General features: G+C 47.7%; 7 protein-coding genes across 12 annotated transcripts; 4 read left to right on the forward strand and 3 right to left on the reverse strand.

Annotated features, from left to right (window-relative positions):
* Positions 1–5,416: 5,416 nt before the first annotated feature.
* On the forward strand, positions 5,417–14,775 carry C1S (complement C1s). Its single transcript, XM_054184569.1, has 12 exons — positions 5,417–5,665; positions 6,121–6,185; positions 6,601–6,805; positions 8,038–8,215; positions 8,479–8,604; positions 9,270–9,469; positions 9,656–9,809; positions 10,044–10,159; positions 10,392–10,470; positions 10,725–10,862; positions 11,377–11,451; positions 13,532–14,775. Exons 2-12 carry the CDS (start codon positions 6,181–6,183, stop codon positions 14,323–14,325), a joined length of 2,070 nt encoding a protein of 689 aa, XP_054040544.1. The 5' UTR covers positions 5,417–5,665; positions 6,121–6,180; the 3' UTR covers positions 14,326–14,775.
* A 2,888-nt stretch (positions 14,776–17,663) lies between these two features.
* On the reverse strand, positions 17,664–25,127 carry C1R (complement C1r). Its single transcript, XM_054184557.1, has 11 exons — positions 24,995–25,127; positions 23,956–24,184; positions 23,536–23,728; positions 23,213–23,356; positions 22,869–23,065; positions 22,222–22,369; positions 22,016–22,137; positions 21,350–21,428; positions 20,783–20,923; positions 19,216–19,290; positions 17,664–18,981 (listed from the first exon to the last, which is right to left on the reverse strand). The coding sequence occupies exons 1-11, from the start codon at positions 25,000–25,002 to the stop codon at positions 18,179–18,181; spliced, it is 2,139 nt and encodes a 712-aa protein (XP_054040532.1). The 5' UTR covers positions 25,003–25,127; the 3' UTR covers positions 17,664–18,178.
* A 4,671-nt stretch (positions 25,128–29,798) lies between these two features.
* Positions 29,799–31,616, reverse strand: RBP5 (retinol binding protein 5). Its single transcript, XM_054218441.1, has 4 exons — positions 31,392–31,616; positions 30,946–31,124; positions 30,367–30,468; positions 29,799–29,978 (listed from the first exon to the last, which is right to left on the reverse strand). Exons 1-4 carry the CDS (start codon positions 31,462–31,464, stop codon positions 29,925–29,927), a joined length of 408 nt encoding a protein of 135 aa, XP_054074416.1. The 5' UTR covers positions 31,465–31,616; the 3' UTR covers positions 29,799–29,924.
* Positions 31,617–32,429: 813 nt separating this feature from the next.
* CLSTN3 (calsyntenin 3) lies at positions 32,430–48,169 on the forward strand. The gene is made up of 18 exons (XM_054183147.1): positions 32,430–32,625; positions 35,338–35,460; positions 36,427–36,622; positions 37,098–37,306; positions 37,605–37,754; positions 38,435–38,620; positions 39,087–39,356; positions 39,916–40,028; positions 40,110–40,272; positions 41,419–41,475; positions 42,266–42,423; positions 42,606–42,754; positions 43,227–43,453; positions 44,560–44,730; positions 45,331–45,476; positions 45,608–45,743; positions 47,252–47,469; positions 47,554–48,169. The coding sequence occupies exons 1-18, from the start codon at positions 32,511–32,513 to the stop codon at positions 47,722–47,724; spliced, it is 2,958 nt and encodes a 985-aa protein (XP_054039122.1). The 5' UTR covers positions 32,430–32,510; the 3' UTR covers positions 47,725–48,169.
* A 181-nt stretch (positions 48,170–48,350) lies between these two features.
* On the reverse strand, positions 48,351–56,320 carry LOC128901274 (solute carrier family 25 member 36-like). Its single transcript, XM_054183157.1, has 7 exons — positions 56,174–56,320; positions 51,993–52,169; positions 51,439–51,516; positions 51,032–51,132; positions 50,352–50,418; positions 49,869–50,152; positions 48,351–49,769 (listed from the first exon to the last, which is right to left on the reverse strand). Exons 1-7 carry the CDS (start codon positions 56,296–56,298, stop codon positions 49,570–49,572), a joined length of 1,032 nt encoding a protein of 343 aa, XP_054039132.1. The 5' UTR covers positions 56,299–56,320; the 3' UTR covers positions 48,351–49,569.
* Positions 56,321–61,525: 5,205 nt separating this feature from the next.
* PEX5 (peroxisomal biogenesis factor 5) lies at positions 61,526–73,123 on the forward strand. Of its 4 annotated transcripts, XM_054217068.1 has the most exons (16): positions 61,526–62,261; positions 62,746–62,781; positions 62,974–63,106; positions 63,770–63,904; positions 65,024–65,129; positions 66,351–66,441; positions 66,775–66,891; positions 67,278–67,370; positions 67,540–67,659; positions 68,005–68,088; positions 68,221–68,364; positions 70,500–70,570; positions 70,736–70,951; positions 71,092–71,257; positions 71,443–71,600; positions 71,969–73,123. In XM_054217068.1, the coding sequence occupies exons 1-16, from the start codon at positions 62,112–62,114 to the stop codon at positions 72,168–72,170; spliced, it is 2,022 nt and encodes a 673-aa protein (XP_054073043.1). In that variant the 5' UTR covers positions 61,526–62,111; the 3' UTR covers positions 72,171–73,123. The 4 variants fall into 4 exon arrangements, with proteins under 4 accessions (XP_054073043.1, XP_054073062.1, XP_054073052.1 ...); XM_054217087.1 differs by lacking the exon at positions 66,775–66,891; XM_054217077.1 differs by lacking the exon at positions 68,005–68,088 and having other exon boundaries at positions 61,528–62,261.
* Positions 71,542–89,914, forward strand: LOC128916009 (epidermal differentiation-specific protein-like). Of its 3 annotated transcripts, none has more exons than XM_054217118.1 (2): positions 71,542–71,610; positions 88,927–89,914. In XM_054217118.1, the coding sequence occupies exon 2, from the start codon at positions 88,980–88,982 to the stop codon at positions 89,514–89,516; it is 537 nt and encodes a 178-aa protein (XP_054073093.1). In that variant the 5' UTR covers positions 71,542–71,610; positions 88,927–88,979; the 3' UTR covers positions 89,517–89,914. The 3 variants fall into 3 exon arrangements, with proteins under 3 accessions (XP_054073093.1, XP_054073084.1, XP_054073103.1); XM_054217109.1 differs by lacking the exon at positions 71,542–71,610 and adding an exon at positions 87,370–87,420; XM_054217128.1 differs by lacking the exon at positions 71,542–71,610 and adding an exon at positions 87,478–87,668.
* The last annotated feature ends 23,713 nt before the right edge of the window (positions 89,915–113,627 follow it).

The following is a 113,627-nucleotide window of genomic DNA, read 5'->3' on the forward strand; positions in this document are numbered from 1 at the left end:
GGCCTATTGGTATTACCGCTGAAGGAATCCACTCCATAATCAAGCTTCCTCCCACGTTTCATAGAATTAAATTATCCGACAAATTTAACACTTCTGGGGCTATAGCATCTTAAAGTCTTTATCCTGCTGAACTATGTTGTTGTCTGACAGGGGATTGTTGTCCATGAAAAAGTTAAAAAGTGATGAGAACATTAATGTAAAAAAGATCCATTGCGGACAGGTAAAGAGTGAGATACAGATACAACTTCTGTCTCAGTAGCTCTCTAGCCAAAAATGGGAGAATATACCAGGGAAAGATCACCACATGCTCACCTCCTTCCTTAAACCTCCTCATCTGGCTTCCCCTCCCCTCATCCCTCCCCTTCCCTTCTCATCCCTGTCGTATAAAAATTGAGATCATCTGGAGGATTACTGAAAAAGCCTTGCTTTGAAGGTCAGAGTGTTATCTGGCACCAACCACACCACTGTTTCTGTGGCCACTGGTACTCTGTCGCGCTTGCCGTGAAGGCTCACAGCACTGGGCTTAGCTTTCCGCATGGGCCAGTGCATCTCCTGCCCAAGCAGACCTCTGTCTCCTGGCAGGCACAGACTCCTCCTGCTTTTGAAAAGGCAAGGTGCTCCGTCTGGTTTTGGAGGCCACATTTGTAGCAGCAAAAGTGGCTTTGGACCACAGTGTCGCTCAAGTGGTGTCCTCCCGTAGACCTCCGGCTGTCCACCCACAACTCTGACCTAAGATTGCAGAAAAAGAGAGAGTTAGAGGCTGTATGCTGGTTTGGATAAACTGCCGGTCTAGGTCCTTTGTCTTCTGGAACAGCTCAGGAAACAAACCTATGAAACACTCCCTTTGGGCACAGAGTAACTTACTTGACATGTCCGCTATTTGTAAACTAAATTAAAAAAAATAATGTAGTATTTAAATACACCTGTGGCCAGTTAGCTATGTGTATAGTAAAAGAGAGTGTATATGAACTTTTAGGCTTATTTAATTCTGTAATCTACCATTGTCCGAGAAGAGTTTCAGAAGCAGCATCTCTTCCTGAGATTGCCTAACAGTTCCCATTGCAAGATGCTTGAATGTTGCTGTATTTGACCTGTTTAGATTAAACGCTAGATGGCCACTTTGAGTCAGAGCATAGTAGCTGTTTTTGAGACTCAGATCCTGATGAGTACCATTATTTTTTGTTATTATTATTATTATTTTTAATAATCAGGGCAGTGCTATGCTTGGGAGGAGGGGGTGTAACCAAAAACCCCTTCTTTACTGTCCTGAAGATATACCGTGGTTTGATGATAGTACATAGGTATTACTGTGAAACTTGACGTTCACACGAGCTCAGCGTGACAATAAGGGAAGGTAGCTGCTGAAGCTTCTGCAAATTCATTTTTATTGACTGTGTTCGAGTGGCTCATGCGGCTTTCCCACAGACCCCAGCTGCACCAGACCCCAGATGGTTCTTCAAGAATTTCTGCTGGACTTTCCTTTCAGGACGATTTCTTCTGCACCAAAGGACTGAAACAGGAATCGTGTGCCCTGCCTTGCCTGTGCCTCTGCTCCCAGGCAGGCACAGGAGCCTGTTCTGATTGAAATGGCTGCAGGAGACAAACGGGCTACTAGGGGGCAAGGTGACTATCTGGAGAGAGGGTGGGACTAGCAGTTTAAGGTTGAACACTGATGAGGAGGAGGAAGATTCTGGAAAAGCAAGAGTTAGAATAAAATTAAGTCTGACTGAAGTCTGCAGCTGTGAATCACTGAGCCGAGGGAAGAGCAGAGAGAGGGCAGGGAGAGAAACACCACTAGCAAGAGATGGAGTACGGAGGGAGAAGGGTGACTGCTTGGAAAAACAGGCAGGGAAGACGTGAAAACAAGTTTTCATGAGAAGGATGAGTAGGGGGCCTCGGTGCCTGGAGGGGAAAAGAAGTCAGGAGTGGGTGAATGACAAACTGGAGAGAGCGGGAGGAAGCTGGGACTCCGTAGACACTTGAGATGGGGAGGGAACAGTATGCTTGAAAACGATTCACCTTTTCGGTGTGGAAATTATTGCAGAAATAAATGTGATGCCGATGCCTGTTTTCCAGACATTGCTGGCTCCGTTCCCTATCCCCCCCCCCCCCCCCCCCCCCGCCTCCCCTCCACGAAATTAGGGAGTTGCTGTTCATGTCCCATCCCCTGTTTACGGTGGGTGATCTCGGACACAGCGTGATGGGACACGCGATGGTGTCGCCTGGAGGCGGGGAGGGGGGGGGTCAGGGAGCGCAGCAGCAGGCACTGCCACCCCGGTGACATCCGTGTTGTCGCCGGGAGGGCCGGGCGAGGCAGGGTCGCCGGGGGAGGACCGGTCGGTCTCTGCTGCCTCCCCCCGGTGCCGCCGGAACCGGCGGGACGGGCTGCGGGGTGCGAACCTCCGCCGTTAGCTTCAGTTTTGGGGAGGGGGGGGAGAACGGGCAGGAGACCCCCCCGCCCGTAGCTGCGTCGCTCATCCCTCGCGGGGTGGCAGCCCCGAGCATCTTGTCACTGTCGCCGGCCCCGGCTAGCCGCCTTCTGGAAGTTACTGGTCCTGCTGCGGAAATGTCACGCTACCTCGCTCCGCCACCACAGTGTACAGCCTTGCGGTTTAAAGTAAGCCCAAACATTTAGGAACATTTCGTCCTAACAGATAAAACTCTAAACTGTTCCTTTTCGGCCTCTAGCTCACCCACCGCTGGAAAAGCCACGCATGCGGTGAGGTTGGAAATCCCTAGGAAGGTCACGGCAGAACCCACGCCAGTTATCCCACGGTGGGACATCTCCAGCTGTGGGTCAGAGCCCCTCACCCATGGGGAAAAAGGCCTTGGATGTGAACAAGACCATGGGGCTTCTGTTTTGTAGGAAAGGTGGTGCATCCCCTGTGCAGGCATCGCCTGGGCTTAAAAGTCAGGGCGATGTAGGGGAAGGGAGTCCAGAAGGCAGCAGGCATCTCAGTATGGTGTGGCGCACGGAACAGACTGGTCCCGAGTCCCAGGTTTTACTGGGAGGCTGTGGGAGCTTTGCACTCAGACTCGGGGCTGGAGGGAGTCAGAGATGGACACACTCGGGTGAAAATCCCCCTGGTACAGTAGGCAGAGGTGGAAATCCGTGGGTTATACCGAGCAGTTCTGAGCCAGCGCACAGGCAAGTTTTCCCAGGGCTCACCCAAGGCTCTGAATTTAACCACCGGTAGCAAAACTGGCCTGGGTCAGTCACAGCAGCGAGGCGGGGAAGTGCAGCGTGCAAGAAACCCACCGAATCCTCTCATGGGCAGAATGGGACACAGGCAAATTACTGCCAAGGTCTTGGTGGATCAAGGATATTTTGCTTGCTACTTACATATCGTTGATTCCCTGCTGATGGATTTCACCTAGTTAATGTTATGTATTCTCTTTGAATATTTACTACCTTTGTTTTATGCACTGACTCACTGTTTCCAGATGGGAAGGTGTGGCTTTTCTTAAGAACTTGGGAAAAGCATTTTTTTTCTCCCAGCTTCCTGGGGGAAGACGAGCCAGTCAAGCCTGTTTTAGATGGTAATTTTATGAAAACCCGAACACTACTGCTCTTCATAATGTCTGGCAGAAAGGTTACAGCTACAGAACTCTGAGTCATCTTAAGAAAAGATTTGTCTTATGCAATTTGGGAAAAGTAGTATGTGGTCATGTAATTTAGGAATTTAAGAGAATGTGTGTGCCTCTGAGCAGAATTATATTGTGTTGGCAACCTTAGTGTTATCATTTATTAACCTTAATGGCATGGGTTTGCCTCTTTTAAATTATTATTTTAATATAATTTCTGACATGGTTTCAGTGAAGTGTAAAATATATTACACAGCTGTTTCATCTTATGATTTGTAAAAAAAATATAGATCTAGGCAAACGCAATCAAATGCTGTATGTGTCTTCAATGTAAATGTATACTTCAATATCAAATGTAAATATGTACATCAATATAAAATGTAAATATGTACATCAATATCACTGGTCTTCTGCATAAACAGTTAGCATTATGCAGATATGTGCCCATATAAAATGCAGCTACCTTTTTGTTTAACTAACTTCATCAACCTTTTGGTTAATTAATAGGCATATGTCTTCTAAAGAATTATTAATATTCACACACATATTAATGTACCACTGCTACAAACAAGTTGAGTCAGGTTTATATGAAAATATACAATTCCCTTGCGATGAAATGACATGCGTAATGTATCAGCCCACACTCATTTTACTTCTGCCATGCCCATTTTAAAATACGATTGTGACTTGAAGAATCACTGGCAGGGTCTTTACTTTGCCCAGTTCAGAGAAGAAAATGTCTCCCCTTGATTTGTTGTCTATCTTTCACCACCACTGTTTTCCTGTTTCTCAAAATTCCAGTTAGAAACATCACGCTGTGCTCCCAAGAGACAGCAGAAGTGAGATGACACGCTGTTTTCTTTCTCTATCCATTCTCAGTTTGACAAAGAAAACAGACTAGGCATGTTCTTCCAGTAAAGCCTTTATCCTGACTACGATGAAGTCAGTTATGATTCATCTGTAGGTGTTTCTCTCCCTTGACAATATAAAGGAATCTTTCAGCTGGGTTTTGCTAACACACTTTGCCTATGGCCTGTTGAAACTTGAATCCTTTTTCTCCTGACCAAAACAAGCTCTGGAGTGTGCTGTGCTGATTGTAAAGGGTAGAGGTTGTAATGGAATTTTAAATTTTCATTTATAGTCCAGTCCCAGTACAGCTGGTTTGTGAGGAGAAGAGGTTTTCTACGGTATTAGTGACAGGTCTTTTGTTTGGTGACATTTTGGTCTTGGTTTGTGGGCACTGGCTGGATTAAGGGTCCTACCTGCCATAAGTCTTGAAATTGCTTTCCATAAGGGTCTTAGATCTAACTTGCTCCAGAACTAAGTCTGATGAACAGTTGCTTTTACATGAAGTTCACTTGGTAAATAAAGAGGTAGTTAGGAGTTCTTGGTCAAGTTCTTACTGACAGAAGTGTTCCCATAACAAATCCCAGCAAAACAATGCGCTCTTACTCCGGCTGGTAGCCTCAGAGAGGCACAACATCGAATAGGCCGCTGTCTTTTCCTTTTTTTCCCCCTAAGAAATGGATCTCTGAAGGAGATGAGGAGCAGTGGCAGCAGCCCTGTGGCCACCAGGTTGCAGTAAGAGAACGGACTCCAATAAATTGCTCTTTGGACAGGATTATCAAACATTTTGTTTCCATGCAAAAGCACTGGACCAGTTCTCATGTTGACTCTCCTTTTTCTGCACCCTTTGGATTTTGTTCCTGACTTTTAAAAGGGAGGCGGAAGAGGAGGAGAGGGGAGGCAGCCGAAAACCCTTTTCCCCTCCCTTTTCCCCGAAGTCATCTGATTTCCCGAAAATGCCGAACGCAGACCAGATCTGTGCTCTCCCCCGCGCAGCCTGAGCCAACGGGATTGTGCAACTTGTTTGGAAATTCCCTTTCCTGCCGAGGGCCGAGCATCCCACCCCAGCGGGGAGGCTGGGAGAGCCGCATCCCGCAGGTAGAGGGTGCTGCGATATTGCGGATTAGAGCCTTGGGCACGTTCGGAGGAAGGTGTGAACAGGAAGGGAAAAAAAAAAAAGAAAAAGAGAAAGAGAGAAGAGAGAAGAGAACAGGACACGAACTAGGGAGAGAAGGTAAATATTGCAAGCATTAGAAATGGGAAAGGAAAAAATATTCCTGAGCGTTGCTATCTGACTGCTAGAAGAGTCAGGACAAGCTGCTCCCCATTACTTAGCGTAGTTTTTAAGGTGCTGGGAAGAATGGATTTTGTACCCCGGGGGGAAGGTGTGCTTTCTGTCTTACTTTGCTGTGCACCAGCATGGTGTCTGGAGGCACTGATGGTCATACGGGGAGAAGGTGAGTACCAGTGAGTACCGAGATCATCTCTCCATTTTGTCAGTACGGGGACTAGCAGCTCTTCTTGGTGCTTGGGGTTGCTGCATGCAGGAAGGAACAGAGTTATAAACTTGCTTTTGAGGCAGATCATTGATGTATTCTCCACAAGCTGGGCTTTTAGGGTCTTTGACCTGCCTAGCAGGCATGCAGGAGCACAGGCAACGTTAATCAATCACACTGTTTTTTGTCCCAGATCATAACTCCAAAGTCCAATTCCTGAAAGTTTTCAGAAAGGAAGATCTGCTTTTTCCAGATGCGGTGAGTTATTTCGTCTCCAAGGGGAACTCAGGTTTATTAATAATTTCATTTTATAAATTAGGTATTGTTTCTGAAATCTGAATGTATCTATAGCCCAAGTAGCCTCCAGAACAAGGCAGTGAAGAAGGGAATAGCACTTGAGACCCTTGTGTTCAACTCCTGCAGTGTTACCAGCTCCTATAGAGCTAGAGAAGAGGAGAGAGCGTGACTGAGGTTGTACTCCTTCTGTGTGAAAGTCTACTGGAGAAAGACAAGCCCCACACAGCCACAGCACTGGTCATTAAAACTCCTCCAAATCCAGGAGCTATGCTGCATGCTATGTGCAGCCAAAGACTAGTTTTTTCACTAGGGACTGTGTGCACATATGCGGACAGAGAAGACTACTGCAATGTCATCTTCCTTCCTCTTTTCTCAGGTACCTTATCTTCTTCTGCCTCCCTGTGTGGGCTGATGCAGCCTCCATGTATGGTGAGATCTTGTCACCCAATTATCCTCAGGTGTATCCCAATGATGTGCAGAAATCTTGGGAAATCCAGGTCCCTTCGGGATATGGCATTCGCCTTTATTTCACACATATGGATCTTGAACCATCGCAGAACTGCGAATATGACTTTGTGAAGGTACTGTCCCCATCCTCAAGTGAGAAAAAGACAAGAAGGTGGGTTAGAGCACAGAACGGCAGAGCCGTGTACAAAGCTCAGGGCTGGAAGAGGAGATAGACACATCCTTCCTGTTCTGAGCTCCAAGAAGCCCAAACTGAGTGTATCCACACTAGCAGTCACTAAATTGATTTGAGTTTGCCTCATAACCGCATGAGCATCTCCTGTATTCATAGAAAAAGCCTTCTTAGCCATCACCGACACCTCTCTATGGCAAGGCACATTCTTACCCAGTGAACCATAGGTATAAAAGGACCATTTTCTTAGGGCATTGATTTTCTGTCCCTGAAATTATTCAGAATTAACCCCTGAGTGGGCATAGATGATTTAATGCAATCATAAATTGATTGGAAATTATGAAGGCTAAAAACAATCAAGAGATTGTGTATGGATAGTGGGCACTCAGATAAAGTGTTGTGGTCCATCGCGCCACAGTTTTCAATGGCTTATGCACTACAGCTTTCTTAAAACTGAGAGACCCACTAGTTGTGCTCCATGTTGTCCCACAAGGCACAAAAGATCAGGCATTTCCACACAAACAGACAGAAAACAAGACCATCCTATCCTACGATAGCTATGTGTGAAAAGGGGCAATAAGGTTGGGTGCAGCACCAGAAGGAGACCTTGGAGAAGGACCAAGGTGGGACAGTAGGATGGATGTGCTCTGCTGGGAGCTGTAATAACATGTGTCGTTTTGCAACAAACCAATGAACCTGTTAGACTGCAGACCGTCAGTGATTGGTTTTGCCATTTTGAACCACGGTGTTGATTTTTTGTACAAGTGGGCCTGAGGAAAGGATGTTGACAGACAACTCTGCATTAATTTGTATCTGAGAAATTAAGCCAGGTATTTCACAGGTGGGACATCAGTAGAATGGAAAAATCCTCAAGCGTCTTGCAAATGTCATGAAACTGGTTGTCTAGGGGCTCCATTCAGCTGTACCTTGGCTGACTGTCTTCCACTCTTGGCCAGCTGTCTTCCACCCTTGGCCAGCTTCGTGGTGACACAGCAGTCTTGGTCCCTACTGCTGTCTATGTGACATGGCTGTGCCCTGGGAGATCAACCTGAATGTTGTGAGAAATGCATGCAATTTAGGAGCCTTTGGTTAGCCACCTATGAGCAGAAAGACTCAAGTGTTGGTAATTGCACATATTCCAGTAATGTGATAAGACCTCTCTGCATTCTTCTGCAGATCGTGTCAGGTGGCCATGTTGAAGGTGTGCTTTGTGGGCGGAAGAAACCTCGTGCCCCTGGCTCCTCGATTGTGGAGGAATTTCATGTCCCTTATGACACCCTCACTATGAGCTTCCAATCAGACTTTTCCAACGAGGAGCATTTCACTGGTTTTGCGGCCTACTATGTTGCAGTGGGTAAGGTTAAACCAGCCTCCTCTGAATCTCTGTATTGTCCAGGCTATGGGGGGAGGAAAGCTGACATAAGGGTTTTCCTTACAAGAATGCCTTATTTAAAAGAGATCCCAGGCGAGGGGACTGCTTTCCAATATGGCCAGTATAAATGCTGTTTTAGAGATACCTTTTCCTTGTTGTCCACCAGTTTGCTTCACTTTCTCATCTTCTTCCTGCCCTTAGGGCCCCCTTTTAATCTTGTCTGATTCATCTTTTCACACTTGCAGACTTGGATGAATGCATGGATTTTGTGGAGGAACCTTGCAGTCATTACTGTAATAATTATATTGGAGGTTACTTCTGTACCTGCCCACCAGATTATTTCCTCTATGACGATAAGAAAACATGTGGAGGTAAGACATATACATGAGCTGTGGTCAACAGCAAGAGTTAATTTAGGCCACGTGAGATATTGTACATGGAAGACCTTCTCTATCAACCTTCTCAACCAGTTGCGACAGGTATATTTTGGGAGAAAAAACATCACAGTGCAAATCTGAACTGGCAGTAGACCGTGATTTTGGGAATTCTGTTAACATATTCGTAACATTCTTCGTGTCAGGAGAATTAAGAAACTACTAAATTATATTCTTTAAAGACTGTGATGGAGACCCTTCTTAGCATCCTGCTATCTGTGAATCTTTTAATCTCTGACAAAACAGGGCAGTCCAATACAGACACAAAAATGGCCAACGGGCTGCTTGGCTTGAATCAAAAAATTGCAAAGTCACAAATAGTGCATATTGAAAGGAGTATAATATGAGGATCTGAGCACGAGGAAAGGAAGCCTAAATTGCAGGTGGAAGGTGAAAAGGCAGGCCACTAGAAATTAAAGTCTCTGGGTAATTAGATAGAGAATGGCCCTGGTTTTAGTTTCTTGGAAAGATGCAATGTTGTCACATGGTTAATGCAGGTGTCTGGGGAGACTGGAGATGTAGTGGAAGAGAGAAGGCTTGTTAGCTCCATACATGGACCAGTTCCTTTCTGAATCCTGCCTGTGTTCCTTCCTTAATCCTAGTGAACTGCAGTGGAAATGTCTTCACGGAGCCATCGGGGGAGATTTCCAGCCCCAACTATCCTAACCAGTACCCAGAGAACTCACGGTGTGACTACCGAGTGGCTCTGGGGCCAGGCTACTTCGTGACATTGACCATACGCAGCGAGGACTTTGACGTGGAACCAGCCAACTCAGAAGGGACTTGCCACGACAGCTTAACAGTAGGTGTGGGACTTGGGGAGGGAGTCAGGATGCTCTGGATCTCCCCTCAATCTCCTGATACTCAGAAGACCTTCTGACTGCTTAACTTTATTTTCAACTATGTTGCCTTTTGAAATTATTGGGAATATCTCTCTCTCTGAATGCATTTGGTATTTCTCATTTCTTCTTGTTTGTTATTTTCTCAGATTGTCTCTGGGAAGCAGCGCTTTGGTCCCTATTGTGGCAGCAAATTCCCAGGTCCTACTGAAATCAAAACTAGGAACAACATTCTTGACATAATCTTCCAGACAAACCACGCAGTACAGCACAAAGGCTGGAAAATACGCTACTATAGGGATCGTGAGTATGCACTTGGGAAAGAATTCTCTCTGCTGCTGAGTTAGGAAGAGAGCTTGTCCCACGTCAGATTCATGGTACAACAGCATGTTAACTTGTTCACAGCTGCTGGTACTAAGTAAACAGAGGATGCCTGTTTGCTAGGCAGAATAATCCCTGGGGGGAATGAAGTTGTGAGCTGGAAGGACAGTAAGTCTTGGACGAGTTAATCACTGATTTCTGCCTATCTCTTCAAAGCTGTAACCTGTCCTCCGAGTGTCATCCCCAACTCTGTTCTTGATCCAAAGAAGGATAGGTATATCTTCAAGGACAATGTGAAGGTGACCTGTGTGGAAGGCTACGAAATTGTGAGGGTAAGTTACATAAAAAAGCATATATCCTCTCTGGCCCTATCAGCAGCTTCCTGATGCCATTTCCCATCAGGTGTCCTGGGCACCTTTGGGGACTCGAAGTTTTCACCACAGCTCTAGGAAGTGGAAACTTCTCCCAGCCACTGCAGCATTTTGAGGACCCTTCAGTGGAGCGCCTGTGTCAGATACATTTCATGACCAGTGATTTACATGGGTCGTGTGTTCTTTTCCCTAGCAACGAGACAGCTTCATGACTTTTCACTCCAGCTGTCAGGACAACGGTGAATGGACCAACTCCCATTTCAGCTGTGTTCGTAAGTGACCCATCTCTATATTGTGGGAAGCAGACCGGAATGGAGCCTTTAGGCTCTAGATCCACTGTATCTCCAGGTTAGGAGGACACTGAAGGACTGGGATGTGCGCATGATGAAGGGACAGAGGAAGGGAGCGCTGATGACTGTACAGGGACCAGAGGAGCTGAGTGGTTCCCCATCATACAGAATAACCATATTGCTGAGTAAGGCTACCCCTTTGATAATATTTGGTCATTTTTGTTTCTTCTCTACAGCTGTGAACTGTGGCGATCCTATTGCCATTGACAATGCCCAAGCCGTATACGTCTCTGAACTTCATGAGCCTCTCTACAAAGCTGCTGTCCGGTATCAATGTGATGCACCTTACTATACCCTGAAAACCGAAGGGGATGGTAAGTATTGCCTCTGCAACACAAACACATTTCTTGGATTGAAGGCCTAAGAAATGGTACTGGGATCGTCACAGGGCTGAGATTATATCCCATCAGGTCAAGACTGGGAAAAGGTTCTTATTGGTGTGGGATTGCAGGCAATGTTTTTGTGTTGCCTTTGTGTTTATACCCTGTAATAATGTCTGAACTTGGGCTCTTGACCTTAAATGCATTAGCAAGTCCTCTCTCCATCTGCTTGGTGTGTGAAGCATGGAGATTTTTGTCACATCTGACACACATTTCTGGTGAAGAAGTAAAGGACTAAAGAAATCTATTAGATGAGGTCCCTCCAAACTAGAGGCAGAAGCACCCTGGTGGGATCGTGTACTTCTAGGGAGATTCAGCAATGTTTACCAAGCAGTGCTCACTTTGGAAATGAGAAGGTTAATACATCATCTTATACAGTAATGCTACTTACCCTCTCTTCATCTTGATTGTGTCTTTATGTCACTCTTTTTTTCTTGTGTTTTCCAAGCGGTGTATCAGTGCTCAGCCAGTGGAGAATGGGTCAACAAAGAGATGGGAACAAAGCTACCAAAATGTGTCCCAGGTACTACCAAAACTGTGTATACATATAGGATGCATATGAAGACCAGTGCTTCTTCCATCTGTCTGTTTTTAAACTGTTAAGCCTGAAAGTACGGTTGATCCTTTCTATGCTGTTTAAATCACATTGGACAGGGTGTTTCCGAAAGCTGTGAGCCCCAAGGAAAGGTCAGATGAGGCAGCAGAAAGAAACTGGAAGCAAAAGTGGGCAACATAATAAGACATCTGGTATAACAGGACCTCTTCAAGTATCAGTGTGTGTTTCTGCACCAGTTTCCCCACCTTCAAGGGTGCACATTCTCAAGTTGTTCAGCGCTTTAGATCTCTGTCTGCATTATAGGTAGCAAAAAGACTGACAGGTCAAAAAACATGTCTGACAATGCTGGACCTTTCTTTCTTCAGTCCCTCCCAACCTACACTGAGAACTGTAGCTTCTCTTCAAACCTCTCCTGGGGGTAGCGTCCAGCTGTCCACTGGGCGCTGCAGATGCAGCACTATAGAGAAAGGTCTTTCGCTACTCTCACTGGAAGTCATAGCCTAAACCCTTAAGGTTTAATGCATCCTTCAGTATTCGGATACACTTTCTGCATCTGAAAGCTCAAGCAATATCCCTGTCAGGGACCTTCTCATCCTCTCTTTGTGTGCTTGGGAGACACTGAAGAGGAAAGTGCATGGGTACCACTGCTGCTCCTGACTGCTGGTTGTTACGGCTGCGTCTTAACTTCCAGCTGGTAGAGTGAATTTTAAATCCTACGTATTCTGCACGCTGTTCAGCTTACCCTCTTACAGGAGGCAGCATGCCTTGGGCTAGTTGTACATGATGCCTGTTCACTACTCCAAACCCCCAAATACTCCTTGGCAAAGTACAAAATCCAGCTGAAGATGACTCTTAAGGGCCAGCTCAGCCAGTGACTTGGACTATACAAGTGCACAGTGTAAAATGCAAACGGTAAGATAAAGCTCAGGGAATTTACTACCCACAGGGAGGTTACAAAGAATATGAAGAAAGACTCTTCTCAGTGGGACACAGCAATAAAGGACAATGACAGGCAATGGATACAAGTTGCAGCAAAGGAAATTCCGACTGTATTTAAGGAAAAATGAGCACTGGAACTGTTGGCCAGAGAGGCTGGCTAATCATCACCCTTGAAGATGATCAGAAGCCCTCTGGCAAAGCCCCTGAGCAACCTGGCTTTGCTGTTAGGAGGGCAGGAGAAGGGCAGTTAGAGATGAAGAGGTTGAGCTAGAGACATACAGAGGTACCTTCCAGCCTAAATCTTTCTATTATTATGTGAAATTCTGTAACAAACTCTGCTTTATTTAAATTGGAAGCTACCTACTGGCTATAGTTCCTTAATCTCTGACGATATGACTAAGGGTTCAATGTAAATAAGGCAATATGTGATAAGATATCAATTTCCTAGCTATGTCAGAATGACCAGCCTTATTTATGCCTTTAGAGCTCACATTCTGCAAAACCTCGTAGAACATTTTACATAAAGAGCACGGAGCACCTCTGTACCCGTAAGACCGACGGATAAGAGCTCCATTGACCCACTACTTAAGATTTTACATGCTAAAAGAATGGAAAGGAAAAATGGTAAAACATCAGCGACAAACCTGAACACTTAACCTGAGGCTATCTGGAGTTCACAAAAAAGAAAAAATAATTTCAAAGGGCAGTGTCATATTTATAAGAACTTAAGCAAGTATTTTTTCTAAGACAATCCCTTCACCTACAGGGCTTAATACAGCAAAGGAAAGATGCTAACTACAATGCAATTATATTGTGAGCTTTGACATACCCCGCACTGGTGGGGTGACAACTGCTTTCCAGAACAATGAATATTTTCAGCCTAAATTGAATTTTGAGAGTAGTTTTTCTGGATTTTTCTTGAATTTCTCTGTAAATACTAGTTGCAGACTCTATGACATAGAATATAAACATTGGTTACTCATAATCAAAAATGATTTAGAGGACACAGGAAGGAGGGGACTATGGGCTTTTTTGCAGTAGCAAAGAACCCCCTGTTTGTAACTGCTAATTCTCCCATCTGGTTCCTCTTTTTTTCTTTTCTTTCCAGTCTGTGGGGTGCCTAGTAATCCCATCCGAGAGAAAGCAAGGATTTTTGGAGGCACCCGTGCAGAAAAGGGCAACTTCCCCTGGCAGGTGTATTTCGATTACCCAAGAGGCGGTGGCGTACTCATCTCTGAAAGATGGGTGATGACTGCCGCTCATGTGCTGGAGGGGTACGACAAGCCCAACATGTACGCTGGGGTAATCAATGTTGGTAAAGAATCTCTGTACTGGGAGGCCAAGCAGCTGGTCGCAGAGGCTTCATTCATCCACCCCAACTGGAAGAAGCAGCCCATAGAAACCAGGACTGATTTTGATAACGATATTGCACTACTGAAGCTGAGGGAACCCGTGAAGATGGGCCCAAACATCTCACCCCTCTGCCTTCCTGGTAAATCACCTGAGTATGAGCTACAGGAAGGGACTCTGGGCTACATTGCTGGCTGGGGCCAGAGAGAGAGAGGAAGACTGCCTATTTATCTCTGGAAGGCCCAGATTCCTGTGGTGAACATGGATAAGTGCCGATCTGTGAAACCAGAGGGCTCTGCTGATTCCAGTGCTTACCGATTCACCGACAATATGATCTGTGCTGGTGGTGACAAGGACAGCTGTAAGGGGGATAGTGGTGGAGCCTACGCTATCCAAGATCCTCTTGATGACAAACGGTACTATGTAGCTGGGCTGATCTCCTGGGGACCAAGATGTGGTACCTTTGGTCTTTACACCAAGGTAGTGCGTTATTTGGACTGGATTACAGAGACCATGAGCAAGCATGAGGATGCAGAAGCTTGGGAGGATTAGCTCTTTCTCCTTTCAGCACAGTCACCCTTTCTAAATGTGATCACGGATGGCTACGTGTTCAGGCTGGCTGTGATCCTGTTCACTCTGTGTATATAACGGGCCTAGTCATCGTGTCACTGCTGAGTCAGGAATACTTATAGGTTTCTCCCGCTGTCGTCATGTCTGGGAAGGGAATTTCTCATTCTTCTTCCACTCGTAGTAACGTAAGAGGAAGACGCTACTGGATAAAGAGGCCCCTTCTGCTTCCTCTCTTTTTTTTCTATCCCATTTTTTCCCACTTGGAGACGATCTACCCATGCTCCTCCTGACAGGGACATTTCAGTGAAGATGAGAGAGAATAATGGTTGGTTCCCAGGGTAGGTTCAGAGCCTGGTTTTTGATTTATGTACTTCCTGTATTGTTCAGAATATTTAACAGCATTAAAGGATGTCCAAATTGCCTGTTGTGCAATGTGCTATTGTGTGTGTATTGCCTTTCTTCTTCTCGGTCTAGACCTAGTTCTCCTTGAAACTCCCTAAATCAAGTGTCTGTTCACATTTTGAGCCACTACGCTGCCAGCTTTTGTCAAGCTGTAACTTGTGCTACCTCACCTCTCTACCTAAGAGTCTTTATGAAGTTCTTTGAAGATGCTTGCATCTCTTTGACCAACCATTACCAGCAATGAGGACTTTAGACTTCTGAATCAAGCTGAGCAGAAGAGACATCTTCGAAGTCCTTTTGTTTACCTGTCCTCGGGGCTTTATTTTTCAAACTTTATTGTGTTAGATAAGAAATAAAGGTTGCTTGATTTAGGGAAAGTAGTGTTGTGGGAGAAGATAACCTGGCATTTGTTAGGGGTATCTTCTGCTCCAGAAAGTCCTACATCACTCACAGTTATCTATCTGCTAAGATGGTCAGAGAACTGGTGCAGATGGCATATGATGAAAGACAGAGGAAGCTGGGTTCGTTCAGCTTGAAAAGAAGGAAGCTGAGAGGGGGATCTAACTGCTGTACTCAAGATACCTAAAGGAGGACTAGAGAGTGCACAGAGCAAGATTCTTCAAAAATGTGAACAGTGACGGAACAAGAGACAATAGACACAAACTACATTAAGGGCATTTCCAGTTGGGCTTTTTCCCAGGGTGTGGGTCAGCCTTGGAACAAGTGTGATAAAAGACTGGGGAATCTTTGTCCCTGGACATCTTCATAACTTGCCCAGGCACAGCCCTGAGGCTCTGACGTTAGTCCTGCTGTCAGCAGTGGGTTGGACTAGAGACCTCCTCTTCCAGCCTAAGTTTTTCTGAGAGTCTAGGAAACGGTGAGGAGGACGGGTGCAGCTCTTGGGAGTTTTCATATAGATTCCTGCACCTTCAATTTTGTGTAGCAAGCAAGAGGTTTTTTTGTTGTTGGGGCTAGTAACCAAGGATCTCATACTACATTCCTGAGGAACTGTGACCTGCAGGTCACAGATGAATGCTTTTTACTTTTATATCTGTATGTGCCAACTTTGAACTAATATGAAGTTTTATAGTCACTCCTTCTTGTTGCTACATAGGTGGGCTCATCTCAGCTTTCATCTTTTGGAGCACAAAAGAGAAATGTCCATGCCTGGTAACGAGTCCCAGCTGCAATCTCAGTTCCTCTTGTGCAAAGAGGGGACTGCGTACTGGCAAAGGAACAAGAATGATGCAGTGGTGCCATTGTAACAATATTTTATAAGTTATTATATATAATACATAACTTTACAGTATGTATTAGAATTTCATAAATCATGCAGGCATGCCCAAACATCTCGGGTAATCATGAGCAAAAGCCACTGGAAATCTTACAGACTGCTATGTCTGGATATTAGGAAGCTTCTGCTTTGGTATGTATCCTGGTTTGAGGTAAAACAGAACCAATTTTCAGATTCGTAATTTTACTTTTTAGCTGGGCCTCTTCTAACTGACTAAAGTCTGAAATTAACAGCATATCGTTCAGAAATGATGGAGATACTTACTTCATCAGTAGAAATAGCTCAACAAAGTACAAGTTGGGAAAAATCAATCCATTTTAAGTTCTGAAAAGGTGACCTTCAAACTAAGGTAAGACATTTCCGTAGCCTCTATGACCACAAAGTCGCTCAGGGAAGCAATGTCACATCATTACTCACTAGCTCACTGATTAACTTCAGTCTTTTTGGAAAAGAGGAAGAGAAAGTGCTGAAAACAATTCAGGAGAGCAGAGGAGAAGAGAAACAGAAGTGTGGATGAATGGGCAAGGAGCAGGAAAGATACTTATTTAGCTGGGATTCTCTTCCTAGGAGGATCACAGATTCCTATAGGGATTTTAGGCACACCTCAGCTTCCCAACGTTTCCTAGTTTCCTGCAGAGTAGGAGATTCTTTAACATGGCTTCTCAGTCATTTTCCTCAATTTTCACAAGGACTGAAGAGTTGGGTATTTTGTTGTTCTTGTGTGGCGGTGTGCTCTCCCCTTTTCTCCCCCTTGTCACCTGTACTCACTGAGCATCCCAAAAATTCCCTGTTCTTCACCTGGAATACCCCCCAGGTTGCATATGCCTCATTCTCCATTCCCTCCCCCAGACCAGGGTTTATCCATGTGCAACTGGACAACTTGTTTTTCCATGCTCTCGTTGCCTCTCATGCTCCTCTTTTGCCCATAGAAATGGGAGAAACCAACAGAATTCTGACCTCTGGAGATCATGGATGAATTTATATCAGATGTGCAATTTCACGGATCACTCCCCAGGGTATACTATCTGAAAAGCAAATGAGAGATACTGACACCTGAGAAGAACTGGAGCTGGATCTCAACAGAGAACAGCGCGAGAAGGCAACTATGACGCTACCCCCAGAGTTCCCCTGTCATGGTCTTGCAGACTTCATTTCTCTCAGTGACTCGCAAGAAAAAGTTTGGTTTTTCTGCAGTAGCAAAACTAGTTAAGCGACAACTCCAGAGAATATACAGAATATACAAGAGGGGACATCTTCTCTCTGAGTCAGCATCATTTTAGAGCTGCTGTCCTGCAGTCAGAGCTTTATTTCATATAGTATAAAAAAGCCCCATCCTCAAATTCTGATCAGTAAAGGTTCCTGGGCTCTTTTCTCCATGAGATTGGTTGTTGTCTTCCATGCCTTTTGAATGTGGCATCACACAGACAACTTAATTTTGCCTCCTTTGGAAGCCACCTGGAGTTTCAGAGTGGGTAATCTAATGGTAGTTTTGTGACAGGTGAGGAACTGCCACATGCCATTGTGGAACTGGAAACACTTTAGTGGTAGGTAAAGCAATCCCTATATAAAGTCCGTAAGTCGCTTTCAGTGATGGGGAGTATTTAGTAGTTGCTAAAAACAAAGACAGAAAAACATAACACACCTGGTTTCTCCAGCAATGATTTTAATATTCATAGAATCTCACCGATGCCAATGGGCATATGCACACTGTACTCACCACAAAGTACCACATCCTCTGAGAAAATCTGCTGCCCTGCAAGCTTCCCACACAATAGAGTACAAAAGTAGACTGCAGTAGTCTGATGATATAGTCAGCACTTCAAAGAATAACGTGTTTGCGGTCATGAGATTTCCTGATATTATTAAAGCTTTATCCAGTAATAAGATTTTGGAAGAACTAGAACAACCACAAAGGCATTCCACAAGCTGCCAATGGTACAGCAGCTTTGATAAGTTTTGATGGTACCACCAAGAATTCATCAAAGAATATGGTGGCTTTCAAAAGTGCTCATGATGAAGGTTACATGGTCTGCCTGTTTGAAAAGCCTTTGGAACATCATCAAAAGCTTTAGGTATGATTTGCTGTGTCTGGAAATTTATATGCTATCAGTGATTCTTCAGTTAGTAGGAGAGCAGCATTTAGAGCCTATCCTCCCTTATTATCCCTTTGATCCAGTCCAGATAGTTGATGATCTTGGTGTAGAAGCCATAACCTTCGGCACAGCCGATACCCCAAGAAACAATACCGGTAGCCACCCAGCGATTACTTCCTCCGTCTAACACTGTGAAGATGCTCCCACTATCTCCCTGGCAGGTATCCTGCTTGACTGTGAGGAAGCCGGCACAGAACATGTTCTCAGAGAAAACCATAGGTATATCCCGCTTCTTACTGTCCAGCCAACTCTGACACTTCTCTCGAGCAACCGCTGGTAGGCTCACATACTTCAATTCATTTGAAACAAAGTTTTTTTCCACACCGAAGCCGCTCACGTAGCCCACGCGCCCATCCCTGTAGAATGTGGTGTTGGTAGTATCTGGGAGACAGATGGGCAGTACTGTAGGGCCCAGGGTTACTGGGTGTTTCAGCTCCAGCAAGGCTATGTCCCCATTGAAGTTGTGGTCATCTTCAGGGTTGTAATCTGGATGGACAAAGATCCTACGTACAGGGTGGTTACCCATCTTGTGGAGCTCTTCTACCTTGGTGTGCCCGAGGAATATGTTAGCCTCCTCTGCCAGCTGGTCCAGGCTCACATTGTTCCCTCCTGCCCCTTTGGGGAAGATGGTGTGGGCAGCTGTCAGGATCCAGCGATCGCCCAGGAGCGCACCACCTCCTCGGCCATGGATGCCAGTCAGTGCCTGCCAAGGGAAATTGCCTGTCTTGGCTGGCTTGCCGCCCATAATCCGCTGGAATTCAGTAAGGGGTCTGTCCGGCTTCCCACATACTGTGAAGAAATGCAAGGAGACCATCACACCCTCTGTTGCCCTGGCTTGTCTCTCTCTTTCCTGCACCATCACTGTTCAATTTCACCTTATTTTTGCCTTCCTGGATAGATTTCCCTGTCCTCCCTCACTGATACCATTATCCTCACCCCCCTCCCTGCATGTTGTCCCGGCTTTGTTCTGACTGTGAGCGTGAATCGGTAAACACCAGACAAAGTCAAGAGTTTTTTACTGACCTGGCAAGCAGGCGGGAATCCTTGCCTGGCCATCTTGGTCCACCCAGGTTCCCTCAGGAGAGCAGGTGAATCTGTCTGTAGGATGACAGGGAAGTGAATGAGACCCAGGCCTGTAGGCATGAGGTGGGAAGAAAGGATAGGATAGGATAGGATAGGATAGGATAGGATAGGATAGGATAGGATAGAATGGAATGGAATGGAATGGAATGGAATGGAATGGAATGGAATATTTTCAAGGGGTTCCTCTCTCCAAGGTGTCTCACATGCTGCACTCAGCCCTTCCATCCCAAAGGCACCCTTTCCCAGGAAAAGCCACCTGTGGTATAGTCTGGAATGTCTCCATCTGGGATAGCATGTACATCTCAAAGCACCTCAGTTCCAGGGGACCAGTAAAGCTCAGGTATTGCTTCTGTAGGAGAAAAGCCTGAAGAGCCATCTGAGTGAAGTCTTAACTTCATCAAGTCTTAACTTCACTCAGGCCACGTGCTTGTTGAGCACTGTTTGACCTCATTTAGCCCAAAGAAGGGGGAGAAGTAGTAAAGACATGGATTTTAGATTCAAGTTTCTGGTCTCTGTAGTTTGCAGAGAGTAGGACAAGGTGGTTTGTTCCAGAAAAAGGAAAAAGATGAGTCAGTTACTGTATATGCTCAGTATCTATTTCTGAGGCTATATTGCAGGTCAGCTAACTTGCATGTCACCTCTCAACACAAACTCCACCACCTCCAACATTCTTGCTTTTCTTAGAAAGTTTGTGCCGGTGACTAAAAGTAATTTATATACAATTTAACTTACACTGTAGTAAATGCTTCCAAGAAAGTGTTCGCTGTTCTCCTTCAAAATTGACTAAATCACAATGACTCCCCATCAGAATTTGGCTGGTGCTGATATCTAATTGCTCCTGATTTTTTTTCTGATGAGACTGAGCTCTGACTCTTTATGAAGAAGTTAAGCTCAGATGCAAAAACAATCAAATTCAACATGAGTACCAGCTTAAAGCACTCCTTAGCTGCTTGCTCCTGGCCCCAGTGCTAGCGTGTCACCTCCCTCAGGCACGGTCCACAACTGTGCATCCATGCTGGCAACCATATCCAGGAACCGATTCAGCTTAAAAATCTACTTTTTTTTTTTATGGAGGCTAAGTGAGTGAGCAGCCAAGGCAAAGAATCATGAACTTCTTACGCTGTTCTTGCAACCAAAGCTCCTGTGTCATCAAATCGTATCTGAGGTGCAAAAAGAAGGCACGTGAATGGTTTTGAACATTGCCTTAACTTTTCTGACCTGTTGCATAAAAGTAAATTTTTCTGTATGTATGTTAGCCCTTAGGCTACAGATGAGAGAATAAGACCTCCTGCAGAAGTTAAGGAGAACATGGAGGAGGACTCTGGGAATGAAGTCGGGTGGGAATAGGCTGAGACAACCAGCCTCGGGAGCTATGCCGTGGAGCCAGGGAAAGATTGGAGAGCCCTCACAGGCAAAAACCATGAGCCTGGGGAGCATAGACAATTCTAACTGGAAATCTGTGCTTTTCATGCACAGATTCCAATGTATGTGTGGGATTAGGACTCACCACCCCCTTTTCCGGTGACGATGTGATAATATGGTTCATTGCATCGGTATGTGATCACGGACTGGTAGTTGTTGTTTGCAGGTTTGTGGACATAGCTGAATGCCCCATTGGTCAGGTCTGTAGGGTTGCCACAGTTCACAACTACAAAAAAGAGAAAAGAAAGAGGTGAATCAAAGACAGCCTTACTGCCTGCAGGCTTAGGTTCCACTTGGATTGTGACCATGATGTGAAGGATGGAGAGGACCGGTTAGTACAGCGGGCAGAGAGAGGGCGTTCCAAAATGAATCCCAAACTGGGATCTTTCGCTTTTAGATGTTACAGCATTGTGTCAACTTTTTAGTAATATTTTATTCATTTCTGTAAGGGAGGAAAAACATTTAAGTTCTTGCAAGTGGAAAGTGTAATGAAAGTCAGCAGTGGACTAGGTGACCTCCACAGGTCCTTCCAGCCAGGATATCTGCGAGTCTATGGCCACAGGCAAATTGAGTCATAGAGGCTGAACTCCCCACGTTCTCGGAGGGGGAAAACCACGGCAGGGGGCATAATCCCCGTTCTCAGATCACTCACTTTCACAGCGGGGCATGGATTGATGCCATGTCCCATCAGCCTGGCAGACAGCTGTGAAGGACAGCAGCTTTCGGTTGCCCTGCATGGGAGAGAAAAACATCTCTGTTGGTTGTACAGAGCCTTACATTCCCTTCCCCACGTTAAAATACTATTCTATCTGCCCATCTTTTCACTGCTGTCCAATAGTTACCCCTCTGCAGTCTGTTCCAGTTGCTGTCCTCTCCCTTTGCTGCCTTCTCTCTACCCTGTGTTTGCCACAGGCTACAAATTCTTCATAGCAGGCCAAGGTATCAGCAGCCAGCAACCATAAAACCATGACAAGTCTGGGGCGATACCCAGTCCTGGCAACAGGATGGCAAGGGAGGCAGGTAACATCTTCTGCTTCAGATCTAATTTTCATAGCCTTCCAAAGAGGTATTCTTGTTTGCCAATGTTTCCTGGTATCTTTGTCTCTTACCCTCTACCAGGGCTTCATGAAATAGTAATTGCATAAGGAAAGGAGCTAGGAGAAAGGAAGGAGAACACACTGGGAGAAAGCCGACAGAAATTGCAACAGGTTGCAACATCAGCGAAATCTCCAAAGAAAGTTTTACTGAAAGGTGAAAGACTTACACAAACTGAAGAGAAGCCAGACTATGGCTGAAGGGAGGGGAGAAGGGATCTCACCTCCATCAGGTTATACCCAGTCTTGCAGCTGACAACAAAATAGTCCTGAAACTGGTACACAGGCTGCAGGTCTCTGATGATGGTAAACTGATCCCGTGGGACAGGCTGTGGGCACCGTATTTCTGTTAGAGATTGGGACAAAGTAGGATATTATTAATAAATGGTCTAGATAGGCTGTAGCAGCCTCTGGGGAAGAAACATCTTACTCTCGGAGGTGTAGTGGATCTTCCAGCCACGGCTGAACCCTGACTCATCGGTGAGGAAGAGGATGTCCACCTCATTGCTGTTGGTTTCAATGCTGCCAGGTGACTCCTTGCCACAGAATTCACCGATCTGTCTCCCGCGTGCTTGGATCTGGTGAGGAAGACTTGTATCACAGGGACAGAAACACACATGCCTCTCTGCCCCAGCATCCCTATTTCAGTCCAGACCAAGTTTGCCACAGTGCCTATGACAGTGGACAGGGCTGGTTGTGTGGCCCATCTTTGCTGATGTCTGCAGTGACAGATCAGAACAAAGGACTGAGCCACCTACAAGCTCTGCTTGTCTCTTATCACGGGTAGCAGAGCTGTCAACCCCTTCAAGTCCTGAGATTAAATCAAAGGAAGATAAAACTGGAAGAAGGATTATTTTTTTGGCTCCGCTTGCAGGTGCCTGTCACCCAGAGCCTCTGACCTCAGGACACTGGTAATTAAGCACACTGAGGGGAGGGACAAGGGAAGAGCTCAGTCCTTCATGCTGGGGCATCCTCCTTGTACTGATCCCACATTTCTCATCCGAATAGTGGTGTCCCTACAATTCCTGTCCAGGTCTGGCAGCAGGGTTGGAAGTAGAGTTGGCTAATCTCCAGTACCTTGAGCTGGTCGTAAGGACAGTGGACTTGCTGGTGTTCATCAATCTCAAAGGGTTCCAGGAACTTGAGGATGACAGACAGGCCCCTTTGCAGACGGATGCTGTAGTTACACCGGAGGTCTTCAGGATAGGGCTGGGGGTACTCGGGGCTGCTCAGGTACCCAGATGCCTCTGTGAACAACTCACTGCTGCACTCCGCTGGCGTAGAGGAAGAAAACAAAGGTCACATTCTGGAGCTGTGTCTTCTGCAGCCCTGTCAACTGCTCCCTAAGTCACTTCTTCCACCCTTCCTGGCTGAAGGGCTCCTTCCCTGGAACCCTCTGATCCTTCCAAATTTCAATTTACCTTTGCAGGAGCGGTGGTCACTCTGAAGCTGGTAGCCAGTCCGGCAAGAACAGAAGTAGCCACCCACATAGTTGTGGCAGACATGCTGGCACCGAGGCCTTTCATCTTCCTCAGCAGCATTCTTAGGGTCACATTCGTCAAGATCTGAAGACATAGGAAATGCAGGGACAAGGGGAGGAAAGTGTTAAACCTCTCTGCTGTAACCAAAAGTACATAGAGATTCACACCCTTGCTTACAGCGTCTCTTCATTTTCCTGACGAGGAGGAAAACTGGTGGAGCCACAAGGGCTGCTTTCTGCATGCCGAGGGTCTTGCCTACTCACCCACAGCTTGGTAATAGGCCAGGAAGCCCCTGTAGGGAATCACTGTGCCATTGTCTTCATTGGAGAAATCAGAGTGAAATGCCAGGTGCATCCTGTTCCCCTTAGATACAAATTCCTTCCTTCCTGGGTGATTGCCTGTGGTTGACCCAAGCTGGCCGCAGTATCGGCCCAAGTTCTTCTTGTCTGCTTTGATCTGTCAAGGTAAAGGGGAAATCACTGTAGCCTTGTAAGATTCAGCCTGCTTCATGCATCGCCATTACCCAGCCAGGAATCGCCAGTAGCTCCTCCACCCATTTCTATCTTTAACTCCTTCCCTTTCCTTTGTGGGAAGCATGAGAGGAGGCCTGGTGAATGAAGAGCTATTGCATGTGGTGGCCGCTAGATTCCCATCTGCAGCCATCCCTTGGCCCATGCACATACCTTAACATAGTCATAGAAGCAGGACTCCGATGGCTCCAGGTCAAAATATCGGAAGGTCAGCTTCACCGCATAGCCTTTTGGGACGTGGATATCCCAGATGCTGATGTTATTGTTGGGATATGGCTTGGGATAACCGGGGGATCTGATCTCCCCAAAAAGCTTTCTTGGGACTGGACTGGAACTGATCACTCCAAAAAAGAGGAAGGTGCACACAAGGAAAGGAACGTGCCTGTGAACATGGCAAGTAAACTATGAATTGCACAAACTTAGGTCATCCAAAATCAGGGGAGACTTCACAAGTGACTTGTGCATTGTCTAATGGAATCCAACATGGGAGGCCTAGCTGCAGGTCCAACTTCTGGCTTGGATCACTCCGGAACAAGGAGGGCAGCTGAAATGAAGACACCAGCACTACCCAGGTTCCAGCAACGCCTTGTCACCCAGCCAAAGAAGTTCATCAACCAGGAATCAGTTTGAAAGAGCAAAGGTGAATTCCCCGAGAACTGCTCCCAGCTTGCTCCCAGCAGGCATGGGGCTGGGTCCCTTAGAACCAGGGGAAGTTTGGTTCCCTTTGGCTCTAGGCCAGCAGGTCATTTCTGTTTATTGCTAGTTTAGGATCTCTGCCCAGCTCGTTTGGCGAGGGTCTGACGAGCTCGAGCTCAGTTTGCTGAGGAGCAATCCTCCCTCTCACCCGGTCATGCCTCAATTCCTCTCCTCCAAAAGTTGACCCTCGTTATTTTTTTTATTTTTTTTTTCCTCTCATTCTGCGGATCGCTCCTATTCGTCTCTGGGGAACGGAGGGACTCTCAGTGTTCCTCCACAACAAGCTCAGTGCCCAGACTTCACGAAAAACACCAGCCGGGAAGATCCCTCTCCCTCAACCCTAGGTGCTGGCAAAGCTTTAATGGGGGGACGGCGAGATGAGCTCAGCCCAGCCCCTTGGACCTCTCTCTTCTCCTTCCTGGTAGGGTTCTAACCCTCCTCTTCCCCTCCCGGCCAAGATGCCCATGCCCCCCCTCCCCAGGTTGCCCCCACTCACATGTCCATACGCTCGCCCGCCGGGCACGCAACCCCCTGCCCGTCCTCCCCGGGATCTCCGGAGCGGCGGTCAGCGGGAATTCCGCCCGGAGGCCGGTCAGGTAGGTGGGGAGAAGCGGAGGGAGGGAAGAAAAAGCCCGGCTGGCCCCGTACCAGGCTCCCCCCAGCCCGGCGGCTGCTGCCCTCTGCTGCCGAGATGCTGCCGAGATGCTGGTGTGTGTCCCCCCCCTCCCCCGGTGTGTGCGCTTTTGGGGGTCTCTCACGTCCCAGCCAGGCAGGGGCGACCTGAATCTTCCAGGCGAGACCCTTTCCTAAGGTTCGATCTGCAATCCGGCAGCTGCTCCGAGGTTGTCCCCCTCCTGAAGTTGTCCTCTTAGGAAGCCTTCCCCCGACTCCTTCTGGGCCGTTTCCTGGTGTAAGAGGACCAGAAATTTTGGTCTTAACAAATTAATTTAAACTTTTTTTTTTTTTTTTTAAATCAAACCGTCAAAAGAGGCGAGTTTTCTCTGTTCTGGCTTGCTGAAGAGCATTTCAGAGGATTGGGGTTTTTTGGGGGGATGGGATCTAGGAGCTTCTTCAGGGAAAGCAGGAAACATCAGACATTAGAGTTATACAGATATTAAGGAAAATGAACCAACCTACAGAATTAAAAGCATTCTGAGAACAAGTCCCTCTTCAAGGACCCTTCTTGCTGTTTGTTCTGCGAGCGTTTTTAGGAGAAGCGAGATAGATAAGGCCTTCAGTGTTTAATGGGGAAATGAGAAAAGATAGCAGCTTACAAACACATTTCAGGCTTTTATCAACACAGTGCACAAGACATATATTGTGTTCCACCAACTTTGCAAAGTTTAAAATTTCTTGACTTTCAGACTTTGGTGTAAGAGATAAAACACCATTTTAGTGTTTTCCCTTAGAATTATGGGTGGCTTCAGATAAATTAGCAAGTTTCTTGCATTGAAAGCATAGGAAATAATTCACAGCTACAAAACCATGTTGAATTCAGGTGAAAATAGAGTTAAAAAGAAGGAAGAAATTAGTGTCTTTGTGATATTTATGGAAGTGTCCTAGAGAACATGCTCATCAAATGTCTTTGAATTGTTATCCGAAAAAGATCACATAAACAAGTAATTAGTGCCTCTGTAATAACAGCATATGGCCCCACACATCAAAATGAAGATTAAGCGGGGGACATTACCTCAGTACTTCCTGATAGCCAAATATCTCTTCTGCACGATGGACATACTTGGGCAGGGGTCACTGCTGTGCCGTGCCGGAGCAGGTTCTGCTGGCTTACTGTCCCACCAGAAGGGACGCTTTTACTCAGAAACCACATCTGGAAAGTATCTGGCAAGGACTGGAAGCTACTCTCTGAGAGATCTGTTATGGACAGGTTACCGGCGGGAAGAGTGTTCCCAGGCAAAGCAGGGACAGACAGAGGTGACTGAGGATCATTTGTAAGAAGGTTGATCATTTCAGGGTGTTCTTGACAAGGAATCTTCTGCCCAGAGGGCACTACTGGGAGTCCCCCATGGCACTTTCGAAGCACATCTCCCTCGTCTTCATTTCCTCCCCCTGCCTTGATAACACCATCTGGGCTACTAGGAGAGAACTTCATCTGGTAAAGCTGAGGGTGGTTAGCTGGGGATATGCCTACCTGGAGCAGCCCACCTCTAATACATGTCCCAGAGACCCACCTGATTTGGACAAAGCGGCTGTGCCCTCAGCCCTGCTCCAGTGCTCCCACTGGTGGCGTTCCCCTTCAGATGCTCTGTGCAATCCTGTTCTTCATGTTAGGGAGGAGACAGGAAATATCTGCTATCATTTTTTCCTGGGGAGGATGTCTCTACCTTTCTTTGCTTAAGGGCAGAACACATGTAGGACCACAGAATACATGTAGGACCAGAGGATGGCAAAACCAGCACCTGTTTGCTGGCCTGCTTGGCTCAGCGGGGTTACAAGAGGACTGGACAGTAAATCCAGACAATATCAGAGCAAAGAAGCTGTAGATCTTCAGCACAGTCAAAGGTGCCAACAGCCTCTCCTGGAGAGAGACTCCTGCTTTGAATACAGTGTGTTGCAGGAGGTCGTTGGAAAGAAACCTGCTGTGCAGCCTCAGAAGCTGTGAGATCATTCTCTGATGTACCTCTCATCCACTAAACAGATGAGAAGATGAGTTGGATACTTCGGAAACTTGAAGCAAGGAGGACAGAGAAATACCTTTGTTGGGCCTCCTACAGCTACACCACCAACCCTACAGTACGCCAAGGCCACAGAACCAGGCTCACCTGTACACACTGAGCTGCTTTCCCAGGGCACTCTACCTTCAGCCCCTTGGTTTGACTACCCATCACAGCCTTTCGGAGACACTCCGTCACTAGCCGCAGGGCTTGGGCTTCACACAGCCAGGCCTGTGCTATCCAATGGCTTACCACTTTTTCAGACAAATCATGACACTGCTGCAGCTCTGGCTGATATGGTGAAGATGACCTACACCAAAAGAAGTCTCAGGAGTGGGTCTTCCCCCTGGTATGAGATGGTGAGCAGCAGCAGCATCTTGGTAGTCTGTTTCTGCGTCTTCTAAATCAAGGGGCAAAGCCAAGTGTAATACCCCAGAAGGGACATACTTCTGCAGCACTAGCCACTCAGGAAGGGCCAAGAACAAAGACAGTGCCATCCCCATGTTGCACCTTATCCCCTGCCTTATGCCAGCATCCTCACTTCCCGCGGGCTCGCGTCTCAGTGATATAGTACTCTGGTGCAAAGTCACCGTCTGACTTAGGCATCACATCTATAGCACGATTACAAAAGAAGCCCAGTGAATTATTAGCGCTGGTAGTTACTAACTGAAGCCCCAGAATAGGTTGGAATACTAGCCCTTATGGTTATTCTGAGTGTGGACCACATGAAGTGGGTGTGATTCCTACCGATGGTTCTGGCACAACCAGACGCTTCCTGAAGACGAGATGCTGTCATGGATATACGATGGCTGGCAACCAGTCAGAAGCAATCCACTCAGCACATCACCTCACGGGCTTACATGACAATTATGTGGATGGCTGGCATGCCAGTGGAAGAGTCTGAATAACCACCTGAAGGCAAAAGCTGCCTACCATCAAACCAGAACCTAGGCTCAGAAAATGGAAGTTTGTACCAGCTTTTGGTGCAAGGTTTGAAATGAGTTGATTAGTTGTTGATCACACGGTCTGGAAGATATCAGTCTGGACATGGTGGAGTGAGCTTCGTGTTGGGGATCAGAAACATCTCAGAAGGGCTCTCATTGCATGGAGGAGAATGAAGAGGGCAACAGTTGAACCAGCTTCAGCTGCAGTCGGTCAAAGCTCTGCATTTGCAATGTTGTGATACCAAAAAGATAATGTAGAGGCTCCTTATGAGAGAAGGAACAATGGGTTGCGGAGTCTGCATAGAGCAGATAAATGACATGCTGGATGATGCCATGGCTATGATTGCTCGTTGGGTTTGATTGCGTCCCGCCCAGTGGTACACTTGCACTGCGGATATTGACAGGGTGCTGCAGCCTGGGATGTCCTCAGGACAACCTTGAAGAGCCGGAGTTCAACATTATAGGTGCAGCTGCAGCTCCCTGACCCCTTGCTTATCACATGTTCTGAAGTAACGCTTTTCTCATGGCGCTCGTGTTCGCAGTTCTCTGAGAACAAGCTCTTTGGAAAATACTACATTTTAGATGAGCTGCTGGAAGAAAAAAGTGCATCTTCTCAGCTTGAAAAGGGCCTCTATTTTCAAACTCTGCCTACCTCTTGGTTGTCCGTGATGTCAGTAGCTACACATTTCTGTGTACCCTGCCCTTCAACCTTTTGTTGGGGGGCAACCACAAGTGTCCTTCAGAAAGGGGGCTGTGGGCCTGTGCACCTCCCATCAGGTGTCTTCATTAAAGGACACCTCTGTCTTTGGCACTGGTCTGGCTTTTCGGGGGCCTCACCTGCTTTGGTTCTGTCCCTTGGTCGCTGTAGAGAGCAGCTGTGAACCAGGGGAGCTATGATGGCCACGGGGCCACGGGGCGGTGGGGGACACGACACTGCCAGGATGCCAGAAGGAGTGCTGGGGCTAGAAGCGGTGGCAGTGGTTTCCTACACCAGGAGGAGAGCTAAAGCTGCTACCCTGCTCTGGGTTGCTCTGCTCCAGATTAACGTAGAAGTGCAACCAATTTTCACAGAATCACGCAGAATCACAGAATGATTCTGTGGCTCAGAGAGCCTGAGCCTTCCTCACTCACAGGACCTTCTCAAGAGCACAGTGAACGTGCCCTCGGATTTCACGCCATTCCATGAAAATCCTTGACTCTGGAGGGCAAGTTCTGTTTTCTACCCAAACCTGCTTGAGGATCCCGGGATCCTCAGAAGAACGTGGGGTCCCTTGGGGACAGGAGAAGACGGCTGGTGTTGGTGGCTGCGGAAGAAGGGGCAGCCTCAGCCACCCTTGCCCACTCGGCGACCAACTCCCCCTTCCCACGGGGATCGGAGCGGGGGGTTTGTCCGGGGCGGCGGGAGGAGGACGGGAGCTGCGGGGGGGGGTGGGGGCCGGGCCGGTGGTGGGGCAGCCCCGGTCCCGCTCCTCCCCGCACTGCTCTTATTCTGAAAGGAGCCTCCGTGAGGCCGACGGCCCATCGCCCTCCCCTACCCCGGCCCACCCGGGCCGCCTCCTCTCCCCGCCTCCCCGCTCCCCGCCAGCCCGGCCCCGCCGTCACCCCCGGCCGCGGGAGGGACCGGCCCGACCGATGCCCGGCGAGAAGGGGAAACAGAAAAAAAGACGCTGCTACGGTGCGAAGGATGTCGGATCGCTCGGGTCTTGTTTCTTTTTTTTTTTTTTTTTTTTTAATCCGGGGGGCGGTTTGCACTCAGGAGCGAGGGTCCCGTCCGGGCATCCTCCCCCCCCAGCTTCCCCCCGGGGAGCGCTCACTTCACTTTCTGGAAAACCTGGACACAGACCTCGTCTTCAGCCGTCATGCGCTGGGCAAAGGAAGGGGAAAAAAAGAGGAGTTTAGGCCGGATCCCCTACTTCTCTCCCTCCGCCAGCCCTGCCTGCCCTCCCGCTGGAGCCTGGCAGGCCCCATGCTGCTGCACGCCCTTCCCGACCCTCCCAGAGCCCCGGCGGGTCAGGCTGCAGGGCAGGGAAGGGACATTGCCTTTGGCTGAGCTGCGTTAACTTTTAAACCCTGGAGGCGGATGTTGTGCGAAGCGGTGGCTGCCCCCCGAGGAGCCGGGGCTGAAGTCTTGAGAGGAGCTGGAAGGAAGCCCCAGGGCTGGCTCGGAGCCCGCAGCACCCGCGCTGTGTGCGTGTGCATCCCCCCACCCACTGTGATTGGGATTTAGCAAGCTGCGCAGGACCCCGCCTCACCAGATGCAGCTGGTCCCCCTCCAGCCAGTGCCTCCAGCCTCGGTTCCTCTTCTCTCCCAGCTGCTCACACACCAGCTGATCCCCCTCCCAGGAGACAGTTGTCTGAAAAAAAAAGGAGGAGAGGGAAAGACATGGTACCAAGACAAGCGGGTCCTGGCAATACAGGTTTCCAGCAATGGCGCTGACTGTTCCTCTCAGACACGTTTTCAAATGCAGTCCCCGATCTGGTGCCTCTTTGGTGTCTTCTTGGGACTGATGTCCTTTGTGGAAGGTGAATGACCCCCTGGCTTCCAAGTGCAACAGAGGACTGCCAAGTGGGATGATGTTCTGTCTTTCCAGAGCTTTGCTCCAGAGGATAGTACCCTCTGGGTCCCAAAGTACTGGGTTTCTGGCTGTATGGTGCTCATCCCCTTTGCTGTGAGTGATTTACTCATAGAACCACTTATTCCCAGACCTGCAGGGGCATGCCAGCTCTGGGATGGGCTCTCAACTGGTTTGTGAATCAAAAGCTGAGCAAGTCCCTGAACTTGTAGTGCATCCCAGCCCACTTGTCAGACTGCACTGCTTGGGGCTTCTCACCTGGCACTTGCGTCCATCCACGGGTCCCAGGTCTTCCTCAAACTGGACTCCCAGGTCAAAATCCATAACGTAGTCCCGCAGGGAGGTGATCGTGCGGATGACCATGTGATCTCCCGTGTGGATGATCTCTTTGTCAGGTTTCAGGAGGCAAACCACTTTTCGCAGGACCACATTGATATCTGGAGGATGAGAGGGAGGGGAGATCTGTGGACGACGTGGGCCCCTCGTCTAGCAGCATCCCCACAGAACTCCTCCACTCTTTTAGCCAGAAAGCCCCAGCCACGATATGTCCTCCCCCGCTCCCATCACAGTGCAAAAGTGATGGTCGCAGGCAGAAGGACCAGAAGGTTCCCAAACCCCTTCATCCCCTTCCCGTTTTCTGACATTTTTGGAGACAGAAGGGAGCAGAAGGGGAGGAAGGAGCCGGATGAGGGGGATGGAGTTACCTAAAGCGCGCAGGTAATTGTCCATGTTCTCCTGGCAGACGAAGCGGTAATAGCCGGTGAGGTTGGGAGGCATCCCGGGGCGGAGGGAGGGGGCCGACGGCGAGGAGGAGAGAAGGCGAGGAGCGGGACAGGCAGGCAGCTGGAGCCGATCTGGCTGGCCGGGCGGGCCGGTGCCTCTCCCGCGGTGCGGGGAGGTCTGCGGGGCTGCCCGGCTGCCGGGCTCCCCGCTGCAGTAAGAGTCCCCGCGCCGGGGGGCGCGGAAAAGGCCGGGACTGCCCCTGCTTCCAGCATCTCCGCCTCGGATGGGGAGGACGTGGGAGCGGCAGGTCGCCTCCTCACCCTCCGCCCTCCTCGGGGGCTGCCTCTCTTAAACCCTTGGCTGCCGACCAGCGGCAAGAAACACCCCCCGCCACACACCCCGCACCCCCCGCCGGCCCTTTCTCACACCCTGACGCCCGTGGCTGCGAGCTTCCTCAGAGCGGTGCCCCGGCCCACGCTCCCCCCGCCCCGTCGAGGGGACGGGGCGGCAGGCTGGCAGCTCCGCCCTGCCGACCCCGCGGGACGGACTGGGCGGGGGGGCTCCGGCTGCGCTCCGCAGCCCCTCTCCCCGACACCCCCCATCCCGCCGATCTTCCCCCCCCCCAACCCCGCCTCCCCTTCCCGCTCCTCCCGCAGGCTGCCAGGATGCTTCCCGCGGCGAAGCACCGGGGGCCGGCTTTGAAGCCCCCAGCCCTCGCCCCTCTCCGTGCCCTGCCCGGGTTGCAGCGAGAAGGGGAAAAAACAGCGGTTCCCCCGCATCGCGTAGGACCGCGCAGCACCGCACCGCCCGCCCCCCCCCCCCCCCCCCCGCCCCGCAGCACCTGGCGCGGCGGCCCCGCGCATTGGCTGCCGACCCCCCCCCCACTCCTCGTGCCCGTGACGTCATGCTGCAGTGTCGGGGCGGGGCCGGGCGTGGAGCGGAGCGGGGAGCGCGGAGGTACCGCGCCGTCCCTGCGCGCCGCCGACGCTGCCGCGGGAGCGAGGGCGTGGGCCGGGCCGGGCCGGGCCGGGCAGGGCCGAGCTGGGCTGGGCACGGCACGGCACGGCCGCCCCCGCCGCTGTCCGGTAGCCCCGTGCGGGATGGGACCCGCCGCCGCCGTGATGGGCGACCCTCGGCCCCGCATCACCGCCGCCGCCGTCCTCCTCCCTCTCCTCTGCCTCTGCGCCGCGCTGCCCGGCGGCGCCTCCAACAAAGGTGAGCGGCGGAGCGCGGCGGGCACGGTCCCCCGGCGGCGGCGGGGCCGGGGGTGCGGCGGGACGCCCCGCTGGCAGCCTGCGGCCGCCCCCCGCGGCGGGGCTTGATGGGGCGCGTTGGCGGCGGCTCATCCATCCGCTCCCGCCGTGTCCGTGCGGATCCGCGCCGCCCGGCCCCGTCGCCCGGCACGTTTGTGTCGGGGGATCTCCGCCGTCCTCCGGCGGCTCCGGCTTGGTTTGCCCCTTCGGGCGCCTTCATCGCATGCCCTCCTCTCTACTTTCTCCATCTGTCTCCTGCCGCCGCGTTTTTCTCCATTCTTTCCTCTCCTTTTGGCGTTCCCCTCGCGTTTTCCCCTTTTCCACCCACTTGTCTTGCTTTTGTTTCAGTTATTGCTGCGTGGATGTAGCTTTCCTCCCCTTCCTTAGCATGCCGAGGGAGAATGTGTTGCTGCTTCTCCACAGACCCCTGGTGGTCTCCAAAACACATCCCCTGTCTCCGTGTTCCAATTCTAGTTCCTCCATCTACAATCTGTCAATAGGAATTATTGTACATTTATGTTTTAACCTTGCAGGTCGCTTATATACAACAGTATTTTATATGCTAAATATGTAAAAAAAAAAATAATCCCTAAAGCTACAGCTGTAACGTTCTGCATGCAGATGTTCTTTGAACACGTAAGAGCGATGGAGAAAGATGTAGGTTTCTAGATCTGTGGCTGTAGACACAGGCGTGAGAAATTCACCCCAGGGGAGTCAGTGCGTCAATAATCTGACAGGGTGGGAGTATCTGAAAACATGCAAGGGGCTCGGGGGTCATCAGGGAATGTGACACCTTGGGGTGCTTTCTGTGCTTTGAGGACGTCGGGCTACAGGGTGGGTGCAATGCTGACATTGGCGGGGGCATTTATTTGTGCTGCTCCGGTGCCAAGGGGCCCAGTGGCGAGGCAGGGCCCCTTACGCTCTGGCTTTTCTCTCTCCTTTGTGAATTTACACTCTGAAACATCTCCCCACCTTTGGCAAATTATTTTAGATTTGTGGGAGATTTCTTGGAGCCCATATCCTAAAAATATTCCCCAAATGTTTTTCTGAACAGGAACTCATTTCCCAAGAAATCAGATTGGTGATTCCCAAGTTGCAGGTGGATGCAGCAAAGGATTTATCTCTCTACCACCAGCTTGTTACCCCAGCAACAGGGCATATCTGCCGTTTGTAGCTATGGATTCCCACCTCGGTGGTGTGGCACATGGACTAGAGCCGCCACAGGGTAGAACCTGGTGGGGGCAATGGAGGGGTGGGGTGAAACGTGGGCACTTGCACACAAGAGAGGATTCCACCTGCATGCCGAGCAGGATGGATGTTTCTCTGGATTTCCTACGCAATGCTTTATAATCTTAATCAATACGGTGAGGGAGAAATGCCAACCCACGCTCTTCACTGCTACGCCAGGCTGGGTCTGCCCGCTCTGCCCTGCTGGCGCGTCCCCGTTCTGACCAGTCCCCTTGTCTGCTGGCCCACCGCCCGGCTCCGGCGGCATCCCCTAGCCCCGATTTGCACAAGTGCTGGGTTGTAAAGGGGTACCGTCCCTTTTGAGTCCACACGTCACGCCATGCCGGTGATGGTTTTGGAGGATATTGTGCTGCAGAGGATGAATTCACGTCTTGGAAGTAGCGCCCTTGAGGGGAAGGGCTCTGGATGCTGCTCCCCACCAGCTCTGAGCCACGCTGTGCTCAAAGTATTGCTGGGTTGTAATAAATCTTGGTCTCCAGGGGGTGGGAGAGTGGGGGATTATCTGGGAATGGGGGTTGTAACTAGGCCATGTAATATAATCTCTGAGGCCCATTTGGCAGGGAGTGGGCATGGGGGAGGGGGTTTTAATTTGTAACGATTTTTCTTCTCTCTCTCCTCCTCTCCCCTCCCCTTCCCTCCCCCACCGCCACCCCCCCTCACCCCTTTATTTCTCCCTTTTCCCTGCCCCGGAGCCTGTGCGATAAAGATTAATTTGCTATTTCTGGGCCTGTGACATTTTTCAGAGCCTCCTGCTGGCTGCTGCCTCCGTGCCAAGCCTGGCTGGGCTCCAGCCAACGGGATTAGCAAGGAGGGGCCAAGGGAATATGGTGCTCGCCATGGAGCGGGGAAGGAAGGAGCGAGGGACTCTCAGAGTAGGTTGTTGTATGCGCAGGATGGCTGGCCGAACGTGTACCTGGGTACGTGTGTGTAGATCCTGGGCCTTAGTCCAGAGGATGAGAGGCCTAAGTGATAATGGCTGCACGCAAGACTTGTCCCCTGGGGACACCCCAGGGGAAGACGTATCCTGGATCCTTTAATTATGGCTTCAGCGAGCTAGAGGATTTACCATTTGGAATCTGTCTCCAGAATCAGGCTACTTCTACCTCTTAATTTCATTTTTTGTAAGCACTCCGGCTTTCCTGGGCACCCAGATGCCTCTCCACATATTTCTAATAAAATAGGAATGAGGAGGCCAGAAGGAACACGTTGTTTCTGATGAGGTCTCCCAAGAGCTACCTAAAGCAGCACTGAAGAAAGAGAACTTCTTCCTCCCAGCCTATTTTAGACTTCTCTATTTCCAGAGAAGAAGGTGGGGAGGGGTGGTTGTTACCTGCCACTGGATGATATTCTGCGCTTTTCCTCCTGGCTCTGTCACTGGCGGCTAATACATTCCTGTCCTCCATCCCTTACCCCAAATCCTCCTCAGCAAACAAGCACAAACCCTGGATTGAAGCTGAGTATCAGGGCATCGTCATGGAGAACGACAACACGGTCCTGCTCAACCCGCCGCTATTTGCACTGGACAAAGATGCTCCACTGCGCTATGCAGGTAGGTGGGCGACAGCTCTGGGAAGGGTGGGAGGCAGGGAGAGACTTGTGAAGGGGCAGAGACAGGGTGACGTTCCTCCCCGTGCTGGATTCCAGGTCTCTCCAGGAAACGATCACCTCCAGACCTTGTTCTGGAGGAGGTCCCCAGTGAAGTCTGGAGGCAATTTGGGCACGGCTTGATTTAGGATGCCGTGAGCGGTTGCCTTAGGGAGAGAAGCCGAGGGTGGAGCCAGCTACTTTTTGACGCAGTTCTGCTATTTCCAAAGATCACATGCACGGCTCTGTGTCTGTGAGCGCTGGAGAGGGCTGGTAGGGCACACTTCGTTGGCAGCGCTGCAGCCCCTCGCAGTAAGCACAAATCCCTGAAACTACAGAGGAGGCTTTAGGAGGGTTGTATTCCTGGTACTTGCTTAGGCTGCGCCTGGAGCTTCCTCGTGCATCCTCCCTCAGCTTCGGGAGAGGAGGAGTCGCCCCTTGTGAGCTGAACTTTAGGATTTAGGTGACCCTATCTGCGGTTCCCTGTGGTACTGTGCACATCCTGCATATGTGGGTGGATGAGACATCATGGATCTTCATGCTCTGCCTATCTGCGGTATATGCCCTGTTTTGCCTCCCTGAGGGATGCAGAGGAGAAAGCAGGTGCTCCCTCAGTCCGGTGGCTGTGTAGCACTAGTAAATCCAGCTCGAGCCTTGTAACCTCTAATCTTTCTTGACGTTGGTCAAGACTCCTTCTTGCCGTGGGAGTAGTCTCCAGTAGAGGGCAATCTGCACCGTTAATGGCTGTAAGAGAAGGCTGGAGGAACTCCTAGGGAACCAAAAATTGCTTGAAATGAGAGGTGATAATGAGGGAGAAAGGAGAGTGTAAGTTAGAAAGGAAGAAGATATGGGAGAGGGAGGCAAAGGGGCGTAATGTGCTCTCCTCAGTCCTTCTCTTTCTCCCCTTCCTCTCTGCCTTTGTGGGTACCAGGTGAAATCTGTGGCTTCAGGATCCATGGGGCAGGGGTGCCTTTTGAAGCTGTGATCCTGGACAAAGCCACAGGTGAGGGGCTGATCCGGGCCAAGGAGCCAGTGGATTGTGAAGCACATAAGGAGCACACATTCACCATCCAGGCTTATGACTGTGGAGAGGGACCTGATGGAGCAAATACCAAGAAATCACACAAGTAAGTCCATGCAGTCATTGCTGCATATTGCAATATGCGATCTGTCACAGAAACACAAATGAAAATTGCTGTGGGAATGCTTCCTTTAGCCAGGAGTGTTTTTCTCAAGCCTTGATACTATAACTCAACACGTTAATAAAATCCAAAGAGAAATGTTCACTGACTGAGTCACATGAGTGAATACAGTAGAAATGAGGGCTGCTTGACAGTTGTGTCTAAGAGTGGTGGTTTATGTTCCTGCACATAGGCAGGAGGTCCAGATTACATTATCATTCCTTTTGCTCTTTCCCTGGGGTGGGAAATACATTGTCCACGCCCCTGTGTGCCAGCATTGCAGGTCTCTTTCCTTGTCCTTGTTTTTTGACGGCTGGAAATCAGACCGGTGCACTTTACGGGGGGTGACTTACACTGAAATGTAGGTGGTGTGTGGCTCCAAATCAGCCGATCTGTTCTTATTGATGTCTCTCCGCATCAGGGCCACGGTGCACGTTCGAGTAAACGACGTGAATGAGTTTGCTCCTGTCTTTGTGGAAAAGTTGTATCGTGTGGCAGTGACTGAGGGAAAGCTGTACGACCGCATCTTGCGTGTGGAGGCCATTGATGGAGACTGCTCGCCACAGTACAGCCAGATCTGTTACTACGAGATCCTGACCCCCAACATTCCCTTTCTCATTGACAATGATGGTAAGAATCTGCACCTAACCGTGAGCACGTCACTCCCCCTTTCCTGCTTTTCTCCCTCTCTGCCCAGTCCCATTTGCTACATGAACTTTCTAGCACTGCTGATCTATCTCTCCTGCTGCTGAGACGCAGCAGCCATTTTGTGGGATGCCGTAGCTTGTTACAGAGTTGTACTGGAAGGGGGACTCAGCCCCTTTTTGGATGTTTTTGTAGTTGATCAAAAACGAGAGTGATTTCTAGAAGGGACATCTTTGAGGAGACCGTCCTTCCTCTCCCTTGATCCCATTGTTTTGCTAACCAGGGAACATTGAGAACACGGAGAAGCTGCAGTACAGTGGAGATCGTCTCTACAAATTCACGGTGACAGCCTATGACTGTGGAAAGAAGCGGGCTTCTGATGATGCTGAAGTGGAAATCCAGGTGAAACCCACCTGCAAGCCCAGCTGGCAGGGTATGAAACCTCCAAACACAGTTACGTCTTCTCTTTGCTTTTGCGGAGCTACTACTCATTGCAAATGTTTGTATTCACGCATATAAATTTGTGTATACACTGAACCATGGTTCAGTTCTGGCACCAACCCATCAGTCCCATCTAAGGGGGTGCAGCAGACACCAAAGTCTGTTGCAAAGCCACAGAAAGGCAATTCTAATTTCTATTCAATTCAATTCTAAATTCTAACTTTGAAGAATCATTCCTTGGATTACTGTGAGCTACTCTGTATTCGATTCGGCTCATAGACTGTATTCAATGCAGATTGTTTTCAGGGCTGCTCATCTTGAGGGTATTTGGCTTTCCTAGAGGTGGTGTATGTCTATGGGTTCACCTTAGTCAATAGAATTAGGGGATCAACACAGCTAAATATCTGCTTTGCCCAATGAGAGAGGTTGACAATCCAAGGAGTGATGCTACACTGGTACTAGCTGTACAAGATGAGAATATGGACCCTGTGCTTCTAGGAAATCTTCCCTTGCACTGATGCCAGCTGCATAAAGCTGTCTTTTCCACATGGAAAGGGCCAAAAAATCTCTGTTTCTGGGCTAGTCTATAGATGCCGCTTGCGTGTGTGCCAAATGGTCTGGCCTTGGGTCCTTGGCAGGACCTAACCCATGTCTTGCACTCTTCTTCATTAGGCTGGAACAAGAGGATTGAGTACACCCCGGGAGCAGGCAGCCTCGCGCTCTTCCCCAGCATTCACCTGGAGACCTGTGATGAGCCCCTGTGGAACATCCAGGCCACGGTGGAGCTGCAGACAAACCACGTGGCCAAGGGCTGTGACCGGGATAACTACTCCGAGAAGTCACTACGCAAACTCTGTGGTGAATCGCTTCTTTCCTGGGCTGGGGGCAGCTGTGGCACAGCACCCTGCCCCTTCCCTTGGAGGGCTTCGCAGTGGTAGCTCTGTGCCTCACACAGCGGAGGCGCTGGGGGACACGTTCCTCACATCTGCTGTGGTCAGCAGGGCTGGGAGGACACCTAACTCACATGCTGCGTTGAGGGGCAGCGGGCACCATATTTACACAGGGCTCCCCGTGCTTTCCTTGCTGGGAAGCCAGAGGTTTCTGTGCATTGCCCCAGTACGCAGAGTCCGTGGGACTTCCCTCAGCACAGATGGAAAAGTCACCATCTTTCCCCAGATAGGAGAAGGCCTATAGGCAACTCCTCCTCTCCCTCTGCTCTTGGACTTTACAACGAGCCCTCTAGCATCCTCTTCATCTGTTCCCTGGTTCTCAGGCTCCTTATTCTCCCATGCTGACATTCCTGAACTCCTTCTCTTCTTGGTAGGTGCTGCCTCAGGAGAGATTGACCTGCTGCCGGTGCCTGGCCCCACGGCGAACTGGACCGCGCGGCTCTCGGTGCACTACAGCCAGGACAGCAGCCTCATCTACTGGTTCAATGGCAGCCAGGCTGCCCAGGTGCCTGTGATGAATGGGCCAAACGCCCATGAGGGGCTGAGCGACCACTTCACCCTGTCTGTATGGATGAAGCATGCCGTGGTGCCTGGCAAAGGCAGGCGGGAAGAGGAGACGGTGATCTGCAGTACGGTGCAGAGCGGTGAGACGCTTTTCCTGGGGTGGCGACACTTGTACTCACTGCCTCTAAGTTGTTAGAAGGGAGCATAGAATCATGGAACGGTTAGAGTTGGAAGGGACCTTAAAGATCATCCAGTTCCAACCCCCCTGCCCTGGGCAGGGACACCTCCCACTAGACCAGGCTGCTCAAAGCCCCATCCAGCCTGGCCTTGAACACTTCCAGGGATGGGGCATCCACAGCTTCCCTGGGCAACCTGTTCCAGTGCCTCACCACCCTCACAGTAAAGAATTTCTTCCTAATATCCAATCTAAATCTTCCCTCTTTCAGTTTAAAACCGTTACCCCTCGTGATTGTCCCTGCAGGGGGAAATCCCTTGTGTTCCAGAGTGGGACCTGGGCAGGGGTCCATCCTTAGGAACACAGCTTCTTCAGGTGTTGCTTTTTCTGGGAGCAGCAGTCAAGCCCACGGGGAGCCCGCGGTGCTGAGTGCCATTAGTGCAGGCTAGTGCATGCCTCTGGGCTGTGGCTAGTGAGACTGCTGTGAGGTGTGAGATGTAACTCCCTGCACTTGCCCCTGGCAGAGGATGGCTACTCGCATTACTCCCTGGCTGTGCACGGCTGCCGGATTGCTTTCCTCTACTGGCCGTTGCTGGAAAGTGCAAGGCCTGTGAAATTCCTCTGGAAGCTTGAGCAGGTGAGGAAGCAGTTTTGCCTCTTCCCCATGTCCCTTCTCCGTCTGCCCTCTGCTGATCCCTTCCTCTGCTGTCTGCCGTAGGTCTGTGATGATGAATGGCACCATTATGCCCTCAACCTGGAGTTCCCCACTGTCACGCTCTACGTGGATGGCGTCTCTTATGACCCTGCCCTCATCCATGACAATGGCCTCATTCATCCCCCACGGCAGGAGCCCTCGCTCATGATTGGAGCCTGCTGGACCGGTGAGTGCCCACTCCCTGAACCAGGCTCTTCCCGTATGGGGAACAAGGGAGTGGAGGGAGAGACAGATGAGGTGAAAGAAACACCACCCAATACTAAATGATACAAACCACATTGCAGTCATAGTGCTTCCTCGGCACCAAAGCCAGTGTGGCTTCTTCCTTCCTTACGGACGGAGCCAGCAGGCCACACTAATAATAGCTCAGGGACAAGTGTCAATGGCAGCTTCGTGGACAACAGCAGTACAACGTGCGACGGATAACCAGCTTTCAGGCAGAGGGGAGTTGAAACTCCGTACCTCATTCAGGCGTGGGCCTTTCTATCAAAGCGTTTCACCAGAAAACAGGCAGTACTATTTGTGCTGCTGGTTGTATTGATGGGGATTTCTGTGTCTGGAGGCTCTATATGAAGAAGTCACAAATCATTCTGTAGAGGAATTGGGTTGGAGGACAAAGATCGGGTTAGGAACATAGTTAAGCCACTACCAGATTAAAACCCGTTCTGTGGAGATGTAAGGCTGTATATCCCAAGCCTTTCAGTTCTTCTGCAAGACTGAAGCAGGACAGAACTAAAGGAACTTGCCCGCTGCTTGCCTTCACTCCCGCAGAAATTTCTAGCAAGATAAAAAGATTTTATCTTTATTTTTTTTTAATCTTTTATCAAAGATTTCCTTACTGTAGTACTGCTTCTCCCAGGTCAGGGATCTTCCCATAGCTCTGTGCTCTCAATGGGCCTTTTGCAACCAACAAATATTAATCAGCTTGTGATACCCTCCTGGAACCGTCTGAGTTTCAAAGGGATGTTGAGAACATGGCTTGTTGCGAAAATGGCTAGGACCGTGTTCCATAAATGGGAATCAATTAGTTCCCCAAACAGATATCATTGGGAAAGGAGGAAAAAAACCCACCCTGTACTTTCTTCCTTGTATCAGTTACTCATCCTACAGTCTCACCATCCCTTCGTGAGAGGGACTCTGCGCTCTTTCATCTGTGATGTGCTGTCTCTAGGGCTGAAGGGTGCACTGCTTGGCACGGGACTCCAGAGCTGTTCTTTTGGACTGGCCAATACACTTGTATAGATACTTGCCTGACCCTGTAATTACCCTCTTCCAATGCCTTATTGCTTGTCTGAATGTTCTTCTTTTGCAGAGGAGAAAAACAAAGAGAAAATCAAAGGAAACGAGAGCTACACTGATACTCTGCAGGGTAGGGGAAAGAAAGAAGACGGTTCTCTTCCTCTCTTCACCGTGCATGACTATCACTTCTTGCATGGTGCCTTCCTCATACAGCTCCCCCAATCCTGTCCTGCCACCTCCCACCATCTTGGGAGGAAACCCCTTATTTGGCGGATTGGTCCTTGATACCTTGATATCTGTGGAGCATGAAAAGGCTGATAGGAGGACTACAGCCTGCTTTGAGAGATGCGGTATGCTTTTCATGTGGAGAAACGAGTCCTCATGCCTGATCATTAAAGTTGGTCTCTGAAGAACACAATAGCCATTAGAGACATCAGGAGATGTCACCTCATCCCTAACTATCTATGGAACGTATAGTTTCTTTTAAAAGCCCTCACAGGAAGCAGAGTGAGAAGGGGACAAGAAATTGTTTCCATCTGGCATTCAGCAGTCTGGCAGAAACTTCCCTACCCTACCCACCGTTCACTGCCCTAGTCTTTCTGTTGGTCTGTTTTTCTTGCTTCCCCGCATCTGGAATTCAAAAAATTGTCATCTCCTTACTTCAGCATCCCCCCGTCTTCTTGTTGTCTTTGCTTTTCCATGTCCTGTGCACCCCTCTGTCTCTCTCTAGCCCCCCTTAACATCTATACGTCCCTCACACTGTTGCTTTTGTTGTCCTGGCTTTTCCATGCCCCGTGCACCCCTCTGTCTCTCTCTTACCTCCCTTAACATCTGTATGTCCCTCACACTGTTGCCTTTGTTGGTTTTGCTCTCTTCCTCGCCATGTCTCTCACACCCTCCACCTCCCATGTTTCCCTCAGGAGATCCTCTGTCGATACACCACTACTTCCATGGTTACTTGGCTGGCTTCACTGTGCGCCCTGGTAGCTTGGAGAGCCGGGAGGTTATTGAATGCCTGTATGCCTGCCGTGAGGGGCTTGATTACAGTGACTTCGACAGTCTGGGCAAAGGGATGAAGGTATGCCCATCTGCCCAGCTTGCATGGGTCTCCTCCACTCTCCTCCCCAACCTCGCTTCCCAGGACTTTGCCTGCTCCCCCACCTCAGACAATGACCCGCCTTTCTCCTTTGTGTCTCTCTCAGCCTGGATTCTTGGCATTTGCCAAGGAACCCTGAGTATTTTCTTCTCTTCCACCTGTAGGTTCATGTGAATCCTTCTCAGTCCCTGCTCACCTTGGAGGGTGACGATGTGGAAACCTTCAACCACGCAATCCAGCACGTGGCTTACATGAATTCACTGCGCTTTGCTACCCCTGGAGTCCGGCCACTCAGACTCACCACTACTGTCAAGTGAGTGGACAAAGCAGTACCTGCGGCTGACTTCAGCAAGAGGGTTACCTCTCTTCTGAATAAAATTACACTCCCTCACCTTGTATTTTAATTCTAATTGATGCTCTCGAAACGGGTAAAAGTATTCGTGAAAATCAATATTAAAGTATCCAATATCCAATTGGATACTGTAATACTGGGTCCTGGGGTCTATGCAGGCAGCAGGACTTCTACCTTCACTCATGGTGTTCCAGGCATGTGGGCTGGTTTTAATTCTCTCTGTGGTGTGTGGATGTGACCAAGTCACCTGCAACCCAGTGATGTTATCCGTACCACACCTCTCTGTCTTGCACAGCAGGCTACAGGGCAGCTTTAGGAAGACTACCAGAAGAAGGATATTCCCTTCGCTGGCAGTAATGGGCAGGAGGTGTTCTTGTACAATGTTGCTGGTGGAAGCTTGGGCCAACTGATGCTTTCTACGTCTCTCCTTCAGGTGCTTCAGTGAAGAGTCCTGTGTCTCGATTCCTGATGTGGAAGGTTACGTTGTGGTGCTACAGCCTGATGCCCCCCAGATCCTGTTGAGTGGCAATGCCCACTTTGCTCATCCTGCGTCAGACTTTGAGGGTCCCGATGGGGTCCCCCTGTTCCCCAACCTCCAGATCACCTGCTCTATTTCTCACCAGGTGGAGGCCAAGAAGGATGAGAACTGGCATGGTACCGGTGAGTGGAGCACAGGGCGAGGTGTAAGAGACAAACTGGAAAGACCTACAAGAGTCGCTGTCCTGCAGAGGAAGTACAGCCCCTCATTACAACCAAAATAGGAGAGAGTTTACAAATTTAGAAGCAAGGCACATTGTCTGTCAATATGTAGGCTAATCGGTTCTTATCCCTTTCTGCTCCTCCCTGTACTTTTTCTATCCACACAGTTCCTTTGCCTCACTCTCTCCTCCTCCTTTCCCAGGCTGCTCATTCCTAATCCCTTTTACATTTTACCTACATTTTTTTACTTACATTTCCCTTTATTAGATGGATGTCCTGCCTGTTACCCTCTCTGCTCCTGCCCTTACTCAGCCTACTCCCGCTTCCTTCTCTCCTGCTTTTCTTATTTCTCGCCCCCTTCCATCTCTTCCTGCATCACTTCTTAATACCCGTGAATTCCCCAGTTGGTTTCCTCACACCGTATAATATCTTGTCCCTCAATTTCTCTCCATCATCCTCAGGTTGTTTCTCTGTACTCTGTGCTCTACACGTCCTTTCGCTTCTTTCATATCTCTTCTGGTAATGGGATTTTTTGCTCATAGATTTTTGTTTAGCAGCTTTGCCTTTTCTCATACGGCGATGAGTTTCTTGACTTAGAGCAGGTTGGTCTCAGCCCCACTGACAGCAGTTAGTCACTGAACGTGGTTGCCATTTTAAAGAAGATAAGATCTCAACCACGGTAACCAGCAGTCCTGAGACGGGAAAAGTTTTCAAAAGCACTCAGGGTCTGGGAACGTGTGATAAGAGTTGTTCCTAATTTGCACATTGTCATTGTCAATAGAGTCCTTACAGCCAAGATGTGTTATCACGAACCAGTCTGATAATAATATGTTGTTCCAAAATAAAGTGAGTTTATTATGTGCATAAATAATGTCATTAGAAGCAGGGGGACTCCTCCAGCAAGTAATTAGTCTGACAGTGATTTTACTCAAGGTCAGTGCTAACCAGAGAAAGAGAAGCCATGTATGATGTGAGCACTTTTAAGTGGGTACCACCCTGAGTAACTCCTGCCTTCACTGATGGCTGTCTGGCTTTCTGGCCCTGTCTTCTTTCCGTTTACATCTCAGTGACAGACACACGAATGTCAGATGAGATTGTGCACAACCTGGATGGCTGCGAGATCTCATTGGTAGGAGATGACTTGGACCCAGAGAGGGAGTATCTGCTCCTGGACGGGGCACTGCTGCAGCAGCGGGGCCTGGAGCTTGTCAACACCTCTGCCTACCTGACCATCACAGGTACGTCTTCTCCTTGGCCACAGCTGTCTAATTACGCCTCTCACTGCCTGTCAGGCATCGCTGGGAGAAGCGCTTAACCCCATGTTAGAGATGTGTTGGTGTACATTGTGAGGCTCTGAGATGTAACCATTTGTTGACTCCTGGGTTTTGGAAGTCCCGGGCCATTTCCTTAGGCAGATGGCTCCTCCTCCAGCACACAATAGTAGGGCATAGTGTCTGAGCTCTCACCCAGGCTTGTATTGCTCCTCTTGACTTAACTCCTTGGCGTTTGGTGTTCTCAGGTGTCAGCAGCATTTTGCGTGACATGACTGGGGGGACAGCACATCCCACAGGCTGTGGACTAGTACAACACTGTTGTACTCTCCAGAACTTAACAAGGCTGATGCTCTTCATTGTTCCTTCCCTTCCACTTGTTTTACCAATGCAACCAGGGATTCCATCAGGTCTTTTGGAGCCAACTCCATCTCTGCTCCCTTCCTAAAATTAATGAACCTAGCTTTGCCTTGGATTCCTCTATAGCTCCTAGTTACTACAGGGTTATGATGCCAGATGACTTTGCAGCAGGAGCTTCCTCATCCCACCCCAATTCTCTCATTTCAGGCGTGGAGAGTATTGCGGTTTACGAGGAAATACTACGCCAGGTCTCATACCACATCAACCATGGCGCTGCTCTTTATGAAAGGAAGTTTCATCTGTCCTGCACTGAGATGAATGGACGCTACTCCAGCAATGAGTTTACTGTTGAGGTACAAGATTGATTCATGCACGTATCGGTGCTTGTGCATGCGTGGAGAGGACGTGGTGGACGGGAATGCACACAAGGTAGAATGTGCTGTGAACACAGGGCCGAGTCTCTCTCACTCCGGTCTTTCTGCAGGTGAATGTCCTCCACAACATGAACCGAGCTGCTCATCCTAACCATATTCTGAGTTCTCAGCAGTTCATGCATCGAGGCCATCATTTACCTCCAGAGCTATCTGGGCACAGTTTGGCAAGCACTCATAACAACCCAAGTACGTAACACTATCTTTTGGGTTTATTCCTTTAGGTCAGGATGCTGATTTTCCGATATCCTGGTAGAACCTATGGCAGAGGATTCCTTTCAGGCTCCCTATACCCCTGTTACTGAGATCTCGCTATACTGTCCTGTCCCACTTGTCATTAGCAAATGGACTGCAGTCTGTATCAAACTGTAGTTTAGAGCTTGGTGCAACAATTCTCCTCTTGGTGTGTTGTTTTCTTGATGTGGAAACAGTCTGAAAGCTATACCTGAGAAGGTCTAAAAAGAACAACTGTAAGCTGGTATGATTTCATTTGTTCACCTTGCAAAGGTGCCATGCAGGCTTGGATAATGTAAAGTCAGAAAGAAACTTCAACAGCAGGAGAGAAACAAGAGAGTCAAGACTGCCACTGCTCTAAACGAAGAGATGGGACTAGGTGGTGGTCAGCAAGGCAGAAAAATGTAGGAGATGGCACCACACAGCCAAGAGGACGATTCTTGCCCCCAAAACAGAGGAGAGAGAAGCCTGAAAGCTAGACTAGAGTTTGGATTTGTTGGTTTGTGCTGGCAGCCCCGTGCCACAAGCATGGCCGCAATCCAGTTGGCTCCTCCTAGGCTGTGAAAGCTCTAAGACTGTTAGAGAGGACCCTGTGTTGGTTTTGGCCCCCTGTTGTAGGGAACATGGAAAGCATCTTTGGTGCTAGCTTTTGCCACAGCTTCCTGCAGCAGCTGATCCCAAGCTGGTCCAGTCCTGCAGCTGGGGGGACAGCCTATATATGTGCTAGGAGAGCACCAAAAACCAGCCTTTGCCACTCCCGTCCCCAGCTCTGCCCCATCGCAGCAGAAAAGGAAGAGTTGTTCCTGCTGTACAGAACTGCACAGAACAAATCCATGGAGGGCCTGGATAGATTTTGCAGGGAAGTGGGTTATCTGGGAAGTCAAGGCTCAGCCTACAGGCCTACAACAAAGGCCTGGGAGTTGGGCTAAGGGTCTTAGGTGAACTTCAAGTTTTCTCCTGTGGACAAGCCAGGCTTTGGCCATGGTACTAATCAGAAGGCCATCATAGCCCTCCCCTTTGCCACATGTGCAAAAGCACACTTCTTTTGGCTTCCTTCTTTGCTGCTTGCACAGAAATCACACCCTCTGAAAATCATCCTTGTGCCCTTAGAGGCTCTCCCCAGCACACGTTTCTCCCTCCCAAGAGGGGGAGACAAATGGGTGCTGTGCAACATATTCTAGTGACTTCTGTAGATAAAGATGTGCAGACTCTACAAGCTGGGCTGACATCAGAGGACGCTTGGACCTAGGCATCCTGAAAGACGATGCAGGCCTCAAGCGAAGATACAGCAGCTGGAGGCAGGGACTGCCTGTGCCCAGGGGAGCAAGAAGAGTCAGGACATGTTCCTGCCTAGACCAAAAACCCAAGCTGTGCCCAGGAACCCCAGTTCCTGCAGGTCAGGTTGGAAATGCATGTTTCTGTGACAGACTCCAACCACGCCCTCTCATTTTCTTTCTCCAAAGTGGTCCCCAGCGCTGCCACAGTCATCATTGTGGTGTGCGTGGGCTTCCTGGCACTCATGGTGATCCTTGGCATCCTGCGCATCCACTCCCTGCACCGGCGGGGAGCAGGGCAAGAAGTCCCTGGGGCTGCTGAAGGGGGACACACAAGCACCGGAGGCAAAGAGAGCGACATGTTCTGGGATGACTCAGCCCTCACCATCATAGTCAACCCCATGGAGGTGAGGAGCAGCCACAGGGGCTGGGGCTGGGTGGGCAGCTGGGTTGCCGGATCCTTCTCCTTACCCCATGTCTCACATCCCCAGTCCTACCAGAGCTGCCAGGAGAGGGCAGCAGAGAGCGGCGAGGGCAGAGCTAGTGAGGGCATGGAGGACGAAGATGACAGCACCGACTCAGAGACACCCGACTCCCCGGACAGCAATGACATAGATGACCGACACATCATCGGCAAAAGCGACGGGCCTCACTGCTACTAGGAGCTTTAAAACACCAGTCCAATGGATTCCCCCCCAAAAAACATATGGCTGGAAGGAGGAGGTGTCTTACTTTTAACTTCTTCCTTCCCCCACCGTGTACACACGCGCTCCTCCCTCATCTGTCATTTCTGCCTCCCATGTTCCTTCATATTCTGCCATCCTCATTGTGGACATTCCCCACATTACTGACTCCCCCATCTGGCTCTCTAGAAACATGTGTTAGGGCACTTGCACACGACAGTGCCACAGTTCAAACTATGATGAGGAAGGAGAGGCTCGGAAGGAGCAGAAATTTGAAAGGAGAAGCCAGCCATAGGGCTCAGAGTGGGGTCTCTCACAACCCCTCCCCAGATATTATATATATATATTGTATATTTTTTCAATGTTGTCGTTTGAGGTTTATTCTCGTTCCATGCAAAAAAAAAAAACAAAAAAAAACCACAACACAAAAACCACTGCAGCTTGTGTCGCTTTGTAAAACTGTCGATACTCCTAAACTAAATGAATGAAGGTAAGAAGGATGAGGAAACAAACTGGATTTTAAAATAAATGGATTTCAAATAAAATATTCAGGGCTTCTGCAGTTTTTCACTATAAGCAGGGAAATAAACAGTCAGTGTAGCCTCTAATGTGAAACTGGAGATTGTCCAGAGCATGTATTTACTGAAATTACTGCCTTATGTCGGGGAAGGGTTACATTTTTTAGCATATGTGTTGGAACATGAAAAAACACATCATCCCTGATGCTACCCCCCTGCCTTTCTGAAAGTCAAAATACTCTTTGAAATCACAATGTAGCCTTCCCCTGAACACAGGGCTAGGAACCCACAAAGGAACGGAAGGCATCGCAGCCTGTCACAGGCAAGTGTAACACATGCAGCAAACTGAGTTCTTGATTACAGAAAAAAAATAAGGCTCTTCCCATACACTTCGTGTATTATCAATAGAAACAGGCCAAATCCTCTGCTTGGTACATCTTTTCATCTGATCCACTTTCTTTACCAGCAAAAAAGAGCATATTTTTCCACCAGGGGTTCCAGCCTGAGAGAACGAGGTGTCCTCTTTCTGTTGGGAATGGAGGGAATGGAAACAACAGATATTGGCAAAGCATGGCTATAAGCCCAATAGCATGAGTTGTTAGGGTAGTGCTTCATAGCAGGTTGTGCTGCTTCCCTTGACCTACTTTGATTATTCAGACCCTGCAAGACAAAAATTGCAGCTGCCTGACGCGTCTCAGGGCAATGGCTGCAACATATTAAGGACCCAAAGGAAGATTCTGCAATAGGACATTTGCTGGTAGCCAAGGTTGAGAAATCCTCCTTAGAGGCAGGAAGGCAGCACAGTAGGTGAGAGTGGAAGAGCACCTTGGAGGGCACGAAAGCTCTCAGCGCAAGACCTCTGCCTGCTGCAGTTCTCTCAGATGTCTCAGCTCTAGCCTGTCTTTGTGTCCAACTGTGTCCATGCATGGTTGTTATTGGGTCCAAAAGAAGTGAACATGCGGGGGCTGTCTAAGATACTTTTACGCTTTCTCCTTTGCCTCCTTTCCAGTAAGTTCCATGCCCTTGTTTCATGCAGGGAGCTTACAGCAGGCAATATCAAACCAGTGCCCTGACATCTTGCAGCACCAGAATAATTCAAGTCTCCAGAAAGAAGAAAGGCTACATTGTGCACATTGGAGCCAAAAGTTTTGCACAAAATAGTCTTATATCCTGAGAATCCTACGCCTGACCCAGTTCTCATACGTGATGAAAAGCACCACCTCTCAGAGCACAGAAAAAGACCAAGTCTCAGGACCATGAGGTCTCTGTGTCTCTACAGCAGCCTCAGCCAGGTGCTACAGCGTGCTTACAAGGTAGAAGAGGCCAAATGTACGATAAGTTCATAGGTAGCCATCATGATAGCTGTGTTTGGGATCTGGCGGATCAAGTGAGCCAGGAGCCCTCGGTATAAAGCCAAGGGTCCCTCTTCATGGACCACAAGCTGCAGAGTCTGTACAAAGGAACGGTATCGTGACCCTTCTTCTCGCAACCGTGTCCGAATGACCTCTGGAAAGACAAAAAGGGAAGTGATATCAGCAGACTGATCCTACAGGCATGGCATCTCCCATTGAGGGGAACGGAAGCAAGGAGAGTGGATCCACTCACCATGTGGATATGCAATGCAGGAAGCACATGTTTTGGAGACAGCAGCAGCTCCCATTAGTCCAAAGAAATCATGGCCGTTTGGTGAAAGCGTGAGTGGTGGGGAAAGGGAAGGATGGCTGTTTCTCAGATGCTGTTTCAGTGATTCATAGATGACGAAGTGTATGATGGTCTCTGACACTCCAGCATAGGAGGCAGTGATACCACGGTAAAATCCACGAAGGCCTTCAGTGCGGTAGACATGCATGGCACACTGGAGAGCATTGCTGGCCATCTCTCCCTTCGCCCTGTAAAGAGGAAGAAGGGTTAGAATGGCATACTGCTCCACTGACCTAAAACGCTGCTGTGAACGCAACTGTGTTGACTCTTCCCTAGCACGCCTGAAGACCTATGTTCTGATGGCGAGTCACAGACCGCTACCCAACCCCACCCCCAAACCAGTCCTGGTTTGACATGGACTGGTTCTGTATTGCTAGTCTGCCTTACCTGGCTTCCAGCTGCATTCTGGTTTTCACTAACCAGATAGGGTTGGTGAGTGTGGCAGAGGCAACGCCTGGAGAAGAGAAGAGGAAGACAGCCATGAGCACTAGGATCACACTGACAGTTTGTGAGGAGGTGCTTATCTATCAGCTCTCTGAATTCTGCTTGGCAAGCTGCAGACATTTGCAATTTGAGAATGACCTTGAGCTCCCATGGGAGAAGAGACATTTAGGGCAGACTATTTGATTCTCCTCCTCCCTCATTCCAGCCTTTGTCTGGTGGTAATTAGCTCCTCTGCCTCCAACATAACCCTACTACAGGTCCTGGTGTTACAAAGAGGCAGGAAACAACAGGATAAACTTGCAAGAGTGGCAGATTTTGTTAGAGAACTGGGACATATCAAGAGAAATGATTCCGTGAGTGGTCTAAATTACTCACTGCCTCTTTTCCTGATAGCAGTGGAAGGGATAAAGACTAGATCCAAGGCTTGAAGAGATGAGCCTAAGAAGAATGAAGAGCGAGGAAATGTTTTGGTTACCCAAGGAATTCGCTGCTCCAGGTGTGGAGGAAGAAAACTTCAGAAGAGAGCAGGACTGATGGGAGCAGCAATGGGGTAGGAATAAAACCCATTTACGCTTACAGACAGAAGGACCCCTTGGCTCTGACTGGAGACAGAGGAGGCTCACCTGCACAGGCTGCTGATAGCATGTGTACTTTCTTGGACTCCGGTACGAGGACAGCATTGAGCCTCTCCTTAACACCAGAATAGGCAGCAAAATATATAGCCCTGGTTGGAAGGAAATACAGAAGAGGTTACAGCTTACCTATGAGGAGCAGATACAGCACTGCTGTGGTGTCTCACTCCAGCTTTTCTTACTCCCAGCACAGGTTTGTCTAATGTAACATCAGATACTATTTATACTAGGCCCACAGCAATCATCTCATCTTACAACTATGACCATAAGGTCCAGAAAACGTCTGTGTGAAGGCGTCCTGTGGAACAATGAGCACAAGGCCCAGATGCTTTCAGTATGTGAAGCAATAGCTGTCACAGTGTGTACAGCATGAGCTACCCTCAGGGAGCAGTACTCACCGGGAAGGAGCAACCCCAACAAGGTTTGGGCCCAGACCTCGGAACAGGGATCGCATGCCTTCCTTCTCAAGGATGTCCCTACAAAAGGAAACAAAGAGACAAATCAGCAGAATAACTAAGATGGGGGCTCTCCTGTTCCTCCTCCTTCTTCGTTCTTCAGTACTTCTGTAGCATTCTCTCCTCACATCCTGTGTTATCCTTTTTCTGCCCTACTCTCATTTTCTCTCCAACCACTTCTCCTCTCTCCTTCAGTCATTTCTTCCTATTCTTGCTGACACCACCACTCTGGGTCTGATCAAACCACTAGCTGAGAAATTCCTTACAGTCCCAAAAGCTGCCTTGCAGACTCAGAATTCAAAGCACAGATCAACCTGAGAGGTACATGTACCTGTGCTCTGATGAAATTTCCTACCGTACTTGGTTTCCAGAGCCTCAGCTCAAATGCTATCTTCATCTCTCTCTCTCTCTCTCTCTCCGCCCTCCCCTGGCCTCCACCCGATGGCCAAACCTTCGCCTCCCTGGTTCTAACGTGCACACTGCCCTATCCTACCCACCTCAGCAACCTGAGCACCCCAGGAGATGGTGGGCTGGGGTTCATCAGCCTCACACTCATCCCCGGCAGCTGTATCTCTGAGAGGCACAGAGGCCGCAGTGTCAGTTGGGATGACTGTAGACGCGTCTTCACCACTTCCAGGGGACATGTCAGGATGGCTCCAGCTGTGCCACCGCATCTAGGGGATAACAAGGGCATAACAGCACATGTAAGAACGACCCCTGTGTAGGAACAGGGCAATAATTCTGACCCTGTTCATCCACAACCTCTCCCCTCTAGGAGAGGGGGTTAGGTCTCCCAGCCCACGTCACACACGACCTCCTGCTCTGACATTGATTAACGTAATAACGGCTTAGCTTGGGACATCTCCTGGCAGCCTCACTCCGAAACCTCACTCAGTATTGGAGACAAACAGTTCCAAGTCCATAGGGACTCAGCAGTCCCTCAGCCCAAAGCTGCTGATCTTTGCATTCAGAATTTCCCAGAGCAAACATTTCTGCTGCCCAACCTCACTGCAATGCCTTCTGCTGAGATCACCCGGCACCGTGCCTCACACCTCCCCACAGCGGCATTGGCTCAGAGAGGGGCAGCAGCACAAAACCTCACCCACCCCTCAGCCTGCCTGTGTCTTCAACCCATAACCCATTCTGCCTCACATCTGCAAGGCCCTGCAAGCAAGATCTGTATCTTCTGCCAACAGACAGGCCCACCCCCAGCCTGACTTGGTTAATGAAAGAGGACCGTGACCTCCAGCAGACAGAAGCTATCTTTGGAACTCATGAACCATCACACCTCACGCTGAAAGGACACGTATCCCCTTTTTCCTTTTCTGCCACCCAGGCGTGAGTCAGAACCAGTATGTTCGGTTCTCAGCTTCTGCCCCTTCAGATCCTTTGACCGACAACTCTGTTCTTCTAGAGGATGCTCAGTACCCGAAAGACTGTTTAGAGATCAATTTGCAAAGCCATGCAAGAGGCTTTGATGAACAAACAGTTGTTCCTATCTGCTACAGCCAAACTTGCTTTGTTTCACAAGAGATGGAGGCTTAAAAAAAGGTCACTCCGGTCCAAAGAAAGAAAAGACAACCAAAGAACTACAAGGTATCAGTGACAGATAGATATCAGGGCAAATGAAGGCAAAATTGAACACAATCTAGTTGGAACAAACATTTTAAAATCAGCAGGCATAAAAAAACCTCATGGCCATGGGTATTAAAAATAGCTGATTGAGGAGACTTCATACCTACAGATTTAAATGCTTAAGAAATGTCAGGGAACTGGGGAAATATACTAGCCTAGAAGAGTTCAAATGTCTACCAGGACTTAAAAAAAAAAAGGTGTACGTGTAATAATTTATGCTGCTAAGGTTATATGGTTATATGACTTGAGATTCATGCCAGAAGAGAATTATGGAATCAGATCACTATAGACTTAATTAAAAGAGACTTTGTACTAATCAATGTTGGGGCAGGGGGTGGGGAAGCTATATATATGTTTTGTTTTTTTTTTTTTTAAATGGAAGTTACCAAACAAAAGCTGGATTCACAAAAGCAACTACAAAGATGTTACATACTTCAGTTTTGCAAAAAAGTGAGCTTGACATCTCACAAAACCACACTTAGAGCCTTAGCACTCTTCTACAGCTTAGTTGCTGAATGGATTAAAATCAGACCACAAAATCTCACAAAGAAGAAAAAAAAAAATAATACCAGCCCCACTCTTTCCCTGCCCTGAAACCAGTTGTCAGTAAAGAATGAAACAGCAAGAGACTAGGAAAATCGCTTCTAGACTAGACCTAACAATTTTCAATTTTTCCACCAACAGACAGGAGGTAACATTTCGCTCTTGGTAAAATCCAAGGGTAACAAAGATTGTCAGCAGTACTGAGCAAAGCTGCAACAACTGGTAAATAACGAAAAAACACATGGAACTGAGCAGAAACCAAGGGTCCTTACACTGGGCTTAAACAGACCGGTTTAACAAAACCAAAACCCTGAAGTCCTAACTCTAAAAGCAGGAACAAAAGCAATTCCTGCAAAATATGATGAAGAGCAGCAGTTTACAACTAGTACAACATGTACTCTCAGAGCAAAGCAGCGACAAAAAAAGCTAATTTGAAGAAGGCAGGTAATTCTACCTTAGAAAACAGTACTTGCCTCTAGATCTTGCTTTCACATTTTAAAAGGAAAACCGGAAAGTTTGAGGTGACAGAAAAAGAGGATTAGTTGACTGAAATACAAAAAACACTATTAACATTCTTTTCAATTATATGAAAAGGGTATGAGAACACGCACGGAGGTGACAAGGTTTACTGGTAATTCACTTTTTAGCCCCTACTTGGGCTAGACAAAAATTGAAATGGCTTGAAGATCTTAATTTAAGAATAGCGATGCTAGGTCAGACAAATCTGCAGTTAAACCAGGATTCTGCCTAGGACACAGGTGAATAAACATCACCTATGGAAGAATAGGAGAAATATCCATGTCCAGAACATTCTGCCAACTTCCTGCTATTTTCAGCGCAGGAATTTCCTCAGCCAGAAATGTTGCATTGCATTTAACAGCCTTCAACACATTCTTCTTCATTAATCTTTTAAAAATGCTTTCTGGACACATAAAAAGCTTTTACCCTCTAATATCCTGTGGCCAGGAGACCCACAGTTTCACTGCACACTGTGTTAAGAGCTATGTTTCATTTGATGGCCCCCAGTTCTCGTCACACTAGAAGATAAAGTGAACAACTGTTCTTTCATCAATGAGATGTGTTTCATTTGGTAAAACAATAATATCAACTATATACTGCAGCAATAACCTGAACTACTTATTCATCTCTTGGGTTTTAATTAATTGTAATTCAAGGATTAATGCTTAATGGGTGAGGACAGGATACAGGCTGACAAAGCTCCCACTAGCGACACTCCTGTCACCAGCCAAACTCTCATAGCTTTTCAGGAAACAAAGTGGAAAATGAGGATGAGGAAAAGCTTAAGAAAGCCAAGAAATATGAAAAAAAAATATATTAAGAAAAGCTAAGATGCAGTGACTATATAGTTCAAAGAATAACCTAATAAAAGAGAATAAGATATACAAAATAGCACTGGGAACAGAGAGGGCAAGTACATATAAGTAAAGATCAACATAACACAATAACTGCATTAGTGGCAGAAAAATGGAAATTTACTAAAGAAGAGCAATTAAATGACGTGTTTTATTGCACATGCTATACCGTGGACCACACTGTCACAGGGACTCTGACAGGCTGGTGGAATTTGGAAAGGGATTAGGTGGATGTCAAAGCAAGGGAGTTCTGCAGTTACTCAGCGAAGCCCGGCAGTATCTTCTACTTTAGGACATTATAAACTTGAAGCTCATTGCTTTGAGGCTTAAATGATAGATGTTCCTTAAAGAGAGGAAGAAACGCTGCATGAGAAGGAGCTGCTCAAGGGCACGCAGTGAATTCCCAGGCACTGCTGGGACCCCACACTCCCAGCGCCTGACTCACCAGGATCACCAGCCGCACTATTTAAAGCCAGAGAAGGCCACGCAGGAATCCCAGCCAGGCGATGACCGAGGCCTGGCCGCCCTCCCGAAGACATGGATGCTCCACCATTTGCCCCGCTGAAAGGGGCCTGGCGGCCCCTCACATTCCCCCTCTCCTTCCCTCGACCCCCATCCCCGGCAGGCTCCAGGCCGGATGAAAGCCCAGGCGAAGCCTCCCCCGCCGGGGACTCCCAGGGAGGCCTCCCCCTTCTCCCCATCCCGCTGGGCCATACATTCACCCTGCCTGCGCTGTACCAACTCCCCCACGTTAGGGCCCGTCCCAGCAACGAAAGCCCGGGTGAGGGGCGAGGCAGGGCCTCCCCTCCCCCGCCTCTCGGCCAGCAGGTGCCGGACCCGCGGCCCCACAGTCCCCGGCGCCAAGCGCGGCCGCAGGCCCGCCCGCGGGAAGCGGCGCTGCGGGCCGCCGCCGCCGCCACCGCCACCACCCCAGGCCTCGCTCCTGGGGGGCGAGCGGGCCGCGGCCAGGACGATCCGGGGCGGCGGCCGGAGGGAGACCCTGGCCCGGGAGCTGGCGAGAGCCCGGAGGTCCCCGGGAAGAGGGCGCCGCAGGGCCCGGGCCGACGCGGAGGAAGGGAAGGGGACGGGCCGTGGGCCCCGGCCGCCCCCGCACGGGAGCCACTCACCCTCCGGCGAGCAGGTGGAGCAGGGTGCTGTGCTCCGGCATGGCCCGGTGTTCTGCGCTTCCGCCCGCGCCGCCGCCGCCGCCACCCCGCGGGCCTCCGCCGGGCCCGCCCGCCGCCCCGCGCATTGGCTCCCGGCCGGACGGAGGAGGCGCCCGAGCGGCCGCGGGGCCGCGCCCGTCGGCGACGGAGGCGGCGGGAGGGGCGGGCCCGGGCACCGCAAGGCGGGAGGGATCCGTGGGGAAGGGGTCCTGCCGGGTTCTGCCGCTCACGGGGCCCTGCCCGCGGGGTCCCGGGGCCCGGCGGCCTCGCCTGTGGCGCCCCGGGGAGGGTGCCTCCCCCCCCTCCCCGTGCGTTCCCTGGGCTGAACCCAGGCAAAAGACGGCAAAATAATTTCTTTGAGGTCAGACCACGGGGAAGTGATGGGTCCAAGGGCAGAGCCTGGTCGTTCCTGACTCTCACCTTCGCTCAGTGGGACCACAGGTGCTTCCACTCATCATAGAACCATAGAACGTGTTGGGTTGGAAGGGACCTTTAAAGGTCATTCAGTCCAACCCCCCCCTGCAGTAAGCAGGGACACCTTCAACTAGATCAGATTGCTCAGAGCCTCATCAAGCCTGGCCTTGAATGTCTCCAGGGATGGCGCCTCCACCACCTCTCTGGGCAACCTGTTCCAGTGTCTCAGCACCGTCACTGTAAAGAACTTCTTCCTAATGTCTAATATGATGATGTTTGGGTTCATATGAAAACAGACCAATGTGTTTCAGACAAAAAAACCCAAACAACACACACTCAGAACAAATTAGACTTGTGATTTTGAAGTTTGAAGGCTTGGTATGTCAAAGATGGGGGAATATTCCGAACCCAAAGATCCTCTGTTGCTTTTGCAAATGCAAAGTTTCCAATGGTGTCAGAGTTCACAGAATATGATCTTCCTTGGAAAAAAAGCAGAATGTACACCAACATCATGCTATTGCCAAAAAGGCACACATCATATCAGTTTGTATGGCCAGAAGGACAGCCTGTAGGGAAGACGAAATAAGCTGTCAAATCAACTCTGTACTACTGAGACTTCAGCACTCCCAGCTCCGAGTGACACAGGACCGAGTGTCCAGTTTGGGTACCACACTGTGACAAAACAGGCAGGTGTTGGGGAATAAACCCACACGAGGGGAACAACTCACCTGCGCCATCCAAGCAGGAGGACTGAAAAAATTGCAGTGTCTAGTCTAGAGAAGAAGGAATTGAGGGAGACATGGCAACTGACTTAAAGTTTATACAAAGATACTTCAAAGAGGAAATGAATAATTACCCTATCTGTGGTGGAGAAGAAATGAACTATCAGCCCATCAATGGTGCCTGTCGCTACATGGGCAGTGAGGAGAAGACCAGTAGAAGGATTGGCCTTCTGGTCAGTGAAATGGAAAATCGAACAAAAATAACAAGAAGCGGCGAGTATTTTTCACTTGTCTTCACTGTGATGGTGGCTAGGGGAATACGTTAAATAGCACCAACGACAAGTGGGTAAAAAGTCATTCTAGATTTCAAAGCACTGAGGCAAAGTCGGTGCTTTCAGACCAGGTAGGCTTGATGAAATTCATCCTGTGATGGTTGGAGAACCGGACAAAGCGATGTCAGGCCCACTGCCAGTTATCTTTGAGATCTCTAGAGAATGGAGAGGTTCAGAAGACTGGAAAAGGCCAAATAATATTGGTTATTTAAAAAAAAAAAGAAGGATCTGAGGAATTACTGGCCAGCCAGCATTACTTTACTGCCTCCCCCTGTGATACTGGAACAAATAAACATTAAGTAGAGAACTCACATTTGCCATTTGCCAAAATCAAGTCAAACCAATCTTTCATGGTAGACTAACAGGCCTTGTGGATAAGGAAGTAACAATAGATGTTATATATTTTGACTTCAGTAAGGATTTTTATTCTGCTTCATCTGACAGTCCTACAAATAAGCTAGGAAACATGGGAAACTGGATCTGCTTCTACTGTTAGGAGAGTCTGATGCTGATCAGAAAACTCTAAGATTGGTTTTCAATGGTATGCTCTCTATCTGGAGCAAAGTATCAAGGAGTCCTGCAGAGATCTGTTCTCGGTGTGGCATTAATAGTTTCTTCGGTGATTTGTACAGTGGACTAGAAAGTGTGCCTATTAAATTTGCAGACAACACTAACCTGAGAGGGCTTGCAATGCATTTGGAAGACAACATGAGTATTCAGATGATCTTGATCAAGGGGAGAAATGGCCTGAAAGAGTAGAACACCATTTAACAAAAGCATGAGCAAAGTTCTTGCACTTGGAAAGAAATAGCGAATCTCACCAAGTTAGGATGGGGAATAGCTAAGCAGAAACCTCTGTTTTGTCAGTGGTCCCCATCAGGTCCAGGACCTTCAGCAAAGTACTCGCCACCATCAAACTCAGACTGGCTGAAGGACGCAGAGCCTGGAATAGCCTTTTCAGGAACTGTACAATTTGCTTTTCTCACCTCTCCAAGAGTTATTGAGGCCCCCTCATATTTCAGTTCTTGCTGACAAAATATTTACACTTCGTGTACAAGGGTCCATTGATTTTGCTCCATCTCCTTAGATCAGACCCTTTGCTTTCTACCTGCAAACAGAAATATTTATGGCTTCAGCAGGATACTTATCCACCAACAGCTATAGCTGTGGTTGTCCTGGACGCTCTGCCACCACTGTCACTTCTGGTTCCTTTAGTTGCATCACAGTCTTTCCGGACTGTAAGGGATAAATGGGGCCATCCAGCTTTTCCTTCTGTCTCCTTTGCTCTGAGTCTAAGACCTAGAAAGTCTCACTCTGCAAGGTCTCTTTCTGTACCTTCAAGTGGAAGAACACCCAAGCCTCACTCTTAGGCAATGGCAAACTGTGGCTGAGCCATGGAAGATGCTTTCTGAAGGCCTCCTACAGGCTGTCTTCAGACTGGTGCAAGTGATACCATGAGATTTTCAGTAAGATCAAAGGATTGCTTAATGTTGGAACTGGTTCAGTGATGAGCGCTGCTTTGCAACAGTCTCTGTGAGCCTGAAGGCAGCCAAGAACCAGGGAAAAGAAACTGCCTTCCCAGGAGACGAGAAAGAGCGGAAGAGAAAAGGAGACAGGATACATTTTTCTGTAGTGTGTCTTGTCCCCGCAGGCAGCAGCAATGACCATGGGTGCATTTCCTATGGGGCCTGGTTTTGCTGCTCATACTGAGGAAGGGAGGCTGTGGGGATGTTTTTACAGATCAGAGTCCCTGCCCTGAACCAGTAGGACAAGCTGAACTGGTATCATAGGCTGGTGTCCTGGGCATACCCCAAGACCCTGAAACAAATGTGTATAAATCAAAAGTGCTTCATCTTGGCTTCTGCACTGCTTCAGTCTCTGATGGCTTTTGGACTTCTGCCCATGCCTGATCTCAATGCCTGCACTCCCCTTCCCCGTGTCGCTGTGCAGTTTATTGTTTTTCCCAGGAGCAGCACTGTCCGTCTGTTCTTCTTGAAAGTAATTCAGGATTCTGCCCAAAAGCCTCCTCCCTCAGTCTCTCTCTTCCAGTTCTCTTGCTAACCCTTGATCACATGGAGCCTATGCAGGATCGGCATTTGGTAAGAGCAGGTGAGTCCTGTTTGTCATTCCAGGGGCTTCATCCTAGGATGACTACAGCTTACAGGCAAGCAGGGAGTATATCATAAGGCAGACATCTGGAAGAGTGGAATGTACTGTGCCGGTGTTACGTAGTGTCTGCAGCCTCGGTCTCCATGTGTAAGAGTGGTTGCGTAAATGCCTTTTCAAGTGTCGCCATCTTAATGCAGCTGCCTGACAGATGTAGGGCACTTCCACGTCAGTGCCTGAATGGATCATGGAATCACAGAATGGTAGGGGTTGGAAGAGACCTCCGGGGATCACCTAGTCCAACCCCCCTGCCAGAGCAGGTTCACCTGGAGCAGGCTGGACAGGAGCACCTCCAGGCGGGTTCTGAATATCTCCAGAGACGGAGACTCCACCACCTCTCTGGGCAGCCTGTTCCAGGGCTCTGTCACCCTCAAAGTAAAGATTTTCCTCATGTTGAGACAGAATTTCCTGTGTTCCAGTTTGTGCCTGTTGCCCCTTGTCCTGTTATTGGGCACCATTGAGAAGAGTCTGGCCCCATCCTCCCGATGTCCTCCGTTTTGGTATTTACAAGCATCGATGAGGTCCCCTCTCAGTCTTCTCTTCTCCAGGCTAAACAGACCCAGGTGTCCCAGCCTCTCCTCATAAGAGAGGTGCTCCGGTCCCTTGGTCATCTTTGACCCCCTAGTCTCAAGAGCGCTTTCAAGGGGAATCTTCCAGTAATCCCTGCTTGCTGGACTTCGGTTTGTACTGCAGAACAGTCTTGGTGCGCAAACTAGATTCCTTTCGGGTGGCACTGAGCTGGTCGGGGTGCTGTACACAGCAGCACACTTCACGCCTTTCAGCCACTAATTGGTGCACGAGCCCACAGGACCAGGGAAGACGTAATCCAAAGTGAAGCTCCCCAAACACGTTTGGTGGGGGTGTTGGATTTCCAGCCCCAACTCTATCGCTTTAGAGATTTGCTCCTCTTGAGCCATTACTGCTGGCTGTAGATATCATCATGCATTTCAGAGCAGTAAGGAGAGCAGTCAAGAAGACCTACTGCCAAAGAACAGCGTCTAAAACAGCACCAGACATCAGGTTTTTGGATAGATGAACTGCACATGGAAAGTCTGGAGAGGACCCTGCAGAGGAGCATATTCCTTTTGGAAAGGAGAATTATAGAATCAGAATCATAGAATGGTGTGGGCCGGAAAAGATCTTAAAGATTGTCTAGTCCAACCCCCCTGCCCTGGGCAGGGACACCTCCCACTAGACCAGGCTGCTCAAAGCCCCATCCAGCCTGGCCTTGAACACTTCCAGGGATGGGGCATCCACAGCTTCCCTGGGCAATTGAGATGGGATTTGATTCTGAGAACCATTTATTTCCAGCACCCTAACGTCACCAGGGGCAGCACACGCCCTGCAAACCCCGCTTTGGGCTTTTCCCGTTCTTTTAGAGGCCCCGCGTGAACGAGCTCTGCTTTCCCAGGTGGTTTGCTCTTCCTTTGGAATCACACGTGAAAACTGACGACAGCTGCAGAGGAGCTGACATTCCTATGGCTTATCCGAAGAGATCCCGTACTTCCCACCTGAACGGAAAGGACTTTTAACCTGTCACTGCGACTCTGGCCCTTTAAGGCGCTCTGGTGCGGCGCTCGCGGGGCGCCTGGCCCTTTAAGGGCTGGCCCCGCCCCCTCGCCCCGTGAGCCCCGCGAGCCCCGGCGGCCCCAGGTACGGTGCTGGGACGGGAGGGGCGGTTGGGGAGACTCCCCGGTTCTGGCTGTACTCTCCTCCCGCCCGGGCGGGGAGAGCCGGGCCGGGGTACCGCCGCCCGGGCGGCTGGCAGTGAGGGGCGGGCCGGGGCGCGGGGCTCACTGGGGAGGCCGCGGCCTTGCCGTCCGTGGCGAGCGGGTGTCCTCTCTGTCGGCCTGGCTGGGGCTGGGCGGAGGAAGCCGGGGGCGGGGGGTGTCCCGCTCCCCGGGGTGATGGCGGCGGCGGCTCTTCCTGGCCGTGGCAGCTGTGCTCGGCCGCGCTGGGAGCCGGCGGGGGACCTGGCGCCGTGGCGGCATTGCCTCTGAGCCCGGCCCCCGCCCCTGCGGGCTCCGGCCTGGGGTCGGGACCTCCCCGGCCGGCCTACCCGCCCCGCCCCGCGCAAGGCTCCCGGGCCCGCAGGGGCGGGTGGGGCCGGCGGGCAGCAGCCGGGTCGGGGCACTGCGCCGGGCGCCCTCGGCAGCCGGCCGCTCCGTCTGGCGTTCACCCGGTGTTTGTGCCGCCCCGGCACCAGGTGCAGGCCCGGTGGGGGTTTGGCGCCGACCCTCCCTCCCTCCCTCCCTGCCGGGCGCCATGGCCTTGAGGGAGCTGGTGGAACCGGAGTGCGGGGGCTCCAACCCCCTCATGAAGCTTGCCGGCCACTTCACCCAGGACAAAGCCTTGCGGCAGGAGGGACTTCAGGGCCCGCTGGCCTGGCCCCCCGGGGCGCCTGGAGCTGCTGCCGTGAGTGTTGCCGGTCGCTGAGCTGGAGCTGGATGTGGGGCCTGCCCGGGAGAGGGGTGTGCTGGCTGAAGGGGCGGGTGGGGTGAGCAGCGTGTGAGGGACTACTAGCACGGGTAGGTGTGGGGTTGCTTTTTTTTTTCTGGGGAAAGAGGCCACAGGGTCACCCCGTTTGTCCTCAGGGGTTGTGGGGTGAGGGCCTGCTGGTGCAGGCTGCGTTTATGGGTGCTGGGGGAATGTTGGTGGCTGTGGTGAGCTGTATGGATTGCTGTCACAGGCCCTAACCCTGCAAGTGGTGGGTGCGGGGTTGGACGGTATCACTCAAGGTATTCCTGCGCCTTTAGCTTCCACATAAGCAGGCAGCTAATGCAAGAAAGTGCTGACAGCCTAAGCTCGAGGAAGATGTAAACTAATTAGGTCACAGGGGGTGTGTGTGGAGGGGTACGGGGTCAAAGCTGTTGGGGTAATTGCCCACTCTTCCCTTTAGGTATCCAAACCACTGGGAGTGGCCACAGAAGATGAGGTAAGAACAGGTTGATGCATCTCCTTACTGCTTTTCTCATCGACATTGTTTGCTATTTTTCCCCTTCCCTGATGTTAATCAGGTAAGCCCATGAATAATGGGCTTCTGACAAGTGCATTTCTTTCTCTTGTGCTCCATGGCTCTGCCTGTTCATCTTCTGTGCTGTTTGTAATCCGTCTCTGTCTTTGGCAGCTGGTTGGAGAGTTCCTACAGGAGCAGAATGCCCCTTTACTGTCCCGTGCACCCCAGACCTTTAAGATGGATGACTTATTGGCTGAGATGCAAGAGATTGAACAGTCAAGCTTCCGACAGGCCCCTCAGCGAGGTGAGGGGAGCTAGAGTAGGTGGAGAGCTGGAAAAGATCTTGGTGTTATGGTTAAGCTCCTAGCAGGGTGGTTCCCATTTATTCAGCACTTGTGAGGTTGCATCTGGAGTAGTGTTTCCAGATTTGGGCTTCCCAGTACACTGACGTGCTGGGGCAAGTCCAGTAGAGATCAATAAGGTGTTCAGGGACTGGAATATGTGGTGTAAGGGGAAAGGCTGAGGGAACTGGATTTGTTCAGCCTGTCTGGTTGCTGTCTTCAGCAGCCACAGCCAGGATCTTTGCAGCAATACACAGCAAAAGGACAAGGGGCAATGGACACAACTTGCAGGAAGGGGAATTGGCTAGATGTAAGGAGATATTTCTTCCCTTGGAGGGTGATTCAGTACTGGGATGGGTGCCTATGGAGGCTGCGGGATTGTCATCCTTGGACAAGTTCAGAAGATACCTGATGAATGCCCTGAGCAAACTAATCTCCAGGTTTAGCGTTAACCTGCTGTGAGAACACTAGCAACTTCCAGAGATTTCTTTCCAAGTGGAATCTTTCTGTGATTTTATTCTAACAAAGAGAAAGGGAAGGATCAGAGATGATGAGGGCTAGCCTGGAACACTTAAATGATACCTTTGAGTTCTCCAATCCTCACTTCTGTTTTTTACTACTTGTAGCTCCAGGTGTGGCAGCCCTGGCACTGTCTGAAAACTGGACCCAGGAATTCTTGGCTGCAGCAGATAGCGCTGGTGATGTCTCTTCAGATTACAATGAGGCTGACTGGTCACAGGAGTTCATTGCTGAAGTGACAGGTGAAGGGTCCCTTTTGGAATTATTGTCAAGGTGTTGCCAGTCACGTGCCTGTGTATGGCGGGGAGTTACTGAATATGAAATTGGAGTAATGCTTTGGGCCCAGCGGGCAGTGTTTACTGTAGCAGCTTTAACAGGGAGGGGGAAAAAAAAAAAAGCTTTGTGATGGTTTAGCCAAATTGTTCACGGTATGGTGTGGAAGCTTTTATTCAGGTGTAAAAGTCTTTAGCCTAGGTTACTTGGATAACTTAGGAGAAGCAGGCTATTCAAACTGCTTTTATAAAAATTATTATTATTCAACTGATGCAAATTCTGCAGATGGCCTGGTACTGCTTCTTGCTTACATATTCTCTAATTCCCTCTCTTAAGGCTAAATTTGCTTTGGGTATAAAGGCAAATATTTTTTAGTGCTTTGGCCAAATAGTTTTTGTCAGTTTCATGGAGGTAGAGGGATGTCGCACCTTGGATATGTGCAAGGTGAATGTTTCCGGCCCAAAGGTTAAGCTTTCAATTTCAAGCAAGCCAGCAGTTTATCTGAAAAACCATCCTGCATTGTGTAGAGAGCTGGGACTGGAATAGGGTCCTGTTGCCATCCTTGACCTAATCTGAAAGTCTGAGTAATATTTAAATAGATGCTATTCTCTTTTCCAGGAGTGGCCACTGTAGAAAGCCAGGTAGTCCCATTCTTTGACCTTCACTCTTTACGCTTCTGGGAACATAAATCAGCATTTATAAAGGTCTTTGAGAAAGTTCTGATGAAAACCTAGTGCCTTGTAGGCTGTGCTTTTGGCAGAGACTTGTAATGCATTGCTAATTTTCTTGACCTACATATTATCCCACATGGAGCGCATGAATAAGTTGTGAAATTAAAGTAGAAAATCATAACGCTATTGGCACCATAGTGGCATCTGTATTAATATACAGTCTGAGCCTAAGGCTTGAGTTTTAGATCAGAATAAACAAAGTTAGAACAAACGAGCATAAACAATCTTACAGAGAAGATCTCTTCAAAGAATGTTAGCTAACTGTATGTAAAATGGAGAGAGAAAAATCTGAAGTTAATTTGAGTGATGGTCTGCCTGTCTTGTTCTTCTCCCTGTTTTTCCTGCTGTCCTATGCAGATCCGCTATCTGTGTCTCCTGCCAAGTGGGCAGAAGAATACCTAGAGCAGTCAGAGGAGAAACTGTGGCTTGGGGAATCGGAAGACCAGTCTTTGGCGGATAAATGGTGAGTCTGTCTTCTCAAGAGTAGTTATTGCAGCAAGGTACTTGGGTGGGTGAAGTTTGGATAGGTGATAGAAATCTGCTGTGGCCTGAATGCTTTTGAGTCATTTAATTTAGATTGATGTTCTCAGGCCTTTGGTTTCAGAGAAAGGCGGAAATGATGCTGAAACATCTCAGAGAAAGGAGTAAACAAAAACTGAAGTTTTTAAGAAATCCTAGCTTTTCTGTTTTCTACTTCCAGGAAGATATTGTGATCATGTAGGCTAACTTAATCTCATGCTTAATGCAAAGCGCCTTAAAGTGCTTACAGGAGTGAGATCAGAAACTCCTAATCAAGCAGAACTTTTTTCCACAACAGATGCTTTTTTAGATTTAGAGATCTCAAGTACTAGACTTTACTAGTTGTAAACTTTTATCACTTTATTCTCCCTGACAAACCACATCCAGCCTTTCCTCTCCATATTTCTAGATTCAGCCTTCCAGACATTATTTTCATGTGTTTTTTTCTGTGGTAATTAAAGAACAGTCTACTACTGCACATCTTCTCTGTATAGGTACCTGTTGACTACGGTCAAGTTTTTCAATTAAAGCAGCAAAACACAAGCAAGCAATGTGGGCTTCTTAGATCTTTCCCTAAAAGAGATTTTGCATATTTGGGTTCTCCTTCTTCCTGGCTCTTGCCTTTTCTGATACGGTTCTGCAAATATGGACGTTCCTGAGATATTGCCACCAGTTCCAAAGACGTCACCAAGACTGAACGTAGTGGTAACACCTGGAACTGGTCCTGTCCTGCTGTAAGCCGGACAACGTATTGAGTTGTGTGCTTGCTATGAGCCCTCAGTCCTCTGCGAAGTTGATGCTTTTCCAAGACACACTGTTCCTCTTCCATGAGCATGACCTACTTTTTATTCCTAGTTACATGACCTTGTTTTTGGTAGTGCTAAGGCTTGCAATGTCTGATAGCATGTGAGCTTGCCAAGGAATCCAGGCTGTTCTGCAGAACTGTGCTGCTACTGTAGTTGTTTAATTCTGCTCCTGTTTATGTCAGTCACTTGCACAGTTAACCTAGTAGTAATTTTGAATTTTTAGAAATGGATAAAGGTACCGAATCACTTAGGAGAGCCCCAGAGTCTTTGAGGAGGGGTTGTATTGTGTAGACTGTTGTTAGTGAAAGAGTTCACTGTTGCCTGGTATCGGACTATCTCTTTACTGCCTCTAAACACAGGTATGAGGAGTATCAACCTGAGGATGATCTTAAGAAAACTGTTAGTGATTTCCTCTCTAAAGTGGATGATCCAAAACTCAAGAATTCTGAGGTAAGAAATTCCCTGATTTGGTTTGACAGATATCTAGTGTGAGTAAGGGGTGTGGGGAATTGAGAAGGGGGAAGACAGTAGAGGAATAAAACCTCCTGCTGTCCCATGTTTCCATTTCTTCCCTGATTCCTAGAAGTTGAACCCTACAATCCACTCTAGATATTATCCATGCCTACCACATGACTGGTGAAGACCTGTCCTTCCCACCGTTTTGGGCCTTTTGTGCTCGCTTTGCAGAGAGAAGTCCTCTTAGTGAAGGAGGGGGGCATGGGCAGAGGGCTTGTTGGCAAAGTGTCTGCCCAGCTCCACCCTTGTTTCATTTCTCTGCCACAGTTCCTAAAGTTTGTCCGCCAGATCGGAGATGGGAGGGTATCGATCGAAGCTAATCAGGTGACCCACAGAGACCAAGATCAGGCAGAGCAATGGGCAGCTGAGTTTATACAGCAGCAGGTAGGAGCCCCAGCCCTATGTGGTCTGAAGGAGGAAAGCTTTTTGCCACAGTGCACAGTCTGGGAGCGAGGGAGAATGGCAAGTCCAACTCTCAGCAGTGCTCTACTAATGACTAGGCTGGGGGAGGCGAGGGAGGGGCTGTTGGGCTTGTTTTAGCAGAGTCTAGGCAGAAGCTGGGAAGGTGTTTGGGCAGTGTGAATTTTCACATCTCCCGTAGCAACTTGGGAGGAAGGGGATATCCAAATGAACTCTTTTCTACTTTACAGGCCATCAGTTCTTGCTGATGGGGAGGAGGGGTCATCACAGACCCTTCTGCTGTTTTGAGGTGTGCCCTGAGGTTGCCAAATTCTAAATAGAAAGGTGTGTTTCTGTTTCCAAACTCCCAGGGGGCATCCGATGCCTGGGTGGATCAATTTGCACGATCTGGAAACATGTCAACTCTTGATACGGAATTTGAGCAGGCAAAGACTGCTGTGGAGGTAAAGCTGACGGAGGAGGAGGAGGAGGGCTGGGGTACCAGCTGAGAGACATGGTAGGATTACCTGTCTCCTTTGCATGCTGTGAGAAGGGCTAGCAACACTTAAGAGGGGGTCTGTAGAGCTCAATTTATGATTAAGGTACTCTAGTCACGTTCCGTTCTACCTTCAGTCAGATGTGGACTTCTGGGACAAACTCCAGGCAGAATGGGAGGAGATGGCCAAGAGAGATGCAGAAGCTCACCCTTGGCTCTCTGATTATGAAGACCTCAGCTCCTCATCATACGACAAGGTAATAGAGACCAGGGTCTCTCAGCCCTAGTACTGTGATGGACTGCCTTGAGGAGACTGTCAGTATGTCTGCCTCGCAGGTGAGCTCCACAGACCCCAAATGCTGCTAGGATTCCTTCTCGCACTGACGTTCTGCTATCAGTTGCACCCTCATCCCAGATCAGCTAGGGGTTAAACAAGGACTATTTTCAGTTGTGCTTGTCTGCAGATGCTGTCTAGTTCTTACCCAACACCAAATACCAGTTAATGCTGGGATTCTTTGCAATGAGTGCAAGTGTTGTCGCCCCCTGCCGCCCACAAGCTGATAAGACTCACAGCAGATATTTAGTCTCTTCTGACTTTTCAGGTCTGGTTTGGGGAAATTTTTCAGCACAGAGCAAGCAGGAAGAAGAGCCATTTTTCTCTGGTCTGCTACAGACTAGCAGAGAGGGTGAGATGCTGGCTGGTCTGCAGTTTGAGTGTTTCTGGTGCAGCAAGACTAGACTGTGCTGTACTGTAGAGGGTGCTTTTCTCTCCCTAAGCCTGTCTCCTGACTTTAGCTCCTGCCTGTCTTCCCTTCTAGGGTTACCAGTTTGAGGAAGATAATCCCATGAGAGATCACCCGGATGCATTTGAAGAGGGGCGGAAGCGCTTGGAGGAAGGTGACCTCCCCAATGCTGTCTTGCTTTTTGAGGCTGCAGTGCAACAGAAACCAGATCATATGGAGGTGAGTGAGAGAAGAGATAACAGGCCTTGGCCAGGTGTCCTGCTACTTGCATCCTTCTCTAGTGAGGTGTCAGTGTGTGTGTAGAAAACTCACTTCAGTGTTAGGAGCTGTGCAGGCTGTATGAAAACGTCTTATTTTTCTGTGGCTCTGGGTATGTAGCCAGTGTATGTGAATCCCCAGGAGGGCTGTGGGCAAGGAGGCTTATGACTGAGGTCAGTTACAAAAGCTGCAAAGGCTCTTGGAGCTCTTTGGAGCACATGAGAGTGCATGGAGCTAAGACAAGGAGTTCTCATCTCTTAAATTGCATCTGTGCAAATCTTTGTTGGCATTGCAAGTTTGGAGATGCTTATGGCAGATGATAACTGCTTTCAATATCTGTATTAAAGACTAATTCTGAGCAGGTTGTTACACTAGGGTCCTGGTTAGGTCTTCCATTTAGATGCTCAGAGAAGATGTAACCCAAGAGGGTTGAGAGAGATGGCTTGGGTGTCTTCACAGTCCTCACTTGAAGCTGTAGGCCAAAGAATGATTTTTATTCTGAAGACAAGTTTCCAGCTCCTAGTTCATTGAATACTTATTTTCATAAAGCACTTCAGCTCCTGCAGGATGAATTGAGAAATGGAACAGTCTTTCGCCTTTCTCCAGAGGTAGAGGCTGCGGATATTCTCAGGTGGAAGAATGCAAATACATCCATTTTATCTGTTTCTGGAGTGCCTGCCTCAAGGACCCAGGGATGCTGAATTCTCAGTGTGTCTGATTCAAGCCCTGCGAATTGTATATGATTGGAAATAACTTAATTTGTTAATCCTGAGACTTAGATGAGAGTGACCCCTTGGAACAGAGGTTCTTGGCTTCTGGGAATACAGGCATCTAACTTTCTAGGTAGGGTACTGGGAGTAGGTGAAAAGTAAACAGGTTTTGGAGATCTACTTCAGCTTTAAAGTGGTCAAAAAGTGTTGCTGATACTCCTTTAGAATCGGCAGTCTCTTCTCATAGGCAGCGTGGGCTGCAGGCTGAGCATAATGGAGAGGTAGTTGAAATCTTGGGCCAGTTCTGGCAGGTTGTGTTGAAAACATTCTGAATTCTTCTATTGTGACTCTGCAGGAAGTACAGGGGAAGTCAAGACTTCACAAATGGTACAGTGATCAAATAGACTTGAACAATTGCTCTGGAGGAAATGTTGTGGTTGCTTTGGTCCAAATCACAACTTTACCTTGAATCTCAGCTCTTCTGCCTGCAGTACACTGCAGTTATCACTAGCCAGCTTTTCTTGAGTTGCAGGTAGCTGCATGGTGAGGCATTAGAGATTTGAGACAGTAGATTGCCTCTTGCTTGCACAGTGTGGCGGGTCTTTGCTAATGAAACAGTTTTCTTCCTTGAGACAACGGATACTGTGTTTTGCGACTTACATTCAAAAAGAGGGTATGTCACGCTGACAATCCTGCCAACTTTCTAGCCTGTTTTTGAGCAAGGAGTGTGGTTATCAACATAAAGAGAAACAGGTACTTTGGATTTAGTGCCTTAACTGAATATTCCCTATGTCAGCAGCCTGGAGGTGGAAGTGGTTTTCCTGTACTGGTGTCACAATGACTGAAGATTCAGTAAAATAACAGCACTTCTGCTTTCAGGTCTGACAGACAACTCCCCAAGGTTATCACTTGCTAGTAGACCGCTGCACAAGTATATACGTCTGCCTACCTTAGGGGTCTCCTTATTATTAGCACTGCTGCTATGCCATTTTGTTCTTAAGAAATGAGAGATCTGCTTTTCCCTCCTTCCTCTGCAGTTTGACCACAGTTAGAAGTTAAAAGTGGACATTCTGTCACTTAAAAGTGTAAAACTGCCAACGGTTGCTTTATGGTAGATCTCCAGGTAAACATTCACTTCTTCTGTTCACTATAACACCAATAAAACTGTGTTTTATTGGTCTTGAGGACGTATATGCCATAAAGTCTACATGTCTTTCAAGAGAAACTTGTATCTGTGGCTAGTATATATACTTGCATATATTTGGTCTTACTCTAAAAGTATGTGGGATAATACAGTGGATTTAATCTCTGTGTCTGTGGTTTATTGGCTTATCTTTTTCTCTGTGTGTGAAGTCGTCTGAGTTTGTGCATCTTTGTCTTCTCCAGGCCTGGCAATATCTAGGAACCACCCAAGCAGAGAACGAACAGGAGCTTTTGGCCATCAGTGCCCTCAGACAGTGAGTGTTGCAGAAGAGCCGCTGAGCATGGCTTCTTGTCTAGTGCATAGTGCCACAAGGACCATATGGCTAGCTCTGTTTTGATTGTGTTGCCTCCTGTATCCTAGGTGTCTCCCAGAATGTTTTAATACTATATTACTTTTTTTTTTTTTCTTTGACCTGCAGGTGCTTGGAACTGCAGCCTGGGAACCTCACAGCGCTTATGGCTTTAGCAGTCAGCTTCACCAATGAGTCCTTGCAGAAGCAGGCATGTGAGACTCTGCGGGACTGGTTACGCCATAAACCGGACTATGCTCACCTGCTGGAGAAGGAACCAGAGGAGAGTGTCTCGGGCACAAACCTGGGGCCTTCCAAGCGTGTCCTAGGTTCCCTGCTGTCTGAGTGAGTCGGGATTACAAATTTCAGCCTTCAGCTGAAAGGCTTCTTGGAGGGTTGGGACTAGTCCAGGCAGGAACAGAGGGAGCAACACAAGGCCAGCTGTCTCCACAGTACACTAATATCCTTGTTCTGTGCTTTTCCAGCTCATTGTTTATGGAGGTGAAAGAGCTGTTCTTAGCAGCTGTGCGCAGCAACCCCTCGACTGTGGATCCTGATGTTCAGTGTGGCCTGGGTGTCCTTTTCAACCTTAGTGGCGAATACGAGAAGGCTGTGGATTGCTTCAGTGCTGCGCTCAGTGTGCGCCCCAATGTAAGAAAGGGCAGACTGTGGATGCTGGAGGTTTATGGGTAAAAGTTCGGGTGGAGGTGCTGCTTGTGTGGGAGGTACACTTTTGGACGGGAGGAATAAGACAGACACACGGGGAAGGGAGGGTTGGCTTGGGGCTTAAAAAGATCCAGTTTGTCTCAGCCCTTTCTCTCTGCCCCTTCCTCCAGGACCATCTTCTATGGAACAAGCTTGGTGCTACCCTGGCCAATGGGAATCGGAGTGAGGAAGCTGTGGCCGCGTATCGTCGGGCACTGGAGCTCCAGCCAGGATACATCCGCTCTCGCTACAACTTGGGCATCAGTTGCATCAACTTAGGTGCCCACCGGTGAGCATAGGTTGGGCAGATCTGCTGTGACCCATGAGTGTGCATGTGTTTGTGGGAGAGAGACTGCAATAGGTTACTAGGGCAGCACCATGCTGCCTGCAGCCTTCCCTTGGCATAGGAGAGCAGAGCGAGTGTGTGGACTCTGCCCCGAGAACAAGGTGTCATGCAGATGCAGTTGGAGGAGGGGCCATCTGGACTTCGGTTTCTGTTAAGAGGGAAAAGGGGGATCTCTGGTGCTGGAGCGGGGTAGGATCTGGTGAAGAGGAGGAAACTGTTTTGGAGGGGAAGTACTTCAGAAGCAAATGGGGGAGGGAGTATGAGATTTACCATCTTCTCCAGTAAGCATGTGTATGTTCTCATGTTGACAGTGAGGCTGTGGAGCACTTCTTAGAGGCTTTGCACATGCAGCAGAAGAGCCGAGGTCCGCGGGGGCAGCAAGGCGCTATGTCTGACAACATCTGGAGCACCCTCCGCATGGCCCTCTCCATGCTGGGGCAGAGTGACCTGTATGGGGCAGCTGATGCCCGTGATCTTCCCACACTGCTTCAGGCATTTGGCCTCCAGCAGTGACTCTGGGATGGGCTCCCCTGCGAATGCAGGGTTGGCCCAGCCCAGCAGTGACCTTCCTTAGAGAGAAAATGTTCACTAGGGTTCATGCGTATCTTTGCTCTGGTAGGGCAGATCATTGGCAACTGTTTTTTTTCAAGGACCTCCCAACTGAAGTGTGCGACTTCCCTGTTTGTCTGTTGTGGCCTGAGCATCTCTGGGCGGTTCACATTGTCACCTCCATGACTGACTGACGCTCTGCTGGTAGGCAGATGATCAAAGTGGGGAAGACCACAACATCCAGCCCTCTTGCCAGACTGCATTTGCAGTAATGCCCAGCTTGGCTATGAGACCTTACGATAGCCATTCCGGCAGACACTACCTACTGGACGCGTGTCTCGAGTGCAGGTTGCTTTGGTGGGGTGGGATTTGTCATTTGGCGAAAAGGTGACAAATTCTGGGTTTGAGCATGCTTCCCCCATGTATGTGCTTGCATGTGTGTATATGTGGGTTGCTTGGGAAAACTGGGGGCAGCAGTCCCCTTTTCTGGGTATTCATGGTACAGCCAGATGCTGGTTTCTCAGCAGAGTTACTGTACTTATAACTGAGTTATAAGTTCAGAGTTTCTTTATGAACCTTTTAAGAGCAGAGTTACTGTACTTATGGTAGGGACACAGGTGGAGGCCCTTAGCCTGTCACGGTAAGAGGAGATCCCAGAGTTCAGACTTGAGGGAAAGTGATAGGAATAAAGGTCTAAAATGTAACCTCCCCTCCCGGAATATGGCGGGGAAAGGGTCAAGTCTTAATTTTCAGTTGATCATCTGTCACGGTTTTCCTTTGCACAGAAGTTCCCCATCTTGCGTGTAACTGAATCTTGTTAATTATAAATATCTGTATAATTTTATTGGGGAAAATGTTTTTTTAATTGTAAAGTATTTTGTATAATAAAGGAGGGAGAATTAAAATTGCCAAAATAACATCTTTCTCTGTGCCTCTGTTGGAGCTGCGTGCAGTGGGTAGTATAGGTCTTGCGGGGTATAAGCTCATGGGCTTTCGAAAGATAGATTGGTGTCTCTCTCAGTTTCTGTCTCCCCTCTTGACCCAGGTTTTGGTTTATTGATAGCTCATATGGAAATGAAGCTTAAAGGACCTCATTTTGCTGTAGCCTCAGGCTTCAGTTCTCTGAGCCAGCAGGAGAGCTTCCCGGTGCCAAAAGCTCTCTCTTTTTTTTTTTTTTTCTTTTTTTTCCTTGCTTAGTTTTAGGGTCAGTGAAGTATATTTTTTCACTTTCTTGCCATCTGCAGTGAGGGAAGTTGTGTTATGTTTTATCACCTCTTTGAGGAACCTGACTGCTGCGGTAGTCAAGACCCCGGGGGACTTAGGCAGGGAGCACTTGCCCTTCCTCTTCTACCTGCTGTGGGTGGTACAACACCCCCTGCTCCCCTTTAGGCCACTTGGTGTGGTTTTTCTCCCCACCTGGGCCACCTAACAAAACAAAGGACCAGAATGTTATGTCATCCCATTAACACCTGGGACACATAATAGTCCCAGGTAGTAAGTGAAGGGTAATGGGCCAGAATGTTACGGCAACCCCTTAGGGCACCTGGTTCCCCTGACTCGGGTTGCTTGGAAACAATAAAGGTATTCGATCACTCCTGACAATATATGGATTGTGCCCCAAAGAGGAGGTTGATACCGGAAAGTCAAGATCTAGCAAGTTCTGGTGGAAAGTACCAGATGAAAGTCAATTATCTCGGATCCTATAAACAGTGATTCTAACAAGACCCTTTGAGCTCTTCTGGATCGCAGCAGGCTGTGACCACCATCTCCCCTGAGTTGGGATGCTGCTGGGGCAGGCACCTTGAGGATTAAAAGGCCAAGGTGAGTCAACTCTCTGGAGTCTCAGTTATCGCCCGCTGAGAAATGCGGATCTATTGTGAGTATTTACTCCTCAACTCAAGAAGAAGGAAATTTTAACTATAGGCTAGGCTCTCCTTCATCCGCCTCCCTATCCACGTACCTCTCATACACACATTAGCTCTTGGGAGTGTGGGTGTTCTTATACTTTATTGGATCCAAATACTTTGTCCATTTGTCTGTGTGCGTGTAAGGAGTCAAAAGGGGCACCTGTTGGCTCATTGGAGTTGCCCACTGCAAAGGGACGTATGGTCCTAGCAGTTAAAGAAGTGTATGTTTGTGCTCATATGTGTATGTACTGATTTGGGATATCTAATAGTAAGGTAGTGTAAATATTGTCATTTTTTTAATTTATATGATAATGGCTCAGACAAAGATAATTCTTCCTGTCCGCCTGAGCCTCCCCCATTCCCTCCCTCTCAGACCGATTACTATAACAGAAGTAACTCCAGGACCTTGGGGTGGTAAAAGAGAAGAAACTACTAAAAAACCTCCATTTGATTTGATTTAGATAGACAATTTACAAGATCACTACAGCCGTAAGCCTGGAGAAACTGAATACTATGCAGAGTGTCTCTAACTGGGGGAGACAGAATCCTGCTGGATGGCAAGAAAGCCAATGGCTATTGGGGCCCTGGCGTCTTTTTAAATGCCAGCCCTGACCCCCCAAAAAGGACTCCTGCTCACTAACCATCAGTGTAGCGTATTGGGCTGGTGGCATCGATGTCTTAAAAAGGGGAGAACCCCTATTAATGCCTATTAGATCTATAGGTGAGCTCTCCAGAGCTTTTACAAAGGCTACCGTGCATCAGTGCCACTCCACTGATGCTCCTCTCTCAGCACCTGTAACTCCTGCCATGCTTAAACCATTAATAAAAGGAGCCCCTGCTGCACTCAAACCTTTCCTTGCTGCAAAAAGAGGTGAAATCCATAGGAACTTAAGTTATAATGAATTAATAAATAATGCAGAAGGTGAGGGAAAAGAGGATGAAGAGGAACGGGAGTCGGGTCACAGGAACGTCTCCACCTGGGCAGTGTTAATGGACGAGACTATGAATCATCTGCGAGAAACGGGATGGGATGAAATTCCCAGTGAAACGAAAAATACAGGTCATGCTGTTAGGCAAATTTGGCAATCACATCAAAAGAGCTCTCAAGAACCAAAATTCTCTGACCGGCAATTAAAGGACTGGGAGTGGAGAAATGAGTTATGGAAATATTTGTAGTAATAAATGAGAAATGAGTTATGGAAATATTTGTAGTAATAAATGAGTGATGAGTTACTACATTGGCACTAGGAATTCCTAGAGCCATCATTCAGAGACAGCCTACTGGTGTCATTCTGAGTCTAACCCAAGCATTCCAGAAATGCGACCATCCAAACACTCCAACTCCTCCATTGCCAACTCCTAGAGAGAAAAATAACCCTTTCTGCCCTCATAGCAAGCAGTTACAAAGCACAAAACCCAAAAAATGATAGTGCCGGGCCGGTGATTGGGCCTGCCTGTCGGGCAAGTAGAAGCCTATCAATGGCTAAATGAGAATGCCCCTTGCATTTTAATTCCAGTTGGTCCTCAAAAACGATTAACAAAATTTTTAATTGGTACTGGAGTGCAACTTTCGATTATTACACCGCAGGATGTCGACAAAGTGGGCTTACGACCTGGATGGCAAAAGGTTAAAATTACCGGGGTTATGGGAACTTGTGCCAAGCCGCAAAAGCTAATTTATGGCTCCCTGGCAAAAAGTGCCTGCCATCCATTCACTCTGCAGTTAAAGATCACTATGAAAATATCCTAGGTTTTGATGCTTTGAATGGCTGGACTTGGCGTCTGCCGGAGGGTAGTTTATGGTCTTTCAGTTGGAATGCCAATCCTAACCCTAATTAAAAATCAACAAACTGCCAGAGCGTGTGTGCTCCCCGCAGCCCCAGTGCTTCCCAAATCAAAGATCGCTAGTGTCCCGCAGTCCCCAGTTTCTGCTGCAGCGCCGACTGGAATTTCAGAAGTAATTGCAGATTCAGAAAATAAAACAAACCCAAATTCTTTTCAGAACTCCCTCCCCCATATCATTCTTCAGTTTGTCCAGTCCATAAACCGTAGGGGAAATGGCATTTAACGATTGATTATCAGCGCTTAAATGCGGATGCAGCCCCATTAACAGCTGGAGTCCCCAGTATTGCCATTTTAACAGATACTTCGCAGGCCGCCTCACATCCTCGGATGGCGGTGGTAGATGCGAAAGATGTGTTTTTCACGGTCCCCTTACAGGAGGAGGACAAAGAAAAATTTGCCTTTACATGGGAAGGTACCGAATACGCCATTAAGAGATTCCCACAGGGGCATAAACGTTCACCCCCACTTGCTCGGGCTGCACTTGCTGAACTTTTACAGACAGTTCCACTCCCTGAAGGAGTAAAATCATACCAACATATAGAAGATATCCTAACTGGAGGAACCTCCCCTGAAAGGGCGAGGGCAGCGGCAGCAGCAGTTTGGCAAACGTTGCACGCAGCAAACATTGCAATTCCACCCGAAAAATGCCAGGGGCCGAGCGGAGAAGTGAAATTTCTGGGCACTTGGTGGATTGCTGGAAGCGCAGCAGTTCCGCTGGACGCTGGATAAAACCGAACAATCGCAGAAGCCCCAGCCTAGGAATTACAGCAGCTGACGGGTACTTCAGGGTACTGGAGGAAACACGTACCTGGATTCTCCATCGTTGCACGCGCGCTCTGCTCACTGCTGTGAAAATGAAAACCATGGAAATGGGACTCAGAACATGAAGAGGCAGCCAAAACCCTAATACAAGAATTAAAACCATACCAATCTCTAGGACCTGTCCATCCTCGTGATCCTATTATAGCGGAATGGGATTTTGCAGAACACGGTACTTACTGTAATCTATTTCAAACCCGGTCCTGACGGACTAAAAAGACCTATACTGTTTAACTCGACTGCATTTAAAGAGACAGAGCAGAGGTATTCTGAGTGGAAAAGAGGTCTTTTGTCCTTTGTTTGTGCAATTAAACAAAGCTGAGAAAATACGCCAGGAGCAAGCTGTTCAAATCAGAGGTCCGTTTAATTTATTAGACGTTATCCTAAAAGGGACTCCTTCCCCCAGAAAGGGTTGCACAAAACCCCACTATCAGGAAATGCAAGGTTGGGGAGGGATTCTTTATCAGGGAGTGTAGTGATAGGACGAGGGGTAACGGTTTCAAACTGAAGGAGATTTAGTTTGGATATTAGGAAGAAATTCTTTACTGTGAGGGTGATGAGGCACTGAAACAGGTTGCCCAGAGAAGCTGTGGATGCCCCATCCCTGGAGGTGTTCAAGGCCAGGCTGGATGGGGCTTTGAGCAGCCTGGTCTAGTGGGAGGTGTCCCTGCCCATGGCAGGGGTCTGGAATAGATGATCTTTAAGGTCGCTTCCAGCCCAAACCATTCTGTGATCCTATGGAATGGTATGCCTGCCTAGTGGGAGCAGCAGGTGAAATGCAGTTGACTGAAGGACACACAACAGTTTCTAAATTAGGAATGCCAATTAGCACTGACCCACTGGCAGCGCAGCAACCATTTAAACCTTCACCAATCCTAAAATGCACCCACCTTCACTGAAGCTACACCAACTGAGGGCTTTTGGTTTACCGGTGCCTCAGCAAAGAGAGCGAATGGTGAACGGCAATATAAAGCTGTCACGTGAGAAATCAAAACTGGTAAACAAGTTATCGAAGAGGGGGAGGGCAGTGCCCAAGTAGGAGAATTAAGAGCGGTTGTTTTAGCAGCACAAAATGAAGCAAAAGTCATAAGGGTGGACTCTTATGCTGTTTGAGCAGGCGTCACACAGTGGCTTTGTCAGTGGGAAGCCTTAAATTGGGAAATAAACAGATCCTCGATCTGGAGAACTGAAGACTGGCAATTGCTATTAAACACAGCCAGGAAAATACCATTCCAAGTAGGACGGGTGAAAGCTTATGCCAATGACAATAAGCCGTCTACAAACTGGAACCAAAAGGTAGACGAATCGACAAAAAATAGGAAAATAGAACTTGAGAATTCTTTAAACCCCACATGGCATCGATTGGGAGAATGGTTACATCAGAAATTAGGCCACACAGGCTGAGAAGCGCTTTATTTTTCAGCTCAAAGCTGAGGCCTGCCCTTTAGTAGAAAAAAATGTGAAATCATCCTTACCGAGTGTCCCCAGTGTAAATTAAAATTTCAAACAGGTGACCCTGCTAAAGCACCACCTTTGCACTTTAGTGAAGGAAAAACCTGGTGGCCTACTTGGCAAATAGATTACACTGGTCTTTTAAAACCCTCTGCCGGGTATAAATATATCTTAACAGGTGTAGAAATAATATCTGGACTCCTTGCAGCTACCAAGTGCCGAAAGGCTAATGGACAAAATACCACCCGAGGCCTCTCTTCATGGTTCTCAATGTTACCGGTTCCAGACTCCCTCCAGAGTGAAAATGGCTCACATCTTACTAACAAAGAAGTACAAGAATGGTCAAAACAAGAAGGAATAAAATGGGTATTTCACACACCTTATTATCCACAATCTAACTCTATAGTTGAACGAGCCAATGGCCTACGGAAAAAATATCTTAAACCACGTGAGGGGCAATGGGTCATCCGCCTCTCTAAAATTTTACAACAACTAAATAATTGGTGTGGTCCCTAGGGAAGTCAAATCACTCGAGCCTTTCTAACATTTCCTCTGGAAAAAAGAAAACCCTAAACAACGGGCATACCTGGTCTCCAATGAAACCGGGTCAGCCCGTAATGGTGAAAATACCATCTGTGGGAACAATACCGGTAGCCCTAATTAAACCACGAGGATTTCTAGCATGGGATACTATTGACAACGATGGAGTCGAGTGCAAAATCAGTACCAGATGGATTGATCTTGCGTCATAAAAGGACTGGGGGGGGGGGGGTTGCACCACCACACTTCTTTCTTCATACCTCTGCCTCACAGGCTTGTTTTTCTTTGGCTGCTGTGACAATCAGGAGTAGAAGGTGTGTGCAGAGAATAGTTCTTGCTGTGTGTTTTCTGAGCTCTACCTTCCCCTTTGTCTCCCATCGAGCCCCGTGGCACTGAGACCTACCTGCGCTCGTTCTGAAATTGCCATCATGCGCGCAAAACCATTTGCTGCTTGTCCTGCCTAAAAGGAAGGGAAAACACGGCTTCTGCGTCCTGCGCTCACACGCTGCTCCTGGCCAGAGATCTGCCTTTTGGGTTGTGCTGATCTCAGTCCTTCTGTCAGACTCTTCTCCGCTCAGCAAAGGACAACATTAGTGCCTATGCTGTTCCTCGCCTGCTGTCCAGGTGTTCTCCCTTCCCCAGTTCTCTGCTGTCCCTCTCACCCCCAATTTCCTTTGCCTCTTTGCTGCACCATGTTCCTCTCTGTTTGCACTCCCATTATCACTGCTTGGCTTTCCCTTTTTCTCATCCTCAAGTGCTGTTAATACTTCTCCTCTCCTTGTCTTCCTAGTTATCTCTGTTTCCCTTGCCACTTGGCTTAATCTCTTGACTTTGCGCTTGATGTCTTTCCCTACCACACATCCCCTCCTGTCCCTGCAGCTAGACTGGGCTGTCACCATTTGTTATCTTTCCCTGTAAATCGTTCTCACTTTCTTCCTTCCCTTCCTCCCACCTTAAATCATTTCACAGCATCTGTGCTGCCTTTGCTGAGGCCAGATCTTCGCACAGCCACTACTCCATCTTTAGTCTCCCAGGGCTGAGTGAAGATGGAGCTGCCTCCATCCAGACCACGTCTCACCTTGTCCTGATAAGAGCTGTCTTTGGAAATGGAGTGTTGGCGCAGGGAACAGCAGCTGGCTGACCGTGTCTGCATTCTGGTTCCAGTTCCCACCTTTTGATTGTCCTCTGCAACCCTGTCTCCAGCCATCTCTGATGGTTCTGATGGCTTGCACTGCGGCTCTATAAGCATCGTTATCCTAGTTTGCATTTCCAGCCACATCCACATCTTCTGTTGCCGAGTCTGGTTGTACAGCGGGGGTGGGCAGCAGGCGCTGTGCATTTTAGACTTCCAGAAAGGTAAGGCGGTGAGGGACATTTGGAGGTCCCCACTCCAACTCCCTGCTCACAGCAGGCCTGACTTGAATGCTAGATCAAGGAGCTGAGGGCCTTATACATGAGCGTACCCTGCATTTTTTGTACTTTCTGTACTTTTCTTGCACTTTCCCCAACATGCAGAACAGTGGCAGGGCCTACCATCACTAAAAGCATGTGAGGGATCCCAGCAGGCCCTTCTTTGCTCTTTACCAAATGCATGGGCACGGCAGGACACGAACTAGATCTATCACAGGGCATGTGGTCAAAGGGGATGGTTCAGTACATGTTCTTCCACTCATTCTTCTCGCTATTTTTCTGCTCGGTTTCTTCCTCCAGTGTTTTATTTATTTGCGGCTTAAAGCCTCAAGATGTCTTAGAATCTCTTGTCTCTTAGTGTTGGCCTTACTCAACCCTGTGGAATTTGGATAAGGAGGTGAAATCTCCGTGCAAAAAGAGCAATTAAGATGGGCTTTGCTATCTCTTGTGCAACCCAGGGGAGTGAAGGCTTGTCTGTCTACCATGCCCGATAATTGACCTTTGCCTCATTACCTGTGAAATGCATATTAAAGCTGACACCCCTGTATATGCTAATGAAGATTATAGAGATCATGCTAAACATACATGACTATAGCACTCATCTCTCCACCCAAATCACGCTACATGTCACCTAGGGGAGGGAAACCTCATAATTTTGGGAATAAAAGGATGGAGGAAATGACTGTTAAATCGGGAGAGAAGAAGCTTGACCAGTCGACGGGCTGCGTTCTCTTCCTCCACCCCAGGCAGGGATGCCTTTCTGGGTAAGCACTGCGCCTTTCACCCTCGGGTGAATGTTACCCCGGGTTGTTGTACTATCATTATCTTTGCTAGCAATATTAACCTTAATTAATTAAGCGCTATTGTAGTTGGTGAAATTATCAACGGCAATCTCGAATCTGCTTCTGTCGCTCTCAATAAAATAACTGATTTTGATTGTTTGTGAATCCGGTTCAGTGAAAGTCCTTTGGTGGGACTCTAGCAGACAAATATCGGAACTGTTAGTCTAGACTAATTTCGATTATTTGGGAATCTGACTCAGAGCAAGTCCTTTGCTGGGACTCTGATAGCGAATCAGGGAAAGTCCTGGGACTCTGACAGACAAATAGCGAAACTACAGTCCTTTTAATGCAACAAACACCCAGCTGGGAGGTATTGGCGAGCGAAAATTTGTGCTTTGAGATCCTTATACCTCTAGCCACAGTGCTCCTCACTACCTTCTGTACTTGTCAAGAAAGCGAGTGTGCTGCCGTTGTATACTCTGCTTTACCCCTGCAGTTTCCTCACCTTGAGCTCATTTTGATCCTGGGTTTTCTTGACTTACAGCCCCCAGATCTCCTGTTTTGGGTCCCAGGTTCCTACCTCTTTTGCCCGCGTGTGCTGAAGTCTTTCCAGGCTGGAAGGTGCTCAGACCAATACTTCTCCAGAAGAACACTCTAGGGGTGGTGACCTGAAGTGGGTGCTCACAGAGTGTAAGGGCGAGCATGTAGTGTGTACTCTTATCTAGGAATCTGCTGCTTTAAAGACTGCCCGATCCAGAAGTTGCATCAGTGTGTTTGTTTAATAGCCTTTGCTGAATTTATTCTCTGCCTGTGTCGTGTTGATTTTTTAAACCAGGTGGTGCTTTTCGTGTCTACAATGTCTCATGGATGCGCAGAAGAACTGTGTTTAGATATCCAAAGTATTTTTTTGTTTGTTTGTTTGTTTTAAGCCTACTACCTCTTCCTTTGTGGTCTCCTACTTCTGGTACTGTAAGACATAGCAGATAACACGGTTCTAGTACAGTTCCCGTCTTCCCAGGGGGAGCCCTTTCCCTGCCTCTGTACCCCACGCTTCTGTGTCTTTTCTACTTTTACTGTAGAAGCGCTGTAGCCAGTATTTCCTTCATGCCCTAGTCTGCCTCAGGACCCTGACCACAAACACCATGCCTCTTCCTCCTCCTCTGAGTCAGTCCCTGCTGCTCAGAAATCTTTTGGCAGCCACATCTACTACTGAGGAAGGACTGAAAGCTGCTCCAGCAGCTCTCCCACCTGCAGGAGCAAAGCAGCAGCAGAGGCAGGCCGGCGAGACTGACTTCGTCAGAGCAGACCCTGGCAGCTTCTCCATATGGTAGTCCCTTCTTCATAGAATCACAGAATCCTAGAATGGTTTGGGTTGGAGTGGACCTTAAAGATCATCCAGTTCCACCCCCGCTGCCATGGGCAGGGACACCTCCCACTAGACCAGGCTGCTCAAAGCCCCATCCAGCCTGGCCTTGAACACTTCCAGGGATGGGGCATCCACAGCTTCCCTGGGCAACCTGTTCCAGTGTCTCACCAGCCTCATAGTGAAAAATTTCTTCCTAATATCTAATCTAAATCTCCCCTCTTCTAGTTTGGAGCCATTCCCCTTGGTCCTATCACTACCTGCCTTCTTCACATAGGCATGCGTTTCATTGTTCCCACAAAAGAGAAGAGGAGAAACTTTTCACCGGTCACCATTATGCTTAGTATGGTAAAGTATTGTCTGGTATTTTCTGATGGTTTTGGATGCCTGATTTGAGACATGTGAAACCTTAAAATTCTGTAAATGTCCATGACTTTAGAAAAAGTTGTAGGTATGGCGATCCCCTGAACATCCGATGCCAGATGGGTAGGGTTTTTTCCCAAACTTTTCAGTTTCTCTGTTGCATTTCTTAAGCAGAAGTGACACCTAGTGTTGAGTGGATGGCAGGCCAGTGTCTGTCACGCTTGGGCGAAGCCACCGAAGGGTTTAGCAGCACGACCTGCTAATTAAAGACGAGAGGAACAAAACGCTGGATGCATTTCCTGAGCGTGCGACTTCTGTGAGCTGGAGAGGCTTCCCCAGCCAAACGAGGTGCTGTGAAGCAAAGACCTTTTGAGGGTCCGTGACATTTTATTTTTATTTTTATTTTTTTTTCTGCCCTGGTACTAAGCATCTAATTAGTCTGGGCCTTTGTGTTTGTGGAGTCCAGCTTAGCAACCATGCCATGGAAACCCATTTGCACATTTATTAAACACGGGGTGGGGGAAAAGCAGCCCAGTTGTTTCTGACATTTTGAACTGCAACAGTTGTTCACAGACAGCCAGTTGCCTTGTCCTTTACCTGGGAGGGGGAGAGTTTGGGAAGGAAATAATAGTTAGAAGAGTTCTTCCTTATCCTTTCTGGCTTCTACGTCTTGTCAGGTGGGGCTTACGAGGCTTTTGTCAGCCTGTATTTGCTGTGCCTGTCTTTCCAGCACAGCTCTTGTGGAGCTCATTCCCCGTGCTGGGAGTGGATGTGCAGCGCTCACCCGGTAGGGTGTCACCGTCCCCCTTTTGGTCTTTCCTGAAAAGGTAGCGTTGTTGAGTTGTTCAGCGTTGTTACTGAGCACTGGAAATTGGGGAGTGCAGCAAACACAGTGGCAAACAAAGAGAGAAAAGGGAAAAAAAAAAAAGGGGGGGGAGTTTGTGTGAGATAACGTGCTAGGCAAAAAAGGAGGCGTCTTTTATTCCCTCAAGGGTTTGGCAGTGAATGTGCTTATTGGTGGGTGGGCTGTTCACGGCTTGGGGTTCTGTGGTCCAGTTGCGTGTCCCTGTGTTGCATCTCTGGGGGCTGTTTTGTTTGAAAAACAGATGTCTTAGAGCCAAAAGTGAGAAAGAGACTCTGTCTTTGTGATAAAGAATTACTTTACCAGCCCTAACAACTGCTAAGAGAGTGAAAAAAAAAAACCAACCAAAAAACCACCCCCACAAAACCCCTCCAAAACAAAGCAAGCAGTGTCCTGCTGCCTGGAGTCCACAACTACCAGGCGAAATAGCAATCAGAAACTGTGGAGATGCAGTTCATGTGTGATTTTACTTTTTTTTTTTTAACCCCCTTATTTTAAAGTAAGGACTAAAGAGAGCGGAGTAATTATTGACATACCTTAGTTTGTATCCACTGTGGTGGAGAAGAGTGGGAACACAAGAGGATCTGGAGGGGGAAGGAGTTTGTTGTTAATTTGATTTTTCCATCATTTTGCCTTTTCCAGCACTGTGAAGTGGGCTCATATATGACATCCATAGCTTTAAGTGAAATTGTTTTACCACTGTGCAATCTAGTGGAAAATAGACTCTGGCAGTGCAATGATGATGAAGCCAACCACAGAGGAAATAAAAATAAATAAACACCTAAGAGTCTCGATGTATTTGGAAATGATTCTACAGGAGAAAAAAAAAAAAAGCTCACTATTAAGCCTTGTAAAAAAAAAAAAAGAAAAAAAGAGAGAAAAAGAGAGAAAATCCAGCTTATGAAAAAGATAAAAATATTTTAGTAATTTTTGCTCCAAATCAGAATAAGTCTTCATTTGTTCAAATCTTTTTTGCATAATGTAGTTCTGCACATTTGCAAAGACTCTGCACATTCATCATTTGTCTTGCTTGTTCTTTTGCTTTTTGTCTGCTGAGGGCAATAGAGGAATTGGGGTTTATCCTTTTCCTCTTTGAGTTTCTTCTTTTTCGTTTCACTTTTGTCACACACTGTCTTTTCCAGTTTTTGAGGTACTGCTATTTATGCAGGAGCGAGGTAGGGGGAAGTTTGGAAAACATAATTTCCCATGAGAAAAAGAACAACACAAAAAACCCCACAAAACAACCCCACCCAAGCCATAAATATTTCCAATCTCAAACTCCTAGCCCCCACCCTCTGGTATTCTGCTTTGTTCAGTGGCTTACTTCCTTGTGCATTAAGCACCTTGCAAATGAGATCAGCGACACTGAAATCCATTTATTTTTCAATCCCAGCAACACTAGGAAAGGCGGTCATTAGAACCGGGAGCACATTTCTTTCTGTGAGCTTGGGAGTGTTTATACAGAGGTCCTTTGCCAAGCTTTTGTGGCAACACATCCCACCGTATACCACCTTTGGATTTTCCTCGGTGTCATGAAAAGCCCCGCTGCCCGCTCTGGTGCTCAGCAGAGCGGACGTGGGGGTCTTCAGAGTTCAGCTGTCGCCTGCGCCTCTCCGCAACGCAGTTGAGACACACTCAGACTCGCTCTTTGTGTTGCCTTCACGGCTCATATATTCCTCCAAAGGGCTTTTCTGAGTCTGCAGGTGCTGAGAAAGATGGGACCGTTTAGTTTGTGATGAATTATGTCCCTCTCTATATATATTTGTTTATTTATTTTTCAGAAACACAACTAAATAATTTAATGAGTAAAATACACTAGCAAGCTAAGAGGAATTAATGTTGTTCAGTGGCAGCATAAATCCGTCCTATTCTAGGCTGTTTTAGTCCCTCTTCCAAACATTTCCTCCCATGGGTGTGCCCATTCTCCCTTCTCTTACCAGATGATGGGCACCATGGTCTCCAGGAGTGGAATGGGTCCTTCCCAGATGATGGGCACCATGGTCTCCAGGAGCAGAACGGGACCTTCCCCTTTCCAGCAGCACCGAACTGTGGGGTGAGCTCACTGCAACACCTGAAACCATGCTGTAAAGGTGCGATTTGGCAGTATGGCAAAGCTGGTTTCACATCTACCTGCTGCTAGAAAGTGAGGTCCTGCTTCTCTCCGCCAGACCCCAGAGTGCAAATTTCAGTCGCTCTGCTTCCAGCTTCCACAGAGCAGCAAAAGAATGTGTAAAAAAAAACCAAAACCAAACCCATGCATTTTTGCGCTAGCTGAGTTCTGTGATCCGGCACACCATGAGCTCAGCCAAGCACCAGTGAAAGAGATGCAGCAGGAGGATTTGGCTGGAGCCAGTGTAGAGGCTGCCTGTTTTGGCAGGGGGGAACTCTTCCCAGCTCCCCATCTTCTATAGTAACCTCCTACCTGACAGAGCAGGGGTTCCTGAAGCACCCTACGGTGGGGCACATTGTAACAGTGGCCTTCAAAGAAACCCTGGGGGTCAAGTATTTCCCCTTGAGGTCATTATGTTTAATGACAGCCTAGAGCAGCATCTGCTTGGTAGCTGTAAGCACAACTATGTATTTTCTTTCTCTGGAGTTCTGATGTATGAAAAACTGGCTCGTAGCCCCATCTCCTTGGTTCCTCTCAGAGGATTGCACACAGTGCCTGGCCAGTCTGCCCATATCCAGGTATATTTGAGACCTACCGCTACTGAGCTTGTGGGTACTTGATTTTCCTGCTTCATTAACCACTAAATCTCCTCTGAGTCCTTGTTGCGAGCTCTGTCACGTCTGGTGGTGAGGGAGGGAACGCTTTCCTCCGAGAATGGTTCAGCACCCGGAGATGCTGGGCAATTTCCAGCCTTGGAGATGTTCAGGAGTCACCTGGGCGAGGTGCTGAGCAGCCCCAGGTAGGTTTAGAATCAGCCCAGCTATGAAGAGGGGTGGTTGGACTCAAGACCTCCAGAGGTCCCTTCCCTCCTGTGTCTTTCTGTGAAGATAAACAGTCGCTCATTTGCTTTCCCCTGCAGTGCAGCTTGGTCATTTTTTTTAGACACGCTTGTTATAATTCATCAGACTGTTGCTTGATTTCAAAATTCGGAGATGGCTAAGGCAAAGTAAGCCTTCAAAGGAAGTCTCTTCTTTCTGCTGCTGTGGCTATTTGCAGGGTCTGGATTGCTCTTGAACTATCGAAGATCTCATTGTTTCCTTCCGCCGTGGTACGGCTTGCCAGCACGCTAGCCAATTAACGTGCCTGAAAATATATTAGAGAGTAAACCTGCAACATGAAAATAAGCAAAGATATTGCCACTGCAGTTCTGCCAGAGCCTCCTTTGCCCTGCTTTACCAGCTCCGCATCCCTGTGGCTGCTCAAACGGCTGCGTAGGTCAGAAGGGGTAAAGTCAATTTAAAAAAAAAAATACTTAAATGCCACCTCTGTCACCTCCATATCTCACACAGAAATGCTTTGTGCATTAAATGTTCTTCTCGAGCAAGCAAAGAAATTCTACAGCCCATGCATCACGAAATACTTTGATGTGTTTTTATTACGGTGATTCAGCTGGCTTATGGAGAATAAAGACAAACAAGAATTAAAGGTCTAAGGTTTATCAAGATGTTTGCTCTTCAATGGACTTTTGAACCAGGGCCTTAAGGTGGCTGGTTATAGGAAGATCAAAACCAAAACAAAACAATCAGTAATTTTTGACTCCTGAGGGTGATGTCGGCCACTTCCCAGTTCCGTAGGCTGTGGTGTTTCACAAGACTTCTGTACAAGCTATAAAAGTAGGCAAGCGAGCTGCCTTTTGCAAACAGCGTCACCGGACTGGAGGAAGAGCCACCAGCTCTCCCCATCCAAGAAGCCGACACCAAGGTGAGACGCACACGTTTTCACAAGGGCGCTTGCAATGGCTTCCCGGGCAGCTACTGTGAAATGCAGTTGAAGAGAAAGGGGTTTGTGTGTCGGGGGTGAGGTGAGAGCTGCCGCGGGTATGTGAGGATCCCACGTCTGTATTTGCAAAAGCTTCGCGCATCTTTCAGGTGGTGAGAAGACAGCTGCAGGATAAACATTCCTCACGGAAGGAGAGAGTGGAGAGAGCCATTGCTACAAAATTTCAAGGGGTGAAAGTGAAAATATTTTACAAATTAATCTTGAGCATAGGATCTTATATTGTGTCAGCAAAATTGACTGAGTTATTATTATTATTATTATTATTACTACTCTTCCTACAGACAGAAGGTCATTATACGAATGCTCAATGATTGATAACGTTTGGGTAGACACAGCTTCCATAAATTCAATTACAACTGTGAAAAAATGCTTAAATGTTTTTAAACACTTAGTGAGGGTTTTTTTTTTAAAGTGAAACTTAAGTTCGTTTTTTTTTTTTTTTAAATGTCGATTATGTTGCTCAGGTTTTGCAATTTTAGTCTGACTCTTAATCTCACTTGGGCAGAGCTGATCTTCTCCCATCCCTTCCCGGAATCAACTAGAGCAACTGCTTCTTTCCCTCAAATATATTTGCTCTGACATCTAAAACTTTGCTATGATGACTGTTATGTGATTTAGAAAGGGAGCTGTTATCTTAATTGGCCACTCGTTTCTGTTCCCGCAGCTGTAACAAATAAATGCTGTGGTTCTTTGTCTGATTCCAGACAACTTCGTGTGGAATTAGATACGAGTGTTTGTTACACTGCTACAAAAAGACATTTACAACCTGAAACTTAGTCCGACTCAGAGAGCTGTTGCTTTGAACTTGATTGCCTCTCAGTTTATGTCAAGAACAGGAATCTCTTGGTTTTGATAGAATTTCATATAAAAAGAGAAATAAGGTATTTCAGTGACTCTAAAAGGTCAGTTCTGGCCTTCGCAGGATAGACTTTTTCCTATTTACAGTACAAAAATGCACTTTGGTTCAGAAATTAATTGAATGTCTCACTATTTTACTTGTAATATTATGTGGATCATGAAATTTAGTCCAAACAGCAAACGCCAATTTCTAAAATAATTCTGAAATGCAGTGCCAATTATCAACTGAAAGGTCTATCACCAGTTACGTATTTTATTTCATCATTATTTAGGCTATACCAGTAAGATGTCAAACTGAATGCTCAGATGTCCCTCGCATGTATACATAAACCAACATACAGAATTAAATAAAACTGGACAGTTTTGGTATACGTATATCTCATTTTACTTTTTTCTTCCAAATGCAAATTTCTCTGTCATTCCCTCACTCTATTCCAGCTGCTGCTATATTTGTCCTCTGCTAAAAATATTTTACTTTTCCTTCTCCCCACCCCCTGCCCCAGCGTTTGGTGTCTGATGTGAAAAGGTTTCTTACAAGCCTTGTTTATTTTCTGTTTTCCTTTTCTGCAGGCTGTCATCCAGCTCCTGCGGCAAGAAATCCGAGCTACAGAAGTCCTTCTGAGATGGGAAAAATCATCATTTACGAGCATGCCAACTTCCAGGGCTACTCCAGAGAGTTCACTGGAGACATTGCCAATCTAAAAGCTGTAGATTGGAATGATTGTGTCTCCTCAGTGAAAGTAATTGGCCAGCCTTGGGTGGCTTATGAGCACGCCAACTACACAGGCCAGTTACTGGTATTTGAGGAGGGAGAACATAGCTTTGTTGGCAGAGAGATGAATGACAAGATCTCTTCTCTGCAGTTGATCACTGAAGACCTGCGCAATCCTCAGATCACTCTCTACGAGCATGCCAAGTATCAAGGGAAGAGCAGGGTGATAAGAGAAGCAACCAACCTGGCGAGGGGATATGACAATGACATCATATCTTCTCACAAAGTCCAGAGAGGCGCCTGGCTGCTGTGCGAACACAGCGATGGAAGCGGTATTCGCTACATTGCGCGAGAAAACGAGCACCTTCCACATTACGGGGCAATCAATTTCAATGACAAGCTTTCATTTCTGCGTCCCCTTCTCCCTGGCAGGGGCTGTGGCTGTTAGACTGCAGATCCTGCCACGCTGAGGGAAGATGCAGTCCCAGCGAGAAATTGGAGACCTAGATCTCTCCCAGTACAATCTATGCCCGTATTGCTCTTCTCCCCGTGCCGCAGAGACACTGAATGGGAGCGTTCTCTTTCATGCTGCACTGCAGGTCTGTATTTCTCGTAAGAGACGTGCCAGGGGTGCGTAACCTATGGCACCTGCAGCTGGCATTCTGATATATGTAACGTAAAAGCATTGCATGTTGCTTCTGTTGCTAGATGTGTAAACAAAATGCGAGTATATAACCTGTATATCACTTACTTTGTTTTACAATGCTCTTGCTTTACCACGGCCTCTGCCATTTTTTGTACTCCGCTTTGTGTTGTTGCCATTAAAGAAGATATTGAAATAAACAATGGGTCTATTTTATGTATTGTTTGTGGTTTAGTGTAGATAAAGATTGCCGTTTCATGATGAGACATCTCTATGTATACAGGGAATGGTTCACGAGGTCAATTGTAAACAATTTTCATGGATCGCCCCTGAAGGATTTTATCTCCTTCCATTCTCACTTGTTGGTAACATTGGGTTCAGGCTTGACTCAACTAGACTTAAAGTCTTGGTGAGCAGGCCGAGTAATGCTGTGATCCTGGCCAAACTCTCACCTGGAGACTTTACTTTATTATCACAAGAGTGACTGTATCTCAAAGCATTGATCATACTAATGATAGAGTCTTCTACTGCCCTAAATTTTGATAAATTGGAATCCATTAGTTGGTCGATCGCAATAGGAAAACCGGTCTGATTTTTTTAAACCTTTGTTATCTTGTTATGAGATGAGGTATCATTTTGAAATCACAGTGTTTCAATCAGAATGGAAAATACCCTTCTTCTGAAGTTACCTCCATTTTAATTCTACATTGCAATGGCATCTTATTGTTGTAATGGTCTCAAGGGTCACCACGCGGTATGTTCTACCACAGGCCAGACTTAAATGCTAGCTCAGGTACCTCAGGGCTCTTCAACACATCAAGAAGTGCCAGGGGTTATCACTACTACAGGCATGCGAGGAAGCCCAGGGGGGCCTTCTTTGTCCTGTACGAGCCCATGGGTATCACAAGCCACCAACTAGATCTTTCACAGGGCAAAGAGGCAAATGGAGGATGAAGATGCCAACTGCAAGAAGCGGCAGGCTACAGGAGAAGGGTTGCTGAAGCACCTGTAGTTCAGCGTTTTGCAAGCCCCGGAGCAGCCTGGAGAATGACCTACAGTTCAGTGTTCCCTCAGGATTGTGACTCTGTATGTGTACTCTTTACCTCCAAAGCAGCGCATTAGAAGCTACATGACAGAGTCAACTTCAAAATAATTGCATTTGGAACATGAACTATGCAAGGCCTTCTTTCAGATGTCGGATGACCAGCTATTTCAAGAACTGTTTTGCCATGTGTCGCGGGCAGAGTGAATAACTTCACTTGTAAGAGAGTATTGAAATGTTTATTAACATAAAACAGTGATTTAACAAATTTAGTAGTGAATGCGATAGTGTTTTATGAGATTCGATGCCAGGGTACACTGGGTTATGCACTGCATAGAGGCCAGGGTCAGACAAGCTCTCAGGGAGACCCTCCCGTGGAGTCACGAGGTTCAGAAAGGACCCCCTTGCTTTCTAAACTCCTTCTGAGAGAGGAGTCTGGGTGCGGCTGGATCCAATCCTAGTCCCAGACTTGGTCAACGGTTTATGTCTAAAGGATTATGCATGCGCAATCAATCCTTATATCACTTAGCTAATATTCAAAGTCACTTATCAAGAATCTGTTGTGGCAAGGAATCTCTCAGCCTCGAGGAGAAGAACCTTAAGCGAGCGTCCCCACTCAAGGGGAGGTCCTGTCTTGCAGCCCGCTGCCGTGCAGGAGAGCTCAAAGGGCTCTTGGGCTGTCCACTATTTATGGAGTAAGATAATTGACCTATAGTCATATTCTCATGGGAATAAGATACCTAGGTTCCCACTCCAGACAGTGTTTTGGTTATGTTGCCAGCCATCTCCCACAGTTCAAGTGCAACTCATAACAACTCCCGCTGATGGCCATGGCTTGAGCAGGAGCCGGGGGGGGGAAAAAGGGGAGAGCACACCACCACACCATGTACAAGTTTACCTGGAGAGCAGAGAGTTGCAGTTCTGTGTTGTCCCTGTGTAATGGCAGCTGCACTCTCCAAGCCACGTGTCCTGCTTTTGGCTGGGATAGAGTTAACTTTCTTACTAGGAGCTGGTACAGTGCTACGTTTCAGATTCAGACTGGGAACAGTGTTGATAGCACACTACAGGTTTTGGTTGTTGCTGAGCTCTCAAGGCCTTTTCTGCTCCTCACACCGCCCTGCCAGCCAGGGCTGGGAATGCACAAAAAGTTGGGAGGAGACACGCCTGGGACAGCTGACCCCAACTGACCAAAGGGATATTCCATGCCATGTGACGTCATGCTCAGAATATAAAGCTGGGGGAAGAAGAAGGAAGTGAGGACGTTTGGAATTATGGTATTTATCTTCCCAAGTAACAATTATGCCTGATGGAGCCCTGCTTTCCTGGAGATACCTCCCAGCCGATGGGAAGTGGTGAATGAATTCCTTGTTTTTGCTTTGCTTGCGTGCATGACTTTTGCTCTCCCTATCAAACTGTCTTTACCTCAGCCCACGAGTTTTCTCCCTTTCACTCTTCCAATTCTCTCCCCCGTCCCAGCCGGGGGGAGTGAGCGAGAGGCTGCGTGGTGCTCAGTTGCCGGCTGGACTTAAACCATGGCACCGTGTACTGTGGCATCCATCACGCAGCTCTGCGTTGCAACGCTTATCTAGCTCTGTGCTGGGCTCCTGTTTCCCATGATCTTCTTGTGTTTATATTTAAAAATGAAGCCCAGAACGTGCTGCTCTACCATCTGCTGGGCTTTGTTCCCATTTTGAAGCAAACACTGCAGTCTGTGCTGACGTATCAGCCACTTGTGCTCCTCTGCTAGGCTCATGCGGGCATGATAGCCCGGCGGTGAGTGATAGCTCAAGCTCCATGTGTTTTGGGACACTTCTTACTGCTTTGCAGCCATTTTCACATTTCCTTGCTCTATTCAGCAAAGACCATCTTTTAATGGGATTTCAACATTCAATTCAAAGAACATGGAGCGTTCTCCCTACTCTAGGCCAAAATAACTCTGAAACGATAAGCACTCTCTAGACAAAGCCAGCTGTGCCCAAAGAAAGGAGACAGTGTAATGGGAAGGGGAAAGCAAGCACCGGTATGTTCTAATGTGGTCAGTAGCAATGGTATCAGTGGGTATGTGATATCTTGATAAGGTAAATTCGACTGTGCAGATCTCTGTATTGTCACCATTAGAATTCTTCCAGAAGGCCCAAGCACAATGTCGTGCTCAATATATAGCAAAGCTGCAAAACACCAATGCATGTTATGTTTTTTTTCCCCATATTAATGCAACTCTCCAATACTAATACCTTTTGGAGTGGCAAAACAAGTGGCAAATGTCATCTTCTGCCCAAACCAATTTGTGGAAGAAATGATTTTGGAAGTCCTGTTGAATTGCCTTGGTCATGTCTGAGGGATCCTTTTCAGCATGTCAGCGCAATAACGTCATTACATAGGCACAGTTAATAGGAATGTGATTATTTAAGATGTCTCTAATTATCTTTCCTAGGAAATACACGTAATGATATTTCCTCTGTGAAAATGCCATTTCTTAAAGAAGAAAGAAGATATTCTCTTATTTTCTTGGCACATATAACTGAAAATTTATTTACAGCCAGGATGTCTCTGAATCAGATAAATGTTATCTCTGAGTTTCCCCTCTGTTTCTCTTAGGCAAAGAAAAGATTATATTACCTCTCAAAGTTGCTGTTACTCTGTGATTTTAACCCGCTCATTTTCCTGTCTGTCCCTGGTTCTCCTGGTCACCAGAGAGGGGATTTTCTTTACTTTGGGAGTGTGTGCGTGGGTGTCTAGTTTCTCTTGAGGTGCAGTGCACTGCAGACTAGCAGGCAGTTTCTACACCGCTCAGATAGTGGTACCCTTGAAATCGTATTCTCTGATCATCCTCACCCCTGCGGCAGGCTTTAAGAGGCATCTCAGAAGGGCACAACACCCTCCCTGGCGTTCCTTACTGTACTTCTCATGTGATGTGCAACCCTATAAAAAAGCACTTTATGACACTCTTGCTCAGGAAAGACTAGAGCATCATCATCCCAATCTACATGTCCCTGCAGGGATAAACAGTATCTGGAGGTCCCAAGCCCTGTTGAACTACAAATGGTACTCATATAGAGTAAAAATACTGCTTCCAAAATCAATGAGTAAAAAAAAAAAAAAAAATCAGTAAAAAACTTGCAGAGAGGGGATTATTACTAATCCACAGTAAAATGCAAATGGCCATTTGAAGAGAACGCTGCACAAGGAAGGCTTGTAACGTGATATACCAAAAGGAGATATCTGGAGAAGGTGGCTCGAACACCAAGTGTATAACTAAGAGGTGATAAATAAGCAGACTGAACTTTTCTCTGCTTCACTAGAAACGTCCGCAGAACAAGTTCATGCGTGTTTGGGTAAACACAGAATATAAAATTCGGGTTTAAGGTCACATCTCGTCTACCCGTAAACAAGGTGATGATTATACATTAACCACTTGCCTTATTTCGTAACAACGCTGTGTTGCACTGATGATTAGACAACAGGTTCTTGGGAAAACTTTCCCGGAACCAATTCCTCACACCAGCTCCGCTCTCAGCTTGTGGCTGGGCTCAATGTATTGATGGGTCGTGACTTTTGACTGACAGAACACCAGGTGACTGTCCTTCCATTTGGCCTGGCTTACAGACTCTAGATACAAATTTCATTCAGAAAATATTGCATAAAAGCAGAAATCTTTAAATCCCTGTGTACCATCTTTAACTGCAAAAATAAATTCATCCTCCCTTCAAAATTGCGTAACACACACATCACATCTCTGTTTTCACTTTCTCTTTTTTTCTCCTGTTACTTACGCCAGAAGTTACTGTTGGGCATTTGAGAACTTCTCGCACAGCAGACTACACTCAGATGACCCCACAGGAGCAGTTATCCCTCAGAAGGGAATGTGTACAGACCTTATGGCAGCACAAATTTTAACTTCCACCCCGAGTTCAGAGGCAGTCTGGGGAGAAAACCCACAGACCTTCAGCAGCTGCATATACAGCAATACAATTGTCCAGAGGAGAAGCATCCTGACGAAGGACTTAAATTCTAGGTTAAAGAACGGTGTGGGAAAGCAACGGAAGATCGGTGAGGAGGACTGTAAATACGCTCAAGTGACTCGCACCTGGGGTGCTGGGAAACACATATATCACCCTAATCATTGTTCAGTCTTGGGTGCTTGCAAGTAAAACATTTGCACTTAGGTAACGGAAGACTGCGATGGACTCAGGGACACCTTACCTAGCCGCTTGAGAATTCTGGCCTGCTGTTGAAGAAGAGCAAAGCACAGTGGGAAAACTATGCCTGTTTGAACCCTTTCAATACCAGCGAGAACAGGGAGTCGGTTGGGAGACAGTAACCCACAACCTATGTCTCACAATGGAAGGAACTATGGGGCCCTAACTCCAGGCAGATGACCGACATGGATCCTCTGTGCGAATGACTGGCTCTAACTCTTAACCTGTAGTGGCCGCTCCATCCCCCAGGCCGCCTACAATCAGAGGAGCGGAGGGCAACAAGAAGACAGGATATTCTGATGCACACATCTTAATTTCTTTTTTTTTTTGGCTGAATGATTTAACATTCACTTGGGAAAAGTCAAGCTGTTTTTTCAGATACAGAATTCTCAAAGTTGCTGTTTGCAAGCTTTCAGCATTGCTTTCTGTCCTGCTCATTTCATCCAGGACTGGTACTCCCCCAGCTTGACATTACAGCAGCTTTTAATCTATGTATCCAACACTCAAAACCCATTGTAGGAAGCAGGGCTGCACAATTTTATTTTTTTTTCATATGCATCTTCAAACACATCTTCTCTTTAGCCAGCAACACTGCTACCCCACCTTCCATTCGGTTGCTGATTCCTCCTTTAATTTTTTCTTGGTTTTCTTAGTCAGAATATTCCTCGCCCTTGTGCTGTTGTGGTTTCTTGGCATTGCCTGACTTGACTTTGGTTTAATCATAGCAATGCTACGGCAAAGCTTAAATGGGATTCTCCATCCTTATAAAAAATCAAATCTCAAAAAATGCAAAGCATGAAGCTGACAAAAGCAGTAATGAGAAACCTTCTTGCAGAGATCCGCACAGATCACCGGGAAAATGACTGTGCCATGGTGAAATAAGCTCAGCTGCAGCAGGTTATTCCTATAAGGAATTGTTCCTATAAGGAATTCCCCTTCTTGGAACAAACTTGTCTTTGTCTTTCATACGGCTCCAAAGCCCTGTTCATGTTCACTCAGTCCCATATATTCCTGGGGTTCATCTAGCAAAACATACTCAGCCCTGGAGCTCAGCACAGACTCATCCTGAATCCCCCAAACTCCTGGCACATGGATGATGTCTACGCCCCGTAGGCAAACGCACTCAAGCAGATAAATGTGCTGAGGGGCTGCTGCTGTGAGACACCCTCCCACCGCAACAGGACCTGCAGGGAATAAAGCAGCCTCGCGACCTAGGGCTGCTGCGCATCCGTTCCCACTGCAGTGATACTCAGGCCCAAGGACAACGCGGCATGAAGTATCCTCATCAGCAGAAGGAATGAGCTGTTATTTATGTGCACTACCAGACCTCGTAAATCCAACGGAGTGATAAACGAGGCAGCAAAAACAAGTCCAATGTCTTTGAAAAGGCTGGGAACAAGCTACAAACCATCAAGAAATTAGTTTTGAACAATCCTTTTCTAGGAACTAAAAGAAGCTGGAATGAAAGTGCCATCCCTGGAAACATTCAAGGTCAGGTTGGATGGGGCTTTGAGCAATCTGATCTAGTTGAAGATGTCCTTGTTCATGGCAGAGGGTTGGACTAGATGGCCTTTAAAGGTCCCTTCCAACCCAAACTATTCTGTGAGTCTGTGAGTCTATGAGCGAAGCCACAGCCTACCAGCCAGGCTCTCCCCCCCTGGGAATCACAACAAACAGATATACCAGAGGAGAACCTCGTGCATGTTTGAGAGATGACCACTGATAGCAAGGCAGGTGTCTCCTTGTCTACTCTCCTCCTGTGGGCACTCAGGAACCGATGGCAGGAGATGCTGACAGAGTTAGTGACCACAAGGCAGACGAGAGGCTGATGAACTGTAGCTGGGAACCCTGTATGCAGCACATCTGCTCACGGAAATGCCCATGACGCATAAGATGGACTCACAGCCTTGCAACCATCAGCAGCTCCGTCTTTCAGGAGGTATGAGTGACAGGAATTCACTGGAAATTCACTGTTGCCTGGGGACAAGTACTGAATGTTGAATTATCAGAGTGGGAGCCGTTGCTTTAGGAGATCAAGATGACTGTGGATGACAGAGGCAAGCGTGTCTTGGCTAAATTAGCATGTAGTTCATACTTTTCTACAGAAAGACATAACAAGCAAGGAACTAGTTTGATATCTTTAATTCCTAACACACCTACTTGCTGACTCAACTTAACTAAACAAATCACTGGTTAAGTGCAGTTCTCTGGTAAAAGATCAGAAATCTTGATAAATCTCTGCTCCCTTGAGGGAATACCCTCTTTTACAGCATTAGTGCTATGCTACTGACACTGTCTTTTGCTGCCATGCACATGGTGAATTTTTTACTCTGAAGGTGGTGAGGCACTGGAACAGGCTGCCCAGGGAATTTGTTGATGTCCCTCCCTGGAAGTGTTCAAGGCCAGGCTGGATGGGGCTTTGGGCAGCCTGGTCTAGTGGGAGGTGTCCCTGGCCATGGCAGGGGGGCTGGAACTAGATGATCGTTAAAGTTCCCTTCCAGCCCAAACCATTCTGCGATTCCATGATTCTAGGATGTGTGAGTTTAACGACACAGCAAACTTTGCCCTGGTTTCAGGTGAGGTTATCTTAGTTTCATATTACTCTTTTCATATCTACAGTAGCTCCATTGCAACAAACTAGTAATACACTTGGAAATCCTGTATATCAGCAAAGAGAGTCTCTAAAGTGCCAGGTATCAGCAAAACGAACATTTAAATTTTATGCTATCCATGGGTGACTGAGAAGGAAATCTGCCCTATGCTAAGGTGTAGTAGGGCTGTGTAGACCCAGGTGTGTCTATGGCAAAGCTTTAGCATTGTTACAGCTAAAGCTGGCTGGCTTGTGGTTGTTGGTATTAAAGGACACAAGAATAACGCTTTTATAGCCGCTTATTAGGCATAGAGTGGACAGGACCTGAATGCAGTGAAGCACGACGGGAAAAAAAAACAAGTAAGGAAGGAATTGAAGATTATGGAATGGTTTCATATGTACAATGGAAATAAATGAAGATGCAAGACCATCCTTGTTGATGTCATTTCTTGGTTTCGGACACTATAGCATGAAGTTTCTTCTAATGTAGTTGGATTTTAATGGGAGTAGAAACTGCTCTTAAATTGGTGCTTTGGGCTTATTTCTCCTTCTTTTAAGTAGAAGATACAAATGGCCAAATGAGTTACCTGCTATTCACCTGGCAAAACCCAGTTAAAGGGATTTATTTTTCTTCAGGGATATCAGAAACTGGCTATATTTAGCTTCAGAAAGGTTCAATTTACTTTGAAAAGACTCTATAAATGCTCTCACTTGCTGTGTCTAAGCAAGTGTTGAAAACATTTAGTGAAGGAGCCGGTGCAGAGGGAGGGAGATAGAGATTTCTGTCACATGCATTTATTCTGTATAATTATTCATTGTATTTATACCTACTGGGTAAAACGAGGAGGCAGCCACATATATTAAAATTAAAAAAAGGCTTCAAATACCTGTTTGATTGACTTGTTATGCATAGCTTCAGCTGTCTCCTGTAATCTTGTTTTGTACGTGTTTTGTTTTCTTCCCATGCCGCTTGCAAATGTAACCCTTCTGCCAAGACCACCAAGGTCCAGGTGAGATTTTGAAGGGGTTACTGTGAGCACAAGAACTTATCTGGAAACTTGGGAAAAGTCGGCAAAGCTTTCTGGTAGTCAGGTGGCTAACAACTTCTGCTTGCAGGTATGAAACACTTGTCTTAGTGAACTGTAAAAGAGAAGTCCATAGAGTCATAGAATTGCCTAGGTTGGAAGGGACCTTTCAGATCATCGAGTCCAACCATTAACCTAACTCTGACAAAAGTCATCACTAAAGTCCAGAATGACAGATAAATAAGGTAACATGCAATAATTAATTCCCAAATACTTGTGACTGTCTTACAGTCTCTCAGCCTGGAGAGACATCTGCCAGGCCACCTGGTCGCGTTTCTTCTCTTGCAGTAACCCTCCACGCAGCTGAGGACTGGGCTGTCTGTGGCTGCAATGCCCAGCTAAAGCTGTGTGATCTGCGGTGAGGCTTGCTGCCTCTAGCAGCTCCCTGCAGCTTCCTGCGGACACTGTTCTCTTTTTTGGCTCGCCGACCCAGTGCTGGCTACTTTCACAACATTTCCCATTACCTCAGCCCCTTCCAGGAAACATTTTCGTAGTTCTACAGTAACAAACCTTTCTCTCCAACACTGCTTTCTCCCCTCCTAGCTTTGTAACCAGCACTTGTACAATCTCTCTGTTCTCTAGCTTTCTGAAAACTCCTACCCAAAATGTTTTCTTTTCTGTTTTAGGTACAAACTTCTGCATATCAGTGCTGGGGACTGACTATCTGGGGCGCAGCTCTGCTGAAAAAGTCCTGATGGCCTTTGTAGGCAGCAAGCTGAACATGAACCAACAGTCTGCCCTGTCAGCAAAGAAGGCTAACAGCATTCTGGGCTGTATTAACAGGATTCTATCCAATAGATTCAGGGAAATTATTATCCCCCTCTACTCAGTGCTTCTTAGACAGCATCTAGAACACTGCATCCAGCTTTCAGTCACCTAGTACAGAAAGATGTTGATAAACTCAGGCAAGCTTGGTAGAAGGCCACAGAGAAGGTCAGGGGACCACAGTACTTGCCCTGTGAGAAGAAGCTGGGGAACTGGGCTTGTTCAGCTTGGAGAAAGGTATTTAGTCAGACCTAATAGCAGCTTTTCAATACCTACAAGGATGTTATTGAGAAGACGGAGCCAGGCTTTTCAGAGTGACACATGGTGGGAGGATGAGAAAGTGACAGACATAAACCCAATCAAGAGAGTTTCCAACTGATACAGTGAGAAACTTTTTCATTATGAGGTCAGGAAAAGTTTAGATCATATTACCCAAAGAACTTGGGCAGTCTTCATACTCGGAGGGTTTTCAAGACCTGACTGGATAAAGCCCTCAGCAACCATGTCTGACCTCATAGCTGTCCCTGTTTTGAGCAGCAGATTTGACCTGATAGCATCCAGAAGTCACTTCCAACCTGAATTATCCTATGATGTTGCGATCATAGCAGGATCATTCAAGCTCATTACTTAAGACCCAAGACTCACAAATTATAATATTTCCTGTCCCATATTATTTCTCAGCAATCTTGCTATAAATAAAGATGATCGCAGAATCACAGAATGGTAGGGGTTGGAAGGGACCTTCAGAGATCATCTAGTCCAAACCCCCTGCCAAAGCAGGGTCACCTGGAGCAGGCAGGACAGTAATGCTTCCAGGTGGGTTTTGAATATCTGAGAAACGGAGACTCCACCACCTCTCTGGGCAGCCTGTTCCAGGGCTCTGTCATCCTCAAAGTAATTTTTTCCTCATGTTGAGACGGAATTTCCTGTGTTCCAGTTTGTGCCTGTTGCCCCGTGTCCTGTTGCTGGGCATCACTGAGGAGAGCCTGGCCCCATCCTCTTAACATCTGCCCTTTATAATTTATAAGCATTGATGAGGTCCCCTCTCAGTCTTCTCTTCTCCAGCCTAAACAGACCCAGGTATCTCAGCCTTTCCTCATAAGAGAGGTGCTCCGGTCCCCCGATCATCTTCATAGCCCTCCACTGGCTCTCTCCAGTAGTTCCTTATCTTTCTTGAACTGGGGAGCCCAGAAGTGGACACAATACTCCAGATGTGGCCTCACCAAGGGCAGAGTAGAGGGGGAGGATGACCTCCCTTCACCTGCTGGCCACACTCTTTTTAATGCACCCCAGGAGACCATTGGCCTTCTTGGCCACAAAGGCACATTGCTGGCTCATGGCCAACTTGGTGTCACCCAGGACTCCCAGGTCCCTCTCTGCAGAGCGGCTTTCCAGCAGGTCAACCCCTAACTTGCACTAGTGCATGGGGTTATTCATCCCTAGGTGCACACTAGCCCTTGTTGAACTTCATTAGGTTTCTCTCCGCCCAGGTTCCAATCCATGTCCCTGGTCCATCCCTCCTATTCACCCACATCAGTCTGCTGTTGACATTGACTCAAGTGGGTCTAATGAGCTTCTTTGCTTTGTCCTAGCACTCAGCAATTAATTTGTCCCTGCAATTTCTCTCTACTCATTTGGGTGTTTTGGAGTTTTTGTTGCCAATTCATTTTTTTGGTGTGCATGTGTGAAACTGATTTTTCAGGATGCACTTTTATTGCTTTCAACACAGAAGAAGAAGAAGAAGAAAATACAAAAACTGCAAGAAAAAGGGAACTTGGCTAATACCTGCTGATCTGTAGGGTTTCAAAATGCAAGATGCTCTTCCACGAAAGCCCCTGGTAGTTCCTGTAAGCAGCTGATCAGCAATAATGAACCCAAGGGTGAAAGCATATCCCAGAACAACGACATGAAGTAAAAGGAATGAACAATAAAGTTGCACAAGCTAGTTTTTCTCTGGAAAAACTCCAGTTCCGGAGTTTCTTTTTGGTCAACTCACTTTTCAAGTTTAGTGTGTAAGTATAGTTGAGGGATGTATGGTGGGCTTCAGCGCTGGTTGCTCTTCCTGCTTGGCTGCTGGAGCCCAGCCGGGGTCTCTCCATCGAAGGCTGGTGGACTCGGCTGCTTCTTCCCAGACTGCAGGTTCAGCCAGTAGTGAGGCTGGGTGTGTAACCCAGAGACACGCACGCCTATGTCCATGCAATGGACACTGACACGGCCAACTGCACAGGCTGCCACAGACAAGGTGCTGCTTTCAACAACCCCACGTAGAACACTACCAGGACTCACATAAAATGTAAATGTAGACAGCTAAGTCCCCTTCCCCCTCTCCAGATGATCAAGATTGAAGTCCACCAGTGAAAACACACACATCCTCGTTTTCTAGAACCACAAGCACATTCACAGGTCCTTCTAATATCTCTGTGAGCTCTCAGCCTGTCCAATATCATGCCTGGATCTTGGCTTTCTGACCGAGAGATAATGTGTCTCCTACTCGCTGACTAGTCCACCTTGATGCTTGCTAGCCAACCAATGCACACACACACTTGTCTCATAGGCATCCTCACACTTGTGGATGCGTTTAGTACCAGCACGAGCCCTCTGCCTCTCTAATATCCCTGCCTGCATCCTGGGTCTCTGTTTACACCCTATTTCTGCATTTTACATTGTGACCTTCCTTTCTGTTTTTCAGACAATAATACTGGTGCTTTTTATTATCATCTACAACAGTAGCATTTACATCTGCTACTTACACATGTGACACTATTTATTTATACACATATTATTTTCATTTTATTCTAGAAATATCTCACCTCAAAAGAGAGAACTTCAAGAAAAACGATCTACAGCTAGCACAAGGTACGTTCACCATCATCCAACGCTGAAAGCTACTTATCTCATGAATTTGCACCGTCCCGGTTGTATGCTAGCCAAACCATGCGTAACACTCTTTCCATCGCTTGCCGAAATAACTACATTTTATTTTCAACAGGCCGTCCCCCCTCCCCTGGAGAGCTACCGGGGACATCTCTGGGCAAGGCAGGAGGGGCTGTGTGGCCGCCGGGGGCGGGGTGGGGGCGGTGATTCTTCTCCTTTTGCACTGCTCTCTGTACTTTCTCTTGGTATTACCTGGGACTACTGTCCGGATTTTGTTGTTACAGAATACCGCTTTATCCTGCCGTGCCTGGAGCCCTTGGAAAACTTGTTGAACTCAAGCCTGGGAACAGCAGAGAGCTCAGCGGGATCTGGGCCAGGGCGGGGAGAAGGGTCCTTCAGGGTTGCTTGACCTCTGCTGCCATCCTCTGGAGAGAGACAGGATGTAGCTGCAGCGAGCTGACCCTAAATGGGCTGCTTTTGTATGGTTTGGGGGGGGTCCCCGCTAGTAACATAACTTGGCTTTCATTTGGGCAGTGTTGGCGGGGAAGTTTGCTGCGACTGGAAAGAGGTGGGCAATGAAGGTTGGACCAGTGCGCCCCGAAGAACCGGCTGCCACCGTGTGCAACTGCCTTGTGCCTTTGCCCCTGGGGCCAGCAGCCTGCCACCGGCAAGACGGTTTTAGAGAAAGGGGAAAGAATTAATACAACAAACTCCTTTTTTACTGTTCTCTCATAGTCCTTGTTAGAGAAGTTAAAATGTACATCAAACATTTCAGGAATGTCCTTATTTTCATAGTTGACACAATTAAGCCTCAGCTGGACTATTAATTGCAGACTACAGTGGCCAGTATCAGGTGATTGTGGTGAGTATAGCCTGAATATCTGCTTCCTAAAAAAATAAATAATAGTACTCACTGCCTCTATGGATTGGTTTTTTTTTTCTGAGCAGACGAAAAAGAATGGGGAGGAGAGGGAATGGCTCGCTCTTTATCAGTATTTTTACTTCATCCATCCTTGCAGTATTTGAAGAAAACTCTGCTATACTTGCCCAGAATTTCTGCAGCACTCTCTGTTGCACCATCATTTTGATTAACAAGATATCAAGGATTGATGTTAAACAAAGATGACGGTCTGACCTTCAATATACCATTGGATAAAGTTGTCATCTAATGGTGAATGAATATTACAGGAATAAAAAGGATTGGTGATGGAAAGAGCTCCCAGTCAACAGCAGCAGATGGAAAGAGAAGCACATTAAGGTACTCTCTGTGTGAGAAGCTGGAGCTGTAAGCACAACTAAGAATTCATTTGTAATTTATCAGTTGTTCATGGATTTCCATGTCAACAAATCAGTGAAGCATTGCTCAGAAACTCTGCTTCAAGTGGGACTATCCACCACACCACATCAGGTCACTGTGACTTTATCTAACCAAGCGTGGAAAATATTGATGGACAAAGAAGTCCACCATAGAATCATAGAATGTGTTGGGTTGGAGGGGACCTTTAAAGGTAATCTAGTCCAATCTCCTTGCAGTAAGCAGGGACATCTTCAACTAGATCAGGTTGCTCAGAGCCTCATCAAGCCTGGCCTTGAATGTCTCCAGGGATGGGGCCTCCACCACCTCTCTGGGCAACAGGTTCCAGTGTTTCACCACCCTCATTGTAAAGAACTTCTTCCTCATGTCTAATCTAAACCCACCCTGTTTAAAGCCATTGCCCCTCGTCCTATCGCTACATGCCCTTTCAAACAGCCCCTCCCCAGCTTTCTTGTAGGCCCCCTTCAGGTACTGGAAGGCCATTTTAAGGTCTATCTACACCATCATCTGTCTATCTACACCATCAGGTACCTGGTCCAGTGCTGCACTGACTCCTAATGAAAAAGTTTTTCTTAATGTCCAGTCCGAAGCTTTGAAATCACAACTTGTGTCAGGGCAATTATTATTATGAGTGGAGGAAGACTCGTGCGAACACTGGAAGGGTACGATTGTTCAGTGACACGTACTGAGATTATGGTTAGCACAGTCAGCGGAAGCCTGTGTGTAAACACTGACTTTGCATGAGGGTTGCCCACACCACAGCACTGCGTTATTTTAGTTAAGGAGTTCCCTACACTACTAAAGGCTAGGTAGATGTAGCTCTTTCCCCCAAGGAGAGGTACAGAAGAGAGGTACACCCCCAAGAAGAGTGTAGCAAAAATACCTCCCTCAGCAACTCAGGGAGACAGAGGTCCTTCCCTGTGTGAGGTACAACTGCGCTAAGCAGGGCTGGAGAGAGGTTTTTTCATGTTCTTAGCTGATGTAAATATGCCCCAAACACAGGGGGATGGGATCAAGAAAGCCAAGGCACAGCTGGAGCTGAATTTGGCAAGAAAAATAACAGGTACATTGGCCAGAAAAGGAAGATTAAAGAAAACGTACACCACCACCCCCCACTCCACCTGATAAATAAGACAGGAGAATGGGTGAGGTACTCAACACTTTTTTTTGCCTCAGTTTTCTCTTCCCACATCTCTCAAGCCCCTGAAACTCAAGACAGGGACTGGAGGAATGAAGTCCCTTCCACCATAGGGGAGGTCAGGGTAAAGACCACCTGAGGAACCTGAATACATGTAAGTCCGTGGGACTCAATGATATGCATCCCAGGGTCCTGAGTGAAGTGGCTGTTGTACTTGCCAAGCTACTCTCCGTTATATTTGAAAAGTCATGGCAGTCAAGTGAGCTACACAGTGACTGGGAAAGGGGAAACATCACTCCCATTTTTAAAAAGGGTAGAAAGGACCCTGGGAAGTACCAACCAGTCAGCCTCACCTCCACACCCAGTAAGATCATGGAGCCCTGTAAGAACATCTCAAAACCTATGGAAGACAGGGAGGTGATTAGAAACAGCCAGCATGGCTTCACCAAGGGCAAGTTATGCCGACCTAATCAACTGGCCTTCTACATTGGAGTGACCACATCAGTGGACAAGGAAAGAGCTACGGATGTCATCTATCTGGACTTCTCTAAGTCCTTTGACACAACATTCTTGCCGCTAAGTTGGAGAGATATGGGTTTGATGCATGGACTGTTGGACAGAGGGACGGATAACGAACTGGCTGGATGGCCGCTTCCAAAGAATTATTGTCAAAGGCTCAATGTCCGAGTAGAAACCAGTAGCAAATGGTGTCCCTCAAGGGACTGTACTGGGACTAATATTATTTAATATATTCATCACTGATATAGACAGTAGTACCAAGTGCACCCTCAGAAAGTTTGCAGATTACTCCAAGCTGAGTGGTGCAGTTGATATACTTGAGGGAAGGGATGCCATTCAGAGGGACCTTGAAAGGCTTCAGGAATGGCCCAGTGTGAACCCCATGAAGTTCAACAAGGCCAAGTGCAAGGTCCTGCACTTGAGTCAGGGCAATCCCCAGGATCAGTACAGGCTGGGGGATGAATGGGCTGAGAGCAACCCTGCAGAGAAGGACTTGGGGGTACTGGTGAATGAAAAATTAGGCATGAGCTGGCCATGGGTGCTTGCAGCCCAGAAAGCCAACCGTATACTGGGCAGCATAAAGAGGAGTGCAGTCAGCAGGTTGAGGGTGGTGATTCTGCCCCTCTACTCTGCTCTCGTGAGACTGCGTCCAGCTCTGGAGTCCCCAGCACAAGAAAGACGTTGGACTTCTTTGAGTGGGTCCAGAGGAGGGCCACAAAAATGATCGGAGGGCTGGAGCACCTCTCCTATGAAGAACAGCTGAGAGAGTTGGTGTTGTTCAGCCTGGAGAAGAGAAGGTTCCAGGGAGATCTTATTGGGGTATTTCAATATATAAAGGAGGCTTATAAGAAAGACAGAGAGAGATTTTTTTACTATGGCTTGTAGTGAAAGGAAAGGGAGCAATGGTTTAAACTGAAAGAGGATAAGTTTAGATAGGACATACGGAACAAATTTTTTACGATGAGGGTCATGAGACACTGCAGCAGGTTGCCCAGAGAAGTTGTAAATGCCCCATCATTGGAAGTGTTCAAGGTCAGGTTGGATAGGCCTTTGAGCAACCTGATCCTGTGAAAAGTGTTCCTGCCCACAGCAGCTGGGCTGGACAAGATGATCTTTACTGGTCCCTTTAAACCAAAACCATTCTGTGATTCTGTGATTCTATGTTCAGAACTCACCTGGACAAGGCCCTGAGAAACCTTGTCTAACTTTGGAGTCAGTCCTGTTGTTGGCAGGAGATTGGACTAGAAGCTTCCAGGGGTCCTTTCCCACCTTATCTTCTTCTGTAAATCTGTGATTCTCGCCTTAGGTCTCAATTTGGTGTTTTAAGTTTTTTTTGGTGATAATTGTTTCATGGGTTTTTTTTGTGAAAGGAATTTTTCAGGATTTTTTTCGTTCCTTTTTAACTCAGCAGAAGTAGAAGGACATCCTACAACAACTGCAAGAAAAAGGGAACTTGGCTAATACCTGCTGATCTGTAGGGTTTCAAAATGCAAGATTCCACGAAAGCCGAAGTCCCATTCCACTTCCACGAAAGCCCCTGGTAGTTCCTGTAAGCAGCTGATCAGCAATAATGAACCCAAGGGTGAAAGCATATCCCAGAACAACGACATGAAGTAAAAGGAATGAACAATAAAGTTGCACAAGCTAGTTTTTCTCTGGAAAAACTCCAGTTCCGGAGTTTCTTTTTGGTCAACTCACTTTTCAAGTTTAGTGTGTAAGTATAGTCGAGGGATGTATGGTGGGCTTCAGCGCTGGTTGCTCTTCCTGCTTGGCTGCTGGAGCCCAGCCGGGGTCTCTCCATCGAAGGCTGGTGGACTCGGCTGCTTCTTCCCAGACTGCAGGTTCAGCCAGTAGTGAGGCTGGGTGTGTAACCCAGAGACACGCACGCCTATGTCCATGCAATGGACACTGACACGGCCAACTGCACAGGCTGCCACAGACAAGGTGCTGCCTTCCACAACACCCACGTAGAACACTACTAGGACTCACATAAAACACGTACAGACAGCCAAGTCCTCCATCTGAATGCAAAGCTAATTACAACACTGCAAAGTTGTGATATCATGAACATCCTACATATTTTCTACAGCGGTGGCTGAGTTACTTATCGGTTCTATTGTTGTCATTCTCAGTTTGGCTTTATGTTTGATTGGAGAGAAAAACTGGTGTTCACAGTTTTAAATAACGCACTCTTTCGAGGCCGTTCCTGGACTGAGGTGAATCTCCAAAAAAATTCATCCTAACAGAGGAGATTGTTTCTGGGTAGAGATGTGAATGCCTGCCTAATGCTGCCGACACATCCAACCTCACAGACTCAACTGACTACAGGAAAAGATTTCTTGTTCTGGCTTACTATCTGAGTGTTCAGACTTTGGGTTTTTCTTCCTCAATGTAGTGGAAAAAAGAGGTTGCTCCATTTATCTGCCTGGATGTCAGGACACTATTCTGACTATTCACATTCCTCTGCAACAGTTTTGAAAATTCACGTTTTTCTCCAGGTTTTCTCCTTTAAAGAAATGCCCCGTGAAATAAGTAGCAGTGCTCAGGCTTGGCCTGCTCCCAGTTTTACCACTCTTGTTTTGACTAGGGCCTGATATTGTGAGACATTTACAAATCTCTATTACCAGTGACTTCACTGTTTGTTTTCAGGGTGGCCTTCTGTCCTTTTTACTTTCTGTGGCATGCATAGCTAATTGACAAGTAGAGCCATAATTTGCATCTTATGTTCTACCCACCATGCAGCATTTCCATTGCTCCACAGTCCTCAACCTCTGACACAAAATGGGTAGTGTTAAGTCTAATACGAACAATGCCTCCTTAAATCAAAAATTCATAGGAAGGCTGTTCACTGGGAAAGCAATGGTGCTTCTGGGAACAGTCATTGAGCTTCCAAAATCAGACAGGGGAAGTAATGATTTGAGAAAGTACTGATATTATTTCTCCATTCTGGGTAAAAGTTAATGCCTTGGGTTGGAGCATCTGGAAAAAAAATATTTTGTTTAATTGTTAGATACAATTATATGCATTACTTAATGCCAATGAACTTGATCTTCTGATTTCAGTGTCCAGCAGAAGTGTTGAGAGCCACATGTCGAGATTCCTATCTCTGGGATCTAACTTATGTGACATTAATCCTATTCTAAATTTCAGAAAGCAAAAGGCTGCTCTATCCATCAAAGCCCAGAATTAATAAAATCGGGTTTTAATAACATGTAAGCTTTACAGAATTTCATGTCTGGTATTTCCAGCTAGCGTTTAACAGATTGCCGTAAATTCATATCCTTCAAAGCCATGGGTGCCCATCCTCATCATAACTGAGGTTGTGTTCAAGCGTGTGAGGCTGGTGATTATGGCTGTATCTATTAGAATGTAAATTAGGATCACCTTTTCCAGTTGACTACCCACCTCTTGAGACTGTAAGAGCTGTTGTAGGATGATCTTCATTTGTCCAGATCCTCAGCAGAGAGAACAGTTTCCATTTATGCACTTCTAATAACAGAAAAAAATGTATTCCCTGCTTTCCTTTCATTTATCTCATTAATAAGCTCTCATATCTGCAGCCCATTTGAACTGACCGCTCTGTTATTCTGAAGACCTAACCACTGTGCACTGAATCATAGAATCATAGGGTTGGAAGGGACCTCTGGAGATCATTTAGTCCAACCCCCCTGCCAGAGCAGGGTCACCTAGAGCAGGTTGCACAGGAACGCGTCCAGGTGGGTTTGGAATGTCTCCAGAGACGGAGGCTCCACCACCTCCATGGGCAGCCTGTTCCAGTGCTCTGCCACCCTCCAAGTAAAGAAGTTCCTCCTCATGTTTAGGTGGAACTTCCTATGTTCAAGTTTGTGCCCATTACCTCTTGTCCTGTTGTTGGGCACCACTGAAAAGAGCCTGGCCCCATCCTCCTGACACCCACTCTTTAGGTATTTATAAGTGTTGATAAGGTCCCCCCTCAGCCGTCTTTTTTCCAGACTGAAGAGACCCAAATCCCTCAGCCTTTCTTCATAAGAGAGGTGTTCCAGTCCCTTAAAGCAGTGAATGAGAGAGACATGATGATTGATGAGCTTATGGGGGGGAAAAAAGCAAACATGAAAGAAAAACTACAAACAAAGCTTTGTTATTGGTGTCTCCCAGGAGTCCATGATATTTGTCACACACAGACAGTAGGTTCTCCATCCACCTATATGGGAGCCAAAATGGAAGTAGCAATATGCTGGAGGCTGAACTTGGTTTCACTACACAGCTACCTAGAGTCAGCTCAGCTCAAGCCATTAGCAATGCAATAGCCCAAAATCTCTGCCTGCCAAGCTCTTGCCCCGTACCACAGAAGATAGTAGACTTCATGCTTTGTGTTTCAGTGCCAGTTCAAATGCAGTTGCTCAGCACGGAAAGACCGCTGGCTAACGAGCTTGGCAGTTCAAAGGAGGGCATTGCATTCACATGGTGCTTTCTGAAAAGAAGGCCTAGACTTCACTGCCCCTCTGCTCCTTCAACTCTTTCACCTTGTGATTTCATGCAAAAAGGAGTGAAGAGGACTACTCCTTCTTTACGCTGTTCTAACAGGCTGTTTTCCAACATGGTCTTGATATAGTGATCTTGTTTCTTCCTCCTTCCTGTCACGTTCCCCTCTTTCCTCAACCTTCCAGTCCCAAACAGCAGAGGTTTATGACAGCTCCATTAAATCAACAGTAATGGTCAATGGCGGTAAATCAGAGCTTGGGAGGTTCTGGTTGGAACATTAGGAAAAACTTTTACCAAGAGGCAGCACAGCACTGGGACTGGTACCCAGAGTACTGAAGGAGTCTTCAGTCTTGCGGGCTTTCAAGACTCAGCTGGACAAGGCCATGATGATGTGAGGTGGCATTAGTGGTACTCCAGCTCTGAGCAGGAGGCTGGATCTTCCAGCCTAGTTTCTTATGTTTTTGTGATTCAGTAAAAAGTTTCTGTAGGGCTGGAGAGCATTTTGGTATCACATCCACTTCATGCAGTTTCATTATATTTCCCATTTGTCAGCCTGAAAGAACATCTGAGTACTTAGCTTCGTTTGTTGCTCTGGCTATTGCAAGACCTTCAGCATATGTTCCCTAATTAGGGAAAACTAGGTTTTGTGAATAAAAGTAAGTTGCTAAAGCTGAATATGGAGAAAGTGAATATAAAGGAATAGACATAGATATGCTCCCCAGCCAACACGTGCTCTAACAAACATTTCATTTCTTAATACAAGTCTTTGCACCAAATAGGTCCATGAAAACAAGGCTTGGAAACATTAGGGCACCAGAGGTATCAGGCTTTAGGTTGCCAATCCAACACCTAGCTCTGCCGTATTGGTCAGCAAGGTGACGTAAACGTCAACGTAAACATGAGCATGGCCTCTTACTAAATGTAAGTGTGCCCACAGGTCCCTTGCCCAGGACAGGGCTCAGGACTCTGACAGCCGAAGGGTTGTTTGTCAGTGCTGTAATGCATGGGGCCACACAAGGTGCCAGAGAACCTGGCCAAGCACAAGTCCTCTGTTATTGCAACTGAAGGTTGCAACCTTCACTGAGACTCCCAGAAGGTGATAAGACCCTAATCTTTCTATCCTGTGTTTACAGTGAAGGTTCAATGTCACCCCACCTGCCAGTGATTTGTAATAGGGGAGTCCCAATGAGAAAACCGAATGGAAACGGGCAATGAAGCTGCCTGGTCTAGTTTGCCTGCTCAGCAGAAGAATAATAGGGCTATTGTCCCCTTCTCCCCCCAGTTCCTCCATGCAGCTCATAATTTTGTTGTGCCATGTGCTGTCTCTTTTCAGATAAGGGCTTTGGTCACCCATGGAACACAATGAAGAAAATAAATATATGACACATCTGTAGACAAGGATGCTCGCAGTCTGATATTTCTCTCCCCTAGAGAGGAGAGAAACCGGTCCTCATGCAGAAAAGATATTAAAAGTCTGTCTCTCTTGCACCCACACGAAAGTATTTCCTGTAAACCTGTGTTCATGGACATGTGCACTAGGATTATTTTGCTGCATCTCACCCTATTCTGCAGTGGTGCTGCAGTGCTTGGCTTTTTATTAAGGATACTTTGCTGAATTCCCACTAAGATATTTTAGTTTTGCTCTTATGCTACGTAAGTATATAGAGATGTTGCGAACCAAAGAAACAGGATAATAAAAGTAGATAATGTGTACATCATTGTGTGAGACAAGAAGTAGAAATGATGCCAAAGAATGCTGAAGTCAAGAGCTGGATGGCTCTTTGGTTGAGCATCTGCTCTCTTGCTATCCAGTCCAACAAGCAGCTATATATGGTTTCTAAAAGAGGTTCTGTCCACCATTACTGACAGATTGATCTTTTCTTTCACCTTCTCCACCTAATTTTCTTGAAACATAGCTTGAAACAACCTCAGTTGTTTCAGCGCCAGAATGGATTCTGCAGCCCACCTGCTTTCTCTGACCGCACATGTATTGACTGCCTACCACAGCTCCTCCGTCTAGAGAAGCTCCAGTTCATCTGGAGTTTGTTCACTCAGTCTGGGATGCTGGTTGTCAGAGCTTACTTTCTGCAATAAACTTGTTTGAAAAATGTGTTGGTCTAATACTTGCTTGCCTTGCTACCCTGAAAATGAGCCTTGGTTTCCTAAGTGTCATAGGCGCAAAAAGTTAACCTAGGTGGCCAAACATGAGATGGAAAGGAGGTGGAAATGAGTGGTAGCCTGGGTACACTGGGGATAGAGTGTGTGCAGCATCAGCTTGGGATAGTGTCTCCTGTGGAAAACTTCATGAGCTTTTCTACCATCCCTCCCAGGAGCTGCAGTTGCATCAGATCAAATTAAGCAAAAACAAATGATGTCCCCAGGTGGAGTGTCTCAGCCACTGCCACCCTAAGGAAGAGATCAGGTGGGACAAGGCCTCATTTACCATTGCACAGGGAACAAAAGGGGGCAATAAATACATGATTTTCAGATGTCAACACCAGTGGTTCTCAGCAAGGCCCCAGGGTGCTGTGATCCCAGTCCCAACAGGGGCTGAGCACTGCTGAGCTCCTTGAAGGTCTATGAGAGATGCAGCTACTCTGTTCCTCTCCAGATGAGCCCCTTTGGCTGCAGGTTATAAGCTGGCAGTTCAAAAACAAACTTTTAATTAGGTCCACAGAGACAACCACAAAGTTGTCCAAATAAATCTGAAACTAACTTCCAATAACATTAAGAGTTGCACTACCCAGGTATCTCCTCTGGTTTTGAACAACTGGGACAGGATTACAGGGTAGAGACGAAGGGGACTGCAGCCCCAATTAACGTAGCCGGGCGTCATTGATGTACTGCTTTCACATGACTGGTGTGGGCTTCCTCACTTCTTGGTCTCACAGTGGTCCAGCTCCAGCTTCCTCTTCCCCATCCCAAGGACCATAACAAGGTCCTTGTTATTCCACTGGCATTTTTTCCCTCGTGTGTGTCTTCAGTTCCTGATAGGTGACTATGTCATGCTTCTTTTGCCTTGCAGCAATATGGGGCCGTGTCATTTTGTGTCATTGAGCCCTACCATTTTAGGTTCATGGGATTATCTTGTTGAGAACTTGACTGATGTAGCTGAGGTGGAGTGGTCACAATGTGACCCCTAACGTGACCACATGGCGAGTTGAGGAGTTGAAAAGGGCAGCTAACAGGCACTTCAAGTTTTTCAGAATTACTGAAGGGTGATGCCCCTAAGGGCTGGGAAGGGCTGAGCACATCTGTACTGTTTACTTCACGGAAACAACCAGATGTCCAGGAAAGCTGAAATCCCAGAATAAGCATGAAGCAAGTTCTCCATCACCTAAGGAAACTTAGGTCTGTCTTCAGGAGGTCAGCCTTCCTTACTGCCTTCACCTTCTTTCTTGTCTTAACTACAGGAGTTCAAGTTAGTCTTTTCCAGGGCCTGTAGCTTAATTTTCAATTTGTCTATCTTTTTCATTTTAATTTTCATTTTTCATTTTCATTTTTCATTTTTTATTTCTCGTTTTCACTTGCTGTTTTCAGCTGAAATCTTTTCATCTTCTATTTAACGATTTCCCCTTTCTCTAGTTCTAAACCAGTTTTCTTTCGGTAACTTCATATTTTTCTGACTAGGAACAGCTTGCATGCTTATGACGGTATTAACTGACACATGCAACCATGTTCCTAGCGGAGATGCAAGACAATGCCTTTGGCTGGGTTAGAGTATGAGTAAGTACAACGAGGTGAAAGACATGCTCCACCTTTAACAAACCATGAGGAGAAGTCATCTGCCAGGCTGCCTGCCTTTTTTTTTTAAGAAACTCTGTTTGGGTTGGTTTACAGTTCAGCATCTTTTCCAGAGTGAGTTGCCAGCCAGTGTTTATCAAGCCAAACAACAGAAACTCAATGAGAGCAGGGTGATGCTTTTTTT

This window comes from Rissa tridactyla, chromosome 1 (genome assembly GCF_028500815.1).
Source record: "Rissa tridactyla isolate bRisTri1 chromosome 1, bRisTri1.patW.cur.20221130, whole genome shotgun sequence".
Taxonomy (NCBI): domain Eukaryota; kingdom Metazoa; phylum Chordata; class Aves; order Charadriiformes; family Laridae; genus Rissa; species Rissa tridactyla.

Coding starts and splice junctions, on each gene's coding strand:
- C1S (XM_054184569.1), top strand. Junction 10,471..10,724: donor CTCCCATTTCAGCTGTGTTC/GTAAGTGACCCA, acceptor TCTTCTCTACAG/CTGTGAACTGTGGCGATCCT. Junction 11,452..13,531: donor GCTACCAAAATGTGTCCCAG/GTACTACCAAAA, acceptor TTTTCTTTCCAG/TCTGTGGGGTGCCTAGTAAT.
- LOC128901274 (XM_054183157.1), bottom strand. CDS start 56,298: ATGCGCGGGGCGGCGGGCGGGCCCGGCGGAGGCCCGCGGGGTGGCGGC. Junction 51,517..51,992: donor GGGGTGCTCAGGTTGCTGAG/GTGGGTAGGATA, acceptor TTCCTTTTGTAG/GGACATCCTTGAGAAGGAAG. Junction 51,133..51,438: donor GTTGGGGTTGCTCCTTCCCG/GTGAGTACTGCT, acceptor CCTTCCAACCAG/GGCTATATATTTTGCTGCCT.
- RBP5 (XM_054218441.1), bottom strand. CDS start 31,464: ATGCCTCCCAACCTCACCGGCTATTACCGCTTCGTCTGCCAGGAGAAC. Junction 30,469..30,945: donor TGGATGGACGCAAGTGCCAG/GTGAGAAGCCCC, acceptor TTTTTTTTTCAG/ACAACTGTCTCCTGGGAGGG. Junction 29,979..30,366: donor AGGGGGACCAGCTGCATCTG/GTGAGGCGGGGT, acceptor TCCTTTGCCCAG/CGCATGACGGCTGAAGACGA.
- CLSTN3 (XM_054183147.1), top strand. CDS start 32,511: ATGGGACCCGCCGCCGCCGTGATGGGCGACCCTCGGCCCCGCATCACC. Junction 36,623..37,097: donor AATACCAAGAAATCACACAA/GTAAGTCCATGC, acceptor TCTCCGCATCAG/GGCCACGGTGCACGTTCGAG. Junction 45,744..47,251: donor AAGCACTCATAACAACCCAA/GTACGTAACACT, acceptor CTTTCTCCAAAG/TGGTCCCCAGCGCTGCCACA.
- LOC128916009 (XM_054217118.1), top strand. CDS start 88,980: ATGGGAAAAATCATCATTTACGAGCATGCCAACTTCCAGGGCTACTCC.
- C1R (XM_054184557.1), bottom strand. Junction 22,138..22,221: donor GATCCACTACACCTCCGAGA/GTAAGATGTTTC, acceptor AATCTCTAACAG/AAATACGGTGCCCACAGCCT. Junction 19,291..20,782: donor CGTCACCGGAAAAGGGGGTG/GTGAGTCCTAAT, acceptor GTCATCCTACAG/ACAGATTCACCTGCTCTCCT.
- PEX5 (XM_054217068.1), top strand. CDS start 62,112: ATGGCCTTGAGGGAGCTGGTGGAACCGGAGTGCGGGGGCTCCAACCCC. Junction 67,371..67,539: donor AGGCAAAGACTGCTGTGGAG/GTAAAGCTGACG, acceptor TTCTACCTTCAG/TCAGATGTGGACTTCTGGGA. Junction 71,601..71,968: donor ATCAACTTAGGTGCCCACCG/GTGAGCATAGGT, acceptor TCATGTTGACAG/TGAGGCTGTGGAGCACTTCT.